This window comes from Eleutherodactylus coqui, chromosome 12, assembly GCF_035609145.1.
Source record: "Eleutherodactylus coqui strain aEleCoq1 chromosome 12, aEleCoq1.hap1, whole genome shotgun sequence".
NCBI lineage: Eukaryota > Metazoa > Chordata > Amphibia > Anura > Eleutherodactylidae > Eleutherodactylus > Eleutherodactylus coqui.
In genome coordinates this window covers 61162064-61306242 of record NC_089848.1, presented here as the reverse complement: position 1 = coordinate 61306242, position 144179 = coordinate 61162064, and the positions used below count along the sequence as shown (strand labels likewise).

The 144179-nt window shown below is 37.8% G+C and overlaps 11 protein-coding genes and 2 long non-coding RNA genes across 19 annotated transcripts; 2 read left to right on the top strand and 11 right to left on the bottom strand.

Annotated features, from left to right (window-relative positions):
* Positions 1 to 20071: 20071 nt before the first annotated feature.
* Positions 20072 to 22424, bottom strand: HOXA1 (homeobox A1). The gene is made up of 2 exons (XM_066585534.1): positions 21653 to 22424; positions 20072 to 21363 (listed from the first exon to the last, which is right to left on the bottom strand). The coding sequence occupies exons 1-2, from the start codon at positions 22251 to 22253 to the stop codon at positions 21008 to 21010; spliced, it is 957 nt and encodes a 318-aa protein (XP_066441631.1). The 5' UTR covers positions 22254 to 22424; the 3' UTR covers positions 20072 to 21007.
* Positions 22425 to 22438: 14 nt separating this feature from the next.
* Positions 22439 to 41763, top strand: LOC136587083 (uncharacterized). The gene is made up of 3 exons (XR_010787424.1): positions 22439 to 22833; positions 22956 to 23006; positions 41484 to 41763. It is a non-coding gene; the product is annotated as an uncharacterized lncRNA (long non-coding RNA).
* Positions 41764 to 41868: 105 nt separating this feature from the next.
* Positions 41869 to 44318, bottom strand: HOXA2 (homeobox A2). Its single transcript, XM_066585533.1, has 2 exons — positions 43347 to 44318; positions 41869 to 42862 (listed from the first exon to the last, which is right to left on the bottom strand). Exons 1-2 carry the CDS (start codon positions 43720 to 43722, stop codon positions 42126 to 42128), a joined length of 1113 nt encoding a protein of 370 aa, XP_066441630.1. The 5' UTR covers positions 43723 to 44318; the 3' UTR covers positions 41869 to 42125.
* Positions 44319 to 47102: 2784 nt separating this feature from the next.
* HOXA3 (homeobox A3) lies at positions 47103 to 107182 on the bottom strand. Of its 7 annotated transcripts, none has more exons than XM_066585301.1 (5): positions 107044 to 107182; positions 73928 to 74040; positions 69725 to 69890; positions 52142 to 52690; positions 47103 to 48493 (listed from the first exon to the last, which is right to left on the bottom strand). In XM_066585301.1, the coding sequence occupies exons 4-5, from the start codon at positions 52572 to 52574 to the stop codon at positions 47718 to 47720; spliced, it is 1209 nt and encodes a 402-aa protein (XP_066441398.1). In that variant the 5' UTR covers positions 52575 to 52690; positions 69725 to 69890; positions 73928 to 74040; positions 107044 to 107182; the 3' UTR covers positions 47103 to 47717. The 7 variants fall into 7 exon arrangements, with proteins under 7 accessions (XP_066441398.1, XP_066441394.1, XP_066441397.1 ...); XM_066585297.1 differs by lacking the exon at positions 107044 to 107182 and adding an exon at positions 88433 to 88787; XM_066585300.1 differs by lacking the exon at positions 107044 to 107182 and adding an exon at positions 79439 to 79577.
* LOC136586953 (uncharacterized) lies at positions 55806 to 60469 on the top strand. Its single transcript, XR_010787356.1, has 3 exons — positions 55806 to 55916; positions 56937 to 57122; positions 59985 to 60469. It is a non-coding gene; the product is annotated as an uncharacterized lncRNA (long non-coding RNA).
* Positions 70392 to 73758, bottom strand: HOXA4 (homeobox A4). The gene is made up of 2 exons (XM_066585308.1): positions 71649 to 73758; positions 70392 to 71327 (listed from the first exon to the last, which is right to left on the bottom strand). The coding sequence occupies exons 1-2, from the start codon at positions 72091 to 72093 to the stop codon at positions 71014 to 71016; spliced, it is 759 nt and encodes a 252-aa protein (XP_066441405.1). The 5' UTR covers positions 72094 to 73758; the 3' UTR covers positions 70392 to 71013.
* Positions 80385 to 82564, bottom strand: HOXA5 (homeobox A5). Its single transcript, XM_066585306.1, has 2 exons — positions 81735 to 82564; positions 80385 to 81298 (listed from the first exon to the last, which is right to left on the bottom strand). Exons 1-2 carry the CDS (start codon positions 82561 to 82563, stop codon positions 81048 to 81050), a joined length of 1080 nt encoding a protein of 359 aa, XP_066441403.1. The 5' UTR covers position 82564; the 3' UTR covers positions 80385 to 81047.
* HOXA6 (homeobox A6) lies at positions 83764 to 85999 on the bottom strand. The gene is made up of 2 exons (XM_066585309.1): positions 84680 to 85999; positions 83764 to 84035 (listed from the first exon to the last, which is right to left on the bottom strand). Exons 1-2 carry the CDS (start codon positions 85116 to 85118, stop codon positions 83764 to 83766), a joined length of 711 nt encoding a protein of 236 aa, XP_066441406.1. The 5' UTR covers positions 85119 to 85999.
* HOXA7 (homeobox A7) lies at positions 89324 to 91776 on the bottom strand. Its single transcript, XM_066585310.1, has 2 exons — positions 91085 to 91776; positions 89324 to 90509 (listed from the first exon to the last, which is right to left on the bottom strand). Exons 1-2 carry the CDS (start codon positions 91470 to 91472, stop codon positions 90208 to 90210), a joined length of 690 nt encoding a protein of 229 aa, XP_066441407.1. The 5' UTR covers positions 91473 to 91776; the 3' UTR covers positions 89324 to 90207.
* HOXA9 (homeobox A9) lies at positions 95900 to 99051 on the bottom strand. Its single transcript, XM_066585307.1, has 2 exons — positions 98092 to 99051; positions 95900 to 96777 (listed from the first exon to the last, which is right to left on the bottom strand). Exons 1-2 carry the CDS (start codon positions 98639 to 98641, stop codon positions 96539 to 96541), a joined length of 789 nt encoding a protein of 262 aa, XP_066441404.1. The 5' UTR covers positions 98642 to 99051; the 3' UTR covers positions 95900 to 96538.
* On the bottom strand, positions 102910 to 106034 carry HOXA10 (homeobox A10). The gene is made up of 2 exons (XM_066585305.1): positions 105106 to 106034; positions 102910 to 103991 (listed from the first exon to the last, which is right to left on the bottom strand). Exons 1-2 carry the CDS (start codon positions 105914 to 105916, stop codon positions 103717 to 103719), a joined length of 1086 nt encoding a protein of 361 aa, XP_066441402.1. The 5' UTR covers positions 105917 to 106034; the 3' UTR covers positions 102910 to 103716.
* A 4924-nt stretch (positions 107183 to 112106) lies between the features above and the next one.
* Positions 112107 to 115880, bottom strand: HOXA11 (homeobox A11). Its single transcript, XM_066584873.1, has 2 exons — positions 114876 to 115880; positions 112107 to 113563 (listed from the first exon to the last, which is right to left on the bottom strand). The coding sequence occupies exons 1-2, from the start codon at positions 115525 to 115527 to the stop codon at positions 113331 to 113333; spliced, it is 885 nt and encodes a 294-aa protein (XP_066440970.1). The 5' UTR covers positions 115528 to 115880; the 3' UTR covers positions 112107 to 113330.
* A 7592-nt stretch (positions 115881 to 123472) lies between these two features.
* On the bottom strand, positions 123473 to 126185 carry HOXA13 (homeobox A13). The gene is made up of 2 exons (XM_066585036.1): positions 125489 to 126185; positions 123473 to 124610 (listed from the first exon to the last, which is right to left on the bottom strand). Exons 1-2 carry the CDS (start codon positions 126138 to 126140, stop codon positions 124366 to 124368), a joined length of 897 nt encoding a protein of 298 aa, XP_066441133.1. The 5' UTR covers positions 126141 to 126185; the 3' UTR covers positions 123473 to 124365.
* Between the last annotated feature and the right edge of the window lie 17994 nt (positions 126186 to 144179).

Here is a 144179-nt window from a genome sequence, read left to right as displayed (position 1 = left end):
CAGTGGTACAGATGGCACATAATACAAAACTCCAGTAAACAGAGCCACATGAGCAAACACAGGCAACCCCTCCTCCCCTACTCCTCCCAAGCCAGGCAACAGATTAGACATATAGCAAACAAGACACAGTTCAGACCAGGCATCCGCACACCTAAGGACGGAGTGGAATTCATTCGTCCACACACCTAAAAACGGATGGGAATTCAGACGTCCGCACACCTTAAGATGGCTGGGAATTCAGGCATGCCCACACTTAAGGACAGAGGGGAATTTAGGTGTTCACACACCTAAGGACAGGGGAATTTATTCATCCACACACATAAAGACGGAGGGGAATGCAGGTGTCCGCACATCTAAGGACAGAGGGGAATTCATTTGTCCGCACACCTAAGTATGGCGGGGAATTCAGGCATCCGCACACTTAAGAACAGCGGGTAATTCAGCTGTCCGCATACCTAAGGAACGGAGGGGAATTCATTCATCCGTACACCTAAGGATGGCGAGAATTCAGGCGTCCGCACACTTAAGGATGGAGGGGAATTCAGGCATCTGCACACCTAAGAACAGCGGGTAATTCAGCTGTCCGCATACCTAAGGAACGGAGGGGAATTCATTCATCCATACACCTAAGGATGGCGAGAATTCAGGCGTCCGCACACTTAAGGATGGAGGGGAATTCATTTGTCCACACACATAAAGAGAAAGGGGAATTCAGGCATCCACACACCTAAGGATGGCGGGGTATTCAGACGTCCACACACCTAAGGACAGCGGGAAATTCAGACATCTGCACATTTAAGGACAGAGGGGAATTCATTTGTCCACAGACTCCACACACATAAAGACAGAGGGGAATTCACACTTGTAATGAAGGAGGGAAATTCAGGCATGCATGCAGACCACAAACCAGATGAACAGAACTAGACACCAAGGAGTACACAGAGATCTGCACAACATACATCCTATCAACAGGGTCCACTTAGAAGATGTGAAGCTAGAATGACCAACACCCTGTAGCAAAAGAGGCTGGTATGAATTAAAATGCTACCTACACATCCCCATCACTTGATCGCAGCTGTCTGTGCAAAAAATAGTCCACTAACAACAGAAATTGTGCACCAAATCAGACAGAGGTGAATTTATTGGTTGTCTTAAAATGACACCTAAGGCCTCAAGTCCACGGGCGGATTTGATTTGTCAGCCCCAACGTGAAGATCTGCAATTCGAAGCATGGGTGTCCGCACCTCATCTAAAACATGCAGATTTATTCTCTGAATTCCCCATGCCCGTGGACATGAGGCCTAATAATTAGGCCATTTATGATAATACATTTCCTGTTTAGATACATTAATTTGAATAACAATATATTGTTTTCTCTTTTTGAGTCATCCCAAATGAGTTTACTTTCAGTTTTTAGGACTATGGGGCTGTAGCTCAGTAGGCGTGCGGGTTTCTTGATACACAGAGGCGGAACACCAGCGGATGCAGTCCACATACAGGCGTGGCCTGCGTTTATTTTTATACCAGCAACATAAAATGTCCAACCTTAACTTCAGGCAAAACAAATCATAGTCCATAACCCAGATATCAGGTAAACAGGCAATAGTCCAGAGCCCAGCGCTTAGGTCGCACTTAGCCGGTGCAGAGCACAGCAGGGCTTCTCCCTCCAAGCTGGTCACACAGGCTGCCAGGGTCCAGCAGCTATCTTAGTTCTCTCTGTGTCCGTGCACCTGCTATTTAAAAGCACCTTTAGTTTGGCTCAGCCTCAGCACCTGGGCTGATTGGCCTTGCCCACACCCTGGAGTGGAGGAGGTGGAATGGACAGCCCCACTACCAACCTGCCATCCATTCCAAAAAAAACCAGCCCGGATATTTTTAAACAACAGCTCTCCAGCAACTACTTGCTGGAGACCACATTACATTCCCGGTTTCTTATGTCTCTGAGAGCGAGACATGACCCTCCTTCAGTCCCCTTATGCATAATATCGGAAGCGGGGGGCTACGTAGCGACCATCCACCACTACACCCCTCAGTACCTCACAGGACATACAAGGCTTTTTTTTGGTAGCAAATTGCAACATATTTTTTTTACCTAGGGAACAGCAGTCTAAATAGGAAAAAGCATGGTGTCCTATGATTGTTCCACTCTTTACTTCAACCACTGCTTTCCTATTTGAAAAGGCAAGTTCTGAGCGCAGCAGTATCATCAAGGCAAAGTGTATTCAAGGGACTGACACTTGGGGGTGGAATTTATTAAGACTTGCATTTTTCACACTCCAGTCTTAATCCAATGTGCACACCTCTTAAACTTTTGCCTGTCTGTGCACCAGAATAGCAAATCTACGCCTGCTTGCAGTTAGCATAGATTTGCGCTATGATTTGCATCAACTTCTGATGTATATTACAGTGAGTCTGTTGGGCTCTGCAAAGACATGGCTTCTGCACTAGACCTCATCTACTTTTTAGAAAAGTGGCAAATGTTTTGTAAAATCAATAAAAGTCACAATTTTTGCACAAAAAAAGGCATGCACCAATGTTTTTAGTTTTTTTTTATGCTGGAAAATTAAGTGTCTTGCTAAATTCCCCCAATGTGTAAATTACAATTATTTATTACTTCTAGGATGCTGTACATGTGAAGAGTTTCATTAAACAAAACAAAAAAAAATCAAGTACAATAAATGCAAACTAGGGCCAGCGGCACACGGACCGCTTGGATTCTGCTTCCAGGAGCACACAGTGGAATCCGGCGACCCCACGCACCTGGTCTTTTCTGTATTACTGATGACCATGGTGGCTCACCGTTGGTAATGCGAAGTAAAGATTTTAAATGTTTGATTTTCCCGTTCCGTCGCTAGGCGTTGACACGGATACCCGAGAGCTGTCCGCAGTGTCAATTGCGGGTAAGCCGCAGGTCGGATGGCTTCCATTGACTACGATAGAAGCCATCCGTGCGGAGTCCACACAAAAATAGAACATGCTGCGATTTTATTTCCGCTGGAGAAAATCACAATTGCTGTCTGTTCGTGTGAGCGAATATGCGAATATTCTATTCTTTCAATGGATGCACAGTTCTGCAGATCGACCATGCGGGATTCTGCAATTCAAATCCGGTCGTGTGCCACCAGCCAAGTGCTTCTGCTGTTTCATTCTAGCAGTTAGTGGAGGCCCCAGAACCTGGATCCCACCAGTCAAAATTTTTGACATATTCCTATGACTTTGTTGAAAAGTGCACTTATAATTTAAAGGGGTTTTCCAAGAACCCCTGACATTAGTGGCAGTGGAGGGGGCACATTGCCTGTAAAAAACAAACAAACTGAAATACTCACCTGCCACTGCACGCTGCTCACCCCTGGCCACTGCTCCGGACTTTGTTCACTTCAGGCTTTAGCAGTCATGTGGGTTGTTTACGCATGTGACTTCTGCAGCCAGTAGGAGGCCGGCAGGAACGTCATCACTGACCTCCCGTAAACCTGGCTCAGAGCTTCTACATTAGAGGTGTAGTGGCCCAGAGTTAATGGGGCCTCTCCATAATGTTATATGTCTGTCTTGTGTCAATGTCTTGTTTGTGGAGTACATTTGATTTCTGTGTATTGCATGGCTGCAGGACTGAATGGTTTAATGTCTGGCATGTTCTGTCCTGTCTGAAAATGTATCGTTTTGTATGTGTCATGTGACGTGGTGGGATATATGTGTTTGCTGAATGCAATGCAAGTCAATCAGCAGCAGTAAGCGAGAGTCTGTGAGAGTTAGAGAATGCCAGAGACATGGAAGAGTCAGAGAGGTGGTCTGTTGTTCCCGACAGGGCCTGGCCCTGCAAAGAGACTACTTATGGCTTCCACGTGTCAAAAAAGTGAAACCCCGGACATGATGGAAACGCGTGAGTGTATAGCACCGGTTCCGCATGCATCCGGAGGAATGGAAAACCGCTACTAAGCAATAGGAACGTGAGTGTATGACAGGAGAGAGTTTGCCGGGAGAGAAATCTCATAGATAACTTAGACTGTGGATTATACAAATGCCCCAAGAATCCTCCCTGCTGTAGCACGATAATTGGCTACTGTACAAAGACAGTCTTATTTGAATATAAGTTCAAGCGTTGAAGTAAACGAACAGAATCGACCATTCCTGGTTCTCATTCAGAAAATATCCTGTGTGTGGACTGTTTTATTACATCTGGGAGATTCGCCACAGAGGATGGAATGGTGGTGACACGAGTTTACTATCCCCTTGATCTCCCCCAGTGGCACCTTGGTCGGGTCCCGAGCTACCCCCAGGCGAGAAGTTGGTAGAGCCCTGTGACAAGGCCTTTCTCTACTCCGCTGTCTCCTAGGCTGTGGGTCCGCTCCCCGGACGCTGCAGAAGCCCACATGACAAGTTTATGTGAAGTCACCAGATCTGCCGATTGGGTGACATCCTCTGTCAGATGTCATGGCAAGGAACTGTGGAAATGGTGATCCGATGCAATGGTGAGTATATTGATTTTATATAGTTTTGGGGATATCTATATAAATGAAATAACTCGGAAAGCCCCTTTAATGTTCAGTGTGACTGAACACCACATGCTGAATACTAAAATGGCTCACCAGCTCCAACTATATTGGCAACCTCTGTATTAAAGCTTATCTGCATAGTATAGCCAATGATGAGTTTTTACACTAGCCTCAAATTTCAACCAAAGAAGCCAGGAGAATTATGCTGGTTCCACACAATACTGAAGGTATACATGATTGAAGAAATGGTAATACAACAATCAGCATTGTGTAGCTTTATTTATTTTTGTCTCACTCCAAATGGTAACTTCTATGATGTTTTGGGCTTAAATTCTGATTTCCTTATATTCAGCTGGGACCAGGGCCTCTCTGTTCAGATTCCACTTCTGGTCCAGAAAACATCACACATTTACCTATTTTATGTAGATTTAAGTCTGTCTGTTATATTGTGTTGCTGCATTGAAAAATTGATCTATAATCAACCAAGTTCCTGGTCGTTGCCTGTTTGCCAGATTCTCTACATTAAATTACTTCACAGACAAGTTCTAATAACTGACAGATTGGGTTTCACAGACAACACAGAAAACAAATGTTTTTTTTAAGTAATTACTCAAAAGAGCGATTATGGGCGATTGTCATTCCATTAAAATACAGGAATTTATAGGGTGAGTGAGCAAGAATCGCTCACTTCTTGGACTCACTTGGTTTTCAGCTTGCCTAAAAACCAAGCAATTGTAGGCTCATGTAAACAGGCAGTCATTCATCTATTAACCCTTTCCAATCCAATGTGTATCCTGGTTTTCCTAGGAAGCTTACTCTTTTTCTGCTGTTATACAATGGCGCTATATGCTGGCTAAAGCCAGTACTGCATGAGGTGTCACGTTGGATAGGCTCCAACAGCAGAGAGGCTGGAAATATACAGCAAGAGAACCCCGACGGACATCTTCCAACATCGGAGTTGTACAGCCTTAAATCATAATGTCTTCAGAGGTCAGACAGTGGGTTGAAAAGGGTTAATGACTGGCTGTTTACTCTGAAAAGAGGTGGGCGGCTGGAAGAGATCTCTAGCGCATTCCACTTCCATTCAATGAGCGATCATCGATGAAAGCACAGGAGCGACAATCGGCCCATGTAAAATTACCCTAAGTCAGGCTGGTTTCACATCTACATCGAAACCTCCGGCCGGAGGTTCCATTGCAGATCCAGCTGCAAATACTGGATAGAAAAAGCACTGCATGCACTTTTTTCTTCTGCCCTAAAACCGGGCAGCAGGGCAGAAAGCAGGCTGACCCCATTATAGTCAATGGGGTCTGCCCGGGGCTGTTCAGTTCCAACCAGGTACGGAACCGTTCAGCCGCATGGATTCCCCTTTCCTGCTCCAAGAAAACTGTTGACGCAACAGAGGAAATTCAAATGAAAAGAAGAACTGCAATAGGCTCACCTTAAACTACTACTACAAAAAAATAGAAAACTAGAGCAAATAAGTCAGAAAATTGCCAGCTGGAATTTCAATACTGCCACATATGAATAGTATCATTTACTGCCAGAATGGCACACAACTACAACAGGATAGACATGCTGTTCAAACTTCTAACAGCTCAAAGACAAACCCGTTGCACACGCTTCTCCGACAATTTGTGTTGAGAGAAATATACATGGAGTGCCACGTTTTCAAAGTTTGGCATTGATACACCATTTCAAATAAACTGCAGTGAAGTACAAATGACACTGTTGATACATGACTTCCTTTAGGTTCAGTCCTGTCTTTATTTCATATGGTAACTCATTTCCTCCTGATGCTTTGCCTCAAGGTGCAACAGGCGTCCCTCTTCATGAAAATGTATTACCACAATTTGCACAACTGTGCATGGTAAACTTGTGCAGCGCATCTAAACACACTTTCTTCTCTCAAATCCCCAGGATTCATTACCAAATCTCCTTGATCTTATGTCCTTAATAGGCTTAAGTGGCTCACCACTAGCTGAGCTCAGGGTCATGCACGGGGCAGACTAGCCGGGATGGCTGTTGGTAGACCAGTTGACCCGAGTCACAGATGGACTTTCCAAAAAAAAAAGTTCAAAAATGTGCAAAAACAATCTTTTCACAGCACATTTCCATCAGTTATCACTTTTATAACAGCCATGTGTATACTGCAGGCTTTCTGAGTCTAACTAAACAATTCAGTCACTTGAGTTACACAATATTTAGAGAAGCAGAAAGGATAATTGCTTTTGATATGAACTGAGACCATAAAAGTATACTACGTAATTTGTATATAACCCAAATTAAAATATACCGTAGCCATTATCATACAAGTAAAGGCCAGTGTTTATTGCAGCGGTAAACAATGACTAAACGTCAATAAAGCCGCATGAGTGCATTAAACTTTAATGCTTTTCCCCATTAATTGTTGTAATGCTTAACATTTACCCATCCAAAAACTGGAACTGTGGGTAAAATTTTATCATAAGCTTTAAAAATGCATTCCCTATGGACTTTAGTGTGAGCTTTGAGGATAGAGCACAATTGGAGAGCTTACAATAATGGGTTTTCTGTTAACCAGAAGACATTTGGTAAATTGAATCTGTGTTATGTTTAGTTATGCATATTTGAGAGGGTTTCATGGGATTAGGTACCATTTGAGATATTTAGTGAAGTCCGACATGGCATGCACTAGGAATGGCATGGCATGACAGAAGTGTTTTGTGAAAGACTCTTTTTTTACTGTATGGCTTCCAGAAAGGATTAATAAAATTGGTCAGTCAGCAACACTAAGCTTCTGTAGGAAACTACTTATAATGATATATTCTCCATATTTAGGAGGGTTAAATGGCTGTGGACTGACTTTGGATGGGCCATGTACCTAAAGTGGTGTCTGTACTATATGGGGCATCTGTAGGCACTAATACGGGATATGGACAGTGATTCAGATGAGCTCTTTAATGAAAGTTGATAGAAATGTTGGTGTTAAAATAAACAACGTACTCTCAGTTGACCATCCTTGTCCAGTGATGATGCTAAGTCAATGTAGACATCCAACATATTTTGAGATGCATTTTGGTGTGGATACGTAATGGGGTCGTACATGTCTAATTGTGTTTTTTGTTAACGTAATGTTGTTTTTACCGTTTGAAACAATGGCAGTCTACAAATTGAGTTCAAGCCAGTGGACAATGCAATGGAGCGGATATTTCATCTGTTCAAAGATATGAGTAGGTCTCTACTACCGTAGGTGCCTTCAAGAGTTGCACCCTAAACTGTCAAGCTATTGAGTACTACCACCTACATTCCCAGTTTCGGCAACCCACTCCTAAGTGGCATGATTGACTTGTTACATTCAGTATAGACGTTCAGTCAAAGAGTTTGGATGTGCAGAAGATTTATCATTGGGACCATTTCACCAGCCACCGAGTACACCCCATGAAACTAGTGCCTGACTCCAAGGATGAAGTGAGCAATGAAATTTAAGTGGTCAACCCCCTTTTGTGCCAATCATGGAATTGTGGTCTCCCATTCCCAACACTCAGGTGTCCCACAGATGTATCATAAATTTCTGGAGGAAATGAAGGTAGTAATAGGGCAGTTGCATCCTAAGCTGTCAAGCTATTGAGTACTACTGCCTACATCCCCAGTATTGGCAACCCACTTCTGATTTGAAAGATTGACTTGTTATGTTCAGTATAGAGATTCAGACAAAGAGTTTGGTTGTCCGGAAGATTTATCATCAGGCCTATTTCCGATTGGGGGTTAACACATTACACATTAAGATTTTTAACTGCACACTACTGTTCAAATAATTAATTAATTATTGAGATGTTCTGATTCAGCAATTTACAATCAGGGACATTTAGAGGATGGGAAGAGAAAAAAATGCTTCCATCATAGAAAAATCAAGCTCTGCTATTTCTGTAATGTTATTATGATTATGATAATGGGGATAGGATATGAAAAACCTTTATGCATATCATATGTTAGATATGATCAAATGGGGCCATTTATTGGGACACATACATATACTGTATTGGTATTGATTATAGCGTTTATCAAAAAGTGGTTAGCCCATCAAATACAACTTTATTCATATTGGGGCCGTGGGTCCAGCTTCAGGCAAACAGTTGATTTTACCAGGGGAAGTCTTCTATGGCTAGACTTTTCCCCCAAAATGCTGGCTGTAAAGGATATGTACTATCACAGGGCAGCCATTCAGATGAATGACCATCCACGTAGAACATGAGATGGTTCATTGAGGAGGATCACAAACAGTCTCTTCGTAGCGAGACAACTCCTTAACTCAAGTATATTTTGGGCATAATGACCACTAGTGATATTTTGTTCTATGGAAAGCAAGTAAAAGAATTCATGTACAGTTCATTACGTAAGACCATTGGTCTCAGAGCAAACTGATGCTTTTTTAATTAATGAACTATTTTCAAAAATTACAGGCAGATAATAGTTAATTACTTTAGTGCAGGTAACTGCAAGATATGCTCTTTCTTCTATAGTCTACAGAAGGTGTATCATAAAGACAGAACATGCAGCTGCTATGAGGCTCCAGGGGACAAGAAGCACAGACTGCGAGAACCTATGCAGGGATCCCCTTTCTAGATAAGGCTTGAACCTGACTTCTCCTTTAATTAAAGGAGATGTTCCCACCTGCATTAGGGGATTCCGTTTTCTTGCTCTTATATGGCAAAAGGAAAGAAGAATCCCCTAGCTGAATGGATCTGTTTTATGATGGAACTGAACAGCGCCAAACAGACCCCACTGATTATAATGATAATGCTCAGTGTAAACAGGAGTGACTGCCTTTTTGCAGTGAATGGAGGCAGACGATCAGAAGAGATCTCCGACCAGCTCAGCCACCAATCTCTGACAAGGTATTGATCCTGTGTGAAAGCACACCTGAGGGCTGTACTGTGTAAAGGTACCTTTAGTCTTTGCCATGGGACCCCATCAGCTTTGTGTTCACCACTGAGACCGATAGCTGAATGTTACCATTTTATTGTAGCGATTAGAGAAGCTGCACCCATTCAGGTTTATAACGAACGTTACTGTATATCATATTTATATATCAATCCTATTTAGTTAAATAAAGAAACCACAGGGCATAAGCTCATTGTTTTAGCTGAATACAACTTATTTTAATTGAGTCTCAAATTGGACACGCACATCAGGGTACAGTAAACATCTTTGTTTAGAGGTAAAAAAAAATGAATGCATCTTTATTGACTCTGCAGTGTTTAATCAGCTGCCAGGCTCACATGAATAATGCAGACCAGTACACTAGTCCGTCAGCCAAATGACAAACCCATCCTGGCTAACAAGATGTGCTGAATTCTAAGTGATACTTAAATAAAGTAGCTCGCTTCACTACATTTAACCTCTTAGTGACTGCTAATATGACTTTCACTAAGGGGTCTTATTATTCTGGTAGATACAGGTTTTTATGATGCATCACAATATGCACAGCGCAAGTGTCCCATGCTGGATTTAGTTGGAATTCAACTGTCTAATAACAGCCAAGATCCTGCTCTAATGGGTGGCTACTTAACCCCTTAGATGCTGCAGTCAATGGCAGCCCCTATGGTAGTCAGGGATCTAACAATGGTCTTAAGATCTGCCATTTACAGAAGCATATTAGGCTTTGACAGAGTTAGGGTTTAATAGACTGGTCTAATACACTGCAATATAGAAGTAATGCAGTGTATTACATTAACTATATATAAATGAAGTTTAAGTTCCCTAGTGAAATTAAAATAAAAATTTCACATTTGTCCTGGACTGCTAGTAAAACAATGGATAAAAAGGTACTGGAGCAGCCAGGACAGTGTGCATGCTCACTACTAAGGTGGCTTAGATGCCGGAGCTTACTGAACAGAGGGGTACCGGTCTGAGGGGGACAATCTGAACCCCTCTGACAGAGCCCGCCTCAAAGCGGAGCACCTGTCCCGAATGGGACGACCACACTAATTGTATGAAGCCAGGTCCAGAGTAAAAGGGGAACTAGGGTACAGAACCAGGGGACAAAACAAAACTGACAACAAACAAACAGGAACACATGGAACAAACTAGAAGACCGACACGAGCCAGTGACCAGACAGGTAAAGTGAGGGTGCTGACTAGACCAGAGATACAGAAGTATAACCAGCACTTCTGGACAGGAAGAACCAGATTATATAGGAAAAGAGAAGAAGCTGATTGGCTGTCAAGGCTGTCAATCAACACAGACAGCACAGCAGCTGATATAATTAATGAGCCAACTGGTTGGCTGACAAAGCTGTCAATCACCAGACACTACCTCAGCTACTGTAACAGCAGCAGGAATTTATTAACCCTAACTAGTCAGGATAGAACCAACTTCAGTAAAGCTGTACTGACAATGACTTGCCAAAAATAATAAAAAAATAAAAATAGGTATAATCATATTCATAGTGACCCAAACAAAAAAGCTATTAGTAGTTAACCCACACAGTGAAAAAAAATAAGTGCTAAAACTGCTAATTTTGTGTATATTATCTCATAAAATAGCAAAATAAAAAAATATTTTTTTTACATGCTACAGCTCATTCCACCAAAAAAAAATCCCTTATACAGCTTGCTCTATGAAAAATACAAATCTTTTGCGTATTTGAATGGGGCACCACAAATTTTTTTTTAAACTGTATAAATTTGACATTTACAGTGAACATCGTAACAAAACACAACCAAAAACAGTGCCAGAATTGCTGTTTTTTGTTAATCTTGCTTACAAAAAGTGGAATGAACAGTAATAAATATGTCATATGATCCCAAAAATGACATTAATGAAAACTACAGTTGTCAGGAAATTAATGTGACCAGAATTTATAGATAGCTTATAAATGATAGCGCAAAGCTTGTTATTAGGTTATTGACTGATTGTGGTAACCTATCCATGGGGTTTGTATGATGTTCCCTTGCTCCCTTTATTTGCTCTTACTGACAGCATTAACCGTTTTTTCCTTTAGATCCTCCAAAAATACTTTGGTGTATTTGGTTTCATTTTACGTGTGACTGAAGGGCCATTTACACAGGATGATTATCGTTCAGGATTGTTCAGGTTCCTGAGCTCCTGCGGGAATTTGAACAATAGTCGTCTAGTATAATAAATGCATTCAGAGACTGAGCAAGAGTTGTTCAGTCGTTCAGTTTCTGCATGCAAAAAACTGAACAACTAGCAGTTTTGTGTAATTAGCAGTCTTTCATTTCTGAACGACTGTCTACTTATAGTGAATGGAGGCAGGCGGAGGGAGAACACTCCCCGACCTGCTTCACCTCCATGCCGGCAGCGCTGTGAGCGATGCTAGCAATACTCACTCCTGTGTAACAGTGCAGGAGCGAGCATCACTGGGATGCGCTGTCGGGCATCATTTTCCTGACAGTTCAACCTGTCTAAATGGACCATAAAGCCGGCCATGAGATTTAAACTCGCAGTCAAACACAACAAATAATATTTCAAACAATATCTCAAAGGAAAAGCTATTATAATGTATTAGCGTAGAGAGTAAGGGCGGCTTCACATGGGCGTATGTGCAATTGTGCATGCCTCAGCGCTACAAACAAGGCTTTTTTGTTCACGTATCAGTGTATTTTACTGTACTTTTTGTGCCCGCAAGGCATGTTTCTTTGTGCACAGGTAACAACCATGGCTATTTAACCCAATGATTTCCAGATGTGTTCTGTTTTTCTGCAGAATTGCGCAGCATGTTGCGCATCACATTGCGTATTAAGTGTGTATTTGCGCACCCCACATAGACTTCTATGGGGAGGTTTGGTGCACAAATATGCAGAAAGATTATATTCAAATTTTTTTCACATGTGCAAAAAAAGGGAAATGTCAAGGAATCCATTGAAATCAATGGGTTCTATTCTCTATATATTGCCTGTGTGAAGCCGCCCTAAGAAAGTCCTGATTCCACTAGAAAAGTGGCCACACGTGGAAGTGTAACTTCTACCAATATAAATAGATGATATGAAGGCACATCATGCTAATTTCACAATAGGTAATCAGGTTAGACCAGTGCTGGTCAACCCCTCCACATTTGCGCATCTCCCATAGGTTTCTATGGAAATGTTTATGCAGGTTTCCCTACTTCAGTAGTGTAGGGTCAGACTTCCCCTTTCTTATTTGGTCTGTGTCCGGTCTTGAGTGTACATTCATCCCCCTAGCTATAGAGATATTACAATCCTGTAGGTCGCTGTTCACACAACCTGCACGAACGTAACACTTGACTTTCCTACCATAATATCGCAATTATGGCAATATGGCAGTTTGGGGCAACAGCAGGAGATAGGGTGATTTTAGACGGGATGACTGACACTCTTGTGCTTTCACACAGGAGTAATAGTCATTCAGTGATTGAAGATGGAGCACCCGTGAGATCTCTTCTGGCCTCCCAACCCCATTCACTGCAAACAGGCAATCCTTCAATAACTACCTGTTCATACTGAGCGAGAAGTTGCTCATTAGTCAGTGAGCTGAAACAGAACAAGTAGCGACTACATGGGCTGACAGTCACCCATAATCACTAGTTTGAACAATTATTTGAGCAACTGTTGGCCCGAGTAAAAGTACCCTTAGATGATAGTGAAGTATAATATGATGGCTTGGATGAAGTATACACCCCTTTTTAGAGTATAGATAGCACTGAAAATACCTGTGCTGATACAGGCGGAATATGGGCACTACCATTTTTTTTTTTCTTAATTGTTAGAACTATGGTGCACGGTGAGCTGAGCTGTTTCCCAGCTCCTGGGTTACGGAAACCATGTAGCTCACTGTGCGACTCTATTTTCATTACTCCTATTTACTTCTACTGGAGTTATGGAAACATACTCTCAGACACTGATGCCATGGCATACACAGGGGTATTCCGATCTAGGCCATGATTGGCCGAGATCGGAATACCCCTTTAGGGCCTAGTGCACATGGCCTAATCACAGCTCTTTGTTGCACAAAAGTATAGTAGGGCACCATCAGTAGTGCATGGAGCCTTACTGAATCTCTGTATTCCTCCAATTTCATACTGAGGCCAAGTTGTTTTTTTTTTGTGCATTCCATATGAATTGCATTTTAAAGCGATGCTGTCCCATAGAAGCATTGCTTTTTGGGGAGAATATATCCTACATTCAGCATCTGATGCCGCATCACACAACAAGTCCCTCCATATGAGACTTTATGTATCGCCATATAGCCTCCAGTGCATGGTCAAACACTTTTTGCAAACCAATTGATCCCTGACACTTAGAATCGTTACAACCCCCAAAGATGGATAGAAGATATTTAAAACATTGTAGTATTTGTAAATAAATTGTCGTGTTTGGATCCGAATTCAATCATTTTCAATATGTACTAATGCAGAGAAAATGGAGTAGTAGACAGAAAGGAGGAGTCAGTAGTCAAATAAAGAAAAACTTGAACACCACCCTTTAAGACTTGTCCCAATTATTGGATGTTTGTGTTTAGTCTCCGGCGTTTGACCTCTGCATCAGCACAGCGTCAGGTGAGCGGGTCCCCCTGTGCATACTTTCTGATAGATTCCCTGTTAATTTATCTGGGAGTTGGGATTGTGGATAATGAAAGATTAACAGGCTGATGAAGGAGCTGCCTTCAGTTTGGTCTTTAATGGTAAGCGGTGATGAAGAACACATGTGCTATTAAATCTCCTGCAAATCCTACTGTTTACCAAGATCTATAGATGTCAATATCTTTCACCAACTGACTAAGGAAAGGGGCATATGAACTGGACAGGGTTGGGGTTAAGTCGCACCTCTAATGTAATGTTTCCTGCAAAGTGTCTTTTACTGACAGAAATAATTCAATCTCGCCAATCACTCTGCTTAAACAGAGATGGAACCAATTCACCAATCTGTATGTACAGTATGTGACTCTTGGCAGGCCACTATTATAATAATGGCTTGTAAGCTCCTATATGTACAGCTCGTGTTTACTGATATTCTACAAATATACAAATCTAAATTATTTTTTTTTTTTTGCAAAGATTGTTTGCCAATTGTTCTGCCAATGTTCCTTCTAAGGGCGGGTCGGATTCAGCATGCGGAATCCGGCCCTGGCTGCAGCGGCGTCTGCGGGGGCCTGCCTTTCTTTTTCTTTATCGCCACTGCAGATGGTCCTCGCAGCTCGCTGACAGACATAGACAGTGCAGATTTTTTTTTAACTCTTACTTTTCTCACGGATTCCGCAGCCCGTCCGTAATGTCAATTGCGGATGGGCCGCGGGACAGACGGCTTCCATTGACGTCCGTGTGGACACTGCAGGAAAATGGAGCATGCTGCAATTTTTCCTCAGCAAGCTGAAACTACAATTGGTTTCCACTCGTGTGCAGGAAGAATCCCTTTTTTTATAGCATGCTATGGAAGGTATTTGCTGCGGAACTCGGAGGCGGACGCCCACCCCCGATTCCACAGCATAAATCCCCCCGTGTGCAGGCGGCCTTAACTGGGAAGTTCCTTTGCAGACATGCAAATATATTTTGCCATAATGGATGGATTCTCAATGGAAAGTCATGTCAATGATCGTAAAAAAAATTTAAAACACGGCATTTTTTCTTAGATCGCAAGTGCTCAAATGTAATCTGTGGGTGAATCCCTTAGGGCTCCTTCACACCAGCGTAGGTGCATTTACGCGTGCCTCAGCGCTATGTTTTTGCGGAATGAACAATGTTTTGCCCCATGTGTATCAGCGTATTTTGGTGCACTTTTTCCGCCTGCGGGGCATATGCGTTTGCTCGCAGCAAACAAGACGTGACTCTTGAAGCGCCTAATTAGTTCCATTTCTGATTGTTCTCCAGAGGAATTACGCAGCGTATTTCGCATGGTGAGGAGCGCGATATCGGGGGTGGGATTCACGGCCCCATATTGCACTCGCCCATGTGAAGATAGGCTAACTCTTTTCTGCTCTGGTCGATAGAGGAGAACCCTTATGATCACTTGGGATACAGCTGCTGGAACCCCCAGGGATCACAAGAACACTACACTCCAAGCTACCCTACCTAATGGGCAGCAGTGCTCATGCAGGACCACTGTTCCATTCACCTCTATAGTACAAATGGAGATAGCCAAGCAAATTGCCCGGCTATCATCATATGATATAGTGCGGTGGTGATGCAAACCATTGATTCTAGGAAAAGAAAAGTACTTCACCTTTTTTCTACTGTGAAACCAGATCAGTTCAATTGGATACTAGTTTATATTTGAAATATACAGGGTGGCGTCAGAAAGACAGATCCAGCACTATATCTCAATACTGGTGTCCTATATCGAAACAATAATAGTATACTGTCATGTCGTGATAGTTGGTGCTCCTGGATCTTGTAGTTATGAGCACTTTCCGGAGCACATCTCTGCATGTGGGGCTGATTTGGCTGGTTGTTGTGTGGCTTGCTCCAACCAGCCAATCACCTGGGGTCTGTGTACATAAATACCAGCTCCTCTTGCTAGAGGATGCTGGTCATTATACATATCTCATCATCTCTTTTCAGAACCCTGCTGATGGGTTGCATGCATTTCTTTTTGGTTTATGTCTGAGTTCCCCTCTGTCTGTAGGCGTGCAGATGCCTAGTCAGTGTGAACTATGGTCTATTTAGGTTATGTCTGTATTCCACTCCATCTGTAGGTGTGCAGACTCCGAGTCTAAACTAAGTCCTACCTGGTTCATGCCTGAATCCCCTGAACTAAGGGCTCCTTCACATAGGCATATTTGCGCATTTTTCTGTGCACAACATTTACGTGCATAATGCGCAGAGAATGGGAGCCATTGATGTCAATAGGTTCATACACATTTCCTGATTTTGCCTGTACACAAAAAAATAAAATATACTTTATTTTCTTAGATACTTGCGCATCAAAGGTCCCCATAGAAGCTAATGGGGATGCGCAAATCCACATGCAATACACAAGGGAATGTGTGAAGCACTGCACAATTCTGCAGCGCGAACACATCTGGAATTCATTAGGTTAAATAGCCATTTACATCTTGGGTGTGTTTGTCTGCCACGCGTAAACGAACATGTCCTGCAAACGCAAAAAGTACAGTAAAATACGCTGATATGTGCACACACAAAAAAACTCGTTCATAGCATAAATACATTGCGATGAGTTGCAAAAACACATATACTCATGTGAATGAGCACTAATTCCTGTTTGGTTCATGTCTGAATCCCTTGTATTAAGTCCTGCTTGGGTTCACGTCTGAGTCCCAATCGTTTGTAGGTGTCCTGTTTGTAGTTTGCTATGTCTGGAGCTGCTCTGACCTGTCTGGTGTTCCCTGCCTCTTTCCCTCTTTCCACTTAGGGCAAGTCAGGTTTAGCCTAGGTTCCTGCACGGGGCCATCCTTACTGGGATGATCGCCCCGCTTTTAGCCAGGGCTCCCCTGTTTCTGTAGTGCAGGGTTAGACTTCCTCCCTTACTTAGTTTCTTGTTTGGTCTGTGTCCAGTCTTGAATATATATTCATCCCTCTAGCTATAAATATATTTAAATGGTAACACATATTTGAATAGCAAGGCATGTATGAGCTACACAATAGTATAAAAAAACGGGTCCATGAGGGTCCTGGAACATGGTTTTCAATTTTGTATTGTGGCCCCTGTAAGAGAGAGAGTAGAACCCAATTGCCAAGTAGCATGTGAGAAGCAGAAAACCGCTTTCAGCATCCCTCTAAGTCCGGTGGGACTGCTGCTATGACTGAAGTAAGAAAAGAGGACTCAAATTGGCCTCTTGCTATTCTTCAACTTTGCAATTAGCTTTTACTCCCTATCTCTTATAGAGGGCACAATTCAAAATAGAAATCCATGTTCAAGGGCCCATGTGCCATACCATCATTTAACGCATCCATGCCTTCCTATTCAAGTATGCTATTGTTATTTTGATATAGGACACCAGTATTGCTGGATCTGATTTTTTTGATGCCACCCTGTATATGAAATTTCACATATTGGTTCAGATGCAAAATAGACATAAGTCCATGAAACCCCTCATTTTTTATCATGAATATTTTACTAGCAATATAAAGAAGAAAAAGAATGTAACATGTATCTAGAGTAGATTAGAGCTAGTTAACGTTTTAACATCCAGTATATACACCCTCCTGATTTTAGGCTGTGTCTATACATATTTTAATGAATATAGTATTAGGAAATGTATAAGTAGCTTTAAAAAATCTGATTTGAATTTGAAGACAGTTATAAGTAGTAATTCTAAAACCATCTATAAGAACATTAATGTCATTATATATTAGTAATAAAACCATACTCCTCTGCAAGCACTATGTGAACACTCACTGTTGTTGTTGCTGTTGTTTATATGCTGCTATGAGTAAGAACATGGTTTTTCAGGGGGTTAGATACACATAAGTGGGAACCATCATGTTTGCATTCAGGAATTTTTAATGCATATCAATAAACTGAATTTTTAGCCTTTATTATTTTTGATTGTGCTCAACTTCATAACTGCTATTACTTCATTTTCCAAAATGAAACATACATCTGCAAATATGGCTGACCTAGCACTATATAAATAATGCACCCTAGGAGTATGCTTCCAACATTTCAAATGCCATTACTGCAACTATATCCTAAATGTAACTTTTATGGACTTTCACACCATAAATTGAATTGTTATTCTTCAGGGGTTCACAGTAATATAAATGTTATTCTGTACCCAGATGACATAAGCTCTACGTACAGATTGTTACAGTATCATTCCTCTGTGCATATGGTTATTTAATAGAGGGTTGCAGCTCCTATAAGTGTAGTGCAGTAGTTGCAGCTCTATAGAAAGTATCACTATATATTGTGTATAATGGAATGATGATTAGCAGGCAGTGGCTAATGAGGGCTCTGTGTAATTGCTGCCTGTAGCTGATGGACAGATAAACCATTAGAATTCCGTGTAATGTGACGTGCCCCTGAATTCATTTGTGCCTGAACTTTGTGTGAACCTGAGATTAAACAGGGGTAGCAGCTAAACATTTTGTTGTTAGATTCCTTTTCAACAAGCCTTTTAGATAAGTAAATATCGATCAGCTTCAATCTGAATACCCCAGAGGAAGACCTCAAAGTGTCTGTATTGCATCAAAAGCAAACTTATTTAGAAGTATATACACAATTTATAGTCTATTGTATATATTTTTATATGTTGTTTGTATATTTATGTGTGTGTGTGTGTGTGTGTGTGTGTAGTAGAGTTGTGTATTGCTATAAATATAAAATGCATAATGTTTTATTATAAACTTCAGTATACTCTCTCAATAAACTTAATTGCATAGAATGTATCAGAGTGTTTTAAATCGACATCCAGCTTATCATTTTTGCTGTCAATACATCATGTTTTACTTCCAGTTATTGTTTTCACTGCTATTATTATACTTCTGTAAATAAAGGAAATTATTATTTCGTTTCCTTGCTTGTTTTTTGTTTTTACAACATTGTATTATGAAAACAATTTTATTAAAACGAATAATAGAAAAAATAGTTGTGTTCATGTATTCTTCTGATGATAATAATTATTCTTAATATCCTTATTATATAGTTAGGATTGATGAACAGTAATGTTTTACCACGATGCTGCTAGAGGATTTATCCGGACAATGTAGAAGTCTATTCAATGCGCCTGAATGTGGATTGACCCAATCTCTCTAGGAAATCCGTTATGTAATACAATGTTCGTCCTTTCTCTGACCTCTCTCTTTGTGATGTGTTGTGTTTTTTCCCATGTTCTTGTTCTGGACTTACAAGGTTAGTCATGCCAGTATTACCATGCACTGAATAGCTCCTTGCAGGTTAAATTATGACTTCTTTTGAAGTTGTCTTCCTCCTGTGCAGCACAAGTGTTCCCTTCAGCTATGATGTCAGATAGGGAAACCAGTTTGTGTTGTTATGGTAATGATATTTAACACATTAAAGTACAGTAAAGAATAAAGACATCTGCATTACTAGAAACTAACTGCTGCAAACAAAGAAGCTCTGAAGAAGACACAAGAACTGCGCTCAGGTTTTGTTTGAAGTCAATAGCAGTCACTACAAATTTCGTTACTGAATTTGTAGGCGTTTGCAAACTAACCTGTGTACTGATTATTCCGTTTGAGGACCCCAGAAGAAGGGTTATAATTCAGGTTTAATAAATGCATTAGGATTGAATTAGTTATTACATCAACTGAAATGACCCTTTTGCTGAAGAACCCATATGAAAACTTATGGCTTGATGTGAGGAAAGACTAGCTGAAGACAAGCTGTACATTTTTGTCAGTCTTCCCTGTTTACACATGTCAGTATTCAACTCAAGGTGAAAAGTTCACCAGTTCTTGACCCAAGATGTTCCCCTTTTAGGTGTCATTTGAAGAGAATCTGTACACACAAACTTTCTGCAACTCTTTAGTTTGCAGGATGAAGGAATAAGCATTTTTTAATGCACACATGCTGCTGTCTTTGAAAGTTTTCTTGTTTATAATTAATAACTTGCTACAATGTTGCTGCTAGAAACAACAAAAGGGAACAATTCAAGTAGTTCTGCAGATAATCTTAAGAATTACACAGAATTATGGCACTTTAAGAACTTTATTCGTTTTCAGCACAGTTCATTTTACACCCTGTATCCCGAATATTACACATATCCAATGATCATTATTTTCTGTATCGAAATATATTTAATCACCAGTTACAACTGATAAAACTCAGTGTTGATCGGATAGAGCCGATCAGTATTCCTCGTGCACAGACTCATACAGGAATCACATTGTATACATAGTATTTAGCCAAAGACAATATACAGCGATAAAAGGAATTAATGACGAATGATTCATAAACAAAAAGCAAGTAGACACAAGTCATGGAAATTTAGGGGAGAATATAGTTCATTGTCTTAGAGTGGCTTCACACACAGCATTTTTTGGAAGACGCACTTGTAGTTTTTAAACCAAAGTCAGAAGTAGATTACCAAAAGAATAGTAACTACAAAGAAGGATTTCTACTTCTCCTTCCTTCCTGATCCACCTCTGGCTTTGGCTCAAAAATGCATCAAAAACTACAAATGCGTTTTCCAAATATACTGTGTGTGAAGCCACCCTTATTGTGTGCGGTAATATACCTGATAATCTCCCCCAGTCACAAAACAACATTATTATTAATAGGAATTGCTTAAAAAATGCCTCCAAGATAAATCTCTGCTGGAAATATTTACAATCTGACACATAAACAAGAAAACACATTTAAATTAATTAAGTCTTTCCATTTTGTAAACTTTGGTTTCTCTATAGTGCATCACTTTTTTAAAAGTTCTAGTATCCATACGCAGGTAGACAGAGATGTGTCCAGTGACTTGACAGGAGCTCATACTTGAATACATCCCAATACTGATAATAGTCATCTTTGGTTCATTGGCTCAAATGGTTTGAGAAGACTTTGTGCAAACAAAACATTGATGCCAACTGGCAATTCACATACATAGAACCAAGCTTGTGAAGTCTTTGGCAGCAGTTGGGGGTTTAGTTGGAAGAATTGAGATGGTCTGAGGTAGAAGAAGCAGGAGATGGGACGCAAGGTGAAGGACTGGATTTATCTGACATTTCCTCTGACTTCTCATCACTTCCTGTGCTGGCAGAAGGGGAGATAGGCAGAAGACCCTCTTTCTCCCTCTTCTTCTGTTTCATCCTCCTGTTCTGAAACCAAATTTTCACCTGGGTTTCATTAAGCTGTAAAGCAGCTGCTATTTCTACTCTTCTTGCTCTGGTCAGATACTTGTTAAAATGAAATTCCTTCTCTAATTCTGTCAGCTGTTTAGTTGTAAAATTGGTTCTGACTGTGTTGGGTTGACCTGCATATCCATACTCTCCAGCTTTACCTGTAATACACAAGCACAGATTAGGTGGGGGGGTTGGCACAATAATCAATTGTTAACCCCTTAGTAACATATGAGCTAGTTTAATATTCAAGAATGTTAAAGTAATGTAATTATTATTTGCTGTTCTTGTTGTTTTAAATAAGAGATACATAAAAGATAAGTTCATTACAATTACAAGGCATTCATATAAGCAGATGTTGCTGAACATACATCAGATACATATATGGTAGTATTAATAGTTGCTGACAACCCATCAGTACCCATAGCAGTGCCCAGTGGTACAGTTTACCTGTCTTCGGGGGGTTTCTCTTAACTTTCATCCAGTCAAAGGTCTGTGTTGGAGGAGAGGCTTCTGCTGAAGGTGAACGACACACTTCCTGGTGGTTGATATGAAGGCTGCTCACATTATTACTGTAACCTGCCATGGACAGGTTCTGCTGCTCTGGTCCATATGGGTGGTGGATGTAGTGTGCTGACCCTGTGCCATCCACATAGCTCTGGTGCTGGACAACAGAAGAAGCTATATTCCCAGTGTACACAGCGCTGGGGAACCCTGTACTGACATCTGCCTCTTGATTTATGGGGAAGTGAGAATAGCTGGCACTGAAGTTCTGGATGCCATAACCAGCAGCACAGCTGGGGTGTGAGTATGACATGCCCAGGTTGTTGTGACTCTGGAAGGCTCCAGGTTGGTGAGGATGATGATGGTGATGAGAACTTATTTGGACCCCCCTTCCAACCATGAAGCGATCATCGTTGTTGCAGTTATTGGCACTGACTGCGCAGGACTGGAAAGTTGTAAGTCCATGATGGTCAGGGTGGAAGGCTCTGGGCTCTCCGGACATCAGGCTGGGGTAATCCAGGAAGGAGCTCATTCTGGCATAGTCCATCTATCACTGACTGATGGTGTCTGTACAGTCCAGGGTGATTGTGCCAACTTTCTCACTTCCTCCATAGGGCCAGCAGCAGAACCTGAGATGAATGTGCAGTCAAGTGGCGTCACGTGATATCGTTAGCCAATAGAAGAGCAGCCTGATGAAGTTTCTCCGCACAGCCCGGTGATGGATCGTTCTGTCCCAGGCATTTAAATTGCAAGAGCTGATCTACGACATTGTGTAAAGCGGCGTCCACACTGCACACACCGGCTGGGGAGAGCAGCGTCCACACACAGCACACTGCGGCCAGGAGAGCAGCGTCCACTAAACATACACAGGCAGGAGATCAGCGGCGTCTACACAACACACACTGGCAGAAGAACAGCGTCCACTAGATATACACCGGCAAGAAGATCAGCGGTGCCCACACAACACGGACTGGCAGGACACACACACAACTAGGGGAGCAGCATCCACACTGCACACACCGGCCGATAGATAAGCGGCGTCCGTACTGCACACAGCGGCAAGGAGAGCAGCAGCCACACTGCACACACAGGTCAGACTGCATAGAGCCAGGAAACAGACTGCACAGGTATGTGATTGCACTTTACCTTGTTTGATCTTATATATATATGTACATATATAACAACCAATATATGATGTATTACTTCACTCCATGTTATGCACTATAATATATTCCTATTGTGATTCCAGGAATGATTATTGGGAGCAATACATCAAGGGAGATTCAAGAGAACACATTGTGTATGTACATTGTGAATGGATGTATAGGGTGCATGTATTGTGTGACAGCTGTGCAGTCCAGAAAACGGAAGGTGTATAGATTCTTCTCTCTTTTCTCTTCTCTCTATTCTTCTCCTCTCCTCTTTTCCTCTTCTACTCTTCTCTCTTCTCTTCTCTTCCCTTCCCAATGTATGTTTTCTCTCTGCCTTCCCAGTCCCTTTTCTCCCTCTCCTGTCTGTCTTTCCAGGAGCTGTAGTATTGACCGCTTCCTATGTCACCATGGTAATATATGTAGTGGCTCTGCTTGTACTCAGCTATGAGGTCTTCTACACCTTCCTGAGATAAATTTACATCTGACAAATTTGTTGCATACATTTCTGCCAATTGTGCATTCATCTGTTCAGGTTGTTTCTGCAGTAAGCACATGTTTGTTTTTTTCTGCAAGCTCCACTCAGAAGAATGTGACCTCTGCAGAAATTTCTATAAGACTGCCAAATGTGAATTCAACCCTACTATCTTTATATACTAAAAAGGAAAAAAAAAAGGTTTGATATGGTATTAGTCAATAGAACAAAATGTGATTTTTCTCAGTAAGAGAAACAAAGTAATCTTGTAGATGTGATACATTTTAATGGCTAACCAAAACAGATGATGTTACAGAGATGATTCCAAAGCTTGCTGTAACATCATCTCTTTTAGTTAGCCATTGAAAGGTATCATATCTACAAGATTACTTTGTTTCTCTTTTACTGAAACCAATCACATTTTTATCTCCAATATAGACACAATGATTGGTTAATAATCAAATAATTAAAGGCCTATGGCATGTGACCCTCAAATAACTTAAGATCCTCTGGTAATAACGTCCCATTGCAGCTAAAGGGTTAATGAGCTCTAATAGTGACCGTTTTATAACAAAAGCCAAAAGCATCAGGCAGTGTAAATGGGACAAAGGAACTGTAAACTGCCCATGAATTACTGTTACAGTCCCTTGTGAGATAGATGATAGTATCTTATCATGTTATTGCCTGTGACATTTCTACACCCCTCACTGGATCCTATGTGAGTTACATTATGCCTAGGGTTCTCTTTAGGCTATTTTCACATGATACCGAGTCAATCAGTATTTTATATCCTTGTTTAAAGCCAAAATAAGGAGTGGATGCTAAACATAGAAGTTTAGCAGATGCATGCATGCTGCTTTTTATGAATGCACTCCTGGTTTTGACTTAAAAATAAGGGTGCAAAGTACAAATTTGTGGTCTTAAAGCAAAGTTAATTGATCTGCAGCATCAGTCTACTCAGTCATGGTCCATAGTAATACACTTTGTAGTCATGTAAAGCAACATGTTCCAAAAAATGCCAAATTACATATTTTTATGCATCAGTCATCTGTTTACAGATCTCATACATATTTCTATTGGGACAGACTTTAAAAAAATGCATTTCCGGTTTTGTTCACTCTAGTATACTTTTTTCCTCTAGTATTCATTAAATGTTGACTTTTGACATATGAAGCTCAGTTATGACAGGTCAGACCTGATACAGAATTTATATCTGTTCTCATACATAGTTGACATGAAGTATTAAGGACAGGTCCATAACTAAACAACTGATGGTGACAGATTCTATTCTTTTCTATAGGAAAAGTTGCTACTAAAGTGTAAGAAGCTATTAAAGGGGATGGATTTTTTTATAATTCCTAGGAATTATTTTTTGGACAATTTCTATGGAAAGGATGATATATAAGTTTATGGCTCTAAAAATGCATAGTGTCTGCTGTCTTCCCCTACATATTGCATACTCATTTGAGAATACGGCAAACCCTATAGTACAAGACTAGTATGGTGGGATAGGCTTAGCATTATTGAAAGATGGCCCTTATTGTGTGATACAACACATAAAAATGGTGCATGGAGGTTTTCATCTGTAGCATCAGTCTACTCGGTCATGGACCATAGTAATACATTTTGTAGTCATGTAAAGCAACATGTTCCAAAAAATGCCAAATTACATCTTTTTATGCATCAGTTATCTGTTTACAGATCTCATTGGTTCCTATAGAAGCGCGTCCTGTGCGCGCCTGTAATGTGCGCAGACAGCGCTCATCTGAACGAGGCCTTATTGTGGAGGTTTTGCAAACAATTGTTCCTATTGCTCTAAAATAAGGATTAAAAAAGTGAATTAAATTTTCAAATAACCTTGAATAAAACCATCCTCTTACTGTTTTCTGCCTACAGATCATATGCAGACCTATGGGTCTCCATGGTTACAGACTACAAACAATTCCTATGTAGTCTGATCCAGTCATACTCTTTTCTATCAGTTCCTTCTTCTTGCTAACCTTACTAGTGTATGATAGCAAGCATGGGATAGATGAGGAAACGTGACAGTAGGATCAGATTATACACAATGAAGCTACCATTAAACAAGACGATAATCGCTCAGGTAATCACTTGGTATGGCTGTCGAGCGCTTAGTGCAAAGTTATACCTTTAGAACCCAAATGATTATCGTTCAGTGTATCGCCGGATTGTGTGAAACTGAACGATAATTAATTTGCTTATCGTTCATCGTTCAGTTTATGCAGGTATAAAAATCAAATGACAATTAGCCATACTAAATAGGCGGACGCTCATCTATAAACAACTGTCTATATACACGAACGGGTCGCATTCCACATGCGGGAGCCCGCAGCAGAATCGGACCCTGTGCCCGGCCGGCGTCCACACTTACTAGTATTTTATGTACTGCAGATCGAACATGCGCATTGCAAATGTTTTTCCCCATTTTTTTTCCCAATGTCGTTGCTAGGCGATGACGCATAATCCGCGACCTTTTCGCCATGTCAATTCTGGAAGAGCTGCGGGTTGGACGGCTTCCATTGACTTCAATGGAAACCGTCTGTGCAGAATCCGCACATAAATAGAGCATGTGACGATTTTTCCTACACTTATGGAAACTGCAATTCAATTCCGCGACTGTGTAGGAAGAAGCGATTTTTCATAGTATGCTATAAATGGTATTTGCTGCGAAACCGCGGTGTGGACACCGTCCATGGATTATGCAATCCAAATCCGTTTGTGTTCAGGCGGCCTAAATGGAGGCAGGTGGCCGAAAGGGATATTTGGCGGGCTCCTCCTGCCTTTACTGAATGACTATCACTCCTGTGTGAAGGTACTGGAATGATAATCGCTGTGACAACTGTCAGGAGATTAAATGACTGACAATCATCCCGTGTAAAAGGTCCCTCAGTATTTTGGTGTACGATGCGCTAAACTTCTTTCAAAGGGACGCACGTCTTTCTCTGTTCATGCATGACCAGGCATAGATTTTCACAGTAACTTGCACCAGTTTCTAGCGTAAATTATAGTAAGGCCTCGGTCTGACGAGCGTTTTTTCCGTGCATGAATAGGCGCACAAATAGATCGCCCCTCGCTTGTGGAAAAGATTGCATGAACGGGTAAATTCAAGCTATTTGAAGTAGCCCATTCACACAATCTGAGGTAAATGGTGCATGTTTTCCGGTCTTACATAGGAGTCTATGGAAAGCACGCTCCAAACATAGGACAGGTCCTATCTTTGCGCGCACCACAGACCTTAGATGCGAGTTGCACTCGCCTGTCCTTTCTTTGGCAGGTGCAAGTATTTTTCGCGCCTAAAAATCATTCATGTGAACCCTTCTATAGGAACCCATTGGTTCTTTTAGAAGCACTCTTTTCACACACCTATTTATGCATGGAAAAAACGCTCATAAATCTGTCGGTCCACCACGCCCCCTCCCAGTAAGCCCCGCCTACTTTTTTGAAAAGTAGTGAAAGTAGTGAAAAATCTAAAGTAAAAAAAATACCACAAATATGATGTATACCAGAATTCATTCTTTTTTAAGACAGAAAATTGGTGAAAGAGGCTGGATATATTCAATGCCGGTATAATCTGTGACCACAGACACAAATTGGTAGGACATTTTTAGCAAAAAAGTTTCTTCATTTGTTATTTTAGGTAGAGCAATATAAAAAAATGACAGACTACAGATTAGATAAATATATGAGTTTATTTCACATTTACAATCAGACACTTGTAGGCACATAGTTATATAGGATGCAGATCACCTTGGCCCTAAGGGGCCCCAAAGACCCAACTGGCAGATAAGACACCAGTGCTAGATACATAACATGGTAGGCGCTGGGGCACTTTGTGTTATGCTGTCCATCTGTTGTTCCTCATGGGGATGTACAAATTCATTGACAACTGGGTTGTTAAGAGTTGAAGGTGTATCTCTACACACTCTGACATGGTCCAATCAGTTCTAGCAGTGACAGGCCATGTAGGGACACACCATTTTTACAAGAGGAATTCATATATATTTCCAGGAGGAAAAACTGAGGAATGACATAGTGCAGAGAGAATAAAAGAAGGGCCAGAATTGTTATTTGAAGGGAAATGCAAGTATTTACTAAAACTCGTGTCAGAAGAGCTGACGGTTCTCATTAAGTGAATTTACTCATTTTAAGTCGTTCTAAACTTTGTGTAATTGGATAACTGATGCATGAAAATGCATAAAATAATGAACTTCTTTGCAGTCAGTTTTTGAGTCTTGGTATCCATAGCAGTAGATATGCACTGCTGTTCCATGTATTTCTGTGACCATAAGAGATTAGACTATAGGATAGTATAACACAATAAATCCTTAAAGGGGTTGTACCAGAATAATAAATCATTCCATATCCACAAGGTAGGGGATAACTGGCTGATCGTGGAGGTCTTATCGCTGAAACCCCCAGTGATTTCCAGAATGGGACTCCCATGTGCCGTTCTGCCTATTACTGGGCTAGTCGCCTCTACCCCTGCAGTGACATCAGCATGAAGGGCGATAAGGGGCTAACTTGCAATCGTTTTAGAACCCCTTTAAGAACAGCTGTTAGTATGGTTATTAAATATATTTCAATCTTTTTCAAATTTATCAAGGTTACTTCTTCATGTTTCCATGAAGAAACCCAGTGAAGAACACTGCAGCCTCTCCTCAGCTTGAGATGAGTATTACTAGGAACAAGAAATTACATTCAACTTTAAAGCAAGTTTAGATAATACTTTTATTACCTATCCATAGTATAGCTGATAAAAGTGTGATCAGTGGGGGTGTCACCGCTGAAACCCCCACCGATCATGAGAACAGGGGTCCTCTGTCCCTCTATTCTGTCACTGCATTCTCTCTGCACCCAACAGTGACCGTCAGATTGAATGCTCAGGATTGGCCTGTATGTGTGCCACTCCATTCTTTTTTATTAGCCTAGTTCAAGCACTTGGCTATCTCTGGCAATCTGAATGAATGAATGAATGAATGGAGTGGCACCAGACATGCACAACCACTGCTGAATTGAATCTCCTCCTCACTGCAGGGGGTGTAGTGAGCTCTCAGTGAAGAAGAGGAGGGCAGCTCTTGGGATCAGTGGGGATCTCAAAAGTGAGACCCCCACCGATCACACTTTTCTCACCTATCCTACATATAGGCGATAAAAGTGTTTTCTGTCCCGACCTCTTTTCAACGAATGTCATTTTAACGCTCCGATAGCCACGCTAAAGAATCGTGACTATCAGAGCTTAAAATCACATGAACGAAGAAAAGTCGATCTTAAAAAAAAACTTTTGACGTATGATTTTTCCTTTGGTGCGTAAAAAAGTCGTTTATCCAAAGGAACCTATAGGAAACCATTGGTTGTTTTAGGCGCAATTTTTGGACACACCTATTTTGCGTTAAAATGGCGTTCGTGTGAAAGAGGCCTAAGGGTGATTTCACACACAGCTTTTTTTTTTTGAAAAAAAATACATTTTTGTGTTGTTCCTGGAGATTTTACCGGCGGACAGTGCGGGGACACAGGAACAGGTGAGTATAAAAAATACAATCCCTGGCTTCCCGAACAGCTCCATAACTTAGTTTACGGTGCGGCTCTGAGGTGTCAGGTAATGTAAGGAATTACACCTCTGAAGGGTTTTGGCTGCTTTCTTACAAGCATATTTGTAAATGTCTATATTCCAATGTCTGCAGTATGGGCGAATGATGAAACAGGACCCTTCCGTTTTGCATCCTTCTTTGCATTTATTGGTATTATTTTCTTTGGGGTAAAAACGTATCTATTTTTTGCTCAATACAAAGCAGGGCCAATGAGTGCAATACGGATGCTTCTGTATTTAAATACTCCCAATAGACTAAAACTAGCAATCTGCAAAGTGTATGACAATAATGCATGATTTCTTAGCAAATCTCTTCATATTTTATATGCCCGTGTGAACAGACTTAAAGGTTTAGCTGTTTTACGGACATTGAAATATGGATTCAATACTGATGAGAAATGCATTGTGTGAAGGAAGTATTTGGCTTATGCCGCGTTCCCATATACCGAGCCGTCCGTTTTAGTTTCCCTCCAACATTGTAGTGAAGCTCCTGAGGGATACTGCTGCCAGAACTTACTCTATAGTCAGGGGCGTAACTAAAGGCTTAGGGGCCCTGATGCAAAACATAAGCTGTGCCCCCCCTCTATCTGTATCTGTACCCGTACCCATACCTAAATCATGCTGCACAGAGACATAACTTAAAGCTCCTGGGCCCCAATGCAAAACCTGTAACATGGCCCCCAACTATAATAATTCATAGTACTGGGCTCCCTATATGGAGAAGAGAGGCCTTATGGGCCCCCTAAGGCTCCTGGGCCCGGGTGCAACTGCATCCCCGGCACCCTCTATAGTTATGCCCCTGTCTATAGTTTTCTATAGGACAGTTCTAAACATCCAGCACATCGGGTTTGATGCCTCACTGGTTGGATAGAGGAATGCTGCACGCATCATTTTTCTACCAAACTATGGACACCGGTCCAGTGCAAAAAGTACCCCAAAAAGACATCAGTTGTGTTTGGCTCAAGAATGAAAACACTGGTTGGACACAACCAATGAAAAATAACACATGCTGCAATTTTCCTATCTTGGACTCTTGGTCCGAAAGAAAGATGGCACAAGTGTATAAACATAAAAAAATAATGGGTCATGTTCTTGTGTGAGTCCTGTCCATATCGCAATTACACGAAACTTGCGCAATGAAATCACCCGTGTAAATACGGCATAAGGCCCTTTCAGATGACAGTATTTGGTCAGTATATTGCATCATCATTTGGAAGCCAAAACCAGGAATGAAACCTACAAAGAAAATGAATAATGGAAAGATTTGCATAGTTTCCATTTTTTGGAACCACGCCTGGTTTTTACTTTCAAATACTGGTACACAGCACTGACCAGATACTGCAGTCTGAATGGAGCCTACCAGATACTGATGCAAAATACTGACCAAAATACACAAGTGTGAAAGTGCCTAAAGGTCCACTTACATGCAAAGATGATTGCTCAAAATGCGTCAGAAACTGACAGTTTTGAGCAATCATTTTGCATTAGCTATTAACGGGCTATTCAGCCCATTAGTAGCTAACTAGCTTCATTTGCATGTATTTTGAGAACAGCGGGTTGTCTGTTCTCTAAATACATCACTTTTGTTCTGCTGTGGGCAGCAAGCTGCATACAATGCTATCAGCACTGCCCGCTGAGAACTCAGCGAACCGTCCCTCTTATTAGGGATGATGGCTTTTATGCTAAGCTAAACTCAGCGATGGACGAAGAGTGCACAGTAAGTGCACCATGGGCATAGATTTACACACAATGGCTATCGCTCAAAAGCTGTCATTTGGATGAATTTTGAGCAATTATCGTTGCATGTAAATCAACCTTAAGCCCCCTTTAAGACAGCAGCATTTGACTGGTATTTTCTCAGTATCTGTAGGCCAAAACCAAAAGTGGGTCCAGAATATGGAAAAATATGAAACAAATCTTTCCATTATACTTTGTCTATTTTTCTCTATAGGTTCTATTCTGGATTTTGGCCGCAAAATACTGATGCAAAATACTGACCAATTATTGTCATCTGAATGGGGCCTTAAAGATTCTGAATACTGTGCCAATAGACTGCCACACAGAGGCTTATTTTTTTGATACCGTGAGAATCTATGACAGAAAAATATAGTATTCAGCATCACATCTTTTTACAGAGGTCCTCAATACTGCGCCCAAGAAAGGGACTGTATAGCAGCACACATTGTTTGCCAGGGCCCTTAGTCATTCCATGTGCCACTATGTAGGATTTATGTGCATGGTATTGCCTTGTCCATTAGTCCTTAATTCATACAAAGTTCAATCTCTGGGCATATGTTCTGCATAAATTAACTCTAAGGGCTCAGTCACACGGGCGCATCGACGCCCGTGTTACTGCAGGAGGAAGCCGGCCGTATCTCAAGACAGACGTCTTTCTGCAGCGCCGGGAGAAAGAACATGTGACCGGCTTCAGCGCTGCAGAGAGACGTCTGTCTTGAGGTACGGCCGTCTTCTTCCTGCAGGAAGGGCTCAGTCACACGGGCGCATCGGCGCCTGTGTACGGGTGCCGATGCGCCCATGTGACTAAACCCTAAGACCTTAGTCACACGGGTGTAAATACGCACGTATATACTCGCGTATATACGCGCGTAAAAAAAACGCGTGACCATGTCCATTGCCACCAATATGTTCTATCTTTTGTAGGTGCGTTTTTACGCGCCTATATACGCGCGTAAAAACGCCCGTGCGTTTTTATGCGCGTATATACGCGCGTATTTACGCCCGTGTGACTAAGGCCTAAAGGTGGTGTCACACGGGCGAGAAAACCGTGCAATCTTCGCCTGCTGCGATAGTAAGAAAGCAGATTATGAAACCAATGATTTCCCTCCCATCTGCAATATTTTCCCTGATGCAATGTTGAGAGAGAAAAAAAATCGCAGCATGCTCTATCTTTCAGCGATGTGCGATTTTTTTTATCTCCCATGTTTCCCTATGGAGTCTCCTTTTTATTGCATCACCACGCAACAAATTTGCGCTGCCCTGCGACTTCAACATTAGAAAGTTCCATTGACTTTTGCATTAAAAAATTTGTGCAATTTTAACACAGGCGGCAGCGTTGCAATGCAAGTTTATTCTAAAAAAAAAGCATCGCTGGCGCTCAAAAATGGCAAAAACAAAAATGCGATTTTGCAACGATTTTCTCGTGCCAAAATCGCGGTCACCCGTGTGCAGCTTGCCTAAAGGTCAGTATTTCTAGCATTATGGATAAACACCAGGCAGTATTTTCTAAAGCAAAGAGGTGGATTTTTTTTATACTCCCCCGAAAATCAAGATCCACTTCTTGGCGCCAGTTTCCTTTTGGTATATATGTGGTAATAATTTTCTTTTCTATACTGCAAGAAATCAGACCTTTGTTGTAATGATCATGTGATCAGTCACATGTATAGGAGGAGTCAGACTCCGGGCTGTGCTGTCAGGGAAGCATATTTGGTATTTCAGCCCAACAACCAATCAGGTCGCTGGAATCGCTCATCGCTACTGAAGTGCGGCTGAAATACCAAATATGCGTCAGGGAAGTTTCTTGCAGTTTCTTTTTCTACAATACAGTACAAGAAGATTCTCATGACCAGGTGAACTAGTGTGAGAACAGTGCTTGGACAGACCAAATAGTGAAAATCCAAAAAAATGTACAAAGTGAATTCACCCGGGGTGAGCAGTCAGAGCAGAATATTAGAACGACTAGACCTACACCTAGAAGATGCCTCCAGACTCCAAATGAAGGTTCTTTGAAATAATCGGATCCTGATGTGGGAGGAGTTGCAGGATTGGACACCTTAAAGACTCCCAGGATGCATAATAAAAACCAACAGTGAAAAACTAAATCTTGCACTCCTTAGTAGGGGCGAACAGAGGTGAACAATAAGTGATCAATGTTCACTTACTTCTATGGGGGTTCCTCGCCATGAAAACCCCGCTAGACGAAGAATTGGTGTTCAAATCAAAAGTCCACTTGTAAACTCCAAGCCCTTCCCAGGGAAGTATGTAGACCAGAGAGATGGTTCACAGCAGGGCTATTTATTAAACTAAACTACAAACATAATACTAACAACACAAAAATAAATACAAAAGGTGTGTAAAATCTATAGCGACGCGTTTCGGTGTCTCATACCCCTTCCTCAAGCTTACCCAATGTGTTCCTATTAGGACCTTTTATATTATCATTTGTGTTGTGGTGGGCTCCTATACTATATAAGGTCCTAATAGGAACACATTGGGTAAGCTTGAGGAAGGGGTATAAGACACCGAAACGCGTTGCTATAGATTTTACACACCTTTTGTATTTATTTTTGTGTTGTTATCTCACCAAGGCCTATAGCTAACGACTCCATGTTTGTGAAGGGCGACAACCCCACCTTACAAAACAGAACATCACATACAGAACTTATAAAAAAGGCTTGGTTTGGTGGGTCTTGCTTTAGGCTGCATGGGGCAATTATCACCCTAATAATCGCTGGAAACAGAGACTTTCAGCAGTAGTCATACTGTGTATACACAGCCAGTGAGAGGGTACTGAGCAAGAAATTACTCAGTAGTTGCTAGTCGCTTCGTTTCAGCTCACTGAAACGAAGCGACTAGCGAGCGACTTCTCACCCGGTGTAAACAGAAGTCATTCAATCTTTCAACGGCTGCCAGTTTGCAGTGAATGGAGGATGTATATGTGAGTGCAATGCGATTTGTAACTAAACCACTGGAAATAATGGGTGAGTTTTCTGCAAAACTGCAGAAAAATAGAACATGCTGCAATTTTTCTATGGCATTTTGATGTATGGTTTGGGGTTATGAGGGGCCGGATAAGGGCTTACGTTTTGGGTTATGGTGAATTTTCAACTATTTGTATGAATTTTACAGAAATGATTTTTATGGTGTATGAAAACTAGATAGCAGTGATTTTGTTCTTAATTCGGTCATTTAATTTTTAATAACAGGAAGTCTCAAACAAATGGTTTTGGGTGGTTGGCGTTAGGTAAGGGCTAGGTGTTGGCGTTTTATTTAAGCTTGATGGTTTTTTTATAGCTACTATTTTTTTTACGCACTGTGTGCCTGAGAGAACCAGACAAGACCTTTGGACATTGTAAATATATTTTTTGACAATTGATTTTTCTTCTGTTGGCAGGCTTCATTTGAGCCCCAGTTAAAGGGGTAACTAGTCTTATTACTGTAATACTAGTCACTATCTGGCAAGACCCAGCAGCTCTGAGCTTCAATGGGATTCATGGATCACTTGATTTCTGCAGCTAATACAGAAAGCACCATGAGCATGAGCCACCAGTTACTGGCATATATTGCTGTATACTTCTCTGTGATTTCAGGTGTGTTTGAGCATAGCCAGAAGCATGCAACCCTATGAAATGAAACAGCTTATCTCCCAGGGGAACAAAGGATCCAGCCATGTTGAATTCCTTGATCCAATTGAGCTGCCTGCATGATCAAAATATGTGGGGAGACGCCGGCCAAATCAGAGGCATCTGCCTTTATTTAATAATAATCAGTATGTTATATATAGATAGCTAAGATGACGATTTACGCTAAAGAATCAATCACAAACATGCAAAAGACTTTTTGGTCATCATCAAAAGGTCCACATTACAAATCAGTCTTGACAAGCAATGGTGAGCTAACTATTTGCATAAATCGATTAAATGATGACCAGCCATGACCACCATATATTCATCACATTGTTAGTCCTAGTTATTGCACATTCACATGCAAAGATTCTCATTAGATACATTCCTATATATTGAGCAGATCTCCCGAACGCTGTATGAATAAAGCTTCAGACAATGATAACATTATTTGTTATTTCAACTACAATTGCTAGAACTCATTAAACAAAACAAGGTATAATCTTCCATTGGTTGAGTCTGCCGTTCCAGTTCCCTACAATCACTATTTACAAGACCGCTGGAGCAGTGACATTCCGGTATGCCCATATGACCATTTCAGCCAATCACTGGCCTCAACGGTGTACGGCACAAGACCGTTAAAGCCAATGATTGGCTGTAGCAGTCACATGGGTATACGGACACATCACCAATGCAGCCCTGTGAACAAAGCTTGGTGGGAAGGATAGAAGCAATATGACTGGAGGAGCAGGGGATCAACAAATGAGTATTCTTTCTTTTGTTATTTTAGAACATTCCATGCAGTTACTTTTTTTTTTTTACTTTAACCCCTTAGTTTCCATAAACATCATTGCTCAGGAAAAATGATTTTCAAATAAATCAGATAAAATAAGTTTTGGGTTTGTTCAGATAGATAATAAGAGAGCAATTTACACTGAATTGATTTCTTTTCTCCTTCAAATCTGTTTATTGGGGAATCATGTGGGGTTGAATTTGGAAAATTAGGTGGTTTAGTTATAACTTTTGTTATAAACATCACAATTAGCAATCTATACTATAAAGGTGCGCTATTTATCCACCTTCACATGCAGCATAAGGGAGCTTTTTACACAGTACGGAATAGGCCGTATATCATACTGCAAACTGTGGTAGATACTGCATCAATATCTGCATGCTACCTGCAGATTTTGATGCAGAATTGAAAATGGTTTAAAAACTGCCTGCAATTCTGCATCAAAATCTGCAGTTAGACGTGCAAATTTTGGTGTCGCATTCCGCAGCTTTAGTGCCGTGGTGGAATTCAATCCCATGTGCAAGGTCCCTATTCGCTGCGGGCATTCTGCAACAGAAACACATAGGAATTACATTAAATTTCCTCCATGTGGCTTGTACTATAAATGTTGCAGAATGTCCGCAACAATTCCGCCAGCAGAAATTCTGCAGCCTTTCCAGCCCATGTGAAGGTGGCCTTACCACATCCATTGAGAAGATAGGCTTTGCCATGTTGGAGTCTCCTTTTTAATTACTGTATGGTAAAGTTGTTTTTTTTTCATAAAGGAAAAAAAATGGTTGGATTTTAGGCAATGTTCACACCGTAGGTTTATTCCAGCAATTTCCGTATCTGAATATCCATTGTACAATCTAGGAGTAGTCCGGCAGCCCTCCCTTTATGCTTGATAAGACTTGTTGGGTGCCAGTACCCAAGTTGTGAATCCCTGCTCCACTATAGAACATGCATATGAAATGAAAGAATGGGTCATCAGTCCAAGCTGCAGGTGAAAGTTCTGGTTTTGTACTTTATTTTATTTCATGCCACATAAAACACCCCTCTTGCATAACTCATAGTTAAGCAATGTTTCCATTCAATGTTCCTGTAGTATGTACATGGAGTTCAGATGAATGAGACAGTCTATGGAACTTCTGGAAGGAATCTGTTGCTTACTAGCATGACAAAAAAACCCTAGTAAATCCAAACTTATGAGCCAGCGGGTGAGCTTCATGCACGAGTTCCATCTGATAGAGGTATTGCACATGAAAATAACACATTCATTTCAATCTGTTTGTTTACATGAGCAATGTTTCTCTTGGACTCATAGAAAAATTGTAGCAAGTCCTATTTTCTAATGATTCTGTTCCAGAATCACCCATTACTTTCTATGGGAGCCAAAAAATTGCATTATACTTGCATGCAAATGCGACTTTCATGGAAGCGCGATTTTCGATGTTTACTATTGGGAGAACATGAAATTTCCATATGCATAAAAATTGAAAGTACAGCGATGCGGTTTTTTCACAATACACATTGCAATCGCAGAAAAGAATGACAGGTTTACAAGTGCAATATCAGTCCAAGCTTCTCGGACCAATATCAAACTTGCCAAAGTAAATGCTGCCTAAAAAAAGGAAGAATATAGATTTTAGTGGGCATGTGCAATATAGGTCCAAGGAAATCTGGCCTATGTCGTACTGGCTTTTTTCTGCAGTTTATCAACTATTGCAATGTGTTGCAGCTTTAAAAACACATGGCATTGCTGTACCAGCGATTTTCACATACATTTACATTATTCACGTGTGGGAAAAAAAATCGCATGTTGTACCAAAAGTTAAAGAAAATAGAAAACATCACATACGCATGTATATCGCAATTACATGTGAATATAATGCATTTTTTAGCTGCCATAGGAAATAATAGATGATTTCCACAGCATTATTGCCCAAAAATAGGACACGCTGCGTAATTTTGATCTCACACTATTGATGTGAGCAAAAAAATTGCTTATGTAAATTCACCCCCTTTGAAAATAATGGCTTCTATTCATGTGCAAGTTCCAGCAGTCTTGCAACGCACATAAGTCGCTTGTGAAAATAGCCTGTGTAAATACAGCCTTAGGCCTCAGTCACACGTGCGTTTTTTCGCGCGATTTGCGTATACGTATGCGATACGCGTATATATAGACCAGAGGCGTAACTTGAAGCTCCCGGGCCCGGATGCATAACTTGTAACAGGGCCCCCAACTATAATGCTTTATTCATAGTGCTGGGCTCCCTATATGGAGAAGAGAGGCCTTATGGGCCCTCTAAGGCTCCTGGGCCCGGGTGCGACCGCATCCCCTGCATCCTCTATAGTTACGCCCCTGATATAGACCCAATGCTTCGCAATGGGATCGGTCACATGTCCGTTTTTTTGCAGATGTGCGATAAATTGTAGGACACAACGATTCACAGAACCCGCCTATCTGCGTTCTGCGTTTAATTGTGCGCACAAAAGGCATGTACTGCAAGTAGCTGCGATTTTTCGCTGGCGAGCACGCCGCACTGTACTCCCGTCATCTGCGCAAGTGCATAGTCTTCTAGGAAGTCCGGGGTGATCCAAGATTCATGCGCATTTTGATGCGCACGGCGATTTTACTCAGGTCAGACGGCCGTTTTGCTGCGACGATAAACGCGGCTAGGTGCAGATTTTTCGGCAAATCGTTGACCTCGGTCTCGCGATTTTTTGGAGCGCATCCGTTATGCGATCCGCAAATCGCGCAAAAAAACGCCCATGTGACTGAGGCCTTAGGGCTCTTTCACACGGGCGTATTTCTCATCAGTATTTTGTAAGCCAAAACCAGGAGCGGAACGTACAGAGAGAAAGTATAATGGAAAAATTTGCATTTCTTCCGTATTTTGGACCCGATCCTGCTTTTGGCTCACAAAATACTGATGAAAAATACGTCCGCGTGAGAGAGCCCCTAGGCCTCCAACACACTAGTGTTTTTTCCTTCATTTGCAGTCCATTAAATAAACAGACTACACATGGACAGCATAAAATCCCATATTATTCTATAGTGCAAGGGATGCTACCGAGTTTTTTTCACGCAGACACGAACAACGTCAAAAAATCTTATGGCGTTGACTATTCTGAGCCGTTTCACAGAAAAGACTTACCCATTCAGGTCAATGGGAGAAAAAAAACGGACAGTACACAGAGGCCATCCATGAGCTGGTGCTGTCCGGTTTTTTTTTGTTTTTTTTTTTAAAGATGCAGAGAAAAAGAATTGGGCTTGTGTCAGTAAAAAAAGAAAACTGGTGCATGGACCGAATACAGAGGCCACAGAGAGCTGCATCTGTATTTAAAAAAAGTCAATTTTTTTGTGGACAATATACAGATTTTTTTTTTATGTACCTAGCAATGGATAGATAGATAGATAGATAGATAGATGTGAAATAGATAGATAGATAGATAGATAGATAGATAGATAGATAGATGTGAAATAGATAGATAGATAGATGTGAAATAGATAGATAGATAGATGTGAAATAGATAGATAGATAGATAGATAGATAAATAGATAGATAGATAGATAGATAGATGTGAAATAGATAGATAGATAGATAGATGTGAAATAGATAGATAGATAGATAGATAGATAGATGTGAAATAGATAGATAGATAGATAGATAGATAGATAGATAGATAGATAGATAGATAGATAGATAGATAGATGTGAAATAGATAGATAGATAGATAGATAGATAGATAGATAGATAGATAGATAGATAGATGTGAAATAGATAGATAGATAGATGTGAAATAGATAGATAGATAGATAGATAGATAGATAGATAGATAGATAGATAGATAGATAGATGAGATAGATAGATAGATGTGAAATAGATAGATAGATAGATAGATAGATAGATAGATAGATAGATAGATAGATAGATATGAAATAGATAGATAGATAGATAGATAGATAGATAGATAGATAGATAGATACATAGATAGATACATAGATAGATACATAGATAGATACATAGATAGATACATAGATAGATGTGAAATAGATAGATGAGATAGATAGATAGATAGATAGATAGATAGATAGATAGATAGATAGATAGATAGATAGATAGATATGAGATAGATAGATAGATAGATAGATAGATAGAGGACTTGGAGTTCCTATTGAACCTCACTACAGCCACTTCTCCCCCAGCCTGAAATGGCTGTTTAGTGAAAACCTGCATTTGCATATACAGCACATGTAAATATACTTTAATGTCTCCATCATTCCATAATCTTGTGTTTAGTATATTGGATTGCATCATGCTCAAGAATATACTGGATAAAAGGAAGCATTACAATCTCGATCCTATACAATTCTGTAATACACAGAGAAAGGCTTGTAGGGAGTGTGGGCCTGCTTTGTACTGACCACCATTTCCTCCTAACAATAAGCCAGCAGCCTGGAGAGGAGGGTAATGTGTGACGAAGAGGAAAGGCGTGGTGTCCCCGGCCCGGCTGTGTACTGCAACCAGTGTGTGTGTGTGCTATAAAGATACATTTTGTGCATACATCATATATATAGAAGACGCAATTGTTAAACACATGCATATTTTATGTATTCTGTGTGTGTTTAACAATTGTGTCTTCTGCTTTAAACATCCTCTTTACCTGCATCCTGAATACAGTAGGATCGTGTAAAGTGCTTATGTGATAAATGTATATTCTTTCAATAACCTCGAAATAATGCAAAAGTCAGTTTTGGATCTGTGACAGTAAATCAATCGAGTGATTTTTTTTGTAATTATCTTTTTTAATGTATTACATTATTTATATTCACTAAATTCTATTTTGTTTGCCAACTGACTGTCTTTTATTACCCCTGTTAAACTAGCCTTCACACCACAGTGATAGTCCAAGCCATATATCCTGTAATGCGATACCTCGCCCCCCGTGGATATAGTGTTTGGAGTAAAAGCCTTGATAAGTGCTTAACAAAAACTTGTAGTCTGAAGCGCAATACTCCTGATCATACTCTCTCATTTCGTACATTTCAGCCAGTCTCCAAATCGTTCATATCATATTGTTAAAAATGCACTTCTTAGTTCAATTAAAACAATGAGTTAAAAGCGTTTTTCTAAAAGTGTTTCTTTTTTCCCTACCTCATTCCCTAAATAATGATTGCAGCATTGACATTCCAAGATTCGTATGCTGCAATCGTGATCTAGATTTATATTATTTGTACATATTTTTGTATTTTTTATACATTAAATTTAACCTATTGCTAATAAATAATGGCTGTATACCTATATATTACACACCTATTAATTGATCGCCAGATACTAAAGCACAGTTGAGAATATATCTCCTATATAATATTATATTATGCCATGAGAATCGTTCAGGTTCCATTGGAAAAGCGTTGCTGGTGCTCGTTTACATAGATGGACACTTCTTTTGTCTTTACTGTCAGCAACAAAGCCCTGGAATCTGTGCTTAGAATCCTGCACTTCAATACGAATTATAATGAATATAGCACATTACTATGAAAGGAATGTCTCTTTTCACAACAATCTATCACTGGAATTCTTTTGTGTAAAAAATAAACTAAAATGTAAAAAATAAAATAAAATCACTTTAGAATGTATAGACTATAGGGATAATAATTAGAAAATGTTGTGGTTGGTGCGAAACTGGAACTCTGCTGTAACAAACAGTCATTGGTAATAAAGCATTACATAAAATAAAAGAAAAACCCGCATCTCATATAAAATATTTAGAGTTTTTTAACCACAATAATTCTTGCGTAATTATAGGCAAAAAGTTAAATAAAGCAATTGCAGGGTTATAATGACACGAATCCCCTTACTATATGTATAGAGGCAGATCTCCCAGACACTAATAATAGTGCTGCTGAATAGGGCAGGCTCACTCCTTGTTGCAGCAGCCGCAGCACTAAAACCAAGCTGTTGTTTTAATAGGGCAATAAAAATGAATTATGGTTAAACGCCTTGTAGCTCTGAGCTTCTGGATGGAATCCCCAGTCTGGAGCAATACGTAAGAGGGGTTTTATATTTGTATGAGCTGCAATTGATCTCCTTGATGACATTCTCATTCATAGAAAGCATTTGATTTATGAGTTAAGGAAGAATTGCATCCAGCACATTTAGATATTATTGCATTATTGCTTAAGCAGCCCTCTATCGACTAATGTGGCAATACGTTGTGTACTCGGACTTTGCACAACATTAATATATATGTACGTGTATATATATATATATCATATGTAATTCTGGAACATTCAAGATCGTGCGACTCTTGTGGGGGAGGGGACGTATATATCGGCACTAACTTGTAGGAGTGCAAATTAATGAATTCTTTTATACTCTGACGTTTCTACATTATTTTTTCTTCTAGATGTGTCACGGATCTCACAGATTATCACATACTGCAACAAGAAGCTAATTTCATCTTTTATTTTATTTTTTTCTGTAATTAGTCAAATGCAATTCATAAAGGTATATTTTAGCATTTTGAATAGTATTATATTAAATGAAAAATTAATCGATTTGTTAAACATCCATAGGGAAAAAAACAGAATGATTGATCTAAATTTTGCCTTTTTAATAAAAATAAAGTCAAACAAAAATATATATCTCATATATATCTCTAATAAATATCTTCTTATATACAAACATTCCTAAGGGTTTGTGAATTGTTCATTCTGTGTGCTTTTTTTCTGAATTGCTTCCATGACATAAAAAGAGACTGAAACTACAACAACAATTTAGCATGGTAAAAAAAGAAAATCAAAAAGAAAAGAACCTGTGGGATATATTTATTCTACCAAAATAGTTGTACGACAAGGCTGTAATACAAAAATAAAAAGAAAGTGAGAATACATTTCCATATAGTCACTTTCTTCTAGAGGCCTCACTTATTGCTTTCAATGGGTTAAACAGAAATGAAAATGTGTCCTACTGAAATGGCTCTAGGATGCAGATGATAAAAACAGTTTTAGGGACAGAAAATTAACCATGTGCCCGTCTGGTGAGTAGTTCAGTAGTTGAGATGCTGCAAGTCTATTGTGGTGAATGTGTCTGTGAAAAAATCAAAACTGTCTGCAGAGATATCAACGGGGCTGTCCAGTGATCCTGGTAAACTAGGGGAGACCGTATCTGAGAGCTGGAGGCAGGAATCTGAGGAGAAGACATTGAAGTCTGATAGGGAAGCTACATCTAGGGCCTCATCAGGGCCATCACTGTGGAGTCCAGCAGCTGCAGAGTCCTGGCCCATTGTTGATAAGCAGTTCTGAACAGTGGGTGACTGGTGCTGCTGGAAATGTCTAAGATTTTTCTCATTGCTCGATAATGGTGAAACTGGGAAACTCTGAGGATCCCCATTGTGTGCATTCTGAGCTTGCTGCTGCTGGAAAGTGTATCCATCCCTCTCCAGTAAAGCCCCAGAGACATTGTTGAGAGCCTGCTCAAACAGAGCCTTCTCCTTATCTCCACCATCACCCTTCTCAGAGTCTTCCAAACTTTTACACTTCCCATCCCCATTCTGATTTTCCTTACACTGTGTTTGTCTCTTGTGCTTCATTCTTCTATTCTGAAACCAAACTTTAACTTGTCTCTCAGTTAAATCCAACAAAGCAGCGATCTCCACCCTCCTGGGTCTGCAGAGATACTTGTTGAAATGGAATTCTTTCTCCAGCTCCAGCAGTTGTGTATTGGTGTACGCTGTCCTTAGTCTTCTGGAACCTCCACCACTATTATCCTGAATTTCAATGATTTCTGCAAAATGCACAAGAACACAACTTCAATTATCCTCCATGAGCAAGGCATACATTATATAGGAGCGCAATGATATTTGCAGGCTCTGCAACAAAATGGCCGACCTGTATTCTGCAAACTTCATTCCCTTTATTTTACTAACATGACATATATAATACTAAGAAAAGCAAATATTGGTGTATGCATTTCTATAAAACGTCATTATAAAATACGCATTTAATCTTTAGGAGTCAAAGTTGTAAAAAAAAATCTAGCAGTATCCAAAATAAAAACAAAAACCGAAACAGCTTGTAGCATAGAAAAGCTTGTAGTATAGAAAAGCTTGTAGTATAAGTTTCTTGTACGACTATAGCTAGTGCTGATGGGAGTGCTGATAAACTTAGGGGCGTCATGCAAAAAGTTCTTAAAGTCTGTAAATTAATGGAAAAAAGTATAAAAATACTATTAAATTATTCTAGTACTATTATTCCCACAGATAACTGACCTTTGTGGCTGAGACATGCTGCAGCGGCGGGGGCACTGGCGGCTGGAGGTATAGGGGGCTTCTTAGATGCCTTCTTCTCCTTCATCCAGGGGTACTCCGGGGGCAGGGATCCGGCTGCTGGCACAGGACTGCTGCCGTTGCTGCTGCCACCATTTGGGCTGTGTTTGGGCCGGCTGTGGCGAGGGTGGCTGCCTGGATTCAGGCTGGGGATGGTCTGTTCGAAAGGAGGAGGAATAAGTGTCGAGTGTGAAAGCGCAGAGCTCTTGATTGATGAACTTTGAAATGTCTCAGCGACAGGGGGAAAGGATGTCAGGCACTCAGCAAGCGACGGCTGACTATTGATAAAGCCAATCTCTCGCTCAAATTCGTAATTCATGGCCCTCTGCTCCTGCGAAAAGTTCGCACAAACCAACGACGGCGAAAAAAAATCATAAAAATCCTGGATGGGTTTTTTTTTCTAATTCACTGATTACAGCCGTATGGGGACTGTGCTACTATTAAACTATTGAATTCATGGAGACAAGGTTGAAATTGGACCGAATTGGTTGTCACATGATTGCTCCTGCCCAATGACAATTTGGGGTTTAATCAAAAGAAGCCACTGTCTGTGTGATTGATCCAAAAAAGTCAAGAAGGAACGCCTCATTGTATGGCAGCTAGGCTTTTATTTACACACGATCCCCTATAGGCAGGGGGAGACTCTGTGTCTCATATCTATATATATTATATAGGTGGTATATATGTATGTATGTGCTGCTGCTCCTGCACTCTGCTCTACAGGACTCTGCTCTGCACACACACTACATTGTCTCAGCCTGTCAGGGAGGAGGTTTACACCACACACATCATTTAAGAACCAAATTCTGACGCCTTGAGTCATTAACAAAGTAATCCATTAATCTTCAAAGTTTTGACACCAAAGACCCCTTCATTCTTGATACATAGGGAATTACAGCTAACCACCATTCACACTCAGGGCTGCACTGTACACAGGAAATGTAAAAAAACATATATATATATATATATATATATATATATATATATATATATATATATATATATATGCATGTGCGTGTATATATTCATATATATTCAATACACACACACCACACATATGTGTGTGTGTGTGTATAAATGGGGCAAGCAAAGACTATTGTTTTCAGCACTTCCACATATGAAGACAAGTCTTGATCTATGTGAACATTTTATAGCATTGCAAAATGACTGCACATGACAATAGATATCCTCTCTCTATTGAGGTAATGGGGGTTTATGAATAGGCAGAACAAGGTGAGTGATTTTTTTTCTACTGCACTAGGTGATAGTGAGGATAATAATAATTTGTGGAGAGTTATTGTACTATGATTCCTATTAATCTCATGTCTATTCATATAATTACATGTCTCAAAATTACATCTGGAAAACATTTTGCTAGTTCAATGCTACATTTTGACAATGTTTGTTGATAAATAAAGAGAACTTACATGCATACTTGCATTAATATATACACTCGTATGCACATTTATGCTGTATATTTATATATAGAAATCTAGTGTTTCATGCATTCGATGGCTTTTCAAATCTATCTACATATAAGTGTATATATAATGTATGTATATACATACATATATATAGTGTGTGCATGTGTACATACATAGATATATGTATATATATATATATATATATATATATATATATATATATACACACACACACGACTGGAAGGAGCTTGAATAACTCGTTTGCATTGTACATAATTGCACATCTATTTTTAGCTGGTATAGTAGTTGCATATAGGGTGCCTATATATAATCACATCCTTATGCAAAGAAAGATCTCCTTATAAAATTGCAATTATAAAACCATCTTTGATTTATAGCAATAAGAGACATTGTTGATTAGGCAGTAATTGTACTGACCGTTCAGATTAATATTCAAGTTTAGACGATTCCTGTAAATTCATAAGAAAGATTTAGATATGGTAAATCTCACTTAAATGTTTTATTTTAGCACCAGCTTGCAGAGACTATAGGAACACAAGGCAATAGTTAGATGGAAGGTTTTTAATTTTCTTGCTTTTATTCCAAACAAAGCTGGAAGGAAGTCTGTGTGTGATCAATCTTTCTTGCCAAATGGTTTGACAGCTTCTGGCCCTAAAGATCACATTTAAAGCTTCTTGTTTCTTCCAAGATCAAATGTTACTGGGAAAGAGGTTTCAGTGAGAAATGCAGCTAAAGAACTCGTAACTTCTCCTTGCTTGTTTTCTTGGGATATACAGTATTCACATGGCAGGTATGGCACCTTTCCTTTGTCTTTTTTCCAGGCAGCGTCTTCATACGAAGCTGGGAATTAAAAAAATACTTTGGATGGATGGATGTGTGCAGATGTAATGGAGCTTTGTTGGTCTAGTGTGTGTGGGTGTGAGGATTCCTAAAATCTATACTCCCTTTAGCTATATCAGGAAACAAAGAATTTCACTGTGTCCACATTAAATCCTTTCATTATTAATAATATTATCCAAACAAAATTCATCCAACTATTTACATACAAACGGTGATTTTTATTCTATCCATAGAAAAGAAACAAGCAGAAACAAGACTATTCATGTTTAGATTGTCCAGCAACCTACAATGTGTACAATGTGCCTACAACATATGGTAACCAGAAGCAGCATTAAAATAATACATCATGTCCTTCAATCCAACACCCATGCCCTTGAGGATAATTATTAACACAAAAAGAGATTTATCTCCTCTATACTTCTTGGAAGCTTATGTTTTATAGCCAAGCAAACAAACACACACACACACATATATATATATATATATATATATATATATATATATATATATATATATATATATATATATATATATACACACATGTCTAGGGGCACGGGTTAATAGGAGGTGCACTTTACCGTTTACTTGAACGAAATCAGATTTATTTACCATTTTTTCTTCAGGCTGAGGATGGCATTTGGAAGATATATACCCATTTCGAAATGTATTGTAAGAGACGAAATATCAATCATTGGAAACTAAAGTCATGCTGAGAAATACACGAAATTATGTTCTGTATACTGGTAGTAGTAGAGTATTAGTAGGACATTTGAGATCACGTAGTTTATTTTATTATATTGTGATCATATGTGGAAGAGATGTCCTTTATATACATATATTCATATGGAAATATATAACAAATGTATATATATTCTTTATATACCCGCATATTTTCATCCCTGTCTTCCTTGCTCTCACACATATGCCCACATGCTTTGATTTGTTTGATTTGGTATTTTGCCTTTTGTGTCTAGCTCTTCTTTTATTTTTATCTAACAACAATGCCACCCACAGAAATGTCCTTTACTAGGGAAAAGTGTAGGAGTAAAATGTGCATTTTCTTACAATGAGCTCAACTGGAAGATTCAGGGAGAAGAAATCATTCCGTGTGAACAGATGCCTGGGAGCTGATGCTGCAGATTGGAACACAACATGGCGTAGAAGCCCATCAGCACAAAGCTATTACCTACCGGACCTCCATTATCAGCCATCTTATCAATCAACTACACCCTCTCCTTCTCTCTGGCTCTGTGCTACAAAAGAAACTGCAGTTTCCTTTCCTACCTTCCAATGCTGTTGTACTGAAATTGACCATTTTGACGGTTTGAAATGTATGGATAGTATATAATATGCATTTCATTGTATTGTTAACCGTTTCATGCAAAGTGGTATATAAACAAATATACACTTCTGATATTTTATCTACCATTTTATTGCATCTTTAAAGAGAATTATTTTTGATACCAACGTTCCCTGTGCCATTATCCCATCTAACAAAAGGCCAGACCTGAATGTATCTGCTATGTATTGTCTATAAATATGAGTGATGGGATAAATAAGATGTAAACAGTTCGATATATTTGCAGAAAAAAAAACAATAAATTAACTGGAACTGATATCCCAGCATACAAACATTAATGACTTTCACAATTGTAATGATTCAGGCTGATCACCCTGTTCAAGCGCTTTTTAGGATATTTGTCTAGCAATTTAAAGGAAGTGCAATAATAATTAATTTCGTTTCCCTGCGGGATAAGAAATGTAGGAACAAATTCACATTTAAGAAGAAATTTTCATATAAAATTTGTTCTTATACCCTGTTTGATAAAAGTGTAGATTAAAATACAAAGATATCTGCTCCAGGTAGTGTTCATAGTAGGCGATTGGGACTATGCAAACAAAAATGCAATGGATTTTGCAGACCAAAAATAAAGTAAAAACAAAAATACGAAACAAGGAAATTACTTGAATTAAAGGTAGAAAAAAATAAGAATGTAATCGATGTGTCCCCTACACATATTAGTGTCCATTACAAATGTGTCAACTTGGGTGCTTCCTGAATTCTTCCCTGAGAGCTATGATGAGAAGATAATTCTGTATATGTAGGGTGGGTGTCACAAGGTCCATGGTGGTGACTACTGTTCATGGGTCCTGGTCCACTGTAGTCCATGTTGGAGGAGGAATGAGTCAGATGAGATAGACCAAACATGGAGGGCCCTGAATTAGTCATGGATTCCACATAATTGCTCCCTACATAAACGGGGCTTCCCTGTACATGAGGATTGCCATAACCACCACTATTTTGCAGTGGATGAGTGTCATATTCTGGGGTGACAGCAGCAGTTCCTGTGTATCTCTTCTGATGAGGGGGGCAGCTGTTATGATGAGGGCTGGGGTATGGAGCAGGCACACCGTAGGAGTTTGGATGGGGTTTGTTAAACGCTGGGGGAGACTGAGGCTCATAGGGGACACTGTTTACCAGAGAATGCATAGAGTTCAGATACCCCCCGATAGCTGCTGGCGGTACGGGACTCCTACAGGGTGAGGGGCCGCCAGATGACGTCATCATGGATTTCCCTTTCTGATCCTTTTTGTATTTCATTCGTCGATTCTGGAACCAGATCTTGATTTGCCTCTCTGTGAGGTTAAGCAAGTTTGCCATTTCCACTCTTCTAGGTCTACACAGGTATCGGTTAAAATGGAACTCCTTTTCCAGTTCTACCAGCTGGGCGCTTGTATAAGCGGTGCGGGCCCTTTTGGAAGAAGATTGCCCGGGGGGACTTTTGTCACCAGCACAACTCTCACCTGCAATGACCATCAAATAAAGCATAAGAACATAAAATTGCCACACTTTGCAATGATAACCCACAATGATAAAGCTACTAATGATTTTTAAAACAGTCCATGCAAGGATCCAGAGTAAAATATACAAAACGTCCTTGAAGTGTAATGTTTATATTTATTTTTGGGAAACCCGGTGACTACATATCAATCACTACAGCTCCCACAAGGGTTTTCACCCAGCTTTTCCAGGCTTCTGAACGGCAAGTTCACCTAAATATTTATAACTCCTGGAGTGTCATTCATTTTAGAATGATGGGGGGAAGACACTTTCATACAATTGTTCCAGCAGTCTGCTTCAGGTGCTCATGGAAGGCCTGGGAATAGCCCAACGAACATATAAAAGATAAATCTACAGGATTCGAAGTGTTTGTCATGCAGTTATTAAAGGACATGGATAGCACTTGGACTACTACTGTAGTCCAAGTGCTATCCATGTCATTGCTATACTACAGCCTGGTTGAAAAAGGTCTCTTGACCAAAAGGTCCATCTGGTTGTTTTGCATTAGGGGCCGTCCACACTGCCATATGTTTATCCATGAAATGCACACATTTTTTTGTACAAAAACGAATGAAAACGTAGCTTTTCACAGATCCATAAGCTATAATGGTTTCAACATAGTCATGCTATGCATACGTTTGAATACATTTAGCCTAGCAAACATTTGTGTTCCTTTTTTTGGGGGGGGGGGGGAGGGGTTGAAAAACGCAGCGTACTACATATTTCTGACCCACAAAAAAGTGTATGAAACATACTTATTTTTAACATTGCAGTCAATGAATAATGTATGGAAACATATGAGTGTATGTTTCCATATGGGTAACATACGCTTTTGTAATCAGCGGGGGGGGGGGGGGGGGGAAGTGATGAACTACAAAACTTTATTTAAAAGAATTTACAGTGAAAACGTATACATTTTTATTTAAAAAAAAATGGATTGCAACATATACTATGCATTCGATTTTAAAAACAAAAATGTATGCTTAGATGCATGCGTTTTTGCTAGTTTTTTTCCATGTACGTTTCTCTCCGTGTACATGAAAGTGCCATAGTGGATGGGCCTGCAAACTGTGTAGGGCTGTGATCCTACGTGGCATTTTTTGTTGCAGTTTTCAACTGCAATTAAAACATGCATCAGTAAACTGCATTTAGCAATGCATGTTTTGTTGTGTTTTTTTATAGTATGCAGTTTTTGAAAACTGTATGTGGTTTCTAGATGCACTTTTTAATTGGGGTTGAAAACCGCAACAAAAAAACCCACCATGTGTGAAAGCAGCCTTAATGCCTCGGACTCATTTGTCTGTATCGATGAAATTACTTCAATAATTGCATCAAGAACACCTTGAGTGCTGTGGATGTATCTTTTGCATATTTTAGAATGGGCTGTTTCATAACTTGGCAGCTATGCCACTCAGGAACCAGGAAAAGTTGGGTGGGAGATTTAATATTGGACAAAACAGATAACACTCTCTATAACGTTTTAGAGAATAATATAATGTTAAAGTTATCTTGCACTTATGGTACATTAAACAATCTAGGAAAATAAGGAATATGTTGTTATTGTTGTTATTACTATCATTTTATTTTTTTATAGTTTAATATAATGTGTCAATAATCCTCAAAGTATCATAATAATGATAATAATAATAGCAACAACAACAATGCTATTTTTCTTATCTTATGGTAAAAGTAGTATTGCATGAAGCAGATCTCCCTTTTTTCCGTTGTGTAAAAGACCACATGGTAGCTGCTGTCTGTGAATAAGATGGCTCCACTCCCTACCCACTCTTATGTATAAGGGCAACCCAAGAAGCCAGATGGTAATGATAAGCGAGCAGCTCTGCCAAGTCAGTTCGATGTTATGATTACAGACACAACATGATGCATTCAAATGCTGTTGTAAAATATGCAGAAAATAATTCTCCTATCTGGAAACACCTGCATAAACCTTCAATATTTACAACAATATCCAATATAACAGCTCAAAAAGAAAGAGAATGAGGAAGCATGAGAACTTTACACAGATCTAGGAAGCTCGATTAACCCTAAAGTCCCCATAGCATGGTTAATGAAAAGAACAGATTTCTTGCATTGCCACTCCCAAGAAGGACGCGATTAAGAAACGTTGGCTATTCTACAGCCAGTGCAGCAGAAAGGCTACTGCGCATGCGCACACGGAAGTACCCAGGAGCAGAGGGGAAGGAGAAAGGGAGATTGGGGGCTGGAGGGAACATGGAAGTAAAAAGGAAGAGACAGTAGGAGACATTGCAGCCTATAGGTATTTTCTATATTCTGCAAATCTTTAAACGCTACATATTGCTTAACTCCAAAGACTTGTCATGTGTAATTCTCTAAAGCTGCAACCATGGAATGAACTGAGCTGTCAGGAAATCATCATACAGGAACTCTTAATAAATCATGGAATTGCTCCTTTATACTAGATAGAATCTAATTATATCCAATAATTGCATCAAAAATTAATTGTCATTAGTACAGCTGCTCTATGTCTGACAGCTGAGTGTTGTCTCTATCTCAGCTATGGTCACAGTGCAGGACAATTATGAAACTTCAGATTCTTACTGTTGAGTATCTTAGTGTTACTAATCTTCATTAAACCTTAGATCTATGCAGACGATCCTCACTATATGGAACTAATGACTGAAACAGGGTTTCTTTTTCATTAGCAGTGTGTTTACTTAAAATATTTTAGTATCAGTTAGTAGCAGTAACAAGCAGTGGTAGTAAGATCAGTAGTAGTAATAGTAGTAGCAGCGGTAGTAGGGCCAGTAGAAATAATAGTGGCAGCAGTGGTAGTAGTAGCAGCAGTAGTAGTAGTAATAGTAGCAGCAGTGGTAGTAGGATCAGTACCAGCAGCAGTGGTAGTTGGGTCAGTAGTAGTAGTAGCAGCATTGATAGTAGGATCAGAAGTAGTAATAATAGCAGCTGTGGTGGTAGTAGTATCAATAGCAGCAGCAGAAGTAGTAGCAGCAGTGGTAGTAGGATCAGTAGTAGAAACAGTAGTAGTAGTAGTACAGAAATTCCATATGTTTTGCCCCCCTAAGTTTTACTTCCAATTGCTAAATTGATATTATCTACCTATAATATATGCAAGTGCAGTGGATAATGATGCTACTCAATTGGATTATAATATCAATTACATTAATAAATGACAATAATATATGAATAAAGAATATTAAGTGCATCTAGAAAGGAAAAGTATCAGTCCTCCCTTTAACTTTCCTATTCTATTTGCATCCACTTCTGACTTCAGCTCAAAAATTGAATGAAAAACTCACAAAAACTGGAGCGTGTTTCTAAACCAAAAAAAGCTAAAACGCTGAGTGTGAAACCACCCAGATATTCTAATGATCTTGCATTTTTTAATAGATGAATAGATAGATATAGATAGATCAATGATGTCATTATTTTGCACTACTACTAAGTAGTACTTAAAGTAGGCCGATAAAACTATAATTTGTCCTCAAGTGCCTCAAAGAGTTGACAGAAGGGTTAATGTACAGTTTTGCATAGCTCCAAGGCTATGAAAGTCAGCCCCAGCTTTCATGAATTCTGTGCACCAGGTGTGAATAAAAGAAAGGTGGTGACATTACCTGAGCTGGAGTTTCCTCCTGCTGCTGCAGCTGCTGTTGCCTTCTGTTTAGTGTTCTGCCGAGATTCCTTCATCCAGGGGAAAATCTGCTTGGACATGGTGGGTGAGGAGATATTGGTGGCCTTGGTAGTGGAGGCTGTGGCTGTATTATTGGCATGTTGTTCAGGTGGAGATACAGAGGGTGGTGTAGACTGTTGCTGTTGCTGATCCTGGCTTGATTGACTATTGATGGCTCTCATGCAACTCTCATTGACGTCATTGGCCTTGTGAGGTGGCACTATACTGCCAGGTGACTGCAAAGAGCAGGCAGGTCGATGATAGTCACTTTCCAAAGGATATTGCTGCTGGCTTGCATTATAAGTGTAACCATTTGCTCCTGGGTAGGGGTATCCACCATAGATCGCAGAGCTGTCGTAGTAGGTCGCTTTTTGCATTTCGTTGTTTCCCAATATTTATTTCACAAACTGACAGGGTCCTGACACCCGTAAAGAATAACATTGGCACCCTGAGTCACGTGGTGCTCTTCCTCCAATGGCCTCTGTGGTCAGACCTGTGGTGGAATAAAAGCAAGTTACAGTCAGGAGATGGGAGAGATCCATCTTACTTACAATAGCTAAGTGACATGAAAGCCAGCAAGGAAAAAGTGCTCAGCAATATTGAGAAGTGTGTATTAAGATGATAGGGCTGCTCACTAACGTCCAACTAATTCACACTCACCCAGAAATTACACTTCAATGCAGTGTGAATGACTACATCATAGGTCACAGTGTGCACACCCCTCCCCTACCCACCAAAGTACACATACACAAGTACATATGTAATCCTCCTCACTGCCCTGGACACACACATACAAGTGCATATGTAATCCTGCTTGATTACGCCGGGAGACACAAACACAGATATAGTTACATACATGGGTATGGCTGAATCTGTCTATCTTTCTATGTATTTAGTTATTCTATCTTCCCCTATATCTGTATATGCAAATGCAAATATATCTGTGTTTGTGCGTGTAGAAACAAAATTATTTATATATATATATATATATATATATATACATATATATATATATATATATACATATATATACACACACAGATAGATAGATATTAGACTATCTATGCTAATATAGCCCCCTCTCTCTCTGTATATATATATATATATATATATATATATATATATATATATATATATATATATATATATATATATATCTTTAGAATGTGTTTCAACATATACTTTTCTAATGCATTATCAGCCATATGCCACTTTGATACTACTTTGATACATCTTGTCACACAGATCAACTTAATAACATCATAATATAAAGGTACACACAAATCTCATGTAGATGTCTCCTGACTGCACTCACTCACACTTATGTAGCTCTCACTGCCCATTTCCATCTAATATATCTCATGTTGGAAAGATAACCTTAGCTCTAGGACCGTATTGTAAATCACAAATTATTGTTCACACAGAGCACAGTATTGACTGAGTAAACATTCGTTTATCAAAGAACAGATATCGAATCTAAACACAGGCCTACACAGCAATATTTTACCTGCAGTCAAAGCACTAATAGCAACATATATAGTTACCTACACATAATATAACGATAATAATGCGGATGATAATAGAAAATATGAATAATCATATTCTATGAATTGTTAAAGTAATTTTAGTTGGGCTGAATACAGAATATCGGATATCTGTTTTTGTTTGTTGGTTATATGTTTTTATTCTATTGCCATAAAATATCAACGTGCTACCTCTTACAATGTTACAATGCAAGTAATCCAGTATCTGCATTTAAAAATGATCTGTATCAATTAGGTGCAGAAACAGAGTAAACAGAGAACTCGCCAGCATGTAGTTTTCCACTATCACACATTTTATTAGTATTTAGGGTTATGATCTTGTAACGTGCAGCAGAATGATATGGACAGTGACTTCAATAAATGAAGACTTTTAGTAAACAAACAACATAAAAAGTCAGTTGTGTTGTGATGTGATTAGCCCTCACATGAAGTGTACACAATTCTACCTGTTAAAACATGATGGATTTGAAAAAACACCAGGAACCAGAAAGACCAGCAGCGTTCATCTCCATGACCACGGCATGAACTTTCTGTGCAGCCCCTAACGATAATAGGTTCTGTCTTTGCAACTGCTCTGCAATTTGATGTATGGGGGTCATTTGGCTAGCGAGAGAGTAGATGATGGAAACACAAGCCATAAAATTCTTCTAGGATCTTGTCTATCTTTTGTCAAATCTCCATGTTTACCTCTTTCTAAGTAACTATTTAAAGGTAGCTACACCACAAGGGCAGAGCATTAAAAATGAGAAGGAGATATATATATATATATATATATATATATATATATATATATATATATATATATATATATATACACACATTTATATATATTAGTTTATTAGTCAATGTGTTTTTGTTTACATCCAATTCCTATATTTAACTGTTTGACATGATTTATATTGCAATATCATTCAATAACGTTCATAATATATGCTGCTATAAATAAAATTTTGTATTGAATGTTGCATTCTTCCACTTTTTTAATGACATGATTGAAGTTACATAGAGGTTTAAAATTATATTACCCAGACGCCTCCTTTCTCTAGAGTTGACCTGTTATTACCGCTGCTACAAGCCTATCAGACCTCCCAAACCCAATGAAATATTTCATATGAACTATATGTGAAAAGAACAACAATGAAATGAAATGCCACATGTCACTGCGCTTCTATTAACTCCTAAAATCCTGGCAATGAACTGGAATATAAATCATTTATGATTCTACCATAACAGAACATTGATATTGAATTGTTTAAATTCTATGTTTATTTATAAACAAACAAGTACATAGAACAGTTTGCAATCATACAAATCTTTTGTTAGTATGTATTGGATTATGTAATATTTAATTGTTTAAAGAAAAGGACATTATGAAATAGTGGATTAGTGCTTTCAAATGTATAAGCTATTCATACATTTTACAGAAACGTGTAGTAGTTCTACATGAAATACTAAATAACAATACTTGATACTAAAATTCTTCAATTGTATTATATTTGAATACTGTAAAATTAACGTTTAAAACTACAAAAAAATCTTTCTTGCAAATGTAATCATGATCAGGCAATACTAGAGAATTTTCCATTTTAAAGTTCTCGGTCCCACTGCATGGAGATGAAATATAAAATGTTTAGGGGATTAATAAGAAAAAAAAAGTAATCTTTGAGATTCAGTGGTCAGATATGGCAAGAAACTGTGGAGACGAGAAAAGAGCTTGTATTAGCAAACTATACGTATCAGTCATTTCTTGAAAGGAAGCTTGAGCTTGTGAACTCTTCTTGAACCGAGATTTAAGACTATGGTCATAAATCACTGGGACATAAACTCCACCATTCACAAGTGATAGAGGATTTCTGGCCGTCTTACCTTGGATTCTGACGACTGATGCAGAACACAACAGACTTGTCCTCCAGTTCGGGCTCCAGAACCAGCAAATCTGGGTCACCCCCCACCCTTCCTATGTCCTGGGCATCATGAAGGATAGTACCAGCAGCACCTCTCCTGCTCTATCACCTACAAGCACCAGGATAAGGACAGCCTTCAGGAAACCTCAACAAGAAATGTCTGCCAAGAACTGGACAACCCCTAAGGTTACATATGGGCGACCCCGGTCACCAAGATAAGAGCTATCAACTCACAGGGCTCTCCAAGTGTAGTTCCACAGACACAAAAATGGTATGTTTCTTACTAATATTGCCTGCTGAATGATGCTAGATTCCAGGGAGAATATTCATCTGGGAACAGGGATGTGTGGGGGGAGAAAAAAAAGGAGAAAGACATTTAAAGTCTAGGAAGATGGGGTAGACATGGAAAGAAAAATAAAATAACATGAAAAAATGGAGGGAGGAGTATCCAGGACCCTGTGAAAGGAGGCGGCACTGGGGTTCTGGAAAATTATGCTAATGATGAACACAGCCTCAGTGCAACATGGGATCTACTGCTCTTTCATTAATTCTCTAATTTATCGCACAAATGTATCTAGTGGTTGAACTTCATCTTGAATATTCAGTCACTAATAAACAGTGGAATAGGAATATTAGATGGCTGATACATGTGCCGCCGCACTTGTTTTAAGTCTGATGACTTATTAAATTGTTGCAGGAATATCAATTTCATATGAAATCCATGCAGAAAGCCTGCATATATGAAGAAACATTTGCGAATTTATATGGAATATACATATAGAAATATGACCCTTTTACACGCACGGTGCCCTATTGGAAGTCTTATTATTTTTCAATAGGGATTAAGATCCTTGAGGTTCTTCTGAGAAATTATTTGGCCAAAACCAGGTGTTAAAAATATGAGATGAATGTTTCAGACTATTGTGACGAAGAATAATACAGAGAAGGCATAGGATAAGCATATACATAAAGGGCTATAAGACCGGGTGGCCTCTTCTGCATACCAATGGTTTTTGTCATTTATGGGCAGACAAGATTTATTACACCATGCACCACGGCTGTAAACGGGACATTAAAACCTAGAAACACTTGCTCTTCATTGCTTCTCATGGCATATTGCAATGGCAGCACATGAAAGAAGGCAGCGTAGGAGGAGAAGGGTGGAAGAAATCCACAACTAGGCATTTCCATTGACTCCAGTGTTGGGTGTTGTATCTGATGAAAGCCACTTTGGTCAATCATTCACCCCACTACTTCTTAAATTGCTGATCTGAGCTTCTTTTTATTTCAGAGCTGCCGGAATAATAACACTACAAGCCCAAGCCTGGATACCCTACACCGTATTCCTAATGTCTTCCAGACATGAATCAGCTAAATTGTTCTTAACCTAGAACATCAGGGCGATAAATAGGAATAGAACCCATGATTATTATATGAAAGCTCTATATCCATAGCAGGAAGATGCTTCTTATATCAGGTACAGTCTTTTGTGTTGTAAATCACTTGTGCTATTATAATAGTGTGCTCTATAAAGTGATGCTTGGTTATTGTCTGCAGAGATTTATGACATCTGGTTGAATGTTGCAATGCATGTATTTATTTAGTGTTATACATCTCCAATTTAGATGAACAGATGCTTGTAAAATATTATGTGCACAATAAAATCTTACTACCCATTGACGCCTGACTTTATTGTATACAATGCGTAAATATATGGCAATCACTATTGTAATATGGATATCAATACAGCTATGCTATTTATTAAGCATTGGTAATGGCCGATTATGATAATATCAAATGCAGGTAATGCCACAGAAATGTCTGCGATCTAGATAGATAGATAGATAGATAGATAGATAGATAGATAGATAGATGGATAGATAGAGATATATAGATAGATATAGTTAAATAATTGACTATAAAAGAAATTCATCCATTCTTAAATTATTATTGCGCAAGAAAACCCAAACATCACTATATTGTTACTGGTTATCTATTTACTAGCTTAATAAGGGACAATGTGCATGGACTGGCTTTAATGTGCAGATGTAATACTTAGAATAACAACTATATAACAAAGATAGGCGCTAGTAGAATGCATGAATATATATATTCTAGTAGCACTTGCCTTTGTTTTAATTTTTTTAAATAGCTATGATGAATAAATAGCTATAATGGATAAAGCGAAGTTTTGTAATACATGCATACAAGACTATGCAGAAATACATATACGAGCTGTATGTGCATATTTTTTCCTATGTCTGTGCGGCATAATTGTAAAGCATTTTGGATCGTCATCTTATCAAGCTCTTCTGCCCCAATTCACCAGCTACATAAATCAAATCTCAACACTGTGACCTTTCCTCAAGCGACACTCATTAGTGCATGTACGTAATATCCTCACTCTCCCTATGTATTTATATATTGCTTTGAACAAATTGTAACATGCCAATACTCATATCTATAGGATATGAAAAATAAGCACTCCAGCCCCCAGCTGATAGTATTAAACGGCAGCTTATTATAGATTATAAAAGGCATTGTAAAGTATCCAGATAGGTTATCTCACAATCCGAGGCCAAAATCGTATCTATTTAACGGAGCATTATAAAAAGGGGCTATTTCCAAATACACAACCTACAACAGCTACAAATCAACAAAAATGATCAGCAAGTGACTAAAACTACAAAAGCACCATCAGGACTCTATTTATGATCACAGCTGGCAGCGTAAAGAGCTTTGATTTTTTATTGTATATTCTTTATCTGATGATGACTGACCACTCGGTTCCTCCAAGAATGGATTAAAATAATAGTAGACTCAATACAGCCAACAAACACCAGTATTATGATCATTTGCATATCTGCATACATAATACATGCAGAACTAAGATTTTACAAGCCATTTCTTTTCATTCAACCTACTTAGTTTTGCTACTGACCTTTGCCTTGGTCAACAACAACTCACAACATTCATGAGCAATCAACGGATATACCTTAGAATAAGATCCATCCTTTTACCCCTATCAGTTTTCCAATGGGGTATCCTTGATGGTGGGATCAGGGCTGATTACAATAGGGAGAACCTCTTGCTGGGGGTGATAAGAAAAATCACAGAAGCCTGACTAGATCTCAGCTCCAAATGCTACAAAATCTTTTGCAATGCTCACGTGGTTCTACGTCAAATTCAATGCTATAATTTTAAATAGGAGATGGTGGAGAAACCAGACCTTGTAGATCCAGTATCTCCCAGGCTCAACTATTACATAAACCCAGGAAGAACAAAAATCCAAACCCTCCAACTCCTCCCTATAGTATTCCCAATCTGCTGTGAAAATGTTCCACAATCTGAATTTGTACAATCCAAAAACCTACAATAGGCACTATAGGTAGTCAACTTACACAGAAAACACTCGAAGAGATGGATCCTGACAGTGGAAGCCTTATTGACTGATTACCAAGCCCAGCACATATGAGCCATTACAGCCCCATTGAGGAGAGCTTGCTATACTCCCACACATGACACATGTCCCACAGTAGAAACTAAAAGGCCTATAATTACCTGACAAATGCAAAATTGGTATTTCCATTCAGTAGTTTTTTGTTCATACTATAAAGTATGTTCATGAATGTAATAGTGAGATGGCTCTGAACGTCTTGAATCTTTGGAGACAGTCCTGCACAGTGCTGGCTTTATACATTTCCTATACTTATAGTTAACATTAGCCACAAAATTATAGGGTTATCCATATGATTAACTTTGGCAAATGACTCTGTTGGTCCTTCACTTTGGCTCACTGAACTGTTATTCATACGCAGATAATATCAATAGCAGGAAATGGATGGATAGATAGATAGATAGATAGATAGATAGATAGATAGATAGATAGATAGATAGATAGATAGATAGATAGATAGATAACACACCAAATCTAACACACAACTGTGTTCTCTATATTTTAGTATTTGTACCACATCTATGACATCAGCACATGCCAAAATCCACACTGCACCCATGAAAGCGAATATAAATGATTTTCTGGCCCAGGCGTGGCATTTTGGAGTTAGTTAATGAATATCTTGAATATAATGGAGCAGAGAACAAAAAAGCCTCATGGCAGGAAAGGGGCACAGAATTAATGGATAAATGGTCAGTTGTTGAGAAGCTCAGCAGAGACAAAGATGAGTGGCTAGCTTTCCCTGGACCTGATCATGTGAAAAACACTTTAGCACTGGATGTTACATGAAAGGGGAGAGAATCTTTCTGTTTGGAGTTGGAGATGGCTTTAGTGTCTGTGAAATATACACCAGCTCACCTCATATATCTCTCTGTCTTCCAGAAATCGAAGATGGAAGCAGGCTTACTGGAATAGGCTGGGGATAAATCAATGTTCCTGGATGGACTCACAGTGCATCATATTCATTCTGCTTTGGTGAATTTCTGGATTTCAGACTTGGTTTCAGTGTACTGCACAGTTTATAAAGTTACTTTAAACTCTGAGGACTGAGGGTGGTGTCAACCTTTTAATCGATTAGAATATTCTGATAACTGGGCATTTATGCATAGAGGTTGGCACCTAAACGTTATTGCTGAAGGTAATAAATTCTGCCACCAAAACTATGGACTTGATTGATGTTATTTTGTTTTACAGGCAGAAGTGCAAAACCGTGCAAGGCTACTAAACACGAGGTTTAGCACGCCATACTACACAATGGGCCCTTTCTCTGATTATGCTCAAAGATGGAGAGGATAGTGGGAGAGGTTTATGGGCGTGAGAGGAGTTAAACTACAAACTTTTACTTTGCACTCATACATATTTATTGACTTATGTGCGAATATACATTTTATATATATATATATATATATATATATATATATATATATATATATAGTCAGAAAAAGCTAGATAAATATAGCTGTATTTCATTTTGTGCAATTTATTGTGATGTCATAAAGTTTTAGATGACGTTTCAGTTTTTTTTGCATGAGAGTCCAGACGCTAAAAATGTGGTAAATAATACAGATTACAGCTTTTAAATCTGCATATAGCACTGATACATCCACTTTGTGCTTTCTGTTTGAAGTTTGTGTTTTTTACTCTTACAACTAGAACATATTCCCTGAAAACAAGGTATCTATCTATCTATCTATCTATCTATCTATCTGTCTATCTATCTCTTTTCCTCTCTGATAATGATGTAGGTTTACCTGCAGTCCTACATGATATCAGTGATAACAGATTGTGATATCACTATAAGTTTGGCCGTAAAATAAATGTAGCACTGTAAAGATCTGTATGGATCATGGTATAATAAACTGAAACAAAAAGTTTTAGTTTAACATTCTTAAGCGAGCTTCACAAGAAATCTATGACTTCATTCTGAAAAGTTTCTTTACATTTATAGCTCATGAACAGTGGGACAGGTGTGAACAAAGAGAATCAATAAACATGTCAGCGGGAGCACTTACTGCAGCGTGTGAAGGAGATTTTATTTCTGCTTTAAATATCACTAATGATAAAAAAACACACACATTTTGGTAGTAAAAGTGCAAATGCAAAAATGTCTTCTTAAAGCAGAATGATACTAGATAGACTACGGTCCATGCATGAAATAGTCAAATCATGTGCAGTAAATGGATTTAAGTTTTCACTAACAGAGCTTTGTCTCAAACAAACTAACATCGTGCAAATGTAATAATTCCCAAAACACAGAAAACACATCTGCACTGAGCAGCTTCAAGAAACTTCCTATTTGGATGTCAACTTAAGAATGGCAAATAAATCATAAAGCTGAACCCTTTGCCCTGTTGAATTTCTGGAAAAAAAAGCTTCACATGCCGAATGACTCCTAAGATAATACTATCTCTGTTTGGATACCTGCAAAGATGTTTTTCTTTAAATCCAAATGAACTTAAAGAATTGCATACATGCAGCATAAACATAGAAAAATATATATTAAAAAACATGAATAAACTATAGATAAATCCTGTATTAATACTTTGCATAGATATGGTAATACTTTTAACTATTTCTAAAGGAGAATCAGAGGATTTATCAGCACAACACTACTAATGTTCCGGGATGTTATTATGATAATCCCTTCTACTTGAGCCATGCAGCCATAACCAGGCAACTTTTTACTTTTGTCCTGGTGAATAGATGCAGCTTTTTACTGAAATGACCAGATAGGAATAGTCCGACTTTTTTCATGGGAGTAGCATACTTTAAAAACTAGTATCATAGTTCTTCTGGTTCTTCTGCAGGAAATGTTTGAAAAAGAATAAAGGCATACAAACGTCTATTTACTCTTTACCCCCCTCCTTTATCACCTCTCTATCTTCTTTTAACCCACATACTTACTCTCTTTCTATGTGTATATTCATGTTTAGCTTCCTATCTGACATATGCACGTTTGTATATCTCTACTATAGTTCGTCCATCTAGCTACCTTTCTATGTTCCCCATCTTGCTCTCTCTCTCTCTATATCTCAAATTCTCCTCTTCAGTAGTTGTGTCTATTTGTCACATCTATCTATCTCCTATCTATCTATCTATCTATCTATCTATCTATATCTATCTATCTATCTATCTATCTATCTATCTATCTATCTATCTACCTATCTATCTAATTTACTATTATCTCTGCCACTATATATATATATATATATATATATATATATATATATATATATATATACAATATATCTACGTTTGTGGGTGTATGTATATAGCTCTCCAATATTAAAGCTGATTTCAGACAAGTTTATGGAAACATGTCTGTGATAAGTATCCATATTGCAGACATGTTCCAGATGACATAACAACCATATGTCATGAGAATTTTCATCAGTATTTGCCTCTGCCTATGGGCTCAGTCACACAGGCGTTTTTACGCTCGAATATACGCGCGTAAAAACGTTCGCACTGCGTTCGTCAAAAAAAATAAATCACACCTACAAAAGATAAAACATATGGGTGGCAATGGACATGGTCACGTGTTTTTTTCAACACGCGTATATTCACGCGTAAAAACGCCCGTTTGACTGAGCCCTATGTCTGAAAGGCCACTTTCAGACATGCATATTGTAACACATCCATAACACGGATCCATCCATATCACGGATGTATTACAGATGACATCACACAACCTTATGTCATCACTATTTGATCTACATTTGGTTCTGTATATTTTTTTTCTACTGGACAAATACTGATCCGTATTTACCCAAAAGAAAATAATAGCAATACGGAGGCAAATACTGGAAAAATAGGTCATGCTGTGTTTTTAAAAAATGCCCGTGAAGAATGTGGCCATGTGAATAGATGCATAGATTTATATTAGTTCCTTATTACAGTTTTCAAAACACGGATCAAATACGGAACTAAAATACGCTTTTCTTAAAGTGACTCAATGGACACATGCTGATCCATATAATGTAATAGTAATACAAAGGCAAAAACACAAAAATAGGTCATGCTACATTTTTTAAAAATGGCCACAAAAAATACAGCCATGTGAATAGATTTACATTAGGTCCGTATCACAGTCCCCTCAACATGGAAGTGATACAGAGCAACAACACGCTCAGCTGAAACCAGCCTAATGCATCTATTGTTCTATGTATTTTCTATATTTCTGCATAAAAGGAAAGATTTAAAAAAGCAGCAGAAAGTATTGCTAAAATGATCCTTATGACACATCTCTTCATGATATGGCTTCATTCATTATACAAATCCATCTATTGGTGACACTAAACGTTACAATATAATTATAAAGTTAACTGAATTTCAACTAAAAGTAATTGGAGGTGTATTTGTGAAGGTGAAGTATATGTTTGTTCTGATGCAGAAAATGATGCGCAACAGAGGCACATCTCTACATCCTGCACAGCAAAGATACACATGGAATAAGTCAATATTGACCACTGTCAGTCATTAGTTAGGGGTGTGCGGTTAAAAAAATTCAACGGAATATCTGCAATAAAATCCATTTAATTGAAATGACACTGTCATCATTCTTTCCCTATGGCTTCCTGCTATTCTAATGCTTTAATTTCATACATAAAACCATCAGATCAATGAGACGTGAAGATGGATTGTGAGTTGCTACTTCACTGCTAGGGTGGCCTTCCACTTGTGCAAGCCCCCAGTAATAGTATACATACGCATGCATAAAGTTGTAGGTGACTATGACCCTAGCTGAGTAGAGGATGCCACAATATGTCAATAAAATGTGCTACTCCAACAGCAAAGCCTACAAGGCCTCTCTCACACAGACGCTTTTTACCGTGATTAACGCAGCATTTTGAATGCCGCGCTAATCGCTGTATAACGCTCCCATTAAAATCAATGGGGCCTCACAGACATGTGCTCGACCTCGGCGCTTCCCAGCACCGCAATTTTCGAACGGAGTCTGTTCTATATTTGGCTGTTTAGCACACCTCATGACCCATCACAATGATGGGGTGAGCTAAAAAATTCTCTTGGCTGCAGGGAGCAAGTAAAATTGCGGCAAAGCGTCACATTTGAAATTGCGGTGCTTTGCCGCATTCATGCGTGAGAGCGGCCTTAGGGTGGTCTCACACAAAGCCTAAAAAAAGCTTCAATTTTTGTAGCAGTTTTTCATGCATTTTTTTTGAGCCAAAGCCAGAGTTGTATTCAAAAGGAATGGGAAAAATAAAGGAAGGGCTTATAGGAGTTTTCCAACATGTCGATGCATTGATGGCAGATGGTGGATGAAGTGTATACTAAAATAAGAATAATAATCACTTATGTGTGCGCTGCTGCGCTGTTTCCCTTCTGCCGCCCCGATCCTCAGGTGGCTTGTTTACTTGGTCTGTGGCGGTCATATGGGTTGTTTATCCATGTGACCGCTGTAGCCAATAGTAGGCCCGACACCAGACATCATCAGTGACATTCTGTAAACTTGCCAGATCTTCCACATGAGAAGCCCACATGACATGTTTATAGGCCATCACCAGGCCAGAAGATTGGGTGATGCCACCTCTCAAATGCCACGAGGCCATGGTGCCTAAATGATAAGCATGTATCTCAAGTATAGTTTGGGACGTGAGGAGGGGGTGATAAAAATGTAATATAAAAATGACTCAAAAAAACTGATTTAAACTTTTCCTTCCTGCTGGATACACTTCTGATTTGGGCTTAATAAACTGCATCAAAAACTGAGGTATCATTAAAAAAAAGAACTCTAGTGTGGAACCATCATTAAAGTGTATTAAATATTAGTACCCTCTGCAGGAAGTCTATCACCTAATTTTAGGGATACAAGCAGATTACACAGTTACATGCGTTCCACCGAAATGTGCATGCGCCACTCTGAGTGATCAGGCACATGCGTGGTGACGTCAGTGTGACCGACAAGCATGCGCATGTGCCTGAGCATGCGTATTGTGGTGGAGCACATTACATCTCCAGCGGGCAAAGATGGAGAAGTCGCCAAGCATGGAAAGGAGTGTTTTTTCAGGCAATGGGAAGGGAGTGCGCCCAGGTCACAGAAAGAGTTGGACCACCCCTCAAACAGTCTGGGGCTAAGTTGCATATGACCTGCACCACTATTGAGGAGGGATATCTCAGGAATAGTAACGTACTGGAAACTGATAAAAGTATCTATTGATTCATCATAGCAGCGCACATGTAACAGTGCAATCTGCTTGTATCACTAAAATTAGGTGACAAGACTTCCTTTAACTTATGTCCAAAAAATGGATTTACCTCTGCGCCAGACAGAAAAAAACTGCGTGCAGCAGTCAGGCTGTGGTTGGAATCACAAATTCAGGTTCTGTAACACTTTTTGATGCAGCTTTTCTGACAAATGAGAGGAGAAAGTTCCAGTATTCCTATATGCTTCTCTATCTTTTTGGATCCCCTTCTGGCTTTCGCTCAAACAAACTCCAAACTTATCGAAGCTATACTGATGTATGGTAAGTCCAACAGTCATCAGTGATCAGACAAAAAAACTGCCAGGACACAAATGTAAATCCAAGGTAAAGTATGCTGACACTCTCACATCCACATTGCTCTAAAGGCTAGGTAGAATGTCGCTTAGGCCTCTTTCAGAGTAGTTCATTGTAAAGCGTCTGTAATATGGATGTATTGCAAATGAAATTGCATCAGGCTTTGTTCACATCAGCGGTCAGAGCCTCTGTCACTAATTTTTGCAAAAATCATGGGTGAAATAGCATTGCATGCAGCACTATTTTCTCCCCAAAAATGCTAGCATGCATAGTGGAACCAAATGGAACCCATTATAGTAAATGGGTTCTATTTGGAACTATTCCGAACTGGCACTTCTGCATTTGCCATTGCTCACTAGCTTGTTTGCCAGGACAGAGTCAAAGAATAGAACAGTCAAATGGCAGCCTGAATGAGCCCTAAGTATAAGTCATCAGTATTTGTATCCATATTTACATTTACAGATTTCAGGTTCCAGTGGATCCCTTTTTTGCCCAATAAAAAATAATACTAATGAATGCAAATATGGATGCAAAAAAAGATGCAATACTGATGAAGTATGGATGACATACTGATGCATCTATATTTTTATCACTTTTCATAGATTTAAATGGTTGTATTTTTAACAAAAATGGACAAAAGTAGTCCATGTTATTTATTTTAAACATGACGCTGAAAAATGCACATGTAATTAGCCATCTAGATTTCATTAGCTCTACATTATCATCGGAAAAACATGAATACAGATTTGAAGTACACGTATTGGAAAGAGTCAATGATACTCATCCTAAATCATGACCATGCACAATCAACTAAAATCCACCACCTGGATTCCATAAAGTGAACAAACAGTGTATCTGACAATGTGTCCAACAGACAAGACCTAGAAGCTTGGAATGGGATTTTATGAACATGATTAAGAAATACGGATAGTTTACACCAAACATTGCACAAAGAGGTAAGCACCTTTATAGTAGCCTGTAGTTTACCCTCTGTTCAATAATACAGGTCCCAACAGCTCCAATTTGGTGGAACACGGACTTGTAGTTTTAGAACATTACTGATCATCCATAGGATGTCTATCTGTATTTTATTGCAATATCCTATCAGAATAAAACTTTAACTGTACATTAGTTAGGGCTCGGTCGGACGAGCATTTTTTTTCACGTATTTAGATGCGTAAAAAAAAACTGCATGTAAAAAAAATTCACATGAGCGAAGCGGCAAACACGTTTTTAAATTCACACTTGTTGTGTTGTCACAAAATGGCAAAATTCACACATAAAGTGCTGTTCCATCGCTATCCGCTGTTGCGGCTGTGATGAAGAATTCCCCTGCCACAGCTGTCACAGCTGTGGCACAGGAGCGCGATCTTCTCCCATTGCTTTCAATAAGGCAGCACTATATGTGCGAATTTTATGTGCGTTTGCGAATCGCTGTCCTATTTTTTACAGGTGTGATTTTTTTTAATCATGTAAAAAACGAACATGTGACTGATTTATTGGAAAGCATTGGTTCTAATAGATGCGAATCACAAACGTACATAACATGCGCACAAAAAAAAGCTCGTCTGACTGAGCCCTCACTGTGTGCTCACAAACACTTTTTGTCCTGTGCAAAAAGCGAATTAAGATTACAGCATCCAAACTGTCAGTACATAACTTCTTCATTAACTCAAATGCATGGGTCCTATTGACATAGTTATATGAATTTACCTTAAGATCTCATCCCAAGATAGAAACAGGAAACTGATAGCAGAAAAAGACCACATGGACCATCTAGTCTGCCCTCATATCATTTCCCTCTTAAGGTAGATCTATGCTTATCCCAGGCATGCTTGAATTCATTTATTGTGGATTTTCAACTTTTTTGTAGCCTTTCTATGGATCTATTTTATCAATGCCTTGCTTTAGATGAGGTCTCCAAAACTAAACACAATATTCCAGATGTGGTTTCACCAGAGCTCTATATAGCAGGATCACAATCTCCTTCTTTCTACTGGTTATAATTCTAGCAATTCAGGGGAGCATCCTACTTGCCTGAGGATACAAACAAATAGCACAGCACGCCACACCAATAGGTTATCAGAGAATCTGTGTTGTTAAATATCAACATAATAGCCCCTTAGAGAAGGTAGACACAGTCTAAACTCTGATTAGTTGGTTATTTGAATCGTTACTGTTGATTGCCAGGAATATACTGTATATCAGATATAACTAGCATGGAGAAACTACATGTGAGGTGTAATATGAGAGCAATGGTTTTCATGCATTTTAAACTGTATGTGTGGGGCGAGTTGCTGGCAATATTTACATACTTGTGTTCAAGTGATCCAGTTATGAAAAAGACCTATGTGGAGAGACAGGGCGGGGCAAGGCTATGATTTACTTACATGGGTTGCTGCCATGTAATAAGAGAAACTGAAAGAAGAGATTCAGGGAGAAAGGTCAGGGGGACATGGAGACAGAATATGTATCTATTATGCATCTATTATGTGACTATGAGGCCGCTTTCATAAGAGCATATTTTAACTCCGTATTTGGTCTGTATTTTGTGAATCACAATTCGGAACTATTGCACATCAATTGGGTTAATCACATGGCCATATTTTTTACTGTCGTTTTTTAAAAACGCAGCAGGATCTATTTTTTTGCATATTTAGCACTGTATTTGCATTCTTTTCTATCAGGCAAATACAGATCAGCATTTTGCCATTAGAAATAATACAAATACAGAAGCAAATATTAATGAAAAATTGATTATGACATACAGATGCAACGTCTTTTGAAACACATCCATAATATGGATCCCTATTACGGATGTTTTTTATATGTTCATGTGAAACTGACAGATGGATAGATAGATAGATAGATAGATAGATATATAGATAGATAGATAGATAGATAGATAGATAGATAGATAGATAGATAGATAGATAGATAGATAGATAGAAAATGGTGGAAGACAGTAAGAAAAATGGAGTCATAAAGGACAGAAGAAATAGAAAGGGGAAGAAGAAAGAGGAGAATATTAGGTTGAAAGGAGAAAGGAAGAAAAAAAGTAGTCAGGACAAAGGCAGAAGGAAATCGGGGAAGATTAGATAAAACATGCACAAGGAAAGAAGGGAGAACAATCTGTTTTATCTTTAGATTTGAAATGCATCATTCAGTGCAAGGCAAATGTTACCTATTGTGCCCCCAAATCTACTGTGCTATAAGAGCTCATGAAACCAGCCATGCTTGTAGAGGAGCTTTTTTTTATACATAGGCATAAGAAATTATCTTCCATAGCACCTGGCTACCATGTTCTATTGTATCAGCCACCTTTTATTTTAGCACATTAATAATACTCAGTGAACTCATGTCCTAGTGTGTGCCATTCAGTTCAAAGAAAGCCAATCAGAAAGCCTGAGCAATAAAACTCTCCCCTAGAGCTATTTGCAGCCTTTGTCTTTGTTTTGTATCTCATTTCTAAATACAATACAAATAAAACATCGTTCATTTCAACTATTACAAACTATTTCAGAAGCAAAATGTCAAATCATTGAATTCAGATCAATTAGCATCTGGATGCACCAGGGGCAAACCAGTGATCTGAAATGATGTTTCATATTGCTTCCAGTAACCTAACATACTTATTGAGACGGAGCCTTGCAGCAAACACTTTATAGAACCAATAATTGCACACAATATTATATTTGCTGCAATTGCAAAATCAACCAGGTTTACAGAAAAAGGGTAAAAAGGATGGTTCGTTTTACATGCAACTCTACACTAAAGGTCAAGGGTTTGAGGGTCAGCTTGCATCTTTCAAAAAAACCTCAATAGTCAGAAACCGTGTCCTCTGAGTGAACTCTGGTTGCCTTAGCAAAGGGCAGACTATGTGACAGGGCAAAGAACAAACAATAAATGGTAGAGCAAAAGGATAGCAGGATGATATATATATATATATATATATATATATATATATATATACACACACACATATATATGTATATATATATATGATGGAATGATACAACAGTGCTTTCACAAAGCAAAGTTTCATCAGTGCAAAATATATACTATATATATATATACTACGTATGACGTCCTATATATAAGTACCTTGTAGGGATGAAAGTGTCTGCGGATCTATCCAGCCTCAAGTCTTATGTGAAATATGCTTAAAAGGTTGATAAAATATACATCCGTCAGGGATGGTTCCATTTTCGGTAGAAGTGCCATGGCTTCTGCTCGGATTTGTTTTTCCAAATGTAATCCTTAGGAAAGTCTGGTGAGGTACAAATAAGTCATTATAAGTCAATAGTATCTTACAAGTGTTGTATATTTTATATTGGTGCTATAGTAATAATGATTATATAAAATACTAGCTGGTGTGCAAACAATACTATTCGAGGTCTTACCATGTAAGTATTTTAATAGAAATGACATAGTATAATATTATATGTGTTATACAATATTATATATTCAATGGCTGTTTTCCATATGGTCCATAAATATTGCTCTGCCAGCCTGACACACATACACACACACTCACGCGCATATAGCCTCACACAGACGTAGTATGTCGTGATATGTCCTTGGCAATCCTCGTTTTATACATTTTCACTAGGTATGAACACTATATCAGATTACATTAAACCTCTTTACCACCATTTCACCAGCTGTTGACTCTTTTTGCATTGATGATCCAGTGTATAGTCTGTGACCCCATATGTTATAGCATGATGTAGCATAGTTAGGCTCAATACTAAACAGGTTTAGAAACGTCTGTTTTTGAAATCTTTAATTTTGACAGAATATTCTTCGGGCTTAGCACCACAAAAAATACAGCACAAAGTCCACAATATGTACCACCACTGTATCTACAACATATTCTCGCCTTCAAGACGATGATCAAAGGCCTTCTACAGAAAACAGGGAAAGTGTCAAACATACATTGATCTCAAAGGGCGAGCTAAGCAGGAAAACAGTTATTTTGTGTCTACAGAGTATTTACAAACCAGCTTATTTCTTCTTCAAGAAGCCATTAAATAAATCATTAAAAACGTTTGTTTTATCTTAAATACTCACAGCTATATGTATAGGTGTAATATATCAGTCCATACTTTTATCACATAAATGCATCTGTGACGTATGTGTCTTGTATACAAAATAGTTTTTCTACCTATGTAGACACTGAACTATATGTAAATATTCATATACACATATACACCCTTAGTTTTTATACGTATACAGTCAAGTACATAAATAAAACAAGAAAAGTCTCCAATTGTCCTGGTTGGAACAAGGAACAAGGATTTTGTATCCAGCAATCTCAAGGAGCTTTTTTTTCCTTCCATAGTCATTTGGTCCAAGTGATTACCAGCAATTAGATCAATGCAATTAAAGCCTTATAATAATGGGGTGGTAGACCCATCTGTGTGTTGATGGCCCTGTACTTTGGACTGCTGGTTTGAGGCTGGTGGGTTTGCAGAGCGCATCTTAGTGTTGGGCAATTTGTGGTCTTTCTTCCACTTCATCCTCCTGTTCTGGAACCAGATCTTGACCTGACGTTCAGATAAGCATAAAGTATGAGCAATCTCTATCCTCCGGCGTCTAGTAAGGTAACGATTAAAGTGGAACTCCTTCTCCAGCTCTAATACTTGTTGTCTGGTGTACGCAGTTCGAGACCTTTTGGGTTCCCCGCCAGTGTAATTTGGGTTAACTGGGCACATAGAAAAGAAAAGCAATGGGACATACTCATTAGATAATGATTTGGCACCATTGTTCAAAGAAAAGAGGAATAGAACAACAAATCCCAGGCTAGTGACAATGCACCAAACAACGGCAAGCCCTAATAAAGTCATGCATTAAAGGCATGCGGCCCAGAGTCAATAAATAGCAGGGCAATTACATTTATGGCATCTGTAATGACCTCTCAAACAGATTGACTCCAATAAATAATCCAGTGAGGAGCTAAAATAACGCCCTGGACAAGAAACCACCCATCTAAGCCCAATGATACGTTATTTGGGTGGACACTTACTTGTGTTGACATGTATTTTCTTCATCCAGGGATAGACAACTGGTTCTTTGCTGCATTTGAGCCCAGCAGCACTTTTCTCAGGATTGATACTGTCATTGGACACTCCTATAGGCTCACAGTGCTGTGGTGGTGGTGGAGGCTGCCTGAGGACGTGGCTTTGGAGAAGTTGCTGAGATTGACTGTGTCCTTTAGCAGAGATCCCCTCCTGGGTGACCCCAGCTTCGTGGCTGGCGGTGAGGTGGCTGTATCCATAGTTGGCTTCAGGATAACTGCTCGGACCTTGGTAGAGAGCCGCCTCAGGAGGAGCCTCGAACCCGGGTTCTCTCGGCCGCTCGTAGTATTCAGGAGACTGGTTGTGCAAGTAGTTGTTTTGGGCATACTCCTCGCAGGGTGGGAATTTCGGCTCGATGTAGTTGGAGTTTATCAAAAACGAACTCATGGCCATTAATTTGTGCAAGTGCAACAAAAAATACTAATTTTTCTCGCGTTGTCGTTTTTCTGTTCTGCAGAAAACCCTCCTACTCCCTGTCAAGTGTGCAAAGTTACACACCCATGTGACCAACCCAGCCAATCGGTGCACTGCTCTGCACCCCGGATAAGGAAACACCAGGGTGATAAATGCACTGCAAGTCACCCCTTATAGACTTAACTGCAGCTGGAACATCATCAGACTAAAATTCCTGCCACAGATTCAGAGGACAACACCAGGGATCAATACTAATCACAAGCATATTACACTACAAGCTATAATAATATCAACAAATGTACTCAGATTAGTAATGATTGCCTATGACTCTGCTGCTGGGTGTGTGGGTCTATCCTGGAGGGAGCTGCTCTGCCCTATAATGCTGTATGTAATCCTATGTATGTAACGACTAATGATGATACTATACTAGAATTATAACAAATGCACTAATAATGCACTAATGCACTCTGACTCTAGGTCAGTCCTAGAGGGGGTTGCTATACGTTAGATTGTGTGTGTCACTTATCATGACTAATCTTATTGCTATTAGACTGCAACATATAATGCACTAAGATTAGCAATGATTCTATAGCTGGTGTACATTATACTGTATGTAATCCCACGTACGCAGTTATTCTATAATGCTGATGAGCCTGGGGTCTGTGCTGCTTAATGTGTTGTACTGCATGTTCGGTAGTACATACACATGCATATAATATATGTAGTAACCTATATCCAACCATCAACTATACAGATAACTCCCTGTAAAAAGTGATTATAACCTATATACAAACATCAACTATGCAAAGTTATTGCTGTGCATGTTGTGATGTACAGGCAGGTATATATGACCATATAGAAGTCTATATCTATCCATCAGTATCAGTAGTACACCAGTGAAGGGACAAGCATCAACAATCATATGTGAATAATCTTTTTTTTTTCAATACATTACAGCAATTACTGATCTTTATATACTGTACATATGACCTTTTTATTGCTACAGCAAAGTCAGAGGCAAAATCCCTGTGACATAGATAGTAATGGCACAGTGCCTCTAAGGCTTATGAGACATTTCACGTAGCAAAGTCAGTATATATATATATTCAGCTGATAACTCGAGGTGATCTGGAGACAGCAACTGACTTTAAAAAGGACCTAAGCATATTGGCTGTGCAAATTTATTAATCCTGGCATCGGATAAATTGGGTAAACAATCGCAAGTAGAGAGCTTTATGCTTTGTCTGCTGAACTAAAAGAGCCTGTATGCTCCCTCATTATCAGAAATCATCGTAGTCTTGTGTGAGCCATGAAATAGCTGGGTTTTCCGTTAAAGCCCAATATGGCAGATAGATTCCACATGTTGCTAGAGGAGAGCGACAGAGCTGCTAATGGGCAGTGTATAGCTCTATTCTATGTGACCATGTCTTGGACATCAGTGCATTCTCTGTGGTGCAATATAGATAATGAATATAATAGGACTGACAGAATAATCGTATTGCTTCTAACAGTGACAAAAACAATTATTTGAGTGAAATGCAATTCTGCAACCACAAGTTACATATCAGACCCTGGTTTAAATCCTGCCAAGGTTACATAGATAACAGACAGACAAGACAGGCACACGGAAAGATTATATAGACAGACAGACGGAGAGATTTAGTACAGCACAGAGTGTACGAAATATAGCTCTGCATATATATGTGTGTATATATATATATATATATATATATATATATATACACACATTTACACACACAGAGCTATATTTAGTACACTTTAGGCTGTAGAAAACGTAAGAGAGAGCATTTACCTTGCTATATGAAGCATAAACAGAGCAGATGGTGAACTTTCATTCATTTGCATTCAGTAGAAGGATGGGGAGTAGATTTCTATAAATCGTTCTTTTTTTCGGGACACACTGATCTACACACAAAAGAAAACGCGTATGTGAGATTTATCTATATATTGAATCACATGAAGCACATTACAGCATCAAGCATAGAAGTAAAATAAATAAAAAGCAATTATCATCACATATTGATGCTTACAGGAGGGGACCTCATTAGTCAACTCTATCTATCTATCTATCTATCTATCTATCTATCTATCTATCTATCTATCTATCTATCTATCTATCTATCTATCTATCTATCTATCTATCTATCTATCTATCCATCCAGCTCTGTCGTCTAGCTATATGTATTTGTCTCTACGGTTATATGTGGATAAGCTTAGTTTTATGGAATGTAACTGTTCTCTAGCACAGTATGGTCAATGCTCAGATAACGCCGCATTTTAACCAGTAGTTCTATAATAACTTGTGTGCCACTCAGCCTATATATATATATATGTGTGTGTGTGTGTGTGTGTATGTGTGTGTGTAAAACACATAGTATTTATTTTAATATGAAGTACACCAGGTCGTTGATATATTTATCTTGCAATACCTTTCGGCTACACTGGCAATGCCAGACGCAACTTTGCCCTGTGAAATCCCTCTGTAGTTGGTATATACAGAAAACACACTGTAGACACATTTGCCTTCAATGTGGGTGCAAAATGCCTGCAAGTGTCTATGTAAATTTCAAAATGCCTGTTAGTTGTCTTTAAGGTTTTGTTATCATTAAGAATTGAGCCAAGACCACCAGGCGTTATCTCACCAGTAGACATTTAAACATTTTCCAGCAAGATTTATGGTTATTTCACTCTGCCATAAACAAGCAAATCAGCTCTGTTCAAAACAATTGTGTCCTCGTTTGGTAGAAAGTTAATATTGCTCTTCTCTATTTATGTAATAGTGTTACAGTTACACAGCTGTATGAAATAATAATCACAAAAGTAACGCAACAATAATATGATGTAACCTTAGGGTAAAGATATGTATATATCATTATAGTTATTGATTATAATAATTATTATTACAATAATTATTACTATTTTCATGTATATGTACCTTTACCACAAGGCTACATCATATGTAGGGCTGTACTAATTAATGCTCATATTAAAATAAGATAATCATCTCTTTTCGTCAAAATATGGCATACAAATTTAGGATTAGAATTATTATTAAAAAGTTTTTTTTTATAAACAAGATAAAGTTATAGATAATTTTTTATTTTATTTTTTTTTGGGGGGGGGGGGGGGGGTTAGTTTTTTTGTACAAGGAACTGGGTGTTGGTTTCAAAGTGACCGAGAAGTGACACTGGGCGCATTTGGTTTGGTATTAATCTTCCCTATTGACAGTCTTTGTTAAATAAGGAGCCTTGCAGTTCACCAAGCGACATTTTCATATTTGTTAGACTCGGTGACCTGAGGTTCACCTCGGCCTTGGACTTAGCTTTTCTAAAAGGTCCAGCAAGTGTCTTTAAGACAGCAGGGAGTTTCTAGCAGGTCATTTCTTGTGACAGAAAATGAAGAATAAATTAGGGAAAAGAACACATTACAGAGGTTATGAAATGCATCACTCTTGTTGATTGGGGTTCTGAGGAAGCCCAGTGATCTCATTGAAGAAGGCTTTGGACAAGGGGCCACATCATCATAGCCTGTCAATGTTTTCTTGCTTACAATATTATTTACTATATTATTAAAATTTACACTTGCTCTTAATTCGTGGTGAAGCACACGAGAAATAAACTGTAACCAAAAGAAATTATTACCAAAAAAGAAAATCCTGTCCTAATTTACGAAATCTGGAAACATTTAATGTGTGATTAATGATTGGTCAGGAAGTTTGTAACAACTTCACCTCAACTATACAAAAAGATCCAGGAAATAAGAAGTCCTCCGATACTGCAAACAGGAAAATATGTGCAAGAGATATAAAAGTATTTTTTTCCATTGATTTTAAAAATGTGACTAATGTGACCTTTATCAGAACATTTTACAAAATATTTGCAGGCAACGGTAAAACTAACTATCAAATATTTAATTACAGTTCACCAAGTCTCTATCACGTATTCTGCCACACATTTTTATTACCGTTCTAGTAATTGGAAAATAACGTAAATCCTCCTAATGGCAGCTGTTTGGGGTGGCAAATACACACACACACACACACACACACACATATATATATATATATATATATATATATATATATATATATACTGACTACTGTATATGTAAATATTTTTCTATTTTAGCATAGCATGTTTTCGAGATGTTCTAATAATAATATTAATTGTCGAACTGTCTAGTTTATTAATTGAACTAATGTAATGATTTTATTATTGTTTAGTAGATTAAAATAAATATTCTCCTTCTACTGAGCCATGACTTGTGTTTTTTGTAATGATTATCGCAACTTTCCACTCTATATTCATTTTTTTTTCTACCTGCTCCATATGGAACAACTTCATTCAGACTATAGTGGGATGGCTTCAGATGAAATACAGCTCCCACCGTTGAAAGGAATCATTTTTCTATTCTTGCATTTGTAATTAGGGTCATTTAAGCGCTAGGGTTCAACAGGAGTCCAGTCTATGATGCTAGGGGAACTCAAAACACTTTTTATCTTTTGTGCTGATGGGCAGAATGTCCACTATATAACATTGACATCCAACTTTGTCTGGATAGATGATGACTTTTAGAGCAGCGCAAAGAATCAACTTTTGACCTCCAACTTTTTGACCTATAGCTTTCCCTCCCTATATACTATGTATACACAGGCTCATGGGATCTTCTCTCTCTCTGTCTCAGAAACATACACACACAAATATATATACACAAATGCATGTTGCTTCTTCCTAATATAGGTTAACATTTGTATAATAACATGAATGTATATACAATTACAGTGCATGAAATATATACCAAGCCATTAAAAGCCAATGATAATGGAGCTGCCCATGAAACCGATTACAATTCTACAAGTGACTGCTGATGCAGCTTGCAAATGAGGGTTTCATTGCTGATTGCTTTATGTTCTCTCACAGTTTCTTGTAAGAAAAAGTAGGAAGGAGAAAGGGGAAAAAGCTTGCCTAGCATAGTGTTGTCGGTGAACTTGGTCTGAAGCGAGCTCTGCTGGTGATACTAAGCTTTGCAGATTTATCTTTCTCTGCATTTACTTAACCTGGCAGTGAACTGAGGGAGCTGTGATTTGTTAAGCTCTGACAGTCTTCACCTTAAGCGAGGGCTGCTCCACAGAATTGCAATTGTTTGAACAGCAACGTTGAGTAAATATTATTTTCAAAGGAAGAAATACTTGAAAAGTTATATCTAAGCAAAATATAGTGAAGAAATGTAATTAGAGGGGCTACAAGATATATATATATATATATATATCACGTTTACACATAACTATATTGTGTTTGAAAATCAGAACAGAATTTGCACTCTTAGATTAAAATACTGCAGTACATTTAATTGTAGTCCTGTAGTCCTGCCTTACATGCGTTATAATATCACTCAACTGTGCTAACTGTGCTGCGACTGAGGAAAGGAAGGAAGGAAGGGAAGACAATAAGTAAGCAAGGATTTTATATTTCTTTAAGTTGTGGCAAATCAGTGGCATCAACAAAAATTTATTGACCCTTTATAAAGTAACTACGTGGTTTCACTATCAGTGTGACCAACAATATATATAAGTAGTCTCTTTTCTGGATACAGTTAAAAAAATTGTCAGATATTGTATAATTTAACTGATTACTTTGCAAATTGTCCAGCAATCAAAACTACACCTTTATCTCCAACCAAAGTGTAACATGAAAGGTGAAATTGTGGTAGTTAAGAAGCCTTTGTAAAATGAGAGCATCCATTTAGACGGTTAGGTTGGAAAAGTGTATTTACCATTTTTGAGAATTTTCAGCCCTCCAAGATATATAAACGCACCTAATGTGAAAAAATCTTAAGAAGACAATTCATTATTACTAAAATTAGAAGATACCAGACTGTACACTAGAAACAACACGAACACACACACACACCATTTCTTATGTGAAAACATTATATAGTACTAAAATGGGCTTTGTTTATAAGAAGTTTAAGCTAGATAGATAGATAGATAGATAGATAGATAGATAGATCATTGACAAATAGATAATGAATAGATAATAATGAAGGCTAATATGAAACAGCTGAAAAGGTGAATAAAACGTAGGCAATAAATACTATACCGATAGATGGGTATTATATTCATACATTTCATTGGATGCATATGAGGTAAATTAGATGTAGACAGATGAATAAACAGATGGATAGATAGATAGATTTTTCACACATGCATACATCTTTATCTTGCTTACAAACTAGCAAACAAATATATCAACAGTTGGTTCCATTTTGCCTTTAGAAATTAGAGACCACCAGAGAAACCCCATTTTTGTCAGTTATATTGGTGTCATATTTTATGCTAATTTGACTGTTTAAAGAAAACCTGAAAACAATAACAAAGCGGAAGGAAAGCAGTGACCAAATGTTCCTAGTGTCAGCCATAAATGTTTATGACTTGTTTGAACTTTCGCCCGGAGATCACTAACAAAAAATAAAATACAAGCCATTAGTTCCCATCCCTACTAATCTACCAACAAGTGAACGGATTACCTGCAGAAGACTGGAGATTGAGACGTTTGAGGCTTACCCAGGAGTGGTGTACAGCTGGATTTCACATACAATTGTCCCAAACACTTTTTTTCTTGTTGATCTAAATAAAGGCAGTATTCTCAGGTCTGGATCTCATAGTGCAATGTTAAATCCTTTCCTAAACTAATCACAGTGCAGTGTGAATACACTATTGAAACTAAAAGTATGTGAAGTAAACACACAGCTGGGGCCTATCCAGATTCTTCCCCCAGAAACATCACATATATCTTCAGGGGGATTTCACTTTCTTTCTTTGCTTCCTTTGATATTGGCCATTTTCGCTTTTGGGCAGATAAGGACTTGGGTGAACTGAATAGTGTTTATTATAAGGTAAGTACCAGCCTTGAGCGACCTGATGAAGGGGCATTAAGTAGCCTCCAAAGTTCGCATATATGTTTTTTTTCTGGTTAGCCAATAAAGGTAGTACCTCCATTATACCTTTGCCTTTTTATACAACAATATTTCGCATTATTTATTAGTCCCTACACAATGACCTTATACTTTATGACTTTTTAAGCAAACTCAGCATCTAGTGTGATAGTTCTACAGAGCCTTTTTTTTAAAAATGACTGGTTAATATAGCATTAATAACATATACAAAGTTATAGTTACAATTAAGCTGCGTAGGTGAAATGGCAATTTATGAGTAGAACAAAGTTGTAGATTTACACAGTATAATCAGTGCTACATATATAAGAATATTACAAGTCACAAGTTTAAAACTTCATGTAGAACTCACCTTAAACTGTAGATACCATACCATGGTGAGGTGCTCTGAGCTAAGGAAAGCTGCCATGGACTAAGTGATGCCTGCAAGCCTGATGTGTCCTACTAGACGCCAAGTGATGTCCAGCATGAGTGAGATTATATGATATGTGGTATATAATGTTGGACGTCTACTCCCCAAAACCATAAAACTTACTTTAATAGCCCCACGTGACATTTTATAGCCAGTGAGCCTATCTGTCTGTGCTATGGAGGATTTTACGATCTAATTCATAGACAAAACCCTATTCATTTGGCAACCAAATGTCACATAGCCGGAACTAGGGCTTATAAAGTTTACTGTTATATAACTTAGGAAAGACAAGAATGTAAGCACTTAGCAAAGCGAGCTCTTTTCGTTTCCATTGCAGCTGAGTGGAGTTACAGTCAAGCTCAGGTAAGGTAAGTCAAGCCTGAAAGGTTTGGGGGAACTTTAAGGAGTTCAGCTACAATAGAATATAGACACTTTCCTGCATATAGAAATGACTGGGACTGGATTCTTTTATGTAAGATACTAGATGTAACTAGCAAAAGTAAAGAGTATATAAAGAATACCCTGGGGTGGACATTAACAGGAGCAACATATCTGACCCATATACAAGGTGTAGAGGAATAATAGTGCTGAAAGGGCATTAAGTAGCCTCGAAAGCTTGCATATATAAGCTCTCTGGTTTGCCAATAAAGGTATTACTTTTAATACTTTTGTCTTTTTTTACAAGAGTATTTAATATTACAATTCAATATACATAATACTGTATCTGCATCATCTGCATCATCTCTGAAAACATTGATAAAATATTAATATAATTAATTCATGAATGTGCATTTTATAATCTTCTTTTGGAAATACCATCAGCTTTCCATAATATCATCAATCAAATAGCTGCCATCCCATGCATAGACTGAAACACACAAATCAGTATTTTCAGTAGAAAGTTTATTTTTTTCCAGTCATATTTTTTCATGAAAAAAATTACAAAAAAAAATATATATATAGCAATTGCTTAAACAGCCAAGCTGGACTATATCGTTAACTTTCTGAACAAACACATATTACATACACTTAGCTGCCAGTGCAGCCACTTTACAAGAGGTCGTGCAGAGTCATACAAAAAGGCACAGCTAGGACAGACTGTTGGGGATCACAGTTTGTGTCACTACTCACCACACTAATAACACAAGTCACCTCTACAACATATTATTCACATAGGTAGTATTATCTGGAAATGTAGGTAGACGCTTTGTAGTATTCAAACATAGTTACACTTCACAAACATTTACAGCTTTTTTTTGCAAATTGAATGCAACACAGAACATTAGAAATAAACAGTTTTGTTCTGTTACTTCAAGTAACACATAGCGTTTTACATAGTCAAATAAGTTAAAACATTTACAATTGTCAAGACATTGCAATCCAAAACAAAACATATACATAAAGCAGCTGCAGCTATATTCCTCCGGCAGAAGGGGCTCATTATGGACTGAATAGGATATGAGGGGGACAAAAACAGGTTTCTTCACTGAAGTCACACACAAGAGTCCTAGAAAGTCTATGGTGACAATATTCTAATACTTGAAAACATCTATGGGCGGAATGCCCCCCCTGCAGCTGCCATACTCATACTTTTCAGCTTATTATCCTTTTTCCATTTCATCCTCCTGTTTTGAAACCAGATTTTAATTTGTCTCTCAGATAGGCATAGAGCATGGGCTATTTCAATCCTCCTTCGGCGAGTAAGGTATCTATTAAAATGGAATTCTTTCTCCAGCTCCAGAGTTTGGTAGCGAGTATAAGCTGTCCTAGCTCTCTTCCCCTCTGGTCCTCCTATATTGTCTACAAAATAAAAAGACATCATGCAATTAGTTCAACAAATATTAAGACCATTAATTACTTCGACACAATTCACTTCTAATTAAGGATGCTTTGATTTAATTCATGAATTAGCTGCATCTCATTAGACGCATGTGGAATATAACATAATATAATTTACATTAATAATGCACACACAGATGCTGAACTTGACATATAAATTGTACAAAATTTTAAAAAATAATATAAAGGATGTTTAATTGGTGTGTGTATCTGTGTGTATTAGATTTTTTAATACTCTAAAACATAAAGTATAGGACGCGTTCCCTAATGTTCTATAGTCATAAAAATGTCTACCCCCTAATTCTAATGTCTGAAAGTTGTATTCTGCCTCCCCCACCACCCACACAGATATATGCATCCTACAGTGGAAATAGAAAAAAAGATAAAACTTATTTACCATGACTTATGTGCAGCTTTCTCATCCATGGGTAAATCTGGGGCTGCACTGAAGGAGCAGGGCTCTGGCCATTCTGTGAACTTGCCTGATCGCTGCTGGCTGGAGTGTCATCTTCAGCACCAGAAGAAGAAGCACCAAGCCCTTCTCTGTTAATGCTGCTACTATTGCTGCTGGTGCTGCTGGCATTGGACGTGGTGTTGCTGCTGTTGGAGTTAGTTAGAGAGTTTTTGACTCCTTGGTGATTCTCGCTGACAGGCGGGGTGGGCACAGCAGTGCAGGGCAGAGGGTCAGGTGGACTTGGAGAGTGTGAAGACCCTGCAGGTTGGCTATACCTTGGCTCTGTAGAGGAGGTTGGGTTGGATGGGTAATTTCTTGCTCTGTCATTGGCACTAAAGTGGTTGGAAGCTGTTCGCCCAACGCTGAGATCCATGCCATTGTAGCCGTATCCGTACCTGCTGGAATGCATGCCTGCTGAATCCCTGTATTGCTCGTTCACCGAGCTGTGATCTCCATAATTATGTAACTGGTAGTCCGGGCCATTTGGATAGCGACCGCAAAATGAGTTTACAAAATAAGAGCTCATTTGTTTTTTGATATGTGTGTGCTTGATTTGTGGCTCTGGGTCGTTTTGTGCGTCTATAGCACCCTTGCACAATTTATGATGAATTATGGAAATGACTGGGACATGTACTTGGTTCCCTCCTACGTAGGCACCCAAATATGGGGTACGACTTTGAATCACGTGCTTTTGTTGTCCAGTCGTAAATCCTGCCTGATGACCTCTAGAGGTAAACTGGGGGAGCTGGGAGGATGCTGGGGGTGCGCGCATTATTACGCGCTCCCGCAGACAGCTGCATACTTTTATTCAGACTCTAGCGCCACCGTCTGGCCGCTGCGCTGTCATTACAAGTCTCTTCAAAAGGGGACTGCAGGGCCGGGGTCGAATTGAGGTTACATCCCATTACAGAAAAATTATTGCATTCCCCTCACAGCTTCCATTAGTGAATACCAAATGTACCAGCTCAAGCAGCCACAGTTCACAAACAGGCAGATTAATACCGAGATATTGCACCATAAATGCTGTTGTTGCTATTTATTGCAAAATATACTTATTTTTTCCATCATTTATATATATATTACTAAGGTTGGAGATATAGAAATAGCCTTTTAATAGGGAATTTAGTGATCTCTCACACTACTGATATGGCCTTTGCAAATAGCGTATATTTTAGGGGACATTCTGTTTTATATTTGCTACATTTTTCACATAGTAATTGTGCACTGCTTTTTATATACCAATATGCAAATCTAAAACAAAATATGAATGTAACAATGTAAAAAATGAAAGAAATTAGACACACCTACACCTTGTCTGGAACAATCGTGGTATCATAGCAAATTCAATATAATAAATTAATAATCAAAATTTAAAAAAATCCTATATATTCATAGATTTGGGGGTGTTTTTTAGCAACCTTTGTGTAAAGATTCTTATAATAACTAGTAGTCAGTATCCCCGCCATGCTTAATGCTCAATGCGTTTCCTTTCATATAAGCAGTAGGATCGTTGCCTTGTAATCCCGGTTAGCCACAATGAGAGGCTGTAAATATTATTGTTCCATTTACAATGCAGCTGACAGTAACATTCTGTTCAGAGACTGCAGAAAAAAACAGGATGACCTCAGATTTCCGGATTCTTTTTCTCTCTCTTTTTGTGTACATTTTTGTCCAGGATCACATTGGTTTACATAGCAGATATACAAGCTGTAATGACTCCAGAAGCGGGATTATAATTTTGCAAGGCTGGAACCCCTTGTTTCCCGGATCATTTATATTGCGTCCATTCATTGCTTAGATACATACATGAATTGTTTGGTTTATTTGCAGACATGGGGATTTGGGGATGATATGCATGTTTCACTATATAATGACATGGTCCCGGCTATGTAAAATGTGTGCAGCAGATCAGATGGGCATGACAATAGTATGGAAAGTGTGGGGATCAGATGAATAAGGGGAGGCCTTCTGACTAAGTGTTGCTGTCAGTGACTTGCTTGTCCTCTGTTGGGTCACTGCTGGGCTGTGAGGAATTAATAATCTTACTTTCTTTCTTCCATTTCATCCTTCTATTCTGGAACCAGATTTTAATTTGTCGTTCTGTTAGGCATAGCGCATTTGCTATTTCAATCCTCCTTCTTCTGGTCAGGTATCTATTAAAATGAAATTCTTTTTCCAGTTCTAAAGTCTGGTACCTGGTATAGGTCTGCCTGCCCCTCCTGCTGTGGTTCCCGTACACTGTACCTGGAAGACAATAACCCACACATGATTAAGATCAACACATTGTGCAAACACATGCTAAATACATAACCCCGTTCCTTGAATATGCAAAATGTGTTCGCAGAAATTAACGTGGGGGAAATATACAGTATGTGTAATTTAATGTGTCTACATAAATATATTTCATGGATTTATTGGTAATGTATAAAATACATTTTTATAGAAAGGATACAATTTACGGAATGTGCAGGGTCTGTGTATATGGTCTATTTTAGTGTAAATAGTAATTGCACAAATTGTATTAATTTGTAAAACATGCTTAAATTAGCCAGCAATTGCTCCAAATTGATAGATTGGTAGTATAGCAAATGTGTGCTTCTTTCTATCCATCCATATACATATACACACACATATATATATATATATATATATATATACATATATATGTATGTGTGTGTGTGTGTGTGTGTACGATAGATAGTACACATACAATTTGTATGTGTACTATATAGTAAATAGATAAATAGATAGATAGATAGATAGATAGATAGATAGATAGATAGATAGATAGATAGAGATATCATGCTGCTATAATGGATATGCATAGCCAGTGCATTCCACATGTTTACTCTGAGTAGTACCTCTCCTTGCATATATTGTGGACTTACCAGTACAGGAGTTTGCTCTCTGCATCCAGGGGTAAACGGGGCTGCTATACTTCCGGTCAGTTGTGTCTTCATTGAATAATTTGTTCTGTATATTGGCGGATTTATACTGCTGATCAGCGGTATAATGGAGATATTCCCCAGCATGCACCCTCTTGCTGGCCGTGTAGGTATTAGGGCTGCTGGTGCTGTCCTTGTCCGGATAGAAGCAAGGTGTCCCATAGTCATAGGAGTTTCGGTTGCAGGCAATGACTGTGTTTGATTGCTGGTAGAAACAGGGCGAAGAATAAGACTTCTCCTGAAGAGGACTTGTCCCATAAGAACCTGGAAAATGTCTTAGAGCATCATAGCCAGAAGAGTAGAGAGGGATCTGACCCACAAACGAGTCCTGGCCATTGGGCAGGCTCCCAGCAAAAGTGCTATTCACAAAGTAAGAACTCATTGGCTCTGCACTCTCTAGTCCTGTGATTTGTTGTGTATTAGTATATCCAGCTATAACTATTAGTAGTCATCGAACTGGGTTGTTTCTGGATGGCCAGAAGCCAAAAGCGACACAGGCAAATATAAGCAGCTGATCATTCAGTGGCCAATAGGAAGGAGTTATCATGGTGCTCCCCTGGGATGGGGACTGAGCCTGCAAACTTCCAAATAGCACACAGCTTTCCATCCCAGACAGATATACAACATAAATATATATACATCTTATTACACCAGGTGGAGGGCTGCTAGTCTATTACTACAGCTTTAAAACAGTGTCTACAACACTACATTTATCATGTAGGTACATAAGAATCTCACCGATATTGAAAAGGGATATTCCAGGAAGTGAAATACAAAAAAACACAAGCCATTCTTTACTAGCAACAGTAATAATATTTTTTAATTATGACCTCATTCAAAACAAACGATCATAATATGCTGAAATCAGTTAAGAAAGTATACACAAGCATTTAATCTTACATGTTAAGTATTGCATATTTGTATTGTTCACCAGTGCACTAAAAAATGATTTTATATGTATACATTGCAAAGTTATATCTGGAATGTGTATACTTACACACACACGGACAGAATTTAATACATGTATGTACGCAAGTAGGTGTATTTGCACGATAACGTTATTTTTTTACATTGGTATCTATCTATTACATCTATATCTATCTATTACATTTTTTACGTCAGGCTCTTTCTCTCTGAATACTTTTAAATACAGCATACAATTAAAATTGCCCACATAAACTGCCGCAAAGATACAGCTCCTCCCCTCTACAATTAAAGGCAAAGTTTATTATTCATCCATTCTGTCATCACTGTGCTGGATACTATATATACATATATATATATATATATATATATATATATATATATATATATATATATATATATATATATATATATATATATATATATATATATATGTGTGTGTGTGTGTGTGTGTGTGTGTGTGTGTATGTGTGTGTGTGTGTGTGTGTGTGTGTATATATATATATATATATATATATATATATATATATATATATATATATATATATATATACTACATAGTATAATTAAGGCACAATGTGAGTCAAATATTTAGCATTTCAACAATTATGTTGTAAATATCTGACAATTTAAGTTCAGACATAGGGGGCTTCTTATCTGAATGTTGTGTGGCGTTTTATGGCCCAAGCCCTGGAATTCTGCTTTCAGCCTTTCCCTTCATGATTATACACTCTAAATACCTGAAAGAATGTGCAATTTTGATGTCTTGTAGTTTGTAAGGGCTGCCTAAATACGCCTCAAAAACGAATTACAGCATGAGGATTATAGACAGTCCTGTGTCTCATCGAGTCTGCAAGGGGTAAACTAATATATTCATGTTTCTATATAATTCTAAAGATAACCGTATAGGAGGAATATATGTATTACTTTCATTGTGTAGTAAAATACAGGATAGAGAGGGGAGGATCACAATTCTGGCATTTCCAGAAATGTTTTGAAAAAGTTAGCATTTTGTCTGGCTGTAAGTATATGTGTATGTGCTGTATTATATGAAGGATAGATAGATAGATAGATAGATAGATAGATAGATAGATAGATAGATAGAAAAAACTGAAAGAGGGAAAAAAAAGCAGAGAAGAGCATACCTTGGTTCAAGCATGTAATTATCTGGGGGCCTGTGAAATGTAACAGGGATATTGAGGCAGAGCAGTAGTTAAGACACTGCCCCTTCTGCTTCTCTTTTCATCTCACTCCCAAGCAATAAAATCTGCTTAAACCATTAAATCTTAGGTGCAGCAGCCATTTTGAACACAAGATAATAGCTGCGGAATATTGCTATAATTATTATTGTAATACTAATCTAATAAAACATTGTCACAAAAATACACATAGCTGAATGCTCCTGATACCATGCACTGATGTTTGCAAATTTTAATACGTGATACATTGCAGGAGGAATACTCCAAGAAATAAGTATAGCATTAAAAATCATACTTGACAACATAGAGGCAGGTGCTAAGTCCTTACCATATCAAATTAACCCTGAAAGCAAGTTGGTTATTGCAGTTTCTTTAGATTTCCATGGCGAATTAAGCGTTGGTTTGTGACTTAAAACACACTAGCTATGTAAACCATACAGACAACAGTCTCAAAATGTAATCGTCATTGCCCATTTATATCAGTCATACGATAACGTGACATCCCATGTATAATATAAGGTTGCATCTACACTCTGCCTATAGCAGCTTTTTGTCTAAACACGCAGTCATATTGTCATTTGTGAATACTCCTGTATATACCACCAACGGCCACATAGTGGCAGCACTGAGTACTCTCAGTTGAAAAATCCACCTTTCGATGCAGCCCAGGACATACTGCGCTGTAATGCAAATTTTATACTTCATCAACAGACCACAAGCAACACAGACTAAAGTCTTCAATAATCCTTAAATAATTATACTGAACTATGGGAAATCAAACGAACATGATTTTTATATATTTCATATATTTTGTTCATACTTAATCCAAACGAAAAAAATACACAAAACGTTTTTTCCTACTGAAATACAATAGTGTAGGTTGGGTTTTATCATCAACATTATTTTCTATCTGACACAACACACTCTGCTCTGTCAACTATACATGCTTGTAATATAGGCCTATCTATAGTTAGAAACACATTCTGCAATACTGGAAATTGTAAATGCGTCAATATGGAAAAAATACAGCTTTACACAATATATTGGTTTCATCGCAAACAGTTGTGTTCACTTCATCATAAATGAATTAATCAACTTTATGTAGCAATTTCTAGTAGCAAAAGAAAAAAAATAACCATAGGGAGACGTTTATACAGAGCAACTCACTTTGTGTATTTTTGTGGACACTAATTGTATTATTAGTAAGCGGTAAAAACAATAAAATAATATAATAAATGAGCATATTAATCAGCATGTGTATATATGGATCACTATATAAATATATATATATATATATATAATATATATAATATGTGTGTGTATATACATACATCTATATACCTATATCGATATATGTACATATATAGATATCTATATAGATATATCCTTTCAATTTCTATGCATGCATGCATTCTACTACACACCGTTATTATTTCACCTGGCAATATGGCGATATAGTGGTATTGAAATGATGTGATAGAGCTGGCTGAGGAGCAGACAATAAATAGCTGTACAGTTTATTTGGACTGGGCAATGGAGATCCCTGCAAGATGTGAGGGTGCACATTTCTCACCTTTAGGTTCTGGCTCACAGAAGCTCTTGCCACTTTGACAGCTGTCGCCTTGGCTGCACAGGAGAGGAATGGAGCACCATTTGGTGCCAGGAGAAGCAGGAAATTAGCCAGGCTGCAAGTTGAAAATCTGCCACTCCGGTGCTTTGAATTCAGCATGCCACACCTTGTGACGGGGGAAGGATCCAGCTCTGCCATCCTGGACTTCAGCTCTAGGTAGCTGCTCCATAAGAACCTCCAGGCACATAGCTGCCTTATATACAGAGAACCTGGGCTGTAAGCTTGAGATGCAGACAGATCCAGAGCAGGACTGAGCTCAGCTAAAGAATGCAGCTCTATTCTCACAAGGGAAATTATAAAAAACTACATGTTCACAGTTACCATCCACATGACCAGCAGCGACCAATGGAGGAACCGAGCAACTCATAAACTTGTATTGCAAAGTTGTAAATTTTCATAAACAACAACGGATTTATGGCCATTGCCTCATCACTGAGAAGGAGGCAGGTCCTAAGATCCGCCATCTTAACTCAGCAACAGCCCCTATACAGCTCCTCTACTCCTATTAGCTAGGAGGCTCTCATTTATACCCATTGCACTATTAGAGCAGTATTAAAGGGAATATATATATATATATATATATATATATATATATATATATATATATATTCCGTTCAATACCGTTCTTATATATATACATGTACACACAAGCACACTATACACTTTATTTCATAGCTTGCATTTGTGTGTATATAGATAGATAGATAGATAGATAGATAGATAGATAGATAGATAGATAGATGAAGATTTTATATATGTAGAAGAATTTTACATACATATATATTTTTTTATGGAAGTTTTTTTTTACTGTATCCAAATATATCACAGCGATAATTAATTGAGCAAAGACTATTTTTTATTGGTACCAAAAAAAAAAAGAAAATATATTATGCAAATTACAGTTTTTGTTGTTTTTTTCAGTTTTTACATATTAATTTGTACAGAACCATATTTCAAATACTCACAATAATACTGATCACACACAGACGTGCAAATCGGTAGATTTACAGTTTTTTTCTTTCTGAATTTATTTTCTTTTATTTGTAGACAAATACACCATGCCATAGATTTGACCAAACGCAGATCTAGAAATACTGCATATGACAAATAAACACCGCTTTACACAAATACAAATCCCTGGACTACAAACAATGTGGTCACTTCAAATATCATTGCACAGAAATGAAATATACTACAGCATGACTGGAGGAGGACTGCAGATGAGCTCAATGCTGCTGTATATTTTAGAATTTCTTTTTGCTATTGTTGCTATTATTATTGTGATGGTCGGAAAAATATAAAAGTGGTCACTTGACATCTGTGTGCAGAGTTCATGGTTTCAATACAAGTAATAAATAGCAAAGCATGCTATAGGTAGTATTGGAATAGGTAGTAGAAAGTGAAGGTAGTGGCTGTTCTACTGAGCATTAGTGAAATCCAGTATGACATTCTAGAATTCTATATGTGTAATGACTAGGTAGTAACGTCTAATGCACTCGCACTGCTTGCACTGTGCATTATATTTAGGTAGTTCATGTATAATGTTCACATATTGATTGTGACTTTAATGCAATCTTAAATAATCGTATCACACATATATTTTTGTTTCCCCCTGCAGGCTGAACCCCTAGGCTGAAGACACTGAATATGGCCTGCATCAAGAACAACACGAACAAAATACATAGAATGCTTCCCAGTCCATAACACAGATCCGGCATTTATTCATCCCCTGTGACCTTGTCCTCCTCTTCCTCCTCCTCTACAGCTGCTGCAGGAGTAGTAGCTGCAGGGGTCTGCTCCCCAGCTTCGGGGCTGCCGACATTTTCCTCCTTATGCTCCTTCTTCCATTTCATTCTTCGGTTTTGGAACCATATCTTTATCTGCCTTTCTGTTAAGCACAGGGCATGGGCGATCTCTATCCTTCTCCTGCGGGTTAGGTAGCGGTTGAAGTGGAATTCTTTCTCCAGTTCCAGTGTCTGGTACCGGGTGTATGTTTGGCGACCCCTCTTCCTGTCTGGACCTACGTGTTACAAGTTGTGCTGTATGTTAGTCATGGGGTTCATTGTACAATAATGCTGTGATCATTACACCACGAAGGCCTAACCTCGTTCTAGTGTTACCTAATTTATTGTAGTTTATTTTAGAACTTTCTCCAATTAAAAAAATGAGGTTTTATCTAAATATATAGAATATTTATATGCTGTATATATCTGTTTCTGTATGTGATCAATCTATTTCTATATCTAATTATCTATCTATTTATCCGATCTCTATTGGATTTTTAATACTTGTGGGCCTGGGCACTGGATCAGTAATTTCTTCTCTTGAATAAAAGTAATTAAAACAAAAATGTCTATTTAATTGCATGCACTGCTACACAATACACATTCTGTATGCTTATTTTTTCTATGTTATTCTAGGTTTATTTACTATCAATTCAGCTTTTGGTTTTTATTCTCTGTATGGCAAACTACTATTTTGCAAATATAGACAAATTAGTGGCGAACATTTCTGCTCCACATGGGTGACTGCAAATAAGTCGCCCTAAAGGCTACTGTATTACGAAATTAATGGGGTGCACAGAAATACCCATACCTGAGGACCTCATCCATGGGTATATGCGGAAATGACTGTCACTCGGGGTGTGCAAGGTAGACTCCTCCGCCTTGTTGTCACAGTTGGCTTTGCTCAGGTCATTGCACAGAAGCGGAATGTTCTGATCAAACGTTGAGCAATGGAGGTTATAGGCGTCTGTGCCCAGGCTGTATGCAGGGAAGGGGCTCTGGTACAGCGCATTGTTCACATTGTACAGACCTGGCATGGCTGGGTGTGCTGCTGTTGCTGGGAATGCCCCTGTGCCGGCTCCATAGCTGCTTCTCTGGGAATTGGTAAAGGAACACGAAGTGGCCTCTGTATTTTGGAAGAGAGGAGCCCCAGTCGCATACTTGCTGAACAGAGCATTCACATAATAGGAAGAAGTCATATTCTTCACCTGTGATTTGTGGTCCGGGTGGCTCCAGTGTCGGTTTTACGAGGTAGCTTGATATATGGAAACATTAAGCCCCCAGATTTACACAAAACCCCATTTTCTTGTGCACTGAGCTTCCCCCTGCACGTGATCTGCGACCATCTGACTCTCCTATCCAATCTGATCATGCATCACAGGTGGGAGCGATCTGTGTGCAATGCAGGAACAACACCCATTCTCCAGTGTAACTATCACAATGCGCCCAGAATGCTCTATTTATGTTTATTAATAATCTTACACCCTAAAGAATCATCATCTACAGAACCAACCGCTATAAGGATATTCCTCCCAGATATTTCTTCACAAACTAAATACAGTGTTGCATTATACCATTATTTCCAAGGAGTATGACGTGCAAAACAAATATAATTTTAAATAAATGCACAAATAAATAGATATAATTTTTAAATAATTTATTCATTTGAAATTATATTTATTTTGAAAGACATATATTGAAAGACAACTACAGAGAAATAAAAAAGAAAGAGAAATATACACAAAACCAACAGGAGCAGCAACAAATGTATGTGAAAACAGTGTAAAAAATGGAAAATGCACTACAGATAAATGTAATTGTTTTAATCTTTTAACTAGTGTCAAAAACGAAAATATATATTTTATATGGCATGATTAATATGTACACGTATGCCCCTGAATAAAATATATATTTTAACATAATTACTATGCACATATATGCGAATAATATTATATGCATACGCTTTATCATAAAAAACATGACACGTTAAATATTTATTGTTACTAAAGCCAAGGTAAATATGTACTAGTGAGTACATGTAGGTTTACTATTAATTCTGGGTACTGTTGAATTAAGGAAACACTAAAGATACATGTGATGCTATTGTTATTACGGGTAGTTTGAATTGACTCTTATCAGTTACCTGTGCACGCATTGAAGGCAGTTCTTGGTGGTATGATCCATATAGAGCATGTACAGACGAGAAATAATAAATAGATCCATTGGGTATAAATGAAGGCACGTTGTTGTGATTAGGCGCCGGTTGAAAAGTCTTCTGGTGCTGGGCAGAGCCTTGCTCTTCACATACAGGGTTTACAGCCTTTATATTGCACATCATAAACTTTAAACACTCAATGGGAATGACTGCTCCGGAAATTCTATCTTAAAAAGATATAGCTCTGCTCTTCTGTTCTACAAAGGGATCCAAGGCTCTGATCTCTGCTTTCCCAGCACATTTCCACGGGTTGTATATATTGTTTTCAAGCAAATATTTTATGGATAATGCATTGATGTTTTTTTTCATCTCTCTACTTGTGCGACTGTATTAATAGTAGTAGTGACAATTATAAAGAACAGTCTCTGTCCCATCCCCCACCCCTCCCCCCAAAAAACAAAGTAATCCCGATAATATTTGGTTTTCGGCCTAATTCATCAAAGCAGGAAATAAAAAATATCCTATCTATCTATCTATCTATCTAACCACATATAGATATATAGATAGATATACTATTGGTCCATAGTATATTTATCTATCTGAATTGATAGCTATTATTTTCCTTATTTGACGATAAACATTGTGATAGTAAAATAAATACTTTTGTGCATAATACATAGATGCATAGGAGGGTCTATAGTTTCATGCAGCACATGGCTTGTGGAGGCCCAGAGGCACAGGAAATGTACAAAGAAATATGATGACATGATATTAGGAGGCGGGGGCTTCTCGAGATATTTTTTTGTCCACGTTGTATTATACAAGCTACAACTAAAAATACTATATATAGCAGACATATTATGTTCTACAATACCCAGGGTTAATTTACTGGAAATTTATTTGTCCTAAATATTAAATATTACAAAAGTTCTTACTTGTAAGTAAAAATAAATCTATAAAAAGCCTATAAATTACAAAAAGGTGGAAACATGTAGACCTATGTGTGTACAAGGGAAAAAAGGTTAAAAAAATATTAAACATATAAAAACAAAAACAAAAAACATAATTGTCCTGATTTTAGTATATTTTAATTATTTTAAATAACAATTAGATAAAACAAAATATAAAGGAACTAAAATAGACAATGCAGAAAAAATAGATAGATAGATAGATAGATAGATAGATAGATAGATAGATAGATAGATAGATAGATAGCCCGGAACATACCCTGTGTGTGTGTGCATTCATTTAATATTTACCTAATAAAAAAAGCAAAATGGGAATCTTGGTTGGAATAATCATTAAAATGTATGTGAGTATATAAAATAATAACAATGATATTACTTGAATGCTAAAATGTGTAACGCAGGTTAGGAAACAAACAGCTTGAATATTATTTCATATTTTTTCAGTTTATAAAAATATAAATATTTTCTTGTTTTTATTTTCAAAGAAGAAAAAGCAGACCAGGAACATAAACACAATTCTAATCCTTATGTGGAGTTATGCTGCCATCTGCTGGTAAGATATATTATGTGCAAGTGTTTTGAACAACATTAACCAACTGGAGTCTGTTAATGGAGCTTCTGCTTTAGGTCGCTGTATTAAGCATCCTATGGTTATTTTGGAAGAACTTGCACAAAGCTAGAATTTTCGGTGTTGCAGAACAATGAAGGACAGTTATTTCCGCTCTTCCCATTATCTCAATCCGCCAGACAAAACAAATGAAAAGGCTTCTGTAGAAAATCTTAATTGCGGTTGGATAGCTATAAAGTCATTAAGAGGCAAATTCCAGACAGTTTGCAGACCAACCATTTATTACACACTTTTTGTGACCATTCTTTGAAGTTCCTTTCTGTCTGAAACAACAGAGGGCGTCCCAACAGAACGCTCCCCGGAAAAGCTTGCACTTATTACTCACTTACTACTTTTGCCTCTCTCATTTCTACAAAAAGATTAATTACTAGCTCTTCTCATTACTACAGAAAACCAGACGGGATTACTTATGTACAAAACACATGTATACGAACAAAAATAAGTGTATACACCGCACATAAACACACACACATATATATATGTATATGTGTGTGTGTGTGTGTGTGTAATCAGTAGACTTGGAGGGAATCTTGGCATGTCCCCCAGGTTTGCAAAAAGCCTGCAGCGGTTTACACTCCATAAATGGTTACAGCAGTAATTTTCTTTTATTGCACTATATGGCCCAGAGTTTTCCTAAACTACATCCTCTGTCTGGACTTGTTTCTTGATTTGACTTGTTTCACCATTTTTATTTTCAAACTATGCCATTTTTAGCTTTCACAAATGAAGTTTTGGAGGAAATTGAAGTCTAATTGTGTTCCATGGAGAAATACTACATTCGTGTCAGCACTAATGGTAACCTAACAATTTTTTTAACAGGAAATTGTTAGTGGATACAAAATTGGATGCTTAATTTCAAATTTCATGCATGTTGCTTGCTACAATCTTGAATATACTAAAGTTTAGATGGTCATATATATATATATATATACAGTATATATATATATATATATATATATATATATATATATATATATATATATATACACATATATACATATATATAGTTTTTAAACCTCAGCCATATTTAAAATTGATTTTAAAATATTTATAAAATATTTTAATAAATATATTTTAAATAAATATAAATAAATAATAATAGATTAAATATATGATGATATATGTAAATAATAATGATGTTTCTACATTAATATATAGGAGGTCTAATATGTGAATATGGCAGATCTCCTTGTGCAAATCTAACGTTTATACTGTGGACTATGATTGCACTAATAATGTTTACCCGAAGTTCTGCTAATATCCCAGATAACACCCTAAACACCCATAACACCCGTGCATGTCTGTATGTATACGTATGTGTGTATATCTGTATGTATACGTATGTGTGTATATCTGTATGTATGTGTTTATACATACACACACATATTTATACATACACATACAGATACATGTGTTAACGAATTTATAGATCTATAGATGTATTGAAGTATAGAGATTCAAGGGTTGATTACAATTGAAAATACTCAACAATGGTTATTGTTGATTATCAGAAACATAAAATGCCATATGACAACTAACAAAAAAAAACATATTTTTATTTCAAAAAACAAAAAAAGGATAAATATAATTTCAACACAACAATTTGGTCAACAGGTCATGAGGTAACTATTTCAAATATATAGTATGTTCTGCATAAATTACTCGTATTGTTTAGACATAGAAATATACCCAATGTTTTTTTTATTTCCTGTGTATAATTTATTATTCTTAATAAATTTAGCTTCAAAACAGTGAACAAGAACATAGCACAACCTATAGGTAGTAAAACCTTCACTCACCATATATATTAATCCACATATATGTAGATCCCGAAGGAAAGCTCCAAATATTTCAGACCCCCCCCCCCCCCCCCATTCCATTCCAACTCCTGCAGTTTTTTGCTTATGGACTGTAAGCCATATTTACAATTCATTATGGATTGTAGGAGACTGTGATTGCCAATAACTGAGGTGGATTCTTTATAAATTATTTGAAGGTTAGTTGAATAGATATCGCAGGACAATAATAACATTGCAGGCTGGTACTATAGACCTAGCATTATATTAAACAACCTGAGTTCAGTGCAGTCCTAGTATTGTACAACATCCAAGCACATAAATCTGGTCACAACTACAATAAAACACATAATTCAAGTATAGCAGCAGAGGCTCCCGCTGCCCAGAGAACACATAATAATAATCATCATAATAATTATAATAAAACCTACATTATTAGAGCTAGTCTGTACAGTCAGTATATAGTTGTGCACAATGGTAAGGTAGTTTACTTGTAGAGTAGAGCAGGTAGATTACTTGTATGCCAGCCCACCCTTAATGCCCCTTTGTGTTGTTCATTAAATAATTTAAGAAATAAAGTACCTCTTTTTGATAGCTCTGGTAAACCAAGGCTGTGGTGGTACTTGATTTGTTAGCATGATATACAGGAGGGAGAAACACATGAGGCCTCAATACAGTAGCATCCCCTTGTTTGTAGCTCCATGATATTCGGGATTTATTATTCATCCTTTGATCGATCCTTGTTAATTTTTTTCATTTTCATCCTCCTGTTTTGGAACCAAATTTTAACTTGTCTCTCTGTGAGGCTAAGCAGTCTGGCTACCTCATACCTCCTGTCCCTGGTAAGATACATGTTAAATAAAAACTCCTTTTCAAGTTCCAGTGTTTGGTGCTTGGTGTAGGGGCATCTTTTTTTCCTAGTGGATCTTGCATGCAGCCAATTAGCAGATGGATTGTCTAGAACGAAAGGAAATTTTTCAATATATTTTTTACAATACATTCCTCATACATCAATAATGAGATGCTATCAATGCCATGTCAAAGGCCTAACAATACATGCCCTGTACATCAATGTTACTGTTTACACTATATTATCAATGCCATGTGACATGCATTAATAAATAGAAGACTACCAATGCCATTATACCTACAGAGTATATGTGCTACAAACAATATATACCCCATGCCGTTTACACTGCTATCAATTCCCTGTGTAATGCATTAATATTCTTAGCAATATATACTCTATGTATCAGCACATAGACTGCTACCACTGTCCTATATAATGCATCAATATCCGTAACAATATATACCCTATACATCAGCACATAGATTGCTATCAATGTGTTCTGTAATATTTCCCCTATACAGTAATACATAGACTACTATATGTGCCTTGTATAATGCATGCGTTTGCCCTCATATGTCAATTACCCCTAATGTCCTACATGATAACTACTCACTGCATCAGCGAACAGGCTACCAACAATGGCCCAAATGCTATATTACATACGGATCAACAAACAGACTGCTTTCAATGCAATCTTCCCTAGGTATCAATACAAATACCATATTAATGCATACACACCCCTTGCCCTAAATACCACGAGTTGTGCATTGATACGTACAATGTTATACATAACATATATAGTATATGTCTGATGTATGCCCTATACAATATGTGGTCTATGCATTAGCATACAGATTTCTATTAATGCCCATGCATTGTTTCGCATGATATATCTGCTATGGATCAAAACATAGATTGTTATTCGTGCCATTCAAAGACACAATGCAACAATACAAACCCATGCATTATGCATCTATACGTAGATTGCTATATAATAAACTACTATAAATGTGCATTCTAAAATGCAAAACATGTCACCATGCAAACAATGTTCAATTCATATAAGGAGACTCCTAATACTTTTAAAATCCATTAAGAGACTTCTATGCCGGCTATCAAATTTACACAAAATATTGCAATTCTCATATTCTATACTAGCCCACGCCCACACAGTTGTAAAATGCTCTCCTATATCCTCTCAATGGTGATAATGCCTCCATAGCTATGTACTGTGAACAACACCACTCATACAGATCACATGCCAGGGCATAAAAACTTTCTTTTCCTTTATAGTTGTATTCTCAGATGTGGCCTCATAAACTGGCATTTAGATGCCAGATGAGCTTTAATCTCCACCAGCAACATAATTTGCATTACTACAAATCGCTTGCACAGCTCATCCATGATTGCAACAGACTTACTTGGGTCAATAGGAGGTTTTTCCCCATTAGGTAGGTTCTCTTCAGTATTGGCAGCAAAGGCAGCGTCGTTACTTTGCTTCTCTCTGTCAGCAGGAGAGCCACAAGCATAATCAGACAAAGACAGAGTGTGAGCATCAAACGTGGTACAGTCCCCCCTCCTGCCTGTGAGAGGCTCAGGTTTAATACCGTAGTGTCTGCTGGAGGATAAGCCTGGGAACGATAACGATCCGGGCATGGGCTCCAGCCAGGACCGCATAAACCTGCCATCTGAGGCTGTTATGGGTGCCTGGTGGTGTACATAAGGGTGGTACACGCTGGAGACATTATTGGTAGTCTGAGGATGGTGCACTGGATTCCAGGGACTGCTAAACATGGACGATTTAGATTGGAAGCTGCATGGAGTGTACTCAGGGTGCTCAGCTCCCAGTGCACCCTGTCTTGATGGCTGGGCTAAGGAGCCAGAAGCAAACCTAGACTGTACCAGCTCCTCACCCTCATGGATCAGGAAGGAGTCCACATAATAATTGCTCAGAGTCCCAGAAGTCGTCATTGCTAGGATGAGAGCAGGACCTGCTGAAATTATGAAACTGCAGATTTCATGTAACAACTTGGTCCTACAAAGAAGTACAGTCACCTAATAAGTTGCAGGCAGGACTGGCCTCCTATTGGCTGCTGTGTTCATGTGACTGAGCAGCAGAACAATAAGGGATAAATCAGTCCGCGGGCTATTAATGGCTCACTGTTTTCCAGTCATCATTTTTATAGCAAAGCCATATGTTTTTATGCAAAAGGATATTGAAGTTATACAATATTGTCCCCTTTAATTGTGGACAAGTCAGATTAAAAGATCCCATTTCCCCCTTTTTTACCAATGCAGGGACTACTTTACATCATTATTAATCACACAGTAGGATGTAGGTATTCTCCACAGAGTCCTTCATCGAAAATCATCTACAGACACATAGATATATAGTATATCTTTCATTCCCTCTATACATATAGGCTTCAGTACAGTAGATGTGATATATTATGCTGCACTTGTACTGGTTAAAAATAGTTGTTACATTTTACTGTTGTGCTTAGAAAGGGAATAGTAACTGGTATAGACCCAGCCAGTAGCTGCAGTAAAATGCAAATCTCTAATAAGTCTCCATAGTGCTATTCTAGACACACACACACAGGCTGCCTGTATAATGGAGCAATCAGCTCTCTTCATGAGAATGGACGAAGAGCATTCAAAAACAGCACATCTTTTATATCCTTTTCTATTTAATTATTATTTATATACTGTATCGTTTTGTGTCGTGTACACTGCAGAGCATTCTGTTCATCACAGAGCAGTGTGCAATCCATGTACACATTTACACCCATATAGGAGTCATTACATCCGATATGTAAGAATACAGTATAGATATAGAAAGTACGGTAAGAACGATAATTGCACTTATCCGTTAATACTATAATTACTACTATCTAAATAATAGCAAAAACACTACTAACAATAATAATAGTGCAAGTACTGAAAAATAGGTAAATAGGTTATGAAAAATTGTATTATTATTAACAACAATAAGAATAATATTAATGTTGTTGTTGGTGTTCGTCCAGTAGATTTTAAATGATACTTGACTAAGACTTTAGCCTGTGTGAGGACCTGGGTGGGAAAGATTTACGGGGTAATCCGGTGCCATAAAATAACGATAATAAAACAGACCACAAGTGAGGGTAGGGAACAGAGTGAGGAAGGGAAATTAGGGCGTGGATTCATGGGAACAATTGTCTCACATGTATGAAACCTTTATTATAGTTTGTAGAAATGTGCTAAGGTTCATAGATGCAGATTCAGAACAGTTTAATCCTGCTAAAGTAAAAGTATGGCAGGAAAATTTGTTTCAACATACAGAAAGGTCTAAATGATAAAGTGGCAATGGCGGATGGTTACATTGTTTCAACTGAACAGCACAAGCATTAGATCAAGTCCATTGTTATGAGCCCAACGTTATGTCTGTATCTATCTATCTATCTATCTATCTATCTTTATATCATATATTATATTTGAATATTGAATACAAAGATAGATTGATTGATTGATAAATAGTTATGAGATAGATAGATAGATAGATAGATAGATAGATAGATAGATAGATAGATAGATATTTTGAGTGCATGCATATTATTCTGCAAAGATCTTTTTTTCTTTTAAACGGAATAAAATATTTGCACAGAGCACAAATCTCCTCTACTGTCCACAACTAGTAATTATATTTCCCGAAACAAAAAAATGCCCCAAAGGTAGGATCAATCTGTTGTCTGCTATTCATACTCTTTTAAGCATGTTGAGCTTTTGTGAGGAAAAAAATATACCTACATCAGTGAACCATTTATTACATCGAAAATATGATTATAGTATATATAGCAGAACAATGTCAGTGACGATCTAGAGGGTTAATGACCGGTAATGTTGGGCTAATCATAGTAAGGACATAACAAGGCGGATTAAATGTATTGCAATGTTACTAATAATTAAACATATATACAAAATAATAATAATAAGAGGAGGAATACAAATGTATTTAATACTGTCCACTCATTTTTTAATTTTTAAGTGAGCCGTATTTTATGCGGGAGATAGATATTATTCCACCATGTGAGCATGAGATTTTATTCAATTTATCTTAAAATAACTACATAAATAAGAATATGAGAGTTTTAAGGTTTGTTGAGATGGGAAATTGTATTATTATTATTATTATTGCATTATCATTGGTGGCACTACTGCTAATACTAATAATAATAGGTTGTTCTTATTATTTGTAGTGGTAGCGTAGTCGTTGTGGTAGTATTATCTCTCTAGTACACAATGGAATTGTTATTAAATAAGCTTCACCTCCCCCTTAAGCTTCTTATTTTCTAACTGTAAATATTTTTCATTGTATATACATTTCTACATATTTGTATATATTTTATTAATCATTATAAGCCCATAGTAACAGACTGTATTTATTTTTTACATAAAGAAGATCTCCTTGACAAGAAGCAATGCATTATATTTTCACTTTGTCATTACCCTGTAAACTACAACCTGTGATTAAAAAAGTAAAGCTGGAAATGTGTGTGGGGGTGTCATTGGTAAACAGAGCCCTGCAATAATGCAATTGATAGCCCCAGTCTAAATTGCTGTCTGGTGTATTTGGAGTGTAGTCTGCCTTCTCCAGAGCTGTGCTGCTGGTGGGGAAGCTCTCAGGAATGTGAGACTATAGGCTGATTGTAATAATGATCGTAACCTAGGCCTTGTGAGCAGGAAACCATTATTACAGACGCCTCACTAGCATTTCTCCTCTTTGCAAACCCCAATAATGTTTATCCTATGTAACTACTTCAAAGAAATATAAAAATTAAAATAACATGCATATTTTACTATATCCAGCGGCTGATTTCCATGTGGTGTAGCAGTTATTAACATAAGCACCACGTGATGTGTAATTGTGTATACATAACAATTGCATAATCAATCATAATTGCATAATATCCCTATACTATCATTAAGAATCAGCAATCACAACCTAAAGTCGCTTATGGTGATTCAGAGATTTGCTATACTGTACGTATATACAATGTCAAGTAATATACTGTTTGCGCATACTCAACCACAGCACATATAGCACCCCTAAGTGCCTCATGGCATGGCATACTAGTGCACCTCCCTATAGCATAGTAGTCACATGTCCCTAATACAAAGTTGTTCTATGTTTCATGTTTCTTTGTTCCATACAGATATTAGTTCTATGCGCTATATTACACAGAAATCCTATATCCTGTTTCCCAGATCACACAGTAGTCCTATTAATCCTATGATCCTTGCCACATGTTTGTATCGTGTTCCAGTCATATATTCCATATTGCATCCAAGTCCCATGTTCCATATTGCATATTATTCCTATATTCCTTATGAAATGGCATCTTGTACCTGGGTGACGATATTCACTGATGTGACTAAGGCAGTTCCTTGTTGTAGAGAGAAAGGTGGAGCCCCAACAACATGAAACTACCTAAATCACACTCCAGTTTTTTTCTAAAACATTATGACTGGCGACCTCCAAGCTTCTAGATGAGGGTCCGCTATAAGGAAGAAATCACAGACACACTGGAAAGTGGCGTAGCAGCATGCAAGCCCTGGACACTAAAAGGTGCAATATTAGATTGGAAATGCAAGCAAATAAAAAAAATTAAAATAACGGACATTATTGATACTGCATGGATAAAATACAGTGTGCTATGTGCAAATCAATGAGTAGAGTACAATATATGCTAATGTAGCTAGGTGCAAATCAATGACTAGAATGCAATATGTGCCTATATAATGAAATTTAGTTTACATGTACCAAATAATACGCATTGTGCACTTATTGCGTTTCGCCTCACCTTGGGGCTTCCTCAGTGTCACTTTGGCTCTTTGGTATGTTATTCCGGATGAAAGAGAAATAGCTTCTAGCTTTTCGGTTTAAATAAAACCAATCCCATGTCCTCTTGTGTTAGCTGCTTCCTCTGTCTAAAGCTGCTCCTTGCCCAACTGAAAGCTCTGCTCTACTCTGCAACAATCCAGATATACTAGCAAGTCATAAAAGTGAACAAAAGCCGACAAAGCTTCCAGCACCATTGCTATATGGCTCAGACAAATTACGACTGTCTAGGTAATATTTAAATGGATTCCTATAGTAATTGCAGGGGGTTGGGGGGGGGGGGGGTGTTAAGCAACTTGTGGTGCTGTAAAAGTAAATAAAATGTAAACAGGCACAAAATTAGAAGAAGAAAAATACCAAGGATTCATTTTCTTTTATTTGATTCTTCATTGAAAACATAAACATGGCCAGGTCGCACACAGCAGCATATGATCTGGATAATAATGGTCATGTGTCCATGGATCAAGAAGAAACATTGGCCTTTTAATAATAATAAACATTTACACATATTTGCATCTATAAAGTTTATCTTCTGTACTTACTTAAAGCATGTAAATTCACAGTATATCTGAGGAATGAAGCGCTCCTCCTCCACAAGACTTCTGTTGTGTGTTACAACAACAGTACACTAGGAAGGAGAACATTAGACCTACTAATAATGGACCATGTGCTTTTCTGCTGTTACTAAACGTAACCACTTTCTACACAGACAAGACTACATTCAAGAATCATCTGAATCCTGCAAGTGTCCTCACGAGTCTTTATGACCTTACTGAGGAATGAACTAGTAGTTCCCTTTTCCTGGAGAAATAAGGAACATTTCATTCGACCCAATAAAATGTGAGAACCGGTGTTTTACTGCCTCATCCACCTTTTCTTAAAACAACATAAAATACAATGCCGGATGCAAGACAAAGGGAGGAACAAGACTGTAAATATACAACTTATAAATGCGGAACCGTCATAAAAATTATCTCAGTCTAAAAAAAATAATTATAATTATTATAATAATAATAAAAAAAGCTCTTAAGACGTGTGCAAGTATGGCTTTAACCCAAAAACCTGGGTGGATGATGGACATACTGGTCATAATAATGTACAGATCTGGCAATCCATTCAGGTGACTGTGGAGAAGAAGAGTACTGGCTCTCTCTGGAGGAGCTCATCAAGAGAAGTTGAAGTTGGCTGTGAGCTCCCGAATCCGGTTTTCCCGGTTCATTTTCTTTAGCTTCATCCTGCGGTTCTGGAACCAGATCTTGACCTGCCTGTCTGAGAGGTGTACACTGTGGCTGATCTCTAGGCGACGCTCTCGAGTCAGGTACATGTTGAACAGAAACTCCTTCTCCAGCTCCAAGGTCTGATGCTTGGTGTAGGGGCATCTCTTTTTTCTGCCGCTCTTAGCTGTTAACCAATTGGCACCACTGTCACCTTTCGAGATCACTGGACAAAATAAAGAGAAAAATGTAAAAATTCATATATATATATATATATATATATATATATATATATATATATATATATATATATATATATATATATATATATATATATGGAATGGAGGGGACATATATCCCTCTCTTTCTCTCTTTGTCAACTAACTCTGACCATCTTTTTCAATGTGTTCAGAATGCACAAAAATACGTCTATATGTAGCTTTTATTATTGCTGCTGTTATAGTAATTACTGTTACTCTTGCTACTAATATTAGTATCACTACTGCTATTATTTCTATTATTATTCACAGTGTGCTGGTGGCATGAATGTACTATAGTCACCTGTATATATGTAGAATAATGAAATTTGGATTGCTGCACATGGAACACACACACACACACATATATATATATATATGTATTTTAGTATTGCTCAACTATTTTATATATGCTAGTAAAAGCAACGGCACCTGCAGAATCCTCTGCTATTATTTATTTGGTTTTCTAGATGATACTAATAGCATATTTCTGGAAACTGAGTACATACTGCACAGCTTCCCTAACTTTTATGCTCTATTAGACTATCTATCTATTATCTATCCATGTCCCATTATTTTAAATATATTTGTGCTCTCTCTCTCTCTCTCTCTCTCTCTCTCTCTCTCTCTCTCTCTCTATATATATATATATATATATATATAAGATTCTGATGGTTGGAAAAGTAGTAGATCCTCTGCTGGTATGCAAAGCACAGGCCATAGCCATTGCAGGGCGACGTATTATGTACATGTAAAAGCTGCTCCTCACAAGTACATAGCACACATGTAACCTGGGCTATTTACTGTCATATTTTGTATGGGAGGTTGGTCTGGCGCCTGTAATGAGCCCTATAAATAAGTGTTATTTTATTAGGGCTTCCTGCTTCCTCCAAGACAAAGCACAGAAGAGCAGCATGTGGTGTAAAGTTGAGAATGGACATGATGTTTATGACAGACTCACGCCCAATTATTAAATAGTTCAAAGGCTGATAATAAAGAGAAGCTTCCTCTGTAATCTTGGTCTATAGTGCCCCAGCCCTTTGTGGTGTGATTGCAGCAGAGTGAGTATGAGTGAGCGCTCACCTCCAGCTTCTTTCTCCGGAGAGTGTTTGCTGCTATCAGAAGGAGCCGGAGAAGAGTCCTCAGCCCCGGATGAAGACGTGTGGGCCTCCTCATCAGCTCTGTGCTGGGCGGCGGCACCGGGGAGCTTGGCAGGAGGGGACTCCTCGCTGTCTTTCCTGGCATTCTCTGCGGACATTGATGACAAGGACAGAGGAGGCTGCTCAAACCGAACCTGGGGCTGTGGTGCAAATTGGGGAGCAGCAATGTGCCCAGCACCATACCCCTTGGATGAGCCATAAGCCTGGGAGAGGCGGAAGTACCCTGGCACTGGAACAGAGCTGGTATTATGAACAGGGCTAGTTTCAGAGTTAACCCTTTGGAAAGTGGATAAGTCAGTCGCGGTAGAAGTCTTAGCACATTTGTCCGAGTCATAGAGGCAATAGGAGTTTTCCTCCTTAATGTTCTGTGTGAAGGAACAAGATGTGGCAGCTTGGCTTTCAGATTGCTCCATTCTGCAGGACCTGGGGGCATCTAGCCAGACATCCATCCCTGGAGCATAGCCTTGAGATGTGGGGGCTGTGTTACTGGGGGGGATACCTTCATTTCTTTTGCTCAAAACGGGGAAAAGTCCACAACTCTGCAACCCATAAGACACCTCAGAAGGCTGTGGCAGGTAGACCCCTGTGCTTTGGTAGTAGCCCCCAGCTTCTGCTCCTCTGCCAGCGCTGATTAAGGAGTCCACTAAGAAGGAGTTCGCAGCCGGGCTCTCCGAGCATGACATTGTTGTGGGGTAATTTGGCGAAGAGAGCAGATATTCCTTTCTGGCTGACATTTCTTGTGCAAAACATGCTGAATATGATTAGAGATAGCCCTGCACCACTGAAAATGCATGCAGCCAATGACAGCTCAAGCCCAGCCATCAACCCCTCCCAGATCACTTTCGTATGCAAAGGTTCATCTTAGCTCGACCTCAATGCATATACACACATACATTTACATCCGCATATGTATGTATATATATATATATATATATATATATATATATATATATATATATGAGTAATATATATGAGTATATGTAAATATATTCTCCACTGTGTATCCAAATATTTATAGCAATTTCTCTATTGAATATTCACGCAATTTGCACCATTGCAACCCTCACAACATCATTTCCTAATAATAATAATATCAATGTCTAAAGACTTCTAATCCAGTGACAGTTTTCGCGTTTTAAGATGCAGATATCACATTTTATTGTGTGAGGCTGTTTTATATATTCATTAATTTATTTAAATTGATAGCTTTTATTTTTAAAGCTATATATTTTATATTATATTTTCAGCACATAGAAAGCATCCAGATGTGAAGTGTATAATAAGCAAAAGTGAATACAAGTTGTTGTACTTTGAAAGTGACTTGACCAAAACTAAGGATTGGGATATAACATCTATTATTAGTAAAATCATTAATACCACAAAAAATGTTAAATTGCATCATTATACGTAAACTATATGTAAAATAAATTAGAAATTACACGAGGCAACAGACTGCTATACTGAAATACATTATTTATAATAAAACCTCTTTTTTTGTGGAATAAGGTTTTATACTTTAAATTGCGAGGATTAAGTTATAAGTGAATTGTTTACGGCTGTTTATAGTGTGCCGGTATAAAGTTTATTTGATGTGATGCCCTATCATCCTTGCGTTAGTAAAATAAAATGACAGAATGAATAGTGTTTACAGGTTTTTGCTGTAGTTTTGTGAATGGTGCCATATTGTGCCCGCATTATTTATGAAGCTAGAAAGAAACATGGGGATGGTTTGATAAAATATTACTGTATGTAAACCGCACTGGTGGAGTTAGATGTGGTGTGCAAAGTAAAGATGAATCAGGTTTATTAGTTGATTGTATGTAAATCAGTGCAGCATTTTAAGCATCCCCAGAGCACTTACCCTTGGCTTTCAGACGTTGTGTAGACTACACTAGAGCAAGACCCAGGCCGCCTCTACAAGCACAAGGAAAATATCTGCTTCTTAAACTCTGGGCTACATTTTTATTAGTCTCCACTTGTGGCTTTCTTCTGGGAAGGGCATATGAAATGAGCAGAGTTCAGATGTTTCTGTTAAGAATGGGAAGCCTAGGGGCCCTCTCCAAGGTTTGTGCACTGCTGGACGCTCACTGCATACAAGAAACCTCCCCTCCTTATTGCACCCCAGTAAAACACTTTACTTCTTCTTGTAAAATGTTTCTCTATAATAGCAATGAAACCACTCATTATATATGCATACAGCCTTTTGTAATGCATACTCAGCATTATATGAAAACATGGAATTCATAGGTCAGCACTGCTAATATAAACTATCTTCTATAAAATAGCAATACCTTATATAAAACAGGAACCCTACAACAATATAGTACACACAAAAAAGCAATTATAATGATGGTTATAATGATGGCGTTGATAACATTAGTAACACTTAAGTAGTAGTAGTGATAGAAATATGAACATTCCCAGAGTATTAAATAGTTGCAGATTAATTCACAGTTACTGAACAGCTATAGTTTTAATTATACTATATAGCTTTAGTTATATTTATTGATAAAGTAACAGATGTAGCACAATATCCCAGGATAGCACACCAGGGCTGTTCAACAGAGCTCTGATACTTCAGTTGGAGGCTAACAACAATAACAACAATAATAATAATTCATAATAGTAATTTTAAAGATGTTTAAATTGGACATTTTAAACGTGCCTGCGATTTAAATCTACACTGACAAGGTTTTTGGGAGAACCTAGAATACTTATCAGTCGTAATGCCACCCAAAATACATCTAGCTGTGTTTAGGTATCGAACCCATATATATATGCCTAAATACACACTTATATATTTATATATGTAAAAAGTGCTAGTCACTTACTTAGTATACTTAGCCGTGATTAAGCATCTGCTTCACATACACTGTGTGTGTGTGTGTGTGTGTGTGTGTGTAGTGTGTGAAATGGATGCTTAGATACAATTAAATTTAAGATATGTGACTTATTGCCAGTTATCTTCATCTGTTTCTATCAATCTATTGGTCGAGATATATCTATCTGTCTGTTCCAAGCTGAAGATTTATGTCAGACACATATTACATTGTTTATGTAAAAATTAGATGTTTTTGCTGCAGGAGGGAAATGCAGTTGTTCTGTGAGAAGCTCCTTCAACCAAAAGGCACTGTCACATGATGTCTCAATGGCCATGTTCAATAGTGAACTCTCATGACTGGTATGTTTTGTTGTGTGGAGGGGTAGCTATCTGCCTGTCATAATTTATATAATTCTTGAGTGGTGTGTTAGTATGATGGAATATTAGAGTGTGCTAGGTGTGGATATGGAAGATTGGATGAGTGCACATATGTTTATACAGAGAGATGTGGATGCCTTTTATAGTCAGGCACACGTCTAGTTCATGAAGTTTAATAGCCCAATGCTGTGCGGGATCCATTCTTTTCTTTAATCACCAACAAAAGCTAGGCAAATAGTAAACTAAGTATCATCAAGCTCAGTCAAGTAAAACTAATACAGTACATTTAAATCTTAACTATAAACGATAAATGGTCAGTTTGGAGCTTTAGAGGAAGGAAAGAGCTGCTTTGTGCCAAACTACTTTTTAAATACCGACTGGAATCTCCTTTCAAGAATAAATGGGACTTATGTGAATAGAGATTTTCCCCTCACAGAGGCAGGAGAGAAGTCTCATAATGAAGCTGCCTTGGATTATAGGCGAGCAGCTCTGCTTTAGCATAGCGAGGTTAGAAAAAAAGAATATTATTTCTTGATTGAAAATTAGTGCCAAAAACATAAACAGGAAACAGCAAATAAACTATTTATAACGGGGCATACAATCTAACATTATATGCATCACTCTGTTTACTGTGTTGTACTAGTTAGTGTATTTATGTAAAAATATGTAAGTGCATTGAAATATGCACACATAGATAGTTCATGTATGATTTAGTTACATATCATAATAAAGAACTATAAATTGCCTTTGTTTTAATTTTCTTATTTGACAACTGTAACTGTCAAGAATGCCTGCGGTTGCCAAATACTTTCATTTTCCTCTGGACTAGATCCAGGGTGGTGCTTAAAATCAGATGTAGAGCTCTGTGGTGCCAAGTGACAAATGCCTCCTATAAAGAAAAAAACTTACACCCCAATCCATACCCCCCAAAACAGAAAAGCAATGTCCTTACTGCTACAAAATAGCCACATCAGAAAATATCTGCCTGTCTACCTATCTATTGACAAATCATAGATATAGATAAAACAAATGTTATAAAAAACATGCAATCTAGTGTGCATTTAGTTCACATATAAATCCTCTACATTTATTATATATATTTTGTTATATTTCAAAATGATTGGCATATCTATTGTTGATGCAGATTTATAAACGATACACGTGTATCTCCATCGTTTGATAAAACTATTCAATGGCAGTATTATATAATGTTACATTTAGCAACCTGAATTGCAAACATGACAAATGAAATAAAATAAATACAAAAATAGTAGTAGTATCCCAGTGGAGACATTCTGAATTCAGACAATAGGCTACACTGAGTTGGGGTGTATGGACTATTGGATTGAGGTAATGGCCTTGCATTTTGGAAACTGCAGTGTAAATAAGTACTATATACTAAAAATTTAAGTATGTTTCATTTTAAAGTGGTCAGTTATAAAGTTTATGGTTCCATGTCAAAAGCACAGCAAACTTAATGCAATGTCACCTTAGAGGGCAGTTAAAATGTTATCAACACACATTTCCCTGTTTAATTTTAGCTATCAATTATCCGTTTGCATTTGTTTTTAATATTCCATACAGGGTCAGACAATACTTCAACTTAATGTAATTATTGGCTTTTTTACAATATTTGTATATTTTTTTTGGATCCACTATAAGGAAATACTTAATCCTAACGTCTGTGAATGAAGAGTTCCTGCGGTCCAAAATATTATTTAAAAAAAAAGGATCACTAGAAAGTCTGTTATAACAGTACATGCCATGAGCGATGCAAGAATTCAGAACCATTTACATTATTGTAACTTTACAGAAATTGATTGAAAACGTAAATATAACAACAAATCTGTTCAACATTTATTAACTGTTTATTACCTATGTCAAATACAAATGTTGGATTATTTCCAAAATCTAACAGCCTTTATATAAATGTGATATGTTTTTTTAAGCATGGCGACATAATTATATTAGACTGACTTGAAATAATGTATTTGAGTTGTTTGTGTCTACCTAGTGATGTAACAGTTTATTTAGCCAATGAATCAATTTTAGATCAAATTACTTATTTATAAGCCCAGTGGTCTATCATCACATGTCACATCTATCCTGCATACCATAGCAAACGTCAGTACACATTTATATCTTCACATCTTCCTTTTTCCTTGTTTACCTTCAGTACTGTACTTGAAAAATGCACCTGTACACTTTGTAAGGTATGTATATATATATATATATATATATATACATATATGCATATATATGTGTATATATATATATACACACACACACGTGTATATATATACATATATATGTGTGTATATATATACATATATATGTGTATATATATATATATATATATATATATATATATATATATATAGGTATTCTATACAGTCATACACGTATGTCCATATTACCCTTTATCGTGAATATAGTGTGCACTCCACTACTCACCTTTTCCCCCTCATCCATTACAATAGTGTTATTTTCTTAGAACTTTGTCTGCTCTTTCCAAACAAGCAGCTTGTTTTAAGCAACCAGTGACTGACAGACTTTCCTACTAGAGACAAAAATCTCTAAAGAGTCTCCTCGCTTGATAAGCAAAGAACAAAAGACCAATACTCTAATATTGGCTTCACAGAGAACAACGGCTTTGACATTGATCGGCGCAGCGCCACCTGGTGGTCACTCAGGTGCTATGCAGATGCTGCTGTTTTGTATTAAAGAGATGTGCTATCTCCATTGAAGCAACTGTTGGATAGCACTGATAATACTAGTTTCTGAGAAATGGCTGCTTATCCTGTGTTTAGTTTATGGCCTCGCATTCCAAATATGCAAATCCCAAATCACAGACACGTTTTATTACCAAATTACCTTAGCAACACAGAGCATGTGCTTTTATTGGGTCAGACCAAAGACTCTGGCGGATAAACTGCAGGCCTCTAGGGTCTGGAACATTTGTAAGAGAAGCTAGTTAATATTTAACCCAAAAAAGGAAATATCTTGTAAACGTCTCATTGACATTCTTCTTGCTATCTCATTTCTGCATATTCCCTCACACTCCTTATTTTAGAATATTGTTGATGTTTTGTAGCCCTACTTGTATTTGCCAAAAACAAAATTAAAAAAACACACTAAACTTCTATGCAAATAGAGATATGCGTCAGCCTGGTAATGTTTGACATTTCTCCTGTAGTAGAATATAAACTCTAAAGAATTCTGTAAACAATAGGGCGACCACAGAATGCTAGACATTCCTCTCAAGGTTATGTGTGATGTCCAACAATAGCTTCAGAGAAGTTCAAAGCCAGAAAGCTATTAGGAAATAAGAAATTAGAAAGAGATTTGGTGGAAAAATTATATAAAAAAATGAAAATCCTCTTTTTGCAATTCCTTAGACCTATGATTAAAAGCAGCACAGGAGTAAACCAGTTGCAGCCCAAGTAACCCAGGTGATACACGAATATATGTTTAAAAACTTTCATTACCCAAACAAGACCTCTATAATGGATTCTGTCACTATAATCATCCTGTACAAGACAAGGGATTCAGCTCCCAATCAATAGTTCTCTATCAGTGACCTTTTTCTCGCTGAGGCTGCACAATTACCAGCATTTAACTTGGAAATCTAATGAGAATGGAAAAATGTATTTAATCTGCAGCATATCAATCATGCATTGCAGGTGCAAATTGAAATCCATGTAAAAAAGCCAACACAAAAGGAACACTTTCAACCACGTTTATTTGACTTGTGCGCTCTCTTGCTGTATAATGTACATGCATCCCACTAACATCTGCATCAAACAAACTCTACTATGTACATATAAAATATTAATCTGTAAATGAACAGTGACATATAAGTGACCGCTTGCCATGTGATCTGTGCCAAAGATTTACATTCCCCCTCCCACCCAGAAAAGTTCATATACTGTATGCTGCAGAAGCGACAAAACCGACGTCAAAACCAATATGACAAGTCATCTGTAGCAAAATTTAAAAAAATCACCAGATCAGATGTGTAAAAATGCATCTCAACCAAATACCAAATGACATTTATTTACATTTTGTAGCAAAACATATGAAACATACATTCAAACGAAGATAGTACAAATAGATTATCATGTCCCATAAACTCATATATCATTTGAAATATAATCACTTTTAATAACTTTGGTTCTTTTAGGTCTTATATATATTTATATATTTAAATGAGATTTCATCTGACATAAACTATAGCCTGGTCACCTCACTTCAGAGTAAAATAATTCATCTGACCGTATTTGGTATGAAGGATATAAGATACTATGCTGATTATTAGTTATTTCCTCTCTGTGGTGTTATCATCGTCTGGCTGCTCATTTAAACAGATTCATTATTTTAGATAAGAGTTGTCTGATCTGTAACTGTGGTTTTCCACAGGATAGTAAGAAAGACTGATAATAGCAAACAAAGTGCTTGACTCATAGACCACATAGGCGAACTGATCAATAAAGATATGAACAACAGGGGGGACACAGCAGGTCGCGTTGAAAGTAAACTACAAAAAATCATGTGTTTTCCCCATTTTCATTGTTTTTAATTCAAAGGTGAAAGCATCCTGATCAGTATTGTGATGGGCAATGTTCTATATATGAAGAGAATGTGAAACAAATAGAAGACTTGTAGATCATCCAATGGACACCATAACCATACTGTCAAATCAAATTGGTCCTTTAAATCCGTACCAAATGATACTTGAAGTACCCTTTGTCCAGTTACATTAATACAAGCTAATTCTTGCGTCATTCATTGGTGCCTGCTGCAACCAAGCACAGGAAATGGAGACAGTATTGCTGCCCTTATCCTTTCAGATACAAAAGGCAGTTACACTCCATAAGGAAGGCTTGTACTTCCTTTTATTCTAGAAATCCATATACCAACAGCCATAAATCCGGGAAACGCTGGTACTCTCATAAGAGAGGGTTAGCAGAATAGTACTGCAGTCGGTCCCTGTTAATTTTTTTCTCTTTCATCCTCCTATTCTGAAACCAGATCTTGACTTGTCGGTCGGTTAAATTGAGCATTCGTGATAGTTGTAGCCTTTTCTCTTTGTTTATATATACACTGAAGAAAAATTCCCTTTCCAGTTCCCTAATTTGGTATTTGGTATAAGGGCATCTCTTTTTACGGGTACGCTGTCCACCTGTGGAGCAAAAATAAATACAGCATTGTTACAGATGAAGCAGCCCATCCAGTATAAAGGCATTTATAGCATGACTGGAGGCCCAAGGATGAAGATACCTAACAATAATGCAGAGAATCCAGCGAGCAACTCAAGGCATAACTATTATACTTGAAAAACACTATTCTCATTGCCTATGCGTCATAATAGTCAATGGCATGGGGATAGTATCCAGTGCGACACACACACACACACACACACGTGTATGTATATATATATATATATATATATATATATATATAGTGTGTGTGTGTGTGTATGCATGTGAAAAAGGTTGCATAGCATGCTCCATTTGGTGTTTGGTACTGAAAACAGTTAGTAAGCTGCCTAAGATCTCTATGAACGGTTGTAAATATTTGAGAAAATAAACATTTATCATTTTGTTTAAATTTAGTTTAATTAGAAAAACATTTACAACAATTCACAGAGGATTTATGCTGCTTGCTTACTGTGTCCAGTACCAAACACTGATATATATATATATATATATATATATATATATATACACACACATATGAAATGGGTGCACAACATATCTAGACAGCTAGACAGATATAGATAGATAGATAGATAGATAGATAGATAGATTTCTATTACTAGCACACATTACAGGACAGACACTGATGGAAAGTATTGATACCTTTACAATAATCAACTGCTCATAATGTGAACTTAAACAAGAAGAATTCAATTTTTGAATCCTAGGCAACTGACTGCATAAGGTACAACTGGAAACACCATCTCTGTCTTATCATCTCAGCTGAGTCTATTCTGTCACCCACTACCATACTTAAATCCGTAAATTCTATGTTGTGCTCCATAAAATTAATGCTACAGTTCAAGCTCAGATCTGGCATCCTACATTAGTATGTCTAGGTGCCCATCATACATTGTTAAGTAGCATATCCCTAGCAACACCTGTGTGTCTATGTTTGCGGCAGGGAATTCCTGCTGGCAGACCATGATATGAAGCCATGCAGGGTTACTGTGTAATTTTATTGGAGCACATTCTTTACTGACTATATTCTCTACAAACCGACCCCAGAGTTTTAAAAGGGGGAAGGATTGTCTTAAGGCATCTATTGGTCGCTGCTATTTCACGGCCAATTTCAGTGCTAAACACGTGATCTTGCCTTTTATAAGAAAGTTTTGTTGAGGGAAATCTAAAGGCCTCCATAAAGCTTATACGCTTATAAAACAGCATATAAAAGTTTAACAGCGCTGCGCCAGATACAGGCGGTGCGACAAGGGCAGGCGCTGCTTTCATACGTACTGGACACATTGGCTTTGTCCTCATTGTTGCCGGAAGATGAGTGGGAGCTGCTACGACTGCTGCTGCTGCTCTCCGTCCTCCTCTCCTTCTCTTCTGCCTCCCTGCAGGGCTCCGAACTTGAAGTTGTTGCAGAAGCTCCTGGCACTTTGTCGCAGTGTTTGTCCACAGAGTAATCCGAGGGCTGCTGCTGGCTGTTGTTATCCGGGCTGCCATAGGCTGTCTCAAAGAACTGATCAAAGGCTTGTGGCAGCACCCCATTCCTGCCCACTGTGCTATAGAAATTGGAGGGCACATTGGCATTTGGGTGGTAGACATTAGAGCTGTTCCCCATGGCAGCTGTGCCTGTGCAGTCCCTGTGCATAATGTCATCTGCTGAGTAGCAGTGGGGCAGATTGCTCCTGGGGTGCCACTTTGTTGAGGTGTCAATGGCATACTCCCTGAAGGTAACCTCTCTCACTGGCTGCACCTGGGCTAGGTTAGAGGAGTAGGAATAGGGCATGGGACGAGAAGATGGGGTCTGGGGTAAAAAGGAAGGAAGACTGGAAAAATCAGGACCCGAGACGTAGTAAGTGCAACTTGGCAAGTACATGTTAGAGGAACAAGGAACACGCTCATCAAAATCCATCATTAGGCTACCTCGGGCTGTCCGCATTAGCTGAGCTTAACATGATTCTCTAATGCAGCTGCCTCTTTGAAGCAGATCCGTGAAGTAGAAATTTGAAGACGTAAGCTGACGTGGAGATCTATCCCCATCCTTAAGCAGGGAGGTGCTGGTCATGTGATCACATGGGGAAATTGACAAGCTGAGACTATGGGCCCTTTTCTTTGTAGCCATCTCAAGGGAAGCAACAGATCGTCACTTGCTCTAGCTTCATAGAGGCATGTAATGTGCAATGCAACTCAGGCTTTCTCCACATCTGACTCTCTCAGAGCCATGCACATCCCTTATATACGCTGACACATCTATTGCAAAATGCTCTCTTTGTCTTCTCTCTCTGTACTTTGCTGTTCTTGCAATAACATTACATGTCTATTCCACTGGGAAGGCATAGAACATTTATGTAATTAAATTATATCACACTACTGTATATTAATATAAATACAATTCCATATGTTGCATAAGGTAATGTTGCCTTGTGAACTGGGGGGGAGAGAATGTGCAGTGCCTCTAAAACAGAAGGCATCATACCCCCTCCCCCACCCTGACTGCTGCAAACCTAAGTGAAGCTCACCATTTCCTTCCTATGGTCACATCTGATCGTCTTACACTACACTACTAGACCAGAAAGCCTCAATTCTCCACACAAAGCTTTGATTGCTCTACAGATTGTATATATACAGTACAGTGCAACAGTTTTAGGCAGGTGTGGAAAAAATGCTGCAAAATAAGATATTTTTTAAATAGAAGGCTTCCGATTGACTCGAAATTTATTCTGCAGCAGGATAAGGACTCCAAACATACAGTCAATGTCAATAAGAACAATCTTCGCCGTAAGGAAGAATAAGGAGTCCTGGGAGTGATGACATAGCCCCACAGAGCCCCGATCTCAATATCATCCAGTCTGCCTGGGATTACATAAAGAGACAGATGGATTTGAGTAAGCCTAGAACCACAGAATTTACTTCACCAAGATGTCTGGAACAACCTGCCTGCCGAATTCTTTCAAAAACTATGTGCAAATGTACCTAGAAGAACAGACGCTGTTTTCAATGCAAATGGTGGTCACACCAAATATTGATTTACATTTCTCTTTTATTCATTCACTTGGTATTTTGTTATTTAACAATCTATTTTCGAAAGCATTATTACTTTGCAGCATTATTTCCACATCTGACATCTGCCTAAAACATTTGCACAGTAATCTATCTATCTATCTATCTATCTATCTATCTATCTATCTATCTGGAACAACTCACAGCTGGCTGCATGAATTGCTAGGTATAGATGGATAGATGGATGGATGGATGGATGGATGGATATATGGGTCTCTTTTGACTGTGAAACAAAGGCGCCACCATAGCCAACCCTTGCCCCGCCTCTGAGAAGAAAAACAAATTCTTACACTTGTATTGAGGCTTTTAAGACTATAATTGAAGCCGGCGCGTCAAGGAGAAGTGAGCAGAGCTCTAGACTGACCTGCGGTTTTATGGCACATTTGGCAGTCAACTTCAGCCTGTGTCACAGCAGACATGGCCTGGCCAGGGGCTCACAGGAGACGCCACCTACATGCAGCCCATGACCTCCTCTCCACATGTTACATGCAATCACTGATTACACTGTGTGCTACTCTCTGGAAGGTTTGTATGATGGGACAGCAATTGCATTTATTTACATAGAACAGTGGGCTATGTGTGTGTACACCTATATGTTTGAGTGCAAATATAATGTATGCGCCTGCTATCTTTCTCATTTTGTTCAAGTGTATGGATGCATATGAGGTATTATCTATCTATCTATCTATCTATCTATCTATCTATCTGTCTGTCTGTCTGTCTGTCTGTCTATCTATCTATCTGTCTGTCTGTCTGTCTGTCTGTCCTGTGTGCGATTCTTTGTGCAAGTTGAGCAGATTGTAGAAAATAGACGTAGAAACAATGCATTTAATATGATCATACGCCATGTATACACACCTATTTACCACCAGGTCTTGCAGGACGTATCTGGACAGATACTTGCAGATGCTCTAGCGTAAAACCTTAGAACATTAGAAGTCTTTATTGCAAGGAAAAAATGTTTTGCTATTCTGTATTTCACCTTAATCACAGACCTGGGCTTTAAATGATGGGTAGTCTGGCCTTGCAACTGGGTTATTCCTCAGATTAGTAATTCTACAACTTCAAATATGCACAGAGATACAAAATACATAATAATGGAGGAAATATAACCGGGGCCCTGCAGGCTGCAGACTGTGCTTTTCCTTGAAGGAACAAATCTGATCCCTGTTTTTTTGTGTTCTCTTTGTTTAGATTCACTACTAAAATCCAGCTCCATAACACACTGCAGCTCAATGTTTATTCCTACACAATCCAGCACGTAATAGTATTATATTTCATTATATGTTTTCTAAAAGATTATTTACTCTCACCCCAAAAATAGACATTAATATATAACATGTATCATAGAGCAGAAATATATAGATACAGGCACACAGGTCTGTGGGTGGTGAAGTAAAACTTCTCAGGCCGAAAAAAAATAAAAAAAACTCAATTTGTAATAATTGTTAACACATAGCGATGATGTTGATAATAATAACAATGATAATAATAAATACAATTACTTACATTCTAAAAATTTTAGGTTACCGTATTGAACTTAGAAAATAGCATTGATAGTTAATAGAAAAAATACTAAATAAAGACAGTTTTGGAATAATGATAGAGAGCTAAATTGATAATAACAACATATATACATATATTACATACACATACATTAATATAGCTACACATACATAAACACGCACTTGATAGATAATAGATAGATAGATAGATAGATAGATAGATAGGAGATAGATAGATAGATAGATAGATAGGAGATAGATAGATGGATAGATAGATAGATAGATAGATAGATAGATAGATAGATAGATAGATAGATAGATAGATAGATAGATATGGATAAACAGACACTTTTGCAGACGATCACATTACTTGCTTAAGTTATTTATTTTAGTAGTAGTTTACTTTATGTATGTAATTTTAGTCAGCGGATGTGTACTTTTTTATCCTACCCGGCAGTAGATTTTCTAATACATTAATTATATAGCACTAGACTCTTTGTAGTGGCCATTTACAGGTGCAGGTCTATGACTATTGCAGGCAATTGCGGGGTTGTGACAACATGTAATCTAGACCGTCTGGCAGGCACTGAATAGTCTGCTTCCCACATATGTGCCTATAGTAGGAAAAAAGCCAGCCTGTAAAAAACAGCAGAGCCTATGGAATCAACATTTAGAATTTATTAATTTATTTCCTACTGACACAGCAAGAGGACAGAAAAATACTATCTTAAAGGAAAGTCTTATGGCCGAGTGGTCGTGTGACTACACAACATTAATGTTATTATAGGCACTGGGAGCAACATAATAACACATCCGGGACTTCCCTACTGTACAGAGAATTATAGTGATATCTATGTATCATGAACTAATCCCAAATACATATAATACCTTGAACTTGAACTCCAATATGTTTGTTTTCCTCCGATGAAATATAGATTTGAAGATGGCTTTAGATTTCTGAAGGCACACATATACAATAGAAAATACAGGAGTTTCTAATCAATATAATTTCTCACACCGCTTCTGCACTAAAAACATGCTGTTTTTAGAAGTTATTATGCTGGATACAGAAATGCAAAATATCAGAATGTGTGTTATGTAAGCTACCTTATAGAAAAATAACCGAGCACGCTGCAATAGGAATAATGCATCAACTCAGGAACAGAAGCGCTGAAACACGAATCTCGATCACATTTGTGATTTCTCAGTTACCTAAATACTTGACCAGGGCTGTATCCATCACATGTATCCTAGACCAACATATTTCATATATGTGATATTTCTACAAGTGAAGAGCAAGTCACGTGGTATTTTTGTATGAAAAAAGAGAATACTTTCTGCAATTGTTTTCTTGATACAATGAAATAAAATAATATGGCAATAAAATATATTTGATGTCAATAATTGTGCTGATGATCTTTACTGCAAGATGACACGTATGCTCAATGAATGAAAAAAAATGAAAGGAAAAGGGAAGGTGTAAACTGCTAAAAACAGTTGTTAAAAGATAAATCACTTTCTGTGTTTCAACTATTATTGTGTTGATTGGTCAACGCAAAAGATATATATATATATATATATATATATATATATATATATATATATATATATATATGTATATATATTTATATGTGTGTATATATATATATATATATATATATACTTATCTCCTACGTCTCATCAATATGTTGTTTAACCAACCAACCAACACAATGATATGAATATACACACATACACATGTGTGTGTAATTGAACTTTACGGCCTAAAAGGCAGGAAACAACCACTGTCAGGTTCAAGTGTACGTTTCACTATATGGATTTTGCATGTGAAGTCGGAAGTTATCATGCCTATTTTAAAGAGATAGAGAAATACATATATCCTATCTATCTATCTATCTATCTATCTATCTATCTATCTATCCACCTATCTACATAGGTTTGCAAAAAATAGCATCACATACTCCTTTCGGTATTCGGTAGTGAAAACAAGAAGTAAGCTGCATGAAACCTAAGTAATGGAAAAAAAAAACATTTTAAAATGCAATTTATTTTAAAACCCATTTGCAACAGTTAACTGAGGTTTTATGCTGCTTACTTATTGTTTTCAGTATTGAACACTGAATGGAGCATGTGATGAAATTTTTGCACATCTATCTATTATACATATCCAGTGATTGGAGTAATAATTTTATTCCGCCACTGTACACAACAGAGAAAGGTATTCCTTGTCACGTAGCAGTAATATCTATCTATCTATCTATCTATCTATCTATCTATCTATCTATCTATCTATCTATCTATCTATCTATCTATCTATCTATCTATCGAGCAGTGACTTAGTGTCTCCAGAAGGGGACGTTATAGTACATCCTAAACAAAGGTTTGGTTGACTAATCTCCTCATTACAGCTAAAAGCATGGTTCTGTCTTCTTTTCTGCACCCAGAACAGTGAGCTTTTTGCTGCTTTCTTCCTAGCAGCATGCCCCAGTGCCTTCGGCCACAGAAAGCCTCATAACTGCCTGCTCCTCTTAAATATATGCATAAAAAAGATCACCACTGACTTACATTACATTGTCTGTGATGTAAAATTCTAACATGTCATATAGAATGTATAACCGTGATATATCCTATTATAATATAGTACAATAAAGTCGCTGAGACCAAGCTGTACTACTAAGGAAAGATCAACAGAAACCAGAATACATTACTCCACGGTCAGTATACTGACTAGCAACAGAAAAAACATAGGCATAAAAAAGAAAAACAAGTACAAAAGACAATACTGATTAGAGGCCACTCGACTCACAATAAATACACACTAAAATACATTTAAAAATGCATCAAATTTTAGACTAAAGAATAAAAGAACAAACAAAAAGGACGAGGACAAAATACTAAAAGAAGAAAGAAAAGAAAAAACATCCAAGCCTCCAACAAGCGGGCCTGATGCAAATGGTCAGCCCTGTGGCTGTCATCGTTAATTACAATGGTTTATGATTTGTATTAATATTCTGGGTACTATTAAATCACCTTGCTTTTTATATATACAACTTGAAACTTATGTGACAGGGACAGGAGCCTTGTACTCAGCAGCGCCACCCTAACTGAGATTCATGGAATTACATCACATAGCTGGGTAGTTTGTATTTCTTCATACGCCACTTTGTCTTAAAAAAAAGCTCTGCCCTGTGAAGCTCCTGAATGTGTTAATCATATGCAAGGAAGTTTTATGAACTCGTTGGCATATGCAGAATGTCAACAGTTGTTTGGTCTGCAATTATATGAATACCATGGTATTTTATAACTAATAAACTTGAACACGTAGTAATCTTTTAATGCTAACCCCAGGATGTCCTGGTGAAATATTAATTTCCCCTGCGAAGTGCTGAATGGAGTGACACATTTCCTTGGTTGTTAAATATATCTACAGAATAAAAAGTTACACAGAGGATTGTCACATTAGTGCACTCGGGAGAGTATTGATGATATGCTACGTGACAAGAATGATCTGCCATAACTCTATCTATCTATCTATCTATCTATCTATCTATCTATCTATCTATCTATCTATCTATCTATCTATCTCTTCATACAGATATCTATACTGCTTTCTATCGCAGACGCATTATATATGTCGTGCACCCCCCAAAAAACAGCTTAAATAACAAAAATAGGATAGTATAATTTTAGCAGGTGAATTAGGGCTATTTATTGTTTTGGTTTTTTTTCATTTTTACCTTCCACCCTCAATAAACTGAAGTAGTTCAGGCATAGACATTTCACTACTATTCTTTTGCATTAACACTCAATTATCTAATTTTAAAACTGCATACAAATCTACCTAATTGTAAAACTATAATTTAGTTACTGGACCTCTCAATAAATACGTTGAGAGAAAAATCATATGTTAAAATTAATCTGTAACTTGTGTAATTTAAATAGGAAAGAATCATAAATTTCGAGATTAAAGCCAATCAAATCATCTTAAAAATCAACTAAAAATGTTGTAACCAGTGTTGTATGAATATATACTATATGTAATATAGTAGTATCATTAGATATTAATATTACTACGTACTCTGGTGCAATTAAAATACGTGGAACACAAAAACAAACCAACAAACCAAAAAGCCCTTCAAACTTTAAAATACAGTTAAGAAAATATGAACATTTCTGCCTTCCTATACGCATCAGGAAAATATTCGCAGACGATTGCAGAGACAACATCACCTATAAACACTTGAGGTGTGTAGAGCCAGTACCTGCATGCATTATATGATAAATGCATTATTTTGAGATATACTAGAGCTGAACACTTTATGTCTCATCCTGCCCCAGTATTATATATACATATATACATATATATATATATATATATATATATATATATATATATATATATATATATATATATATATATATATTGGTGAGGGGTGGCAAATGTTGAGTTTTGTTCTGGGGTTCCATGGGTTCTTTGTACGTCCCTACTTCTACTTTCAACCCACCCACTTCATAGATCCCCATCATGCTGTGAGTTCGGGTCAGGCTGGAACACTCATCTTTAAAATGCACCCATAATACCCTGGTCTAAAACTCGATAAGGAGAAGAAATAAAGTTTTTAAAGATTAAAACGATCAATAAAATATTATTTCTAAAAAGTACAGGACTGAGAATACCTTTGAAACCGACATTGTGCACAAGATCTATCTTTTTTAAGTAAACCACAATAAGTTTAGCAAACTTGAAAATCTATTGTAATTAGTAAAAATGAGTTGATTACAAGTGTACACATTAACAAGCACCAATCCTAGTAGCAGCTTATCATCAGCGCTGTAGATCTGCTTTTGAACACCAGATGGCGCTATTGACCTACTAATCCCAGTGATGCCTATTCATGAGCTGTCAGAAGTCAAGGTCACAAATTGTCTCTTTTCCTCAAGGTCAAGGTTTAAGGCCTTCCCATCCAGTTGTTTCAACAATCGCCACAGCTTCCCAGAAACTACAGCTCCGAGTTAAGAATCATTAGAGAATCCTTCTGGTGAATGTCTTTTTCAGAAGGATACCGCTAATCGTTACCAAGACCAATGCAATATCAATTACTCAATACCACAATAAACTCCTCCTAATAACTGTATGTATGTATTAATTATGGATTCTAAACCGGATATACACAGTTTAATGATCTCTACATAACTATTAGTTGAATATTAGTGAATCTCACATTACTCTTCTACTGAGTTCTTACATTGATACTTAGTTATGCATGGATAATAATACAATTAGCGGATCAGGGCAAAATAAACATGGCTGATGCACAATTAACGTTCACAGTGCGCTAATTTATTATTATCAGTATTTACAAGATAGCATTTTTTTTAGAAATGGGTAGAGACAAAACAAACTTTTCAAATAATTGTTGATGAGATTAAAAGTGCTGGAAATGATTGGACATCATTATCTAATGGCGGCCAAATGACAGAGAATAAACAAACTGATTGCTAATACCATTCTAAAGAGTCAGCCATTAAATATCATGGCAGGTTTATACTTCTGTAATATGGGTATTTATTATACACAACCGGGTATTTACAATAATCCGTCCATGTGGAGATTGACTCTGTCCTTTGTAGATTCATTGTAATCCCAATAACCAGATTATTAATTAATGTAAAACAAGGCAACGTTAAAGCACCTCATTTCTCACAATATCCATGTACAATTTCAGGACAGACCTAGGAAGGCTTCTACTTACTGTTGGGTATGGATTGAAATCCACCCCCTCCAGATAACTGTACATTCTTCATCAAAACATAATTAATAACCCTCCTGGTAATATATGAGAATGTATAGAGTGAACATACAGTAAAGATACAAATTACCTGAGCAGTCACTCAACATGCAGACTGGTTTTCAAGGTTCAAAGCGCAATTATTACATCGATTCTTGATTAAACGCTACAAGTCTTTTCTGTATGATCAAATCACAAGTCATATCAGGCTGCATTAGAAGAATTCCACCAGTAGGTATAAAGCATTGTGACCTCCAACAAGATAAGAGTCTTGGCCTCTTTCAAATAATTCATTTCATCTTTTTTTCACCACCCCCCCCCCATAAATTGTCCATATTTTATATTTTAACCAAATTTAAAGGTCTCCAGGAAGAGAAGAAACCAGTTTTATGTGACAAGAAGCTGCTGAGCATAATCCACTCATTAGCTAGTGGTCTTCATTTTATTGATGACTTTTTTTTCTTTGACTCTTCTGTTCTGGAACCAAATAGTAACCTGTCTCTCTGACAGGTTGGTGGTAGCTGATATCCTGCGCCTTTTGTCCTTAGTGATGAATTTATTTGTCGCATACTCCCTTTCAAGTTCCTTGAGTTGTACTTTAGTGTAAGGGACTCGCTTCTTCCTGCCTCGTCTGTACGAATTGGCATCTGAAGGATGTGAAACCACGTCTGAAAGGGAAAGTACAGGTCACTGAGATATGGTGCATCCACCCTGACATCTACACCCTCCACACAGCCATCCTAGAGGTGCTCAATTAGTCGCAGCATATCTATGTATTTATATACACTCAAGATAGGTAGATAGATAGATAGATAGATAGATAGATAGATAGATATTACTGCAACGTGACAAGGAACACCTTTCTCTGTTGTGTACAGTGGCGGAATGAAATTATTACTCCAATCACTAGATATTTATCAACAAAATAATAACTTGATGGCACATTAAAATCTACAAACTGATAAGAGGGTGTTATAATTTAAACCGTGTTTACAACTTCTGCTATTATTAATTCTGCATATAAGCCTGTTTTTCTTTATACACATATTCAGATATATATTTATACACACACATATGTACGTTTGCACAAAAATACTGATGTCTACACGTTGTTTATTGTATAAGTTTGAAATATATGTTTATATATTGCAGTATAAACACACACACACACACACGATATATATATATATATATATATATGTGTGTGTGTGTAAAAAATATAATATATATGTATATACTGTATATATATATATACATACACACACACAAATTTACAGGAATTTACACGTTAGGTTTATTGTATATGTGTGTAATATAAATGTTTCTGATTATGATTATATTTTTCAGTCTATATATTTGTATGTATTTCTATATATTGACATGTAGATAATAATGGGCACAGATAGATAGATAGTGGGATAGATAGATAGGTAGATAGATAGATAGATATTTTATCTAAATTAGTATTAATTGTAAATTAGAGAAATTTCTGCCGCAGACAATACACTTAAAGTACAGGTTTAGTATAGTGCTACAGGCGTGTTACCCGGTAAGGTGGATTTCCATAGGTGGGTTGGCTGGCTTTGATCCTTGGCACAATAAACCTGCCCATTCCAGCCATTAGTAATAGCCCAAGGTTGGTAGCTATCCATTGACAGTAATGGCTCATGCCTTGGTTCCCCAGGTGCCCCAATGGTAGACACTACAGGCATATCCAGATAGCCTGGCACTGGCTGGTAAGGGGCTGTGGCATATCCTTGGTAAAAAGCAAACTCCTTGGCCCTAGAAGGAAAGTCTTCGCCAGCAGAGACTGATGTCTCCATATACTTGTCTGCAAAGGAGGAGGGCTGCGAGCAGGACTTGATGGTGTTGTGATGGCTCATTCTACACGGGTAATAGCTGCTGCCAAAGTAGCCATAGGGCAGGCTGGCACTAGAGGAGCTCTGCACCGCGGAACAGGGGCTGCACTGCTTGCCAGGCTCCGCGATGCCCGACACTGGCACCTCACTGGAGGAGTAGGCACTGCTAGGGGCCAGAGATGCTGCAGCTGGGTGCCCCATCAGGTTCCTGCACTGGTTCGCTGCGAAGTTGCTGCCTGCAAATCCTTCCATGTTCTTATTAATGTCATCCAAGCCGTTGTCGTAGAGGAACATGAGCGGCTCGGGCCAGCGGGGATGGAGCAGCACGGAGGCTGTCATAGCCCGGGCAGCTCCTCATTAAAAGCCCCAAAGACTGAGCAGAACACATTGCAGCTCTGTGAGTGTAGCCTCAGCCTGGCTCGGCGCGCCCGCTCATTGGCCCAGACGCGTCACGTGATATGCAAAGCAGCTGCCAGACCCCAGAGCTGAGCTGCACAAGGCAGATAACTCACTTTTTTACTCCTTTCTTCTTCCTCTTCTCTCATAAGTCAGTATTGAATGTATGATCCCCTCATTTCTTTCTAATATCAGGCATTGTTATTAATTTATCTACTCTACAACATGTGTAGTGATAATTCTACACATAGGCAAGGACCACAGGATTAGAAAATGCAACTATTGCATCACTCCTCTGCCCCCATCATTTTATTACAGTTATATGCATTTAATAGTAATGTAACATGTACTTGTTCAATTTATTATGTATATGCGGTTATAGGGGAAAAACATGAAAAAATAGAACCATAATATACAGATAAGGCAAAGAAGTAGAGATGTAAAACATTAATTAATCATCTAATTTATAAACAAACTATAATATGTACACATAAGAAGGCGGTGATAGAAACTTATTAAACTGGAGATAATAGAAAATTGAACTGATTGAATAAACTAAAAAAGTAAGAAAAATAAACCTCCACATAAGGAGGATTGCAAAGTAGAAAAATATGCTTCAACATTAGAAGGATTGAGGTAGATATAAACAACATATAAAAATAGCGCCTGGGCATGTGCAATTGCACACACAAACAAACACACACCATTATATATCAAGCAAAGTAGTACTATTATATAGCGAAATATTTTGCACTCACTGCATGAAGGCTCTCTTAAAATGTATTGGACAAATTGATTGCAATGAATGATAATTTCGTTTAAAATCTTTGCACATATTATATAATGGTATTCTACTGCCCAATTCAGCTTTATATAACCATTAGATATTTTTCCTGGAAAACAATTGCCCTAGTATTGTTACCAACGCCTGGGTGACTGTATACAATGATATGATCATGGGACATAACGAAATAGGTTGCAGCAAGGGCTCACAGAGGGTCCCTCTGAGGACTGAGATAATATACTGTACTAGACACACATAGGACTGACCACAGGGCAACTGTGCATGAGTGCTGAGTGGGGGATACAGGCCAAGGTCAAGTTGAAAGTGCTTGTCTAGCCAAAATGTGCACTGCCAATTACGTCCTAGAGTCACTTATTACTAAAAGTCGTGTACACCGAGGTCATGTACTAAAACCTAGTATGTGTCATGGTGCATTGTGCGTCCATCCTCAGAACATTGCAACTACCGTGTCATAATGTAGCAATATATTTTCATAGGTCATCACCAACACATCAAAATGCACATCCAAAATAGACAATAATATGGTCAAATAATTGCCAGATATATTTTTGACATGTGATTTTATGTACACAATAACATTAGAGTTAAGTACATGGAATACTAACAATGTCATATACATCGCTTGATGCATTAGCAAAGTCCATTATTTCATGGAATAAATAACAATTTACAGAAAATATGACATATGCCACATAAAGAGACAAACCCTACCCGGATAATGATTACCATATTTAATGAGATCATGTCTTTCCTGGGAAGTCATTAGTGAGGGAGTTATGTAATGAGTTGCTGGTAAAATTTCAAGACATAAATATACAATTAGTATATCTCTATTGGTTTGCACATGTCTGTGAAAGATGGAAATGTTTTCAAATTATTTCAAGAAAGGAAGGTTTATTGACCTATTAGAAGACATAATTACACTAAATAGGGATGTCGTTTAGTTTATTGTAATCTAATACTGATAATAATACGTCACATTGGTGATGACTGCGGATTATTATTATTGCTATTATAATTAATTATTATTCAACCCAGGACAAAAGTCTATGTATTTATTTATCTATATGTCGGTCTCATATAAAAATAAAATAATATTACTTTCAATATACATTACACTCAGACACACACACATATACATATATATTTTTTTCAAAATTACAATATTACAGTATACATATTATATTTGTTATATGCGTATATACATGGTGTATGCCTGTTGTGCGCAGTGATTCATATGCTGTATGATGTGTATATCCATAGCTTGACATGATAATAATCAGCATTAGCAGCAATATTTTTACGTGTAATAATAACGTTTGCCATTGAATGATATACTAATATGGTTTATAAAACTCCTTCCATGTAATCCTTCAACATATAGACAAGTCTTAATGAGATTTTTTCCAAGCAGTACGTATATTTTATAGTCTCAGGTTTTCATTTGATCCAACATTTAGCAATATACAATAGGTAACTATAGGAAATCATATGCTCTTGACGGGCTTATTAATTAAAACGTATCTCCAGGTCATAGCATGTTATACAGGGACATTTATAATATCCTTTTGTAAACAGAGCTTCCCATAATATTGTGCTAGGAGCTATTCGGTAAGGTAAAGAATATAATTAATGAAGGAGGGGAAAAATCTCTCTGCTTTGTACAAATGGTGTCTACACACGAGGTAATTAAACAGTGTGACACTTCCCCGGTGCCCTAGACCAGAGATTCCCACTAATATGTGTCTTTCCTTGTAGACAGCCTGCAAAACACTGGCTGCTGTGCCTGGAGCTGTACTGGTACCAATCCGGCATCTGTACAGGAGACACAAAAGGTAAAACTTTAATATACATCTTTACTAAAAATAAATACACTACTGCACTGAAAAAGCATGATCTTCATTGCACAAGCTTGCTGGTAGTGTTATCATATAGTGTTAAATATGTGTATACATACCTATATACAGTATATGTGTGCATGTACACATATTACATCACTTAATACCTAGTAATAATGTGATAGAAGTTCACATATTTGGTTATTATCTATCTATCTATCTATCTATCTATCTATCTATCTATCTATCTATCTAATATCTGACTTTCTTTCTTTTCCCTTTCCATACTGTTCAGTACACTCACTCATTCCTCTGAAGTTCAAGTTTAACAGCCATGTTTTGTCTTACCCCTGGTGTAAGGAAGTGGTTTTCTTCAAAGGCTTTTTTCCAGCTCTGCAATTTGGGACCCTTTGCTTTGTCTGGCCTGAGACGTAAGTGTTGTTGACCAGGATGGCTGGATACCCTTTGGAAACAAAGAGCTGGGGAAAATCAAGACTGGAATAATGTGCTACGGCTGAGTAGTTATTACAAAACATTGTCTTACTAGATTTTATAAAAGTCAATGCCCACCTAGACAACAGTAATTACACAGCAATGCTAGCTACACATGAATTGATAAGCCGGTACGTGGACATCAGCTATAATAATACGGTGACCCCACCACACACACACACAAACACACATTGGACATTGCGTAGTACTTAAGGAACCAATGGTTGTATATATATATATATATATATAATATATATATATATATATATATATATATATATATATATATATTACCATTGCCCCTGATTTCTTAAGTACTTCGCAATGTCCTTTGTAGTAACAAGTTTCGTGATGTCTACATTACACAACAGTGCACTTTAAAAGGGTGAAGCCACGTTGTGAAGTTCGGAAAGGAGAGGGTTAATTCGATCTGATTCTGTTACCTTCATTCTTCCATTCAAGCAATCCCTTCAATATAAAATAGCTGTATGTAAAACATCCAACCTTCTAAAGGGATTTAATGTAACCTAAGGCAGAGCAGTGCTTTTAAAATGTCAGGAACCAACCATTGCTCTGCATTAAAGTACCGCAGTTACCTGATCTAGGATGCAGCAGCCCCTCATCTCCTGTCCAGGGCATACAATCTTATTTTTAGCTATTGCTATGTCACTACTGCACACATCAGATAGGATTTTGATGCTTCAGCACTTGGTGCTAAACATGGTATCAGGGGCTTGTGTCCATATCACATGATTTGGGATATTTCACAGGAAACCTAATCCTAAATTCAGTAAAGAGAAAAAAGTGCTCTCCCTAATATGGAGGTGTGAATCTGCCATATAATACCCCCATAGATAGACATATACATAAACATACTGATCTATCGGAAAAATGTATCTATTGACAGGTTATATCACATCACCATAATATCTAACTCAACTAATTAAACATACTGTATTAAATATCAAATAACATAGCAGTTATATAACTGGAACAACTAAGTCAAAAGTAGTAGTACTCATTGCGCCATTTCTCACCCCACAAACAATGTATTACCAGAACAGAAAATTACATTCACTACAGCATACAGCAAAACAAAATTTAGTATAAAGTATTCCTTAATATATGGCGTCCACAATGGCATCACCTATATATCAATGCCTTATTATGTGTGATATTCACTAGGTAGTTATAATATTCTGTACAATGTGGTCATACAATCTCAGAATCGTCAAATGTTAATGAGTTTTTAATGTTACTATTGTTGCTCCCCTTTAGATCGCCCATTGGTAATTAAACAAGGAATACCAGTTTAGCAAATTTGCTTTAAATTTCTTCTGTAGGTGAAATGACTTAAGTGTTTTGGTACAATTATTTACAAATGAGTTCAAAAGTTACAATAATAACTGCATATAATTTTCATTTTATAAAGTACTGCGAATAAGTTTTAGACAGATGTGGAAAAATGCTGCAAAGTAAAAATGCTTTAAAAAAAAAGAAGCATTAATACTTTTTTGTCAAATAACAAAATGCTAAGCGAGTGAACAAAAGAGAAATCTAAAGTAAAGCAATATTTGGTGTGAACACCCTTTGCCTTCAAAACAGCATCAATTCTTCTAGGTACACTTGCACACAGTTTTTGAAGGAACTTGGCAAGGCGGTTGTTCCAAACATCTTAGAGAACTAAGCACAGATCTTCTGTGGATGTAGACTTGCTCAAATCCTTATGTCTTTTTGTAATCCCAGACAAACTAGATGATGTTGAGATCAGGACTCTGTGCGGCAAAAACATCACTTCCATTAGTCCATGTTCTTCTTTACACTGAAGATAGTTCTTAATGATATTGGCTTTATGTTTGGGGTTTCTGTCCTGCTGCAGAATAAATTTGGAGCCAATTGGAAGCCCTCTATTTTTGACTATGAAATATCAGAGTGCATATTTTATTCAGACCTTGTATGCATAGTCTGCATAGAGTATATATAGTGTAAATCTATAGCTGGATGGGATCCATCTATTTGTGCCATTTTGACCAGGAGAATGCTATGAAATATCAGAGTGCATATTTTATTCAGACCTTGTACGCATAATGTGTATAGAGTATGTATTGTGTAAATCTCCAGCTAGATGGGATCCATCCATTTGTGCCATTTTGACCAGAAGAATGCAATGAAATATCAGAGAGTGCATATTTTATTCAGACCTTGTATGCATAGTCTGCATAGAGTATGTATAGTGTAAATCTCTAGCTAGATGGGATCCATCCATGTGTGCCATTTTGACCAGGAGAATGCTATTACTGTAAATGAGGAGTAGATGAGAACATCTTGATCATCAGAAGCCAACATTTTATTATTAGCACCCCAGTACTTTAACAGATCCATGTGTCTGACCTGCTCAGATAGAGAATGCAGATGTACACTACTGTACAGGTTTCCCTAACCTACATAGTATGCATGTGTGAGGCCTAAATATCATTCATTCACAATGGACTAAAATAAGATCATACGGCTGAAACAACTATCTCATAACTGCTGTGGATGTGAGTCACTGTAAATTTCCTCTGTGTGATCTTCTCCTCTGCCAACAAAAGACTATTTTTTTCCAAGAGTGGAAACGATATATAGATGGCTTGTGTGATATTATTATTCAGGCTGGGTTCAGTCAATGGCACCTAATACAGAAGATGTGATGGGCACACTAGTATTTGTGTCCTCTCATAAAGGTAAGCACTGTCCTTATCTAAGTTCTGCTCCGTGCTAATCTGCGACATTGTAGTCCTAGTGCAGTTGCCAAAACTTTCCGCTAGATGTCTTCACAGATAATGGTATTAGACTGATTGTGTCATTAGCAGGTTGTGACTTTAATATGGTGATAATGCCTTCTTTCCAATGGTCTTTTCCTATAGCCACTACTTCCTGTCGTGAAACTTGCTGAAATGTGTACAATATAGCAATATACGGTATTTATAACAATGCACTCTATCTGTTATCACATACTATATGTTTAAATAACACTGCCCTGCTGCACACTGGTTTGGATTAATGTTTAATCTGCTCAAGTCAGGGACACTCTGCTTGTAAATGCATCAACTTTGACATTCATTCTATTTTACTACCGATGAGAGTTCAAGGTTTCGGGTTCCAGCTATATTCAACATTTGTAATCAGTGAAAGACACAAACGTATAGGAGTACATATCTATCTATCTATCTATCTATCTATCTATCTATCTATCTATCTATCTATCTATCTATCTATCTATCTATCTATCTATCTATCTATCTATCTATCTCATATCTATCTATCTATCTATCTATCTATCTATCTATCTATCTATCTATCTATCTATCTATCTATCTATCTATCTATTTTGAGCTAATCATAAATTAATATATTCACCAGGGAGATATTTTAAGACCAGGATTGAGCTATTCTTTTTTGCACAACCCTAATATATAAAATAGGACCTTGGGGTTTTCAAGTGGAGTTAAAAACATGCTGTATTTTTGGATTGTAATGCATATAGTGGCAAACTGTATTTTATTGATTTTATTATTGCATGAATGAGATGCGTTCATCTTGTTTTGACAGTCGGTAACTTCACACCTGTTAATCCTTACTAAAGACAGTGGGAAAAACTGATTTTCATAATCCAAAACGTCTAATTGCAATTCGTCTCAAGCCAAAATAGACCAAAAAAGTTAATTTCTATGATCATACTTTTTTCCTGGATGTATGCAACGTTTTGCTACCTGGCGGGGTCTCTGACAATTAAAATCTTTGGAGGGCCGGATGGAAAGGACAAGGATCTGTAGAAATAAGCTATACAGCACAAACTGATCTGTATCGGTGTTTCTATAGCTATTTTTTATTATCACATAGTTAATCAATTTAAAAAAACTATAATTTTCTGCATTTAAAGGATCAATGTGTGTCCTGTAATAGCTGGTAATAGAAATCTATCTATCTATCTATCTATCTATCTATCTATCTATCTATCTATCTATCTATCTATCTATCTTCTACCTCAAGGAATAACAATAAGAATTGTCTTCACCAGTTATTTACGTTTGTACTGGATTAATATTTACTCTTCTCTTCCCGTTCTGCATGAAGTGGGACATTGCCATGTGCACGCCTCACAAACTACGATTTACATATAATTGCTGAATATATTGCAGTATGGGAAGGGAGGCGTCTCATCTAAAATATCAATAGGATAAATATGAATTGGAAAGTTCATTGGAAAAATTCAGATAAAAACTCAAAAACTATAAAGAAAATTAGCAACAAGTAAATCTATAAATAAAATCGTATATACAAACATAACTACATAAATAAATAATGACATTCTGTAGTTTGGAGGGAGTGAAAAATACATCTGGATCTATCTACATAATTTCATCCAGTGTTACGTTCCTACATGGCCACGATATGCTATGGCTATGCAATGCTTCATAATGGATGTATTTGCGTAATATTAATATTACATTAATGTATTATAAGAAAGTGCTTCGTTGGAGGAAGGCAGTGAGATGCATTTGTTTTGAGATGTCCAGTGTGAAATATTTGTTTTGAGAAGCCCCCTGTGTGTATTAATTTATATTCATAGTAACCAGAAGCCGAGAAATATGCAAAAGTAAGAGACACAAAGATATAGTTCAATATAGACAAAGTATCTTGTAGATATAATGTACTGCATGTTAATGCTTTATCTTTAAAGATGCTCTGTGATTATATATCTCTCAGCTATCCAGTAGGAGGAAAATTCATTAATAGAAGTATACATATGTACAGACATTCAGCTCCACCATATTTGACCTATTGTTTGTTGTGTATTTTATATGTTATCCCCTCGAGTTTCAGAGATGAAGAACGCATCTGCTTATTTGGTAACTTTCACAATGGAAGATTACATCATTTTATCTCTGATCAGGTCACTGTAACCCGAGTGTCTCTTTCTGAAAGTCATAGGTTATAACGCCTCAAATGTAATAAATCATTGTAAATAGCTAGAGCCAAAATCTCCAGGATAACCCAAAGCTGTGCCATTTTGCTCCTATCATTATACCTTTCTGTACTGATTGGTGCTGTATGGATTGAATCCTTTTAAATATCTCATAGGGTTAATGATGGGTTGTGGGGGGTTTGATCGGGATTATCAGTTATGAGGACACCGATTGGTAGTTCATGCTAACATATGAAGTTACAATAATACATATTAATAAATAAATAGCACATACTTAATAATACATATAAATAATGAATAAAAGTAGCTCATAAGGCATTGTACATGAATTTACAACCATCTGTGTATTCTTTTATTACACTATAATTAGTAGCCTGTTTTCTTTTTTTAGCTGCTATCTGTATTTTCCCTGCATCATCAGTCATAAAGTAGTACATTTACTCATTTTTTTTCTTGAATTAGTCAATATTGGGGCCATGTATGAAGCAATATTCGAGAAAGTAATAGAGTAAATATATCAGAAAATATGGCGGTCAGCTGATTCACCATATTTACTAACATATTAAAGTTTTTACATCAGATACAAACTATTTTCACAATTTTAAAACAGGGGCGTGGCTAAACAGTCTCTACATGGCGATATATGTATCAGCTTTTAAGAATTATATAAAAATGAGATTTTGAAAGTCCAATATTTATTAACATAAAGAAATGTTGTTACCAATCGTCTACTTTGCTTTCTACAGTCAGAAGCATTCAGATGTATGTTTTTTGGTGCGCATTTCTATTTGTGCAACTGATTCAAACTAATTATGCAACTTGTTCACAGCCTGGGTTCACATACATTTGTTATGTCTGCCCAGTGTTTTCAGAGCTGGAATCAACTGATGCCATTTTGGTGTTCTTTGTGGTCCAGTCCAGTGTCTATTGCTGAACATAGCCAGACAGAAAAATGCTGTATGCAATGTTTTTCTGTCCGGCGCAGGAAGGCATCCAAAATAAAAACTGATGTGCTGGATGCCTTGAACTATCCCATAGACAATTATGGGCTCAGTTCTGGCACCAGTTACCCTCCCACATTTCGCTACAATGATGGAGGATAAAAAGTGGATGGCTGGGTATATAGAACTTGGCCTTAGTGTTTTAACAACATTTTGAATTTGTTCTTAAGGACACTTTCAAATAAGCATGTTTTAAATCTCTATATGTTTTGAGTACCTAAATATAAGGCTAATGTAAATCTATATGGCTATGCGCATGTGCATTTCTTCACAACCATGTTTAAAATGCACGACATGCACTACTTTTGTATGTTTTTAATAAAAATACGCCCATTATAGTCTATTGCAAGTTAATAAAATAGGAAGTATCCGTATTACATCGATATTTCATCAGTATTTTATTTTTATTCGCATCCATATTTGCTTTCATTGGTATTATTTTCTATTGGGCAAAAAATGGATTTGTTTTGCCCAGTAGAAAATAAAACTCATGAAAACAAATCTGGGGCAAATACTGATGACATTCTGATGCTATTTCAACTGTCATACCATGGATTTGCTTTACGGACATATACAAAATGCTTGTCTGAAAGTGGTCTTCAACTATAGAGATGTACCAGGTAATTTAGTTTTTTTGTATGCTTTTCTGTTAGGAAGGCAACCAAACACATCATATAGTTTGGAAGGACTTCAATTATTGCTTGGACTTGGGTCTCATGGACATTGTGGAAAAAAATGTAATGCATAGAGCTAAACAGACATTGAATATAAATGTCCTTAGTTGTATCTACCTTACTGTTTATGTCATTATTTTGTCTTCAGTCCTTTTTTTCTGTTGTATTTCCATGCCTATGTTCATCAATGCTTTTTTAGGTATCTTATATGCCAATACACATTTTGGAATATGGAATATCAAACAAGTGTAAAAATATAAATCAGTATTATGGAACCCCTTTTTTTTAGGCTAAATTGACTTTATGAAGACATTTTGGACACCATACTGCATCCAATGTACATTGAGGTATGAGGATTCTGCATAGATATACTGCTTTGAAAATACACAAAGGTATGACTTGAACTGATTGACTAAATTCTTCTGTATTTTGGACTAAAACAATACAGCGAATGGAAATGACAAAAACCATCATGTGCATGGGAGCTTATCTCATAAAAAAGTGAATCGGACAAAAATATCGGACAGAGTTGATGCTTTTGTTAACATACAGATCCTGATTAAAATTATGTATTCTTGTATGAGTTTGCATCCCATCAAAATAAATAGAATACATCCAATTAACATTTTTACAAATAAATTTTTTAAATAAAAGCACTAAGGTGAGCATAACCTTAAAAAGACATAAATATTAGCCAATGAAAGGGTCTGCTTATGATATGATCCCAAAAATAAATACCACTACGGGCCATTAACATGTTAGGAATGTATTACAATGTTATTGTGTACATTTATAAAGGATTTGAGACAGATCACCTAAAAATGATAATAATAGTAAAACAACAACTAGTACAATATACAGTATATCAATTCCCCACTATTTGTCTTTTTCTTGTAACATAAATGTTAAATGTAGCCTAGAAGAGGAACAGCTAAAGTGAAAAATTAAAAAGCTACATTCAATCTGGAAGCTACTCAGCATTGAAAACAATGGAGCACTGATGACTTGACAAGAATTATCGGAATAAGGACACATGCATAATAACATTTTTGACAATATTTTTTCCGGAAAACGACATAATCAATCAATGGATCCTTTTAATTTCCACGTAAGTTAATCAGTTTGCAGTAATCATAAGACAAACTAAAAAAAAACTGTTTGAACAAGGGCTCCTGTAGGCTGCTTGTTTTTCCACAGTTGATGACACTAGGCCCATGCGCACTCTGACTGTTGCCATCTTAATGGTCAATTCATTCTTAAACAGTCTGTTAATAAATAAATAAAACATCCATCTCATATACTTAAGTAATTAAATACAAATGCCACCGAAAAATTAATTTTTGGAGATAATAAGTTCCTTTTATTCATATAGCATCATTCATGACACTTCATAATCAGGGAAAGCAACATGCTCATAAATAGGCTAAAATGTGGCTATATTACAATCTAGTTGTCCTTCACACCATTGATATTAATGGCGTCAGGATATACAGAAGACCCAGACATTTCAGATCTCCTTCTCTACGTGAATTTTTAGCATATCATATTCTTTCAGATACCAGGCTTCGGTCTTATCGTTATCACGGTTATAACCACACTTGTGTAGTAATGCCTCCATTAAAAAAACAACTAAACAAAGTGCCAGAGGCCATAGTGTTTGTGTAAAGCTAATGGCAAAAATGTAAATAAATAAATACGACACATTGCATTCATCCATATATTTCAATTCTCCTTGTTATTAGTCTTTTTGATATAATGTGTGTAGTGTATATATCATTTCAATGGCTTTAGTAAAGAGCATTTCATTTAAACTCTCTTTTGGTTGTACTTATATCTCTTTAATACCCTGAGGAAAAAGACAATATTGAAAATATGGACCAATTTTTTATGCTTTTGCATAAACATCAGTACAACTCTATGAGGCCTTGCTCCGTAAGGGATGAGTTCTACTTTAGCAAACATTGTGGAGTGTACATAACTTAGCATTTATGTGCAGTTCTGCTCACGAGGTAAATCCACAAAACAAAAATAATTATTTTTTTCATTTTTGCAATGTTCATTGACCCATCAAAATAATATTCAAAATGTGTAGTAAGTGGTTGTAAGGATAACACATATCTGTATATGACTGTGCTGTATAGTGTACACAGTAGCTGCACTTTATTTATCGGCTTTCATTCGGTTTTCATATTTTTTTTCATGTTGTTTGCATTTCTAGCTCTATTTGGGGACTATAAGATACTAAACTGTGTTAACTATAATGTACGGTCATATCTCTGAATGCTAGTAAATGATGTCTGTGCATAGTATTACAGCTTACAAATGCCCTAACAAACCCTGTCGCCTGAAAGGTTATTTGCGGCACTCATTAGGACGTCAAGCCTAAGGCTGATAACTATACATCAAATAGGGTCGTTCCATTTGAGGAGACTATGATTATTATTATCAGATTATTCTCTGACGAACACAACTATAATCACCCAGACAGGCGTGGATGCCGCGATGCAGCAAATTGCTTCGGCTTTTGACACACATTACCGTAGATGCGAAAAGGCATAGACACAACGTGGGCCCCAACCTTTTTAAGTTGACTTTGTGATACAGTCACCTAATATATATAGTACAGCTTAACTTTTGCATTTTCAAACCCAAATCTGTACAAGCCAAGTAGCATAACTGAAGAAATCGAATCTTGGTGAATGATGTAATGGCATTTTATAGCCCACAAATCACCTTTATTTTTCACTTTCAATAGGGCTTATGAACTGTAAGATTCATCTACTCTCCCGCTAGGTACAGCCTGAATTGCTCCTATACGTGAAGTCAACTGTGTGTGACCTTGTGAAATTAGCATTTTTATAAAAATATCTATTTATATGTGTTTAGTTTATTCTGGATTGTCTTAAGATTTATGAATATTAATCAATAAGCAACTAAATGCACAAAAATACTAACAGAAACAGAAATCTGCCAAGTTTATGTAAAAAGAGTCCCTTTTTGCAAATTACATCAGAATTTGCTAGGGAGCTGATTTTATGAGCGACATTTGTAGGCTACAGTATATTTCAGTCAAAAGCAATTAGAAAATAACAATGTAGCATGAGTAAGAGACTAAAAAAATGAAGCTAGACAAGATATGAAATTAAGGAGGCACTTGGGGGTATAGTATGACCCCTTCCAAGGAGTGCTTTGAGTACTACATTGTGGCTCGACAAGACTTAGAGGTTGTATAGAGCCACAAAACACCCATGTGCGTAAGCTCTTAGGCCAAGTTCAACTATTGTTTTTGATTCATTATTGAACATTATTGAACTTGTGTATGAAAACACTGGAGAACTGATACATTGTAGCAAAAGGTGCAGTTGTGCTCACACTAGCATCGACCTGTAATTTTGGGAACGAGGAAATTAATGACAAAGGAAGGCATCAGTTGTGATCAATATGCAACTTTATTGTGTCGGCCGTTTTTTAGTCTCGCTTACGTGAAACGGAAAGTAGTTGTCTACCCACTTCACCTTCCTGAAACCTGATGGACAGATAGAAGTCTTACCCCCACTGTTATCATAAAAGTGTCAGGACTGGCGGCTCTCGGGGTCTCCGTGCCCGCACCGCCAGTCCTATCACTCGGCTGCGGGGGTGCGGTGCAGGGGAGCCCCGGTTTTTGTGACCTCCCCTGGCCACCGTAATTCTGGATGCTGGCTCTGGGGCCTAGGTAGCCGGGTTGCTGGGGATGTGGCAGGTCCGTCCTGCGCCGCGTCCCCGTTGTCATGACACCCGGACACACCTGCTCTGTCTCAGCAGGCGCCAGGGGCTGTTTCTCCCAGCGTCCTGTTATTGGGTCCTTCTGCTGTCAGGCTCCCCGCCCCAATCAGCTGCTGGGGCGGGGGTTCTGACAGCATTTAAACTGCTCAGTTTCCTTCTGTCCTTGCCAGTGTATGTTTGGTCTCCAACTACACCCACGTTACCTTGGATTGATGCCCTGTTTTGACTCGCTTGCTTTGGACCTGCCTTCGACTTCACCTGACCCCTTGTACCACATTCTCTTCTGTTTCTGACCCAGATTGCCTGACCAGCTTTTGTTTTTGTTTGTTTTCCTGTATTTGTCTGTGAGTCTGACTCCTGCCCCGCATTCCTAGTGAGCCTAGGGACTGTCGCCCAGTAGTCAACCTAGGGCCTAGCCTAAAAGGACAAGTAGGTAGGGACAGGGGTTGCGGGTAGGACTAGGGACTTCAACCTTCCCAGAATCTAGTCTTGACAAACAGTAGGTGTTTTCTTCAAATTCACAATTCTGACTTTGCCGTCATGGATGCTTTTGAATATGCAGACCTACAACTCTGTATACATGTAACATGAAATGTTATTATTTGTAATGTAAAATGTATTGCAAAGTGTTGTTTACTTTAATTAAAATCAATTCACTGTACATAATTCATATAAAAAATTGCTGTGAACGTATACTTATATGTAATTGAATAAAGGAAATGATGTGTTTGCGCTGCAGAATATACATTCCATCTAATGGCACTATACATCCAATAATACTAATCTATGGTTCCAAGATAATAAGGGCATTTCAGTTCTTAATAATATTCACTTTCCATAATAGTTTCTCCATAATACTGCCACAAAACACCACGATATAGTACCATAATCAAACACCATACAATACAAGCCCTTCATTATCATATAGTGCAGTGTCTGAATACTACAGTACTGTGCAAAACCTTTAGGCAGGTTTGGGAAAAAATGCTGCAAAGTAAGAATGCTTTCAATAAGAGAAGTGATAGTTTATTTATGTCAATTAACAAAATGCTAAATGAATGAACAAAATTGAAATTTAAGTCAAAATAATAATTGGTGAGACAAGCCTTTGACTACAAAGCAGCATCAGTCCTTCTAAGTACACTTATACAAAGTGTAGTGTTATAGTCAGGTGTATGATTAACCAGTTATACCAAACAGGTGATAATGATCATCATTTTATATGTAGGTTGAAATACAGTAATTAACTGAAACAAAAATAGCTGTGTACGAAGCTTAGAACTGGGCAAAGAACAGCTAAAGGCCTCTTTCACAGGGTGCGTCGCGTTTTCCGGCCGGCCACATCGTGGCCGAAAAATACATGAAACTGAGGGTGCCGCAGCCAAGTTGCAGTTAAAACTCATGCTTTCTCACCAATTCACATGGCCAGGTGCAGCATATATACGCTGGAGCCCGGAGTTCCATGGGCTGGGGAGAAACCTTCAACTGGCTCAATAGAGCGAACTGACAGTTTAGCAGTGCGAGGACTGCTAAAACCCCTCTCTTTGCTGGCAGCTCCCAGCAGCTCCTATTGAAGCCTATGGGAACTGCTGGTAAAGGGAGAAGGAGGGAGTTTAGCAGCGCGAGCCACTACTAAAGTCCCTCCCCTTGTCGGCAGCTTCCATAGGCTTCTATGGATGCTGCCACCTGATCGCGGTGAAAAGATAGGGCAAGACCTATCTTTTCAGACCAGATTTTCCAGAATCCGCAGCGTATGTGCTACCTTTTCCAGCTGACCACTTTTACCCACTGGAAAATTGCCCATCTGAATGAATCCATTGGAATCCAATGCTTCAGATAGCCGCGATTTTTGGCCAACGTTTTATCACGGCAAAATAGCCGCGATAAAACGTTCGTGTGAATAAGGCCAAACTCTGCTACAAATTGAGCTTGTGGAAGACCACTACATGTCCCAAGTCATACACCATAGAAACATTGAGCACAAGAAATAGACACAACGTAGCTATACTGCATCAGCACAATCTCTTCTAGGCAAAAATTGCAAAGCCGAGTGGGGTTTCAAGATGTGCTGTTTAGGACCGTAGATGTAGTGATTGGCCAAGAATGAAAACATAGGAACTGGGGTACAGTAAAATGGCAACAGGTACTGTGGACGGATCAGTCAAAATTGGAAATATTTAGCAGTAACAGAAAGCAGTTTGTTCACCAAAGGGCTGGAGAGCGGTACAATAATGAATGTCAGCAGACAACAGTGAGGCAAGTGGGAGGTTCCATGCAAGTTTAGGGCTGCATTTCAGCCAATGGAGTTAGGGATTTGGACAGGATTACGGTGCCCTCAATGCTGAGAAATACAAGAATATACTTATTCATCATGCAGTACCACCAGGGAGGTGTCTGATCAGCTCCAACTTAAAGGCCCATTTACACGGGATGAATGTTGGGCAAATGATGCCCGACTCTCGTATCTGCACATACTCACTCTTTTGCTGCTGCATGGGAGCTAGTATCACTGGCTCACAGCAGGACGGCTGCAGGAGATTTCTCTCCACGCACTCCCCCGCCCCTCTATATTGACTTAACATAGCAGTCGTTCAGTACTGAACAGCTGCTATTTACTCTTAGCGATAAGCATTCAGCTCATCGTCGATCATTTATGCTGCATAAACGATGGACGATGAGCTGATCACTTATCACTAAGTGTAATTAGCAGCTGTTCAGTACTGAATGGCCACTATGTTAAGTCAATGGAGAGGGGAGGAGGAGCACGTGGAGAGAAATCTCCTCCAGCCTCCCCGCTGTGAGCCAGCGATACTAGCTCCCGTGCAGCAGCACAAGAGTGAGTGTGTGCAGGGACGAGTGTCAGGCATCGTTTGCCCGACATTCATCCCATGTAAATGGGTCTTTATTCTACAGCAGGACAATGACGTCAAACATACAGCTAATGTCATTAGCAACTATTTTCCGTTGTAAGGAAGAACAGGGAGTCCTGGAAGTGATGATATGGTCCATGCAGAGCCCTGATCTCATCACCATCCAGTCTGTCTGGATAATGGTGAGCAAGAATTTGAACAAACCTACATTCACACAAGATCTATGGTTAGTTCTCCAAGATGTTTGGAACAACCTTCCTGACGAGTTTCTTTAAAAACTGTGTGGAAATGTATCCAGAAGACTTGATGCTGTTTTGAAGGCTAAGGGTTGTCACTCCAAATATTGATTGTATTCATAGTCCTTTTGTTCATTTACTTTGCATTTTGTTAATTGACAAAATAAACTATTAACATTTCTATGTTTGAAAGCATTCTTACTTTGCAGCATTATTTCCACACCTGCCTAAAACTTTTGCATAGTATTGCATACACAAAAAAAGTCAATATAATACCATAACATTGAGTCCAAATGATATGTAGCCTAAAAATGCACCTTCATCAAAATCCCATATATTACTGTCATATACTGCCTGCCTTAAATAGTAATTTAAAGGGATATTCTGGGCACATAAAAGAATAAAGACTGCATGTTCGGAAAAATTCCCCAACAAGATCACTTAGCCCCTTTTAATATTGATGACCTATCTTCAGGATAATTCATCAATAGTTGATCAGTATGGTCCACCATTCAGGACTCTTAGCGATCTTGTGATCTCAGCCCCACACTCATTGCAGCGAGGGCGGACATCTGCACTGGGGTTTAGCTTCCATTGATTTCAAGTGTATTTTCAATGAAAGATTAAAGTTTCACAGGGCTCCTACATTTACTATGCACAGTACCATTGTGAAGCCTTTACCTTCAAAGTTCAGCCGTATGTGCTGCAGACCTCTCCTTCCTAATCTACTAACAGGATGTTGTTAAAATTATCTACCATGTTACAGAAAGAGCGAAGCTGCAAGCCCCAGTCATTGTCACCCTTTATGCAATACACAAGGCAGCTAGCTCACATTATACTGGCAATGTCGAGCAGTGAAGGGGTTGACGCCTAAATCCCTGGTGGTCTAGGGTAGTTAAAGGGTTAATTGTTACATCCTTGATGGATTAAGACAGTGAAGAGTTTGACTGCAGAATTCCTGATGGTCTGGGCAGGATTTCCCAAACTGTGCTCCGCGGAACCCTTAGGACTCTGCAAGCGATTGGCTCTGACAGAGGGTCTAGGTCCCCTCTATACTCACCACTATAGTGGTGGCTTGACAGGCTGTGCTGGGGAAAGCAACATTCAGGACCTGGGGTTGGCATGGCAACATGGATCACAGGAGTCGGCTCTGGTCATGTGATCCGTATTGCTATGTCGACCGCAGTTCCTGGACATTTATTTGCCCAGAACACCCTGTCCGGACACCACTACAGCAGTGAGTAGAGTGGGGCCGGATTCACACTGGCAAGGGTGATATTGGGCCTTACTTCACAGCCCGATATCGCCCTCCCAATCCATGTGACACCCCTGGAT

Excerpts from the sequence above, each read along its gene's own strand:
- HOXA1 (XM_066585534.1), bottom strand. The coding sequence starts at position 22,253 with ATGGACTATGCCAGAATGAGCTCCTTCCTGGATTACCCCAGCCTGATG. Across the intron at positions 21,364-21,652 it reads GAGAAACCCCCCGAAGACAG|GTAAAGCTGGAGAGTATGGA; the intron begins GTAAACTGTACC and ends TGTGTATTACAG.
- HOXA13 (XM_066585036.1), bottom strand. The coding sequence starts at position 126,140 with ATGACAGCCTCCGTGCTGCTCCATCCCCGCTGGCCCGAGCCGCTCATG. Across the intron at positions 124,611-125,488 it reads ATGGAAATCCACCTTACCGG|ACGTGGTTTCACATCCTTCA; the intron begins GTAACACGCCTG and ends TTTCCCTTTCAG.
- HOXA5 (XM_066585306.1), bottom strand. The coding sequence starts at position 82,563 with ATGCGCGCACCCCCAGCATCCTCCCAGCTCCCCCAGTTTACCTCTAGA. Across the intron at positions 81,299-81,734 it reads AAAGCTGCACATAAGTCATG|ACAATATAGGAGGACCAGAG; the intron begins GTAAATAAGTTT and ends TTTATTTTGTAG.
- HOXA2 (XM_066585533.1), bottom strand. The coding sequence starts at position 43,722 with ATGAATTACGAATTTGAGCGAGAGATTGGCTTTATCAATAGTCAGCCG. Across the intron at positions 42,863-43,346 it reads AGCATGTCTCAGCCACAAAG|AAATCATTGAAATTCAGGAT; the intron begins GTCAGTTATCTG and ends TGCATTTTGCAG.
- HOXA4 (XM_066585308.1), bottom strand. The coding sequence starts at position 72,093 with ATGGCCATGAGTTCGTTTTTGATAAACTCCAACTACATCGAGCCGAAA. Across the intron at positions 71,328-71,648 it reads GAAAATACATGTCAACACAA|TTAACCCAAATTACACTGGC; the intron begins GTAAGTGTCCAC and ends CTATGTGCCCAG.
- HOXA10 (XM_066585305.1), bottom strand. The coding sequence starts at position 105,916 with ATGTCAGCCAGAAAGGAATATCTGCTCTCTTCGCCAAATTACCCCACA. Across the intron at positions 103,992-105,105 it reads TCCGGAGAAAGAAGCTGGAG|TGATCTCGAAAGGTGACAGT; the intron begins GTGAGCGCTCAC and ends TATTTTGTCCAG.
- HOXA11 (XM_066584873.1), bottom strand. The coding sequence starts at position 115,527 with ATGCGGACAGCCCGAGGTAGCCTAATGATGGATTTTGATGAGCGTGTT. Across the intron at positions 113,564-114,875 it reads GGACAAAGCCAATGTGTCCA|GTGGACAGCGTACCCGTAAA; the intron begins GTACGTATGAAA and ends TTTGCTCCACAG.
- HOXA3 (XM_066585301.1), bottom strand. The coding sequence starts at position 52,574 with ATGCAAAAAGCGACCTACTACGACAGCTCTGCGATCTATGGTGGATAC. Across the intron at positions 48,494-52,141 it reads AGGAGGAAACTCCAGCTCAG|GTGAGAGTTGTGCTGGTGAC; the intron begins GTAATGTCACCA and ends TGGTCATTGCAG.
- HOXA9 (XM_066585307.1), bottom strand. The coding sequence starts at position 98,641 with ATGACGACTTCTGGGACTCTGAGCAATTATTATGTGGACTCCTTCCTG. Across the intron at positions 96,778-98,091 it reads AAAACCTCCTATTGACCCAA|ACAATCCATCTGCTAATTGG; the intron begins GTAAGTCTGTTG and ends CTTTCGTTCTAG.
- HOXA7 (XM_066585310.1), bottom strand. The coding sequence starts at position 91,472 with ATGACTTCTTCCTATTATGTGAATGCTCTGTTCAGCAAGTATGCGACT. Across the intron at positions 90,510-91,084 it reads CCCATGGATGAGGTCCTCAG|GTCCAGACAGGAAGAGGGGT; the intron begins GTATGGGTATTT and ends TGTAACACGTAG.
- HOXA6 (XM_066585309.1), bottom strand. The coding sequence starts at position 85,118 with ATGAGTTCTTACTTTGTGAATAGCACTTTTGCTGGGAGCCTGCCCAAT. Across the intron at positions 84,036-84,679 it reads GAGAGCAAACTCCTGTACTG|GTACAGTGTACGGGAACCAC; the intron begins GTAAGTCCACAA and ends ATTGTCTTCCAG.